The sequence below is a fragment of the Pristiophorus japonicus genome, chromosome 17 (genome assembly GCF_044704955.1).
Source record: "Pristiophorus japonicus isolate sPriJap1 chromosome 17, sPriJap1.hap1, whole genome shotgun sequence".
NCBI lineage: Eukaryota > Metazoa > Chordata > Chondrichthyes > Pristiophoridae > Pristiophorus > Pristiophorus japonicus.
The window spans coordinates 7,686,513-7,830,691 of NC_091993.1; the positions used below are offsets into that span (position 1 = coordinate 7,686,513).

General features: G+C 45.5%; 3 protein-coding genes and 1 pseudogene across 4 annotated transcripts in view; 1 reads left to right on the forward strand and 3 right to left on the reverse strand.

Moving 5' to 3' along the window:
- lrrc28 (leucine rich repeat containing 28) overlaps positions 1 to 2,422 on the reverse strand; it is a 129,578-nt gene extending 127,156 nt beyond the window's left edge. The window contains exon 1 of the mRNA XM_070858319.1: positions 2,357 to 2,422. The gene's annotated coding sequence lies outside the window, so the exon portion shown is untranslated. The remainder of the gene's footprint in view (positions 1 to 2,356) is intronic.
- A 2,713-nt stretch (positions 2,423 to 5,135) lies between these two features.
- LOC139228112 (cation channel sperm-associated protein 2-like) lies at positions 5,136 to 69,246 on the reverse strand. 2 transcript variants are annotated; one of them, XM_070859296.1, is made up of 15 exons: positions 69,165 to 69,246; positions 67,239 to 67,431; positions 66,844 to 66,990; positions 65,638 to 65,819; positions 52,127 to 52,300; positions 45,706 to 45,774; positions 44,576 to 44,748; positions 28,251 to 28,412; positions 24,786 to 24,910; positions 22,497 to 22,675; positions 18,344 to 18,443; positions 15,167 to 15,211; positions 12,524 to 12,633; positions 11,639 to 11,797; positions 5,136 to 5,363 (listed from the first exon to the last, which is right to left on the reverse strand). In XM_070859296.1, exons 4-15 carry the CDS (start codon positions 65,807 to 65,809, stop codon positions 5,332 to 5,334), a joined length of 1,500 nt encoding a protein of 499 aa, XP_070715397.1. In that variant the 5' UTR covers positions 65,810 to 65,819; positions 66,844 to 66,990; positions 67,239 to 67,431; positions 69,165 to 69,246; the 3' UTR covers positions 5,136 to 5,331. The 2 variants fall into 2 exon arrangements, with proteins under 2 accessions (XP_070715397.1, XP_070715396.1); XM_070859295.1 differs by lacking the exons at positions 28,251 to 28,412; positions 67,239 to 67,431.
- A 34,333-nt stretch (positions 69,247 to 103,579) lies between these two features.
- Positions 103,580 to 134,350, forward strand: LOC139227522 (protein disulfide-isomerase A3-like). The gene is made up of 13 exons (XM_070858321.1): positions 103,580 to 103,958; positions 117,880 to 117,958; positions 119,223 to 119,340; positions 121,197 to 121,304; positions 122,589 to 122,718; positions 124,575 to 124,691; positions 126,537 to 126,662; positions 129,055 to 129,237; positions 130,514 to 130,622; positions 131,912 to 132,040; positions 132,134 to 132,213; positions 132,311 to 132,368; positions 133,957 to 134,350. The coding sequence occupies exons 1-13, from the start codon at positions 103,825 to 103,827 to the stop codon at positions 134,074 to 134,076; spliced, it is 1,491 nt and encodes a 496-aa protein (XP_070714422.1). The 5' UTR covers positions 103,580 to 103,824; the 3' UTR covers positions 134,077 to 134,350.
- Positions 134,351 to 141,085: 6,735 nt separating this feature from the next.
- LOC139228417 (5S ribosomal RNA) lies at positions 141,086 to 141,204 on the reverse strand (annotated as a pseudogene).
- Positions 141,205 to 144,179: the final 2,975 nt, after the last annotated feature.

Below are 144,179 nucleotides of genomic sequence, written 5' to 3' on the forward strand. Positions count from 1 at the left end.
AAACAGGAGTGTAGCATTTGCTATTGTCTTCTCCTTCACTGCTACATTGGCAGCATCCTCTTCTCTCGTAAAGGTAGAGGCAAAGTGCTCGTTTAGTACCTCAGCCATGCCCACTGCCTCCACAAGATTTTCTTTTTAGTCCCTAATTGGCCCCAACCTTCCTTTGACTATGCTTTTACTATGTATGTGTTCATAAAAGACTTTTGAGTTTCATTTTATCTTAGTCACTAATCTATTCTCATACTCTCTATTTGACCCTCTTATTCCCTTTTTTAGATCTCCTCTGTACTTTCTATATTCCGCTTGTATTATGAACTCTACAATTGTCATAAGACTCCCTTTTCTACCTCATTTTAACCTCTATATCTCTAATCATTCAGGAAGCTCAAGCTTCGAATGCCCTTCCTTTTCCCCTCATTGGAATGTGTCTACTCCATCTTCTTTTGGAACCCCTCCCCCCACCGCCTCCCATTCCCCCCCCCTTGTTCAATTACTGTTTTGCCTACCAGTATTTGGTTCTAATCCACCTGAGCCAGATCCCTTTTCAACTCATTGAAGTTCGTCCTTCTCCAGTTAAGTATTTTTACGCTTGATTGTACCTTGTCTCTTTTCATAACTTTCGAAGCCTGATGATATTATGATCACTGTTCCCGAAATGCTCTCCCATTGAAACAAGCCACAGAACAAGATCCAACACTGCTTCCTTCCTCATTGGGCCAGATCACCATCACAGGCAGTCCCTCGGAATCGAGGAAGACTTGCTTCCACTCTTAAAATGAGTTCTTAGGTGGCTGAACAATCCAATACGAGAACCACAGTCTCTGTTACAGGTGTGACAGATAGTCGTTGAGGGAAGGGGTGGGTGGGACAGGTTTGCCGCACGCTCTTTCCGCTGCCTGCGCTTGGTTTCTGCATGCTCTCGGCGATGAGACTCGAGGTGCTCAGTGCCCTCCCGGATGCACTTCCTCCACTTAGGGCGGACTTTGGCCAGGGACTCCCAGGTGTCAGTGGGGATGCTGTACTTTATCAGGGAGGCTTTGAGGGTGTCCTTGTAACGCTTCCTCTGCCCACCTGTGGCTCATTTGCTGTGAAGGAGTTCCGAGTAGAGCACTTGCTTTGGGAGTCTCATGTCTGGCATGTGAACAACGTGGCCTGCCCAGGACAGACGCACCGACATTAGCGTCCTCAGCCAGGCCAACATCCCCAGCATTGGGCCAGAAACATGCTGATCAAAGACCTTCTCTTGCACACATTTCAGGATTTCCTCTCTTCTTTACCCTTTATGCTGTTAATATCCCAATCTATGTTAGGATAATTGAAGTTCCCCATATTCACTACTCTGTAGTTCTGGCATCTTTCTGTAATTTGCGTCCCAATTTGCTCCTCTATCTCCTTCTCACTATTTGGTGGCCTATAGTATACACCCAGTAGCGTAATAGCTCCTCTATTGTTCCTTAATTCTAACCAAATACTCTTTGACCCCCCCTCAATAACATCATCCCTCTCCAGTGCTACATGTAGCAAAATATATATTGCGGATTTGTCATTGGTTATTAATCCCCAATGTAGGAGCTACTAAGCTATGCATCAAAATCTGATTTATTTAGTGTAAAATAGTGCTAGCTTGGCATAATGTATTTCGATCTGATTCTTAATTTGTGATTAATTTGATGACTTTGTCATCTTATGTAAATCCATTACAACTGTTTAATTCTTTATGAAGAATGCAAACTTGCAGTACTTACACCAAAAGTAGGATTACTGCCAAAATAAGCAACAATCAAGTTTAAATGTTATATCAGACAAGATTCCAAAGAATTTTGTTACACATAATATTACACCACAATTACAACATTTTTAATTATTTATTTTAAGTGGTTAATCATGTTTTGTAATCCTGCCACACAGACCATTTGAATTCTTACATTTTCCATTTATATCATCAGTCTTTTTATAAAGTGTTGTTCTTATTTTTTGTGTTTTTTCAAAACATTGGGCTCAATTTTCCCCAGTGATTTGCGCCGTTTTTTTTGGAGCAGACTGCTTCTTTGTGGCCTCAGTTGAAAAACCACAGTTTCCCCAATCAATTTGTACCAGTGTAACTCAGTTCGTTACAATTTTTTTAGGTCAGTTTTTTTTTCTGCCAAAGGGGGCGTAACCAGCCACCTCTGCCAATTCTGGCCATTTCGGGAAGTTTGGCAAGCTGAGAGTTATTGCAGTTCTGATTAGGCCAGCGTATGTGGCCCCTGCAGAAAAACCTTCCGGAGAGTTAAGGAAATGGGCGCGGGTAAGGAAATGGGCGCAACAGATGCCCGGACACACTAAAAGAATTGAAAAATACATAGAAGCAACTTACCTCTAACCCTATCTGAAGGCTGTGCAGTCCCATATTCGGTCCCCGGTTCACTCTCTCTCTCACACACACACAGACACACAGAGAGAGAGAGAGAGAGCTATGTGTTTTTCAATTCTTTTAATGTGTTGGGAGCTGGCTGTATGCTTCACTTTGCAGCCTCAGCTTGCATTGGTTACCACGGCAGCCCGATCTTTTTGGCACAGATCAAGGCTCCACCCCCAAAACTAAAGGTCGGGTTACGCCATGCCAAAATGAAGAAATCCAATGGGGAAACTTAGAATATTTTTTTGGGCGTACTTAGGCCCCAAAAAATTGGGCGTAACTCTTCAAGTACGCCAAAAAAATGCTTTGAGGAAAATTGAGCCCATGGTCTTATCATTGTAATCTGTGTTCTTTTGCAAAATTTTTGGTATATTGGTGCTGATTGTAAAGAATTCAGAAGGATAATATAAGAACATAAAGAAGTCAAGGATTATAAAAGGCATTCTGACCTACTGAATCTCTTCCCTCTATGACTGTAACTCTCCCATTACAGCATCCAGTTATATCTGGAACAATTTTACTGTTATTGCCTCCACTACGCTACCTGGCAAACTATTTAAAAAAATGTTCTTCATCCTTTGAGTAAAGGGGTTCTCGCTAATATTTTAAATTTGCTTTTCACTAATATAAATTTATATTCCTATGCTTGGTGCAAAAATCAACCTGTTTCTATCCTCTAGCACCATCACAATTTCCTTCAAGACCACCATTATCTCTTCTTCCTCAGGAAACCCGCTCTGAACCACATCACTATGTCGAACTACCGTACTGCAGCTTTTCCTCTATCTGCACTGTCATCTTTGGTGTACCCAGGAATTCATCCTCGGTCCCCTCAACTTTACTATCTACATCCTACAGTCTTGGCGACATCAACCAGAAGCATGGGATCAGCTTCTACATGTGTTCTAATGACACCTAGCTCTACCTCATACATTGATCCAAAAGCTGTTGCTGCACTCTCCAACTCTGACACCAAGGTCCAGATGAGCCAAAAATTCCTCCAGATTAATATCAGCAAAACCATTGACATTGATCTTGGCTCCCACCGGCAGCTACGTACCTCTGGCCTCAAACTCCCATCAGCCTCCCCACCTGCTAACTCTGACAGTCAGGAGGCGTGGATCCTTTATGTGCTGCTCAACCCTGAGCTCAGGTTCCTTGCGGACCTCCAGTGCATTACCAGGACCGCCTTCTTCCACCTTTGCATCATTGTACATCTTTATCCCCATCTCTTCCCCTTCTGCTGCTAAAACCCTAATCCAGGCTTCATCATCTTGAGGCTCAACTTCTTCAGAGCCTTCCAGCGGGCTTGCTTGCCTCAACCCTCCACATCCTTATCTGCAGTAAATCCCACTTCCCATCACGCTTCTCCTCCATTGGCTCCCTGTGACCCAGCGGGTTGACTTCAACATTCTTATCCTCACTTTCAAATCCCTCCACGGCCTTGCTGGACTTTACCTTCTGTCACCACATGCAAACCGCGCCTCCACCCCATTCCTGTAACAGTGGGCTTTTCCGTGTTCCTTGCCCGCTCTACTCCACTCGTCGTTTGTTCAATCTCAAAGCTCGTCCCTCTAGCATGCCCTGCTTAATTCCCTTCACCTCACCTCTTTATTCTCTTCAGTACGCTTCCTTGCACCCTGTTTTCAAAAACCTCTCAAAATCTTTCTCGTCAACCATGCCTTACATTTCCACTTTCCACCTCCTGCTTGGTGCTCACTGTTATGCCCACAAGAAGGTGAAGTGCTTGAGGAACACCACAGAAAGCAAGATGTTGTCGTGCCCTTTGATATACTTTCCTGGCTTGCTTTAAAGTAATCTTCTATGCGGTTTAGTAATTTATATACCTCAATGAGGTCCACCCTTAACCTCCAACTTCTAGACTATAGAAGTTGAGTTTCTCCAAACTTTCTTCTCGGCTCGTCCTTTTTAACTGGAGGTCATTTTTGCAGCTTTACTCTGAATGGTATTGCAGCAGACCGGGGGAATTTCCACATTTACTGCTGGGCGGAAAATGGGCAGCAGCAGATCAGCTGCCCGCCTGGCAATGTTGCCGCTAAGTTGCGTGGCCATGCGAAGGTCTGGAGGTCTCGCACAGGCCGCTCACCGGCTTTTCGATGGAAGGAACCCCACTTGTGCAGCAATTTGAATGGGCTGCGCAGCTAGTTAAAGGGACCATGCATGAAAATAAAAATTAGAGGGGTCGTTACTGTCTGACCTTACCACACTCCCACCACATCCCCCCCGCCCCCACCCCCCGCCCCCACCCCCCGCCCCCGGCCCCCACCCCCACCCCCCGCCCCCACCCCCCGCCCCCCACCCCCCGCCCCCACCCCCCGCCCCCCGCCCCCGGCCCCCGCCCCCGGCCCCCACCCCCCACCCCCCGCCCCCACCCCCCGCCCCCCGCCCCCGGCCCCCGCCCCCGGCCCCCACCCCCCACCCCCCGCCCCTACCCCCCGCCCCCAGCCCCCGCCCCCGGCCCCCACCCCCCACCCCCCGCCCCCCGCCCCCGGCCCCCACCACCCAGTTACCGTTTTCACTGACTTTAATGGAAATGAAAACCAGCCAGCTGATCCAGTATTGCCTGCTTTCTGCCTAAAAATTCACCCGAGTTTGAGCCAGGGCCCATCGTGTCTGAGTTATAGCATGACAGGAAATGCCAAGTGGTGGCCTGGGCCTTCCAAAAACAGAGGGGAAACAGGCATGTTATCTCCAGAATGCTTTTCAGTGCACAATGGAGGGAACTAACTGAAAACTATAAACAAGAGTAAAAGTATAAATAAAATAAATGGCAGATTGAGTAGAAATGAAACGGTTGTGTTACAATATTGGTCATAACTTATTTAACAAACATTAGCACTACAGAGTTTACTAAGCAATATATTTTTACTTTCTTGAGTATTTATTTCGGCCGCCTGCATCTTGAAGCCGTTTTACACATCGTGCATATTCAGGAGGGCCTGAGCTGCAAGAAACAAAAATACAAGTATCAAATACATTCGGTAGACTGATGATTCAATTTGATTTACAGGATAAATTTTTATCCCTGCTCTTTCTTTTGGCTAATAGTTCACAGCACCGTGATCTGAACCTACTTTTGACCCTGGTAACTTTTTATTTAACTTGTACAACTAAAAATAATTCTACATGCATATTTGTGAACTATAATAGCATTGGGAACCTGCTATAAGCAATGTTACATGGCAGTATAGTGATTTACTGTGTTGGAGCTGCAAGGCACCATGCAACCGAAGGTGCTATGGGAGTTACTGCAGACGTTTCCCAACATGGGTTTTGTCTCAGTTGCGTAAAGTGGGGGAATGCTTAACAAAATTCAGCTGCGAGACTACAGGCAGAGGGGGACATAGAAAGGAAGAATCATCTTACATGGCACTGGTGAAACTTTGATATGGTGATTTAGAATAAGGTGACCTATCTTCTAAACCGAATCTGGGGACACACAGGATGAGAACAAAGTACAGCAAAGTATCCAGCACGGAATATGGAGGTTGCACAGCGCAGCGAGGCGAAAAACGTTGTTATTTTGCCAACTGAATCTGCAAAAAGCAACGCCAGGACTTCCCGCCTGAATTATGCGGCCGCTGTTCATAGTATCTGCCGGCTGCAATCACCAGCTTCTCCCCCTCCTCACAGCCCGAAACTCGCCCACACCATCCCAGGCTGCTGAACTTGCGCTGATCTTGATCCTGGGACATCTACACGGCCTGGCTCCCACCGCTCATTAGTCTGATGACCAGCGGCCCCCGTTACTCGGACATTTTAGCTCCGGGGCCGAATTTCTCATCAACCGAATTTCACAGGACTATCCGGGGATTCGGTGGGGGCGGGGGGGACAGGAAGGGGGATACGGAGCATGTGTACTGCGGCCACAGAGCTCGATGTCTGCATAAATTCAAGTCCCTCAGTGAATCCACTCCTGCTACTGGTCTGAACACAGGAGATTGATATCCCTCCCACCAATCGGAACCCGCCCCGCTGCACAGCCCCACCCATTTTATTGACCGACCGAAGGACAGCTCGAGGGTCACGTGGCTCCTGATTTGCATATTCGGGGACAAGTTTCCCGAAGCAGAGTCCACCATCAAGGGTGATGAATGCAAGGCCATTAACACCTTGTTGGCGCTGCGGGGGTGATCATCGTTTCCATTCATGCCGATTCAAAGAGTACATTTGCAAGGGCTGTGGAAAAATGGGACACCTCCAACAAGTGTGCAGGCGAGCAACAAAGCCTGTTAAACCTGAACCCACCATGTTGCAGAGGAGGACAGATTCACGGAGGATCACGACGAACCAGAGCCTCAGATTGAGGAGGCAAAGGTACATGGGATGCACACATTCATCACGAATTGTCCCCCGATAATGCTGAATGTTGAACTAAATGGATTCCCGGTGTCAATGGAGCTGGACATGGGCGCAAGCCAGTCCATCATGGGCAAAAAGACTTTCGAAAGGTTGTGGTGCAACAAGGCCTCAAGGCCAGACTTAACTTCAGTTCGCACGAAACTAAGAACTTACACGAAAGAACTGATTCCTGTAATCGGCAGAGCTACCGTAAAGGTCTCCTACGATGGAGCGGTGCACAAGCTACCACTCTGGGTGGTACCAGGCGATGGTCCCAAGCTGCTCGGCAGGAGCTGGCTGGAAAAGATACCCTGGAACTGGGATGACGTCCGAGCGCTATTGCCCACTGACGACACTTCGTGTGTCCAGGTCTTAAACAAATTTCCTTCGCTGTTCGAACCAGGCATCGGGAAATTCCAAGGAGCAAAAGTGCAGATCCACCTAATTCCGGGGGCGCGACCCATCCATCACAAGACGAGAGCAGTACCGTACATAATGAGAGAAAGGGTAGAGATTGAGCTAGATTGGCTGCAAAGAGAGGGCATCATTTCCCCGATCGAGTTCAGCGAATGGGCCAGTCCTATTGTCCCAGTCCTTAAGGGAGACGGCACCATCAGAATCTGTGGCGATTACAAAGTAACTATCAATCGTTTCTCCCTGCAGGACCAATACCCACTACCAAAGGCCGACAACCTCTTTGCAACGCTGGCGGAAGGAAAGACGTTCACGAAGCTTGATCTGACTTCAGCCTACATGACGCAGGAACTGGAGGAATCATCGAAGGCCCTCACCTGCATCAACACGCACAAAGGTCTTTTTGTTTATAACAGATGCTCGTTTGGAATCCGATCAGCAGCAGCGATATTCCAGAGAAACGTGGAAAGTTTACTGAAGTCGGTCCCGCACACCGTGGTCTTCCAGGACGACATCTTGGTCACAGGTCGGAACACAGTTGAACACCTGCAGAACCTGGAGGAGGTTCTTAGTCAACTCAACCGTGTGAGGCTCAGGTTAAAACACTCAAAGTGCATTTTCCTGGCGCCTGAAGTGGAGTTCCTGGGAAGGAGGATTGCGGCGGATGGCATCAGGCCCACCAATGCGAAGGTGGAGGCAATCGAGAAAGCACCGAGGTCACAGAACGTGACAGAGCTGCGGTCGTTTCTGGGACTCTTGAATTACTTTGGTAACTGCTTACCGGGTCTCAGCACACTGTTAGAACCACTGCATGTCTTACTACAAAAAGGGGCAAATGGGTTTGGGGCAAAAGCCAAGAAAATGCCTATGTAAAAGCGAGAAAATTGTTATGCTCAAACAAACTGCTTGTGTTGTATGATCCATCTAAGCGTTTGGTACTAGCATGTGACGTGTCGTCATATGGCGTCGGGTGTGTATTACAACAAGTTAATGATTTCGGGAACTGCAACCAGTTGCTTATGCATCCAGGAGTCTGTCTAAGGCTGAGAGAGCCGACAGCATGATTGAAAAAGAAGCGTTAGCGTGTGTCTATGGGGTAAAGAAAATGCATCAATACCTGTTTGGGCTAAAATTCGAATTGGAAACTGACCATAAGCCACTTATATCCCTGTTTTCCGAGATAAACGGATAAATACCAATGCATCGCCCCGCATCCAGAGATGGGCGCTCATGTTGTCCGAATACAACTACGCCATCCGCCACAGGCCAGGCACAGAAAACTGCGCCAATGCTCTCAGTCGGCTGCCATTGCCCACTACGGGGGTGGAAATGGCACAGCTCGCAGGTCTAGCCATGGTTATGGAAGCAGTTGAGAGTGAGCAATCACCCGTCACTGTCCGGCAGATCAAAACCTGGACAAGCCAGGACCCCTTATTGGGCCCAAGTTTCCACATGATTTGCGCCTGATTTTTAGGAGCAACTGGTGGAGAACGGACTATCTTAGAAATCGCAATTCTCCACATTTTGTTTTTCTGCAGTTCTAGTCAGGTAGAACAGTTCTACTTTGGAACAGAATTTTTTCTTCAAAAGGGGGCGTGTCCGGCCACTGACGCCTGATTTCAAAGTTTCCACAGTGAAAACGTACTCCAAACTAACCTAGAATGGAGCAAGTGAAGATTTTTGTAGAACTGAAAAAACCTGTTCTACACATTAAAAAATCAGACGCAGGTTACAAATTAGGCGTCCAGAACGAGGTGGGGGGGAGGGGGGGGAAGGGAAGTCATTAAATTCTACAATCAATCCTTATTTATACTTCTACAAATATTATACAAATAAATCCAACCTGAATAAAAATTTATAAGCAAAGAAAAGATTAAATAAACCATCTTCCTACCTGTGTGAAAGTGCTTCAGCTAGCCTCACAAGTTCGTTCGTTCGTTCCCGACGGCGGGCGGGAGGGAGGGAGTGCGGGACCGACCGACCGCCCGAACGCAGCGGGGGGGGGGGGGAGGAAGCTGTTCCAGACGGCGGGCGGGCAGGAGACAGTGAGAAGGGACGCCTCAGTGCTGATGTGCTGATGGCAATGTGCTTTTATTAAAAAATGTTCAAAAATTAAACAGCTACAAAGAACTACAAAAATGGCCGAGTGCCAATGTTTCCTTCACACTGCGCGTGCGCGAACGCTCCAACGCGCACGCGCAGGGTTGCCGGCAGGAAAAAAATGAATTTAAATAGTACCCGCCCCCTCCCACTTACAAAATCGGCGTGAGTGTAGGCTCCGCCCCCCTGGGCACCGCGCCAAACAGACAAGGAGCTGCAGGGCGCTCCAGAATCGCGAGTTTTTTTTCCGGCGCGTTTTTAGGCGTGAAAAACGGGCGCCCAGCTCGGAGGGGCGCCCGTTTTTTATCGTGTGGAAACTTGGGCCCATTATCTCTAGTCAAAAGCTGTGTGCTTCACGGGAGATGATCCAGTGTCCCAGTGGAAATGCAGAAAGAGATAAAGCCGTTCCAGCGGCGCAAAGATGAAATGTCTCTACAGGCAGACTGCCTTCTGTGGAGCAATCGAGTAGTGGTCCCCAAGAAGGGCAGAGACACCTTCATCAATGACCTCCACAGTATCCACCCAGGCATCTTAATGGTGAAAGCGATAGCCAGATCCCACGTGTGGTGGCCCGGCATCGATGTGGACTTAGAGTCTTTCATTCACAGATATAATACATGCTCGCAGTTAAGCAATGTACCCAGAGAGGCGCCGCTAAGTTATGGTCTTGGCCCTGCAAACCGTGGTCTAGGGTATATGTCGACTATGCAGGCCCGTTCTCGGGTAAAATGTTTCTTGTGGTTGTAGACGCGTACTCCAAGTGGATTGAATGTGAGATAATATCGGCTAACACATCCGCTGCCACTACTGAAAGCCTGCGGGCCATGTTTGCCACACACGGCTTACCCGATGTCCTGGTGAGCGACAACGGGCCATGTTTTACCAGTGCTGAGTTCAAAGAATTCATGACCCGTAACGGGCTCAAACATGTCACATCTGCCCCGTTTAAACCAGCATCCAATGGTCAGGCAGAGAGAGCAATGCAAACCATCAAGCAAGGCTTGAAGAGGGTAACTGAAGGCTCACTGCAGTCTCGCCTATCCCGAGTTCTGCTTAGCTACCGCACGAGACCCCACTCATTGCTGATCTTCTCATGAAAAGAGCACTTAAGACAAGGCTCTCGTTAGTTCACCCTGATCAACATGAACAGGTAGAGAGCAGTCGGCTTCAACAAAGTGCATACCATGATAGCGCAAATGTGTCATGCGAGATTGAAATCAATGATCCTGTATTTGTATTAAATTATGGACAAGGTCCCAAGTGGCTTCCCGGCACTGTCGCGGCCAAAGAGGGGAGCAGGGTGTTTCGGGTCAAACATTTCAAATGGACTCATTCACCGGAAACACTTGGACCAAATCAAACTCAGATTCATGGACTATCCTGAGCAACCCACCTTGGATTCTACCTTTTTTGATCCCCCAACACACACACCAGTGGCAACCGACACCATGGTTGACCGCGAAGCAGAACCTATCATCCACAGCAGCCCTGCAGGGCCCAACACACCAGGCAGCCCAGCAAGGCCAGCTGCACAGCAGCCCAGCGAGGGCCCAACAAATGATTCAACAACACCAGCTTTCACACCAAGATGATCAACCAGAGCAAGAAGGGCCCCAGATCGACTCACATTGTAAATAGTTACACTATTGACTTTGGCAGGGGGGAAGTGTTGTTATATATGTGGACTTGTATTTACTCTGTACAGCCACCAGAGGGCTCATCCCCTGGAGTCCCAAGGGATCCCATAATCCCTTGGGAGCATAGGTATTTAAGGAGGTTTCACAGGTTGGAGAGGCACTCTGGAGACCTGCAATAAAAGACTACGGTCACACTTTACTTTGAGCTCACAGTCTGACTCTTTCTCCATACACAACAACTAGGACACTTGCCTTTGAGTCAGAAGGCTCAAGTCCCACTCCAGGAACTAGAGCAAATAAATCTAGGCTGACAGTGCAGTGCTGGGGGAGTGCTGCACTGATGGAGGTGCCCTTTTTGGATGAGACATGTTACCTCCCTCTCAGGTGGACGTCAAAAATCCTACTATTTCAAAGAAGATCAGGGGAGTTATCTCTGGTGTCCTGGACAATATTTATCACTCAATCAACACAACAAAAACAGATTATCTGGTCATTATCACATTGCTGTTTGTGGGAGCTTGCTGTGCGCAAGTTGGCTGACATGTCTCCCACATTACAGCAGTGACTACACTCCAAAAGTACCTCATTGGCTGTAAAGCGCTTTGAGATATCCGGTGGTCGTGAAAGGTGCTAATTAAATGCAAGTCTTTCTTTCTTTCTTACATGACCTAATGAAGTTGTCAGCGTTTGACATATAGGTTCATTTCGCAGCAGTGGTTGCACCCACCTGCAAGAAGTTGGAGATTCTTTCGTTCCTCCAGATTGTGTTGGAGTTGTTCGAGCAGTTCATAGTACCGAAACAAGGAGTCCCTTGGCCAGATTACCTTCTCTCTTGCCGAGTTACTTTTCACCAGCTTTATATTTTTACGGACGTAGCTGCTCCAGTCTGTGGAGAAATAAAGCCAATATGGCTTTAATGTGCGCTTTCTTTCACATTTCATCACATGGCATTCTAACGGCTAAAAGCACATGAGGGCCAATTCTGTGATTCGACACGCCCAGCAGGGAGCAGTATTCAGAGGGAGCTCGTGGTGGGGAGGCTGCCCTTGCCCTGAAACAAAGCTACAATAGTCCCAGTTCTCTGACCTGCGGATCTCGTGGCCTTACTTGAACATCGTTTTTCAATGTTAGTTATTCAAGCACAAGATGATTATAATACTTAAAGCATTGTTCGCTTGGATGTACAGGATTTCTCTACGTGCAACAAATGAAAATGACTGTCAAAGAGGGATATGTCCCTCACAATTGCACAGATATTCATCATTTAAGGATACTCAAGTGGGAATGTATATCAAGACAGAGATTTAAATTTGAAATGCTTAGTTAAGCATCCAACAATCTAACCTTGAGTAAGTTCATATTTAACAACATAGACTAGCATTACTTGTTTTACAATTTGCAGATATGTATCCATTCAAAATCCTAGGCAAAATACTCTACAAAAGGAACTTAACAATCTATATTGTTAAAACAATTGTCTGTTTTGTACAATTGGGAAAAAAAGCTTAATACAGTACTTATGCAATTAATGATACGTTAGTGCATTTTGAAAGCTACACACAAAATTAATATTTCAAATTTGTTTTCATTAACCTGTCATTTTCTTTCTTACCTTTCGATCCACGTGCATCAATAGTTTCAGTTGTATGACTCCCGGTGCTGCCTGACCTAAAATCCAATTCACTCGGAGGAGCTAATTCAATTTCTGACTGTCCATCTCTGCTGCAGTCAGTGGTAGAAATTGAATGAAGCAAGTTAGTTCGTTCAGTTGTCTCCCTTTCTCACCTGAAGGCACTAGTTCATTTCCACAAGTACCCTCCAGTACTCCACCCTAGCGGCCTTTCTCTCTGCATAAATCTAAGTGATGAGTGTCGGTGGGCTATATAAAGGGCACCACACAACCCAGTCTGATCCTCTCCTCAACAAAAGGGTGAAATTCTTCCTGCTGAGAATGTTAATGAAAATGTTTGCACAAGAATAAAATGCGGGACTTTCTGCTTCCCACTCGTGGCAATTTTTTCACTCAAATTACCAGCAGAAGGTGTTTCATTTCCCAGGTGTCCGGCCATCTGGACTTTCCAGTGTCAGCTGTAGCTCAGTAGCACACTCGCCTCTGAGTCAGAAGGTTGTGGGTTCAAGTCCCACTCCAGGAACTTGAGCACATGAATCTAGGCTGACACTCCAGTGCAGTGCTAAGTGCCGAGGCCCCGACTGCCCTCTGAGGTGGACATAAAAGATCCCATGGCACTGTTTCGAAGAAGAGCAGGGGAGCTATCCCCGGGGTCCTGGACAATATTTATCCCTCAATCAACATAACAAAAGTGGGTTATCTGGTTATCATCACATTGCTGTTTGTGGGAGTTTGCTTGTGCGCAAGTTGGTTGCCGTGTTTCCAATATTACAACAGTGACTACACTCCAAAAGTACTTCATTGGCGTGACATAAATCCAGGTCTTTTGTTCTTTCTTTTTCCACCAGGAATCACTGGATGACAATCAAAAGCAAACAGGCTGGTTTTTCTCCTTCTTTGCTCAGGAGCACTACGATCAATCATTTCATCCCTACCAGCTACCCTGGCTGTGATCATTTAACTCAGGACAGATCAAGGACAGAGCCTAGGCCTCAGCTGGTCTGGTTCGCTCAATTCTGCACTGAGCGGTACCCACAGAGCCATCCGGGAAGCTGTTGTGTAACTCATCCTTTACAGCATAAATATCTGCTGCTTATTTTGTAATCTGCTGACATCTTTTCATCCAAAATCATTTAACAAAAGGAACTTAATCATCTGCCTTTTTTAAATAAAAAAAAATGAGGGCATCAAACTGAAGAATAAAAAAAAGGCAAAATACTGTGGACGTTGGAAATCGGAAATATAACCCGAAAATGCTGGCAATACCTAGCAGGCTAGATCCTGGCTTCCAGTGTTTCCAGCATTTTTGGTTTATAAACTGATTATGAAGTCTGGTGGAAATGTAAGGATGATGTTGTGATATTTGAACAATATTTCAATGTGCTGAGAAACATGACTGACGATGGTGATGAATTGTTTTTGCAACATCACCAAGTTAATTTATAGTTAATGTATAAAGAAAAAAGTTCATAAACATTTACTGAACGTAAAAATTACTTCAGGCATTCAACAAATAAAGAATAAAGGACAGGCAAAGCATACCTCACAGATAGAATGCTGCACTTCCGATCAGTACATTGCCATGTTACCCTCCCATTATCATAAATATTATAATATGGTACTCTATATATACTTAAGCCTCCTGTCATTAAGCTTTTGCAAATCCAAAAAATGGTGCTTTTCAGCAAGCAGTATGTAAAAGCATTTATCCCATGTTGGGTTTTGTTTGTCAGATGAAGTATTGTGGTTTGGTTGAGTATTATGAAACAGAATATCAACAGATAAGTAAATGTCTTATGTTGAATGCTATGAATTTTAAAAAATCACCCCTGAATCCCTATGAAAAACAAGAATCCACTTCAATGAGTGTTGCAACAAATTCATCTGAAAAAAGTGATAATCTCCATGCAGAACAAAATAATCACAAGACCCTATATTAAAAAAAAAGCAGCAATTCAAACTCCTGTGATGAGGTGGGAGTCGCATGGAGCTGTGTGAAGAATGGAAACATCTGTGAGAGCCTCGGAGATGACAGTATGAAGATTAATCTGTGGCCAGTGAGCCCAAGGTGGGACATTTATGTGACTAATGGTGTGTAGCACTAAATCACAATGAGGCGGTGAGAGTGAAATTAATTCCCAGCATTACTGTATTGTAATAAATCCTTCTAAGAAATAATATTATTTTAAAAGTTCACACTGCAAGAGCTCTGTGGAAAATAATTGCAAGGAGTGAGAATAGCAAAGAGCATCCCTGAGACAAGCAATGTGACGGCGGTGAAAATATGTCACAAATGTGAGCATCATGTGTATCACACTGATTAATAAATGTCATTTTAGTTGTGAGAACTTAGAGGGTTGTGACAAGTTGCAAGTACTCAAGAAAAAGTTTGCAGTCATGTTTATTTAAAAACAAATTCAGCCAGTGTTTGCCAAGCACAGCTATTTTATTTTCATTCTTTAATCTAATATCCCCCACCCTATTTATACAGTTCTCAGTTAGGACACTGTCTTTCTCATAACATGACCAGCTCTGCAAGCTCTATTTTTTTAATATGTAATACAAGGCATTCACTTTAATATATTAAATATTAAATATATCAAATAAGAATTGTAAAATGCTTACATTTTGCCTCCCACATCTTTTATGCTCAGTACCTGACTCATCCTCCTGAAAATGAGCAAAAGCTACAATAGGTAAGTTTCTTTTTCCTGCTCATCTGTTTCATAACATCTGCATCTAAAAGTGAGGATCAACAACCTCTTAGTTTCTGGCAAAGTCTCTACCAGAAGGCAGGATTCCACCCCTGTGTCCTGGCCAATATTTATCCCTTAACCAACATCACTAAATCAGATTATCTGGTCATTAGCGTATTGCTATTTGTCGGATCTTGCTGTGCAACATTCCAACATAAAAGGAGCGGTGAGCAGCGGCCTGGGAGCAGCGTGGAGGCACGCCATTTCAGGGAGCAGCGCGAGCTGCGACGGCAGCGAAGAGTGACGTCATCAAGATCCAGGTCGGTGATTGGAGCGTGGCCAGATACAGCAGGAGCGGCGAGATCGGGGTGAAGGAGCGGCGAGAGACGGTAGAGGGACGTGATCGGGGCCCAGGGGAGGCGTGAGTTCGGGGCCAGGGGCCCAGGGGGCAGCACGGGCCCAGCCCACACTGTGCGATATGTGCGCGCACTGGGTCCGTGCAGCAGAGCAGGTCTCCAGTCGTCTTGGGTAATCCTTGCCACTGGACCAAGACCCGGCTCTGTCAAGCCCGTGTGGTGGCTGGTGTGCAACGGTCACCCCACGTTAAAAAAATCCACGCACGGTCATCTTCCACCCTTGAGGATGTAGTTCAGGACCTGGAATATTAGGTCCTTCATTGGGACACCTGTGAATTTATCCTTTTTTTGGCGTGGAAGCAAGTCATCCTTGTTTCGAGGGACCACCTATGATGATGACATTACAACTGTACTTAATTGGCTGTAAAAGGCTTTGGGACGTCCAGAGGTCGTGTAAGGCGCTTTTGTGCTGGATTTTCCTTTTTCTTTTTCAGCCAGTGGTAATTCAGAATGACACTGAAACTGGTCACATCTGGCAATAGCCCATTATTCCGAGTGCTGAAAAGCAATGGGTTAGAAATTGGAACCTTTAGCGCCGGTCGGCATCGCCGGTTTTGAAGACAAAGCGCCTGCCGCGGCACTTCTGCCCACTTCCTGCACGGAACGCAGCCGCCACGTTGGGCAGGTTGCAGGCGCTCGCCTCAAATATTTTAATGATCAAGAGCGTGACGTCACATTGGCGTGCAACGCCGAATGGACGCACGCTGAGCAAATCTGGATGTTGCTGCTCCTTGTAACGCCCTCTCCAAAGCTCGCTGGTGCGTGCAGTCGTTGGACCCGAGAGAAAGCGGGGATCTATAGATCCCGCAGTCTTCAGTAACTGTGCAAAATATGTGCAGCCCCACCAAACCCAGGCTCTGTGACTGATCACTGCTTCAAATAACTTTGACATTGTTTGCACTAGATGGTGACACATGTAGCATGAGTTTTTATAACTTCAGGTATTCCGAGCATCATACTGCTAGAATGATTCCACCCAAATTGCAGTCATTTAATAGTTAATGATGACTTTTTTTGATTAATAATTGTACTTGGCCGATGAGCCGGCTAAATATCTGAGAGTGTCAACCTGATTTACAGGTTGAGCGGCTGAAATCGGGAGTTCCGAAATTCGGAATGTTCCGTAATCCGGACACCGGGCCGATTCGTGGCGGGGTCGTCCGGAAACCGGGAAATGTTCCGAAATCCAGACTCCCCCGCCTTGGCGACCTGACCTCGCCCAGGCCCTCGACAACCCGAGCTCTTCCCCCCCCACTTACCTCGGTGGCCCTACCTCACCCCGGCCCAACCTCGCCCCAGCTCTCGGCGGCCCGACCTCACCTCACCTCCTTACCTCGGCCCAGCTCTCGGCGGCCCGACCTCACCTCACCTCCTTACCTCGGCCGCCCGACCCTGCACGACACCCCCCCCCCCGACCCCACCTACCTCAGCCCAGGCAAAGACGTTCCGAGATCCGGAAATACCCGGAATGGCCTTGGTCCCGAGGTTTCCGGATTTCGGACGTCACACCTGTATACATAGATTTCAGCCAAACTGCAGATTGCATTCTTTAAAATCTAACAGTTTAGTGTGCTTAGGCTTTGCTTTACTTTGGATACCATCTCTGTCAACCTGCAGAACACTTTTTATGGGCTGGAATTAACCTTGGTCTGTGGTGGCACTGCCCGTTTTTGGGCTTTATTGAATTTTTAGGCCACTGTCTTTATCTCTGAACATCAATGATAGTGAACTAACACTCAGTCTTGGAGACGAGGAGAACAATAAGCCTGCCATATCATTATCTATCTTATTATCACTGGCAACAATGAAGTCAGACAGAAGGTAGCAATGTCTCCTGTGGTCCTGGATTCTGCAGCTATTTTCGGAGTAGGACGTTCTATTGCTGGTGAGCAATTTTTTTGGCAATGTTTTTCTTTCTCCAAGCAAAGTTTTAAATCCTGGATATTTATTGCATAGGTGATGTTATTATCTGCTACTCCCCAATATTCAAACAGCAGTGACATGGAATATCTATTTGGTAAACCACAATATTTCTTTAAAGTTCTTCAGCCAAGAGAAACATTTAGATTTGGGATGAATAATTATTTGTGTCTAGCAAAGCCAGATGCAAATTTAATACTATCCATATTGCATTATATTGGTATACACTTCCTGTCATATTACACCTGCAGATTTGTAATTATTCATTTAGGTCATACTCTAAAGCTAACTCATAGGAACAGGAGTAGGCCTCGAGGAGGGGCATTTCCTTAGATCGTTACTTTTAGTAATATTGCAAATGAGTTTGTTGCTCAGCATTTCCCATTTCCTAACAGCACTGTGGGAGTACCTTCACCACACGGACTGAAGTGGTTCAAGGCGGCGGCAATTAGGGATGGGCAATAAATGCCGGCCTTGCCAGCAACGCCCACATTCCGTGAATGAATAAAACAAAACCACAAATAGCAAATGGTAGGGATTGCTACACAGTAACCAAGAGTAGGAATCACGGCCCGATGCTGTGCCTGACCTGGAACATCCTCATTAACACTGGATGTCAAAGGTGGGAAAATGACCCATTTCAAAAAATGACATATGTTACTTTGGGTAAAAAGAAATCACTTAAGCAAATATAAAATGCAGTATATTATTATGTGATCGGTGTTTTATTTATTTCCAATATCAGACTATGACATGACGTTGCCTCGTACCTCTGCATCATCTGTAGTTTAAAGTGGTCTGCCTTTCGTTGGGCTTCAAGCTGCTGAACTTGTGTTGATAGATCTTTCCTTATGACCTGAAAATTGCTCACTGTGCGTAAAAAAATAAATATTTTGAAGCTACAAAGAACCTTTGCATATGAATTTTGAAATTATGGCTGAGAAATCAATTTTAGCAATAAGGCTAATGCTGGCAGGATTTCTGTATTATCGTCCAGTAAAGTGTGCTCATTTCCCACTTAATTTAAAATGACTGCTAATACATGGAGGATACCATGTACAAAATGCACTTTCCCTTTGCATTCTCCCAGTTGTGCTAGTTGTTGGTGTACCAAATTGGGCTCATCATATGTCAAGTGCTGCATCAAATCAACATGTTCCTGAAGTTGAGTATATAAAGAAAGAAAGACTTTATATAGCACTTTACATGACCACCAGACATCTCAAAGCACTTTACAGCCAATGAAGTACTTTTTGAAGTGCAGCCACTGTTGTTATGTAGGCAAAAGTAGGAGGCAAATTGCTCACGCAGCAATCTGATAACATGTTTTGGTGATGCTAATTAAGGGATAAATGTTGGCCAGAACTCTGGGAGAACTCCCTGCTCTTTTTCAAATAATGCTGTGGAGTTTGTTTTACATCCACCTAAGAAGCAGACCGAGTCTCTGGTTAACATCTCATCCAAAAGGCTCTGACAGTGCAGCACTCATTCAGTACTGCACTGAAGTGACAGCCGAGATTATTTGCTGAAGTCACTGGAGTGGGGCTTGAACCCTCACTTTTCTGACCAGAGGAAGTGTGCTACCCTGAACCAAGGCTGCTACATAGTCTCGGGCACAGCAATTGTGTGGACCACAGATAGAGGTATATAGCTCTCCCTCCTCAAGACCATCTGTCTGACACTAAATGAACATACATCGTGCAGCTCGGTTGGCTTACAATGATTTCTTGTGTGAAGCTCGTTTAGGATCTTTTAGTGTCCGTGCAGTTTGTTCATTCTATTTCTCCCATGTTTGGTATGGCCATGCATGGTAGTATTCACGGCCTCACTCAAGTGCCGGTGCTGCTTTCCTATGGCAGTACTGCACTGGTTAACCTTCTACCACTAGTTAGCATGATTCAGTACAAAATAACTTACACATTTTGTTGGTAAAGTTTGTGGTATTGCTACTTGCAGCATGTCCAAGTAAGTTGGGTTTCTTGTTACAGCCTTCACTCTAAATGCAACGTGGCCACATGTTTTCTCAAGTAGACAGTTCTGGGAATGGTGCCCACATGTACCATAGAGGACTTTGTTCCGCTATCTGACTTCTTGGATAAGTACCCTATCACCTGGTAATCAAATCAGTTCTTCTATGACCTGCGTCGTACAGAGTTAAACACCTGCCCTGGTCTATCCTATGTTACTGCAGGGGTTTGAAGTAACGAGTTGCTGGGTCACATTATTAGGCTGCCATTCCATTGGTCAATCTGCTCTGCAAGTATTATAGTGCATGATTTACGCCTGCTTCAAAACCTGGGAGTTTACAAGCAGGCTTTTATAGTCCCAAAAGCTTTCATTAACACTAAACACTCAATAGAACACCAACAGCAGTTTCTAGGCTTATATTTAGCACAGGTAGTTCCTTTACAGTTAGCATCTAATTATATCATTATGGATCTGTGCCAAAATGATTTAGTTATAAAATCTATATGTTTTTAAAGTTTTACATAAATTGAAGCAAGGAGGAAAGAAGCATCTTGACTGAGAGCAGTGGTTACTATCACTAGATGGTCCTTTCCTCCTGACATGAAAGTGTTGAGCTAGATTTATGTCCATTTCACACACATGCATATGTGGATTCTTCTAGCATTAAAATTCTTGTGCACGTGCTCAAAATGGAATTCTGGGCTGGCTGAAATCAGTAGGGGCTTCACATTCCACACCTGCTTTTCTGTCATCTCCTCCGCGACCCCCACCCTGCCCTCATATATATTTGGTCATGTTCACAGATAAGACCTGCTTCACATACAGTGTACTGTTGCACTCCAAGTCATAGTCAAGATCTTCACTGAGGAGTACAAACGCATGGGCCTTACACTAAGCATCCGTAAGACAAAGGTCCTCCACCAACCTGACCCCGCCACACAGCACTGCCCCCCAGTCATCAAGATCCATGGCGTGGCCCTGGACAATGTGAGACACTTTCCATACTCGGGAGCCTATTATCAGCAAGGGCAGACACCAACGACGATGTTCAACACCGCTTCCAGTGCGCCAGCGCAGCCTTCGGCCGCCTGAGGAAGAGAGTGTTCGAAGATCAGTCCCTCAAATCTGGCTCCAAGCTTACGGTCTACAGGGCTGTAGTGATACCCGCCCTCCTGTACGGCTCAGAGACATGGACCATATACAGTAGACACCTCAAATCGCTGGAGAAATACCACCAATGATGTCTCCGCAAGATCCTGCAAATCCCCTGGGAGGACAGACACACCAACATTAGTGTCCTCGATCAGGCCAACATCCCCAGCATCGAAGCACTGACCACACTCGATCAGCTCTGTTGGGCGGGCCACATTGTTTCGCATGCCTGACACAAGACTCCCAAAGCAAGCACTCTACTCTGCACTCCTACACGGCAAGCGAGCCCCAGGTGGGCAGAGGAAACATTTCAAGGACACCCTCAAAGCCTCCTTGATAAAAATGCAACATCCCCACTGACACCTGGGAGTCCCTGGCCAAAGACCACCCTAAGTGGAGGAAGAGCATCCGGGAGGGCGCTGAGCACCTCGAGTCTCGTCGCCGAGAGCACGCAGAAACCAAGCGCAGGCAGTGGAAGGAGCGTGTGGCAAAGCTGTCCCACCCACCCTTTCCTTCAACGACTGTCTGTCCCATCTGTGACAGAGACTGTAATTCCCGTATTGGACTGTTCAGTCACCTAAGAACTCACTTTTAGAGTGGAAGCAAGTCTTCCTCGATTTCGAGGGACTGCCTATGATGATGACTGTTGCACTGCTCTTTTGGAGCTGAATATTGAACAAAACAAAGTCAACTTTTAACCAGTTCAATCCCCCTTATTTCCCTCTTATTCCCTTCCTTTGCTTTCCCTCTCCTGAAGATGTTGAGCAATGGTCTGCTCCCATAGCCATCACAGTTCAACATTAAAGTGACCAATTTCCCTAATCGATACATCTTCATAGGGAGTGGCAGTAGGCCATAGAGACCATCACAGCCACCATACATCATGGCCTTGTCTGACATCCACATACAGAGGTTGCTGGATAGTGACTGGAACCTTGGCTGATTTCTGCTTGGGACATTGTAGCACTACCACTGCAGATGAGAATAGCTATCTGAGCCCTTTCTCGATCTATGCAGCTCAAAGACACACTATATAATGCAGTTACCCATCCGGAGGGCGGGGGTGTTGGAGGACGGGAAAGCAAAAAAAAAAAATCATAATTGTTTGAAAAGGACTCTATCCGTTCAGCTGTGGCTCAGTGGGGAGCACTCTTGCCTCTGAGTCAGAAGGTTGCCGGTTCAAGTCCCACTCCAGAGAGTTGAGCACAAAAATCTAGGCTGACACTCCAGTGCAATACTAAGGGAATACTGCACTGTTAGAGGTGCTGTCTTTCAGATGTACATTAAACTGAGACCCCATCTGCTCTCTTAGGTGGATGTAGTAAGATCCCATGGCACTGTTTTGAAGCAGAGCAGGGGAGTTATCCCCGGTGTCCTGGCCAATATTTATCCCTCAATCAACATCACTAAAAGAGATTATCTGGTCAAGATCACATTGCTGTTTGTGGGAGCTTGCTGTACACAAATTGACTTCCGTGTTTCCTACATTACAACAGTGACTACACTTCAAAAAGTACTTCATTGACTGTGAAGCGCTTTGAGACTCCCTGAGGTTGTGAAAGGTGCTATAGAAATGCAAATATTTCTTTTTTTCTCTTCGGCTACATATTTTGAGGTATGCTCCTCAATGTTAAATCAAGAGAATTAGTTGCTGAATGGGCGAAAGAATGTGCTTTCTAAAATGCTCTTAAAAACTGTTGCTCTTTGTGGCTATTTTAAACAAATAAGTAATGAGACTCTTACCAATTTGTCTATTCAACGTGGTAATGCTTAACTCAAAAAATACACAAGTGTTTTGCTTACCCATTATTCCAACAATTATATTTCTGAATATGAAGGAGCCAATCAGAATCCAGGACAATATATAAATCCCAGTTGCAACTTTGTCAACTTCCTCTACTTTCCATATATCTAAGAGCAGATCATTCCAATTGTCCAAGGTAAATAGCTGAAAAAGGGTCTGGAATGTGTGCAGCACATCACTGGTAAAAAATAATCAAAATAAAATAAAGCTACTTGTTTTCTACTACATAATATTAATGCAAACAAAAACATATATTTCTTGCCCCAATCTTTCTTCCCTTATGTATCATTGATCATCTTCCTGCTTGTCACTGTTTTTATCTACATCAGTGGTTGAACTAACCAGGAAAGTTAAAAGTCAGACAACAGTTAAATAGCATTGATAATTTATCCCCTTGTTCACTGACCCACCTATATCCCGAAGACCTGGTAGTAACCCCTCAACAACCAGAGAAATGAGAACTGCAGAACTGCCAGTAATCTATCTTTACTGCCACAGCGAAGGCCAAAATCAAGTAGCTTAAAGTAGCAGCATTTATCCCACCAGCTGGAAAGCTGTCTCTGGATTCACAGAAAGCCCTTGGACTTGCAATCTGCTCTTTGGCAATCTATTCAAACACTGTTTTCAGCGCAGGGACCTGGCTCCGCCCCCAACAGCTCGCGCTGCGCTGCGCCCAGCTGCAAACGACCTGCAGGGAGCCGGAGAATCTGGAGGGTTTTTTTTAGGCGCACTTTGTGGCGCGAAAAACAGGCGTCCAGGTCGGGACTGTGCCGTTCTAGGCGCGGCTCGAAACTTGGGCCCTTTAGGTGCATCTCAGAAAAGTGTATACTCTGATAACTGGGTGGTCCTACAACATTCATTGCCAGAGACCTATGAAAGATTATTTTTAATATCTAATCTATGGGCACCGTTGCTCAATAATCAAGCAAATCTCATTCTGGAACTGTCCTGTTGGTATAGTAGTTGAATTACAAGTTTCAGGATACATAAACACAAAAGTAAAATGCTGCAGATACAGGAAACTGAAATAAAAACAGAAAATGCTGGAAATCTCAGCGGGTCAGGCAGCGTCTGGACAGAGAGAGAAACAGAGTTAACGTTTCAGGTCGATGACCTTGCGTCAGAACTGGCAATAGTTCAAAATGTAACAGATTCTTAAGGAAGTCTTCTTTTTCTTGTTAAGCAGCCTCTTGGAGTCGAGGATGGCTTGCTTTCACACTAATGTGAATCCTCAGGTGACTGATGAAGTGCTGGGGCCCTGAAAGGGGGGTGGGGGAGCGGGGGGTGGGGGGGGTGGAAAGAACACCCCAAAATATTTTTATTTTGTTTCTCTCTGCTTCCCGTGGCAGCTAGTAATCATGCCGCCATTCACACCCTATCTAAACTCATCTTTTGTTTCCTAACTTGTGCTATTACCATCTCAATTCGGCCCATCATCCCCTTTGTCTCTCAAATCTCTTCTGCCTTCCACCCTATCACAGACCTTCCCTTGTGATTCTTTCCACAACCCCCTCGCCCCTCCTCCTTTCAGGCCCTCAGTACTTCCTTAAGAATCGGTTACATTTTAAACTATTGCCAATTCTGACGAAGGGTCATCGACCTGAAACGTTAACTCTGTTTCTCTCTCCTCAGATGCTGTCTGACCCACTGAGATTTCCAGCATTTTCTGTTTTTACTTCATGCTACATAATACTGGATTCAGGGAACTTGGGCTAACTGTAATATGATGCTTGGTTGTAAATGTACCATGTTGGTACCTTCACTTCCTTATCCTATATGAGAGAACGGTGTACGCCAATGATCCAAGGGAAACTGTTGGAATAGGGGCGGATTTGAGAACGTGTTTGCAGGAGTAGAGTTCTGTATGCATTGACAAACTCAGAAATCAGGTACAACATCACATTTTCACTCATTTTACTGTTCATTTCACTTTGCTCTCTGGAGAAAATGTGATTGATTTTTTATTAAAGTAGAGGGACTGTGTTGAGATTATGCCATCGTGTGAACAATGCAGAGAAAGCTATCACTCATGGCTAACTAGTGGTATAGCTGGCCCAGAGTATTGATGGTGAGATTGGGTTTATTGCCTTTTAAATGATTTAGGAGACTCACGTGAGGCAGGAAATTTTTGGTTAAGAAAGAAATTCCTCACAATTCTAGATAATCTCTAATTAGGTTGAATTAACTCCAAACAGTTGCCATACTAATCAAATGCGCAAAGGGTTACGTTTTTTTTTAACAAAAAGCAAAATCAATACAATTTTTCAGAGTTTTTGAAATGCAATTACCGAAAAGCTGAGTGGTAATCATGTCCCGTTCTATCAGATTCTGTGTAACTCCGAAAAAGTGACACTCCGACTATTGCAAAAAAGTAAGCAAATATCAACACCAACAGCAAGATGAAAGAAATTGCCTAGAATAGATAAAACATTGATTGTCAATTTGGAGCACACATAGGTAAGTACATCATAGCACCTGTCCTTAGTTTTATACATATTGTGGAAACTAACCAAAGTACACAGGGAGCAGATGGCAACATTATCACAGTGATGTCAAGATATGTTAAAATCACTACCTGTTCTGAATAGCTTGCAACTCCAGGAAGACATTAAAAGAAGTACAATGGCCCTGAGTTTCTTTGAGACCTGGGGCATGCTTCCAGGTTAAAGTGGCCAAGAGTGCAGCAGAAGAGATGGAAAATCAGGCAGCATCCAGAAATGCTGGATTTACATCCTAAAGAAGCGCATGGCAAAATCCCGCTGAGGTGTGGTATGGACGGAACTTACGTCTGCCCTCCAGAAGGTCCATGATGTTGGAAGAGGCATGGCCTCCATAGCAAGAATTCCTACAACTTCCAATTCCTGAGAGCTTATAAATCTGGAAGCTAGCAAGAAACCATTGTGGAGGGGTGCAAATGGAGCCCACTGAGGTTTCAGAACAATGTCATGCCCTGGACATGCCTGAACAAAAGCAGACCATTCAAGCCTGTTCCACAATTTAATTAGATCATGGCTGATCTGTACCTCAACTCCATTTACCTGCCTTTGACCCATGTTCCATTATCCCCTCATATAACAAAAATCTAGCAATCTTAGTATTGAAAATTTCAATTCACCCAGCATCCACAGCCTTTTAGGGAAGAGATGTTCCAGATTTCCATTGCCTTCTGTGTGAAAAGATGCTTCCTGATTTCACTCCTATATGGCCTTGTTCTAGTTTTAAGATTATGCCCTCTTGTTCTTGATTCGTCCCACCAATCATTTCGCTGGATCTCCCCCACCGCCACCCACCCCGCCCCTCCCCAACCCCCATAATTTCCCTTTATCATTATAAATACGTTGAATAGATCATCCTTCAACCTTCTAAATGCTAAAGGAAATACGCCAAGGTTATGCAAGCCGTCCTCGTAATTTAATTCTCAAGTCCTGGTACTATTCTGGTCATTGAATATATTTAAGGTGGAGATAGACAGATTTTTGAACGATAAGGGAGTGAAGGGTTATGGGGAGCGGGCAGGGAAGTGGAGCTGAGCCCAGGATCAGATCAGCCATGATCTTATTAAATGGCGGAGCAGGCTCGAGGGACCAAATGGCCTACTCCTGCTCCTTTTTCTTATGTTCTGCACTGTACTCCCTCCAAGGCCAAAATATATTTTCTGAGGTGTGGTGCCCAAAACTAAATATAGTACTCCAGATGGGGTCTGACCAATGCTCTACGCATGTGAGACATCACTTCCTCAATTTTGAATTCCACCCTTCTTGAGATAAATGGCAATGTTCCATTAGCTTTATTGATTACATTTTGTACCTGTGCGCTAGCTTTTAGCGATTTCTGTACAAGGACACCCAAATCCCTTTGCTTCTCCACAGCTCCTTCTCTCACCTTTAAGGAAATATTCTAATTTGTCTTTCTCGGATCCAAAAGTGGATGATCTCGCACTTCCCCACATTGAACTCCATTCCGCTGCATTTTTGCCCACTCACTTAGCCTGTCTATGTCACTTTGTAACTTCCTGCTTCCATCTACACAAGTTACTGAGCTTCCTAACTTAATGTCACCTGCAAACCAAGATAGATAACTCTATGTTCCTTCATCCAAGTCATTAATATATATATGATGTCTCCTACCTCCCGACCAATGTCCAACCCAAGTAATAAGGGTCTCATTTTTGCTAATAATCTCTTGTGTGGAACCATAGCATAAGAATTAGGAGCAGGTGTAGGCTGATGTTTTACCTAAACACTTTCCTGCACTATGCCCATCTCCCTTCATTCCCTTAATATCCAAAAATCTATCGATCTCTGCCTTGAATATACTCAAAGACTGAGCCTTCACAGCCCCCTGAGGTAGAGAATTCCAAAGATTCACCACCCTCTGAGTGAAGGAGTTTCTCCTCATCTCAGTTCTCATATCAAATGGCTTCTGGAAGTCCATTGAGATAACATCGATAAACATTTTGTTATCTACCTTATTGGTGACCTCCTCAAAAAAAGCAATTTAATGCAGGTCAGAATATGTGCAACAGAGTTTATGGATGTTGGAGGCTTGCAAGGAAAGCATTAGAGTATTTGAGTCTAGGGGTGCCAAATTCATGTATAAGTGCTTCAGTCACAGAAGAACTTCATTATAGGTGATGGCAGGTCATGTTGCAGAGGTGGCAGCAAGTGGTTTTGGTGATAGACAGGATGTGGAGTTTGCAGCTTATCCTTGAAGAGGAATCCAGGATCCTGACAAACACTGTAGGTGGAACTTTAAATAAATGATTATGTTTGTGTGAAATTGTAGATGTAAAGTACTTATGTATGTTAATTTCACCCACTGTTGTAGGCAATTAATATACCTGTACCTTTGCGCAAGCCTGGTGCAGCTGGAGGGAGTTTCAAAAAAAGCTGCTCCCGAGCAATGGAGGCAGCTCGAGTCTGGAGCAGCGGGAGGCAGCTCGAGTCTTGAGCAATGGAGGCAGCTCGAGCCTGCAGCAGCGGGGAGGGAGTTTCAAAAAAAGCTGCTCACTAGCAATGGAGGCAGCTCGAGTCTGGAGCAGCGGGAGGCAGCTCGAGTCTTGAGCAATGGAGGTAGCTCGAGCCTGCAGCAGCGGGGAGGGAGTTTCAAAAAAAGCTGCTCACTAGCAATGGAGGCAGCTCAAGTCTGGAGCAGCAGGAGGCAGCTCGAGTCTGGAGCTATGGGAGGCAGCTCGAATCTTAAGCAACGGAGGCAGCTCGAGTCTTGAGTCTCAACAGACCTGTCAAGGGGACAAAATGAGAAATTAAAAATAATGAAATTATGACATCACAAAGATGGAGGACAGTGATTTGGTTCTTCCAAATTAATTGAATCATTGGACAGGGAATGAATATTAAAGAAAGCTAAAAATTGACTTAATTTGCCGCAATTGCTGATTTTCTAATTTTAACTTAATTTATAATTATGGTATATATTATTTAATTTTGTTTAATTATAATTAATCTTTATTGTACTGGTTTTACTATTGTAAACTCCTTATTGTATTATTTACAATGTAATTTGAATTTCTTTATTTTAGTTTTATCGCCTGTGTCTATCTGTGTGGGCATTTTGGCTGCCGCTTCAGCCTCAAGCCTTTAACCTCTTTTTACACTTCCTTCTCACGCTTTTTCTCTCTTTCCCTCAAAGGTCATTATCTAACGTGTTGTAAAATTGTTGTGAAGCGCCTTGGAACGTTTTACTACGTTAAAGGTGCTATATAAATAAAAGTTATTTTTATTTATTATTATTACCTTAAATGCTTTCGTTATAGCCAATAAAATCAGCCGCACTTGATGAAATCTTCCCATACGTTTCAAAGAACGTAAAGCTCTGAAGATTCGGATAACTTTTAAAAAGTGGAGTTCAATACTGGTTTTGAGCTGAAATGAGTTGACGATCTCTGGAATTAAAGACTGGTTACAAAAGTGAATCAGAAAAATTATGAGTTTGAGACACATTGCGATTCTTTTCAACCCACCTTAGTTTTTGATAGAGCAGAATAATGTGAACATAATTGTTGCATATCTTACAAGAACTTCACAATTTTGCACAGATAAAAAGGTTCTACTTCCAATATTGGCCAATATTTATCACTCTATCAACATAACAAAATATAGATTATCTTGTCATTATCACATTGCTGTTTGTGGGAGCTTGCTGTTGCACAAGTTGGCTGCCGCGTTTCCGACATTACAACAGTGACTACTCTTCAAAAATACTTCATTGGCTGTAAAGCACTTTGAGATGCCCGGTGGTCATGAAAGGCGCTATATAAATGCAAGTCTTTATTTCTTTCTTTCCACAACCCAGTTCCAATTCTTTCTCAGCCCTTGCCTGCTCCCTCCAATAAACCAACTCCAGAACCTATCTTTCTGCCCTAAGTCTCCCAAGTCCTCTCAGCCCAAACCCCTGCCCCTTTCCAGCCCCAATTTCTCTCTTACTTGCACATGTTCCAGGAGATTCTTGATACCCTTTCCATGTTCAATCCCAGGAACAACCTTTGACTTGTTACATATTGGTTGCCATTAAAGAAAATACAGCAGTGAAATGAGAGAAACAGAAGACAAAATTCTTCAGGGCTGATTACCAAACCCGGTAATTTTTATAAAGCGATTAAACTAGAAAGGACGGCGGGGCAAGAGAAAACCGGATTCTAGAGGAGGAAAATTGTAGGGTAGAAGGTAGTCAACTGGGGAGTATGGATAATATTAACCAAAGTGAAATACATGATTGAGAGACCAGGAAATAAACAGACACCAAGCAACATGAAAAGGGGAACATCGATAAACTATATCTCTACGAATGCTGGAAGAAAAATGCTAGAATTGGACACTGTGAAGGCAATAGAGAACTATGATGTAGGAGGAATAACAAAAATGTAGTAGAGTATTTGAAATAAATACTCAACACCAGGTGTACATTCGAAGATTCAAGCAATTTTTTTATTTGCACCGGTGAGGAGGTGACCTGCTATGGGTCTAGCCAGGTCACTGACCAACGTTTCAAACAACCTTTTATATGCTTAATCATACATGTCCAGCCTCATGCATGATCCCTTGGCACAATTTGATTAGTCTAAAGCCTGCGTGCACACTGGCTGATTGGTTACTTCCCTTCCGCGTCATATAATCACCTGCCTATGTTTTATGCCTAGCTCGCATAACAGTAAAGTACCGCCTCCATTACCGAAGAAGCGTATGACTGATGTGACCACAATCTGTTGTTGCTACTAGGACCCTGTTAACGTTGCACCTCTGCCCCATTGTTCTGCTTTCCTGCCCTCCTAGGCTCCTGTGGTTCAATCTCCAAGTCACACAGCTTACATCCGATAGTCATTGCAAAGTCAACATGTTATTCCTAATGTTATCGCAACTGCCCATGAAGCAACCTGAAAAGCTGACCACTGCAAAAGCCTATTAGTTCATTTGAGTCCTGAGTCCCATTCTTGACCCTTTAATTATAGCAGAGCTCAAAAGCCCCATTTCAAAAAGCATGGCTAAATTGAGAGAATGGAAATGGATTTAACATTCCAAGGTGTTCAGAAAACATAGAAACATAGAAACATAGAAAATAGGTGCAGGAGTAGGCCATTCGGCCCTTCTAGCCTGCACCGCCATTCAATGAGTTCATGGCTGAACATGCAACTTCAGTACCCCATTCCTGCTTTCTCGCCATACCCCTTGATTCCCCTAGTAGTAAGGACTTCATCTAACTCCTTTTTGAATATATTTAGTGAATTGGCCTCAACAACTTTCTGTGGTAGAGAATTCCACAGGTTCACCACTCTCTGGGTGAAGAAATTCCTCCTCATCTCGGTCCTAAATGGCTTCCCCCTTATCCTTAGACTGTGTCCCCTGGTTCTGGACTTCCCCAACATTGGGAACATTCTTCCTGCATCTAACCTGTCTAACCCCGTCAGAATTTTAAACGTTTCTATGAGGTCCCCTCTCATTCTTCTGAACTCCAGTGAATACAAGCCCAGTTGATCCAGTCTTTCTTGATAGGTCAGTTCCGCCATCCCGGGAATCAGTCTGGTGAACCTTTGCTGCACTTCCTCAATAGCAAGAATGTCCTTCCTCAGGTTAGGAGACCAAAACTGTACACAATACTCCAGGTGTGGCCTCACCAAGGCCCTGTACAATTGTAGCAACACCTCCCTGCCCCTGTACTCAAATCCCCTCGCTATGAAGGCCAACATGCCATTTGCTTTCTTAACCGCCTGCTGTACCTGCATGCCAACCTTCAATGACTGATGTACCATGACACCCAGGTCTCTTTGCACCTGCCCTTTTCCTAATCTGTCACCATTCAGATAATAGTCTGTCTCTCTGTTTTTACCACCAAAGTGGATAACCTCACATTTATCCACATTATACTTCATCTGTCATGCATTTGCCCACTCACCTAACCTATCCAAGTCGCTCTGCAGATTGGGCAGATTGGGCAGAAAAGGAGGCGGTGTAGGTCATATGCATCAAGGACACTGGGACGTAAATGAAGTTGATCCTATGGGAGGTACCATGCTGCACAGTGAACGACTTTCGTTGGACAATTCAAAAATGAAAAGAATCCAAGCCTCGGGATATGTTGCAGACTTCCAGGTCAGCATAAGAAGGAGTGCAGTTTGCGCTACAAAGCGATAGGAAGGGTATGTGAGAAGAGACAAGTTATTTTACTGTTTTTTCAATCAACCCAAATATAAATTGGGAAAAACTCGAGTGGTTTAGAGTCAGAGTCGATAAATGTAACGTGTGTCAAGGCAGCCAGGAAAGGCAGTGCTCAATGTGACCTGGTATTCACTAATGCCCCTAGTAACAAATAGGAACACTCTGGAAGACAGCGACCACAGAATGATCAAGTTCAACATGATCCATTGGTCGGGTATACCCAAGACCAGAAGTCAGTCGATAAATTTAAAAGGGTTAAATTCAAAGAAATGATGGAACAACTATTTTAAAAAGGAGGCAGACAAAAAGCAGGAAACTGTAGACCAGTTAGCCTAACATCTGTGGTTGGGAAAATGTTGGAGTCCACTATTAAAGAAGCAGTAGCAGGACATTTGGAAAAGCATAATTCAGTCAGGCAGAGTCAGCATGGATTTATGAAGGGGAAGTCATGTTCGAGAAATTTGCTGGAATTCTTTGAGGATGTAACGAACAGGGTGGATAAAGGGGAACCAGTGGATGTGGTGTATTTGGATTTCCAGATGGCATTTGACAAGGTGCCACATAAAAGGTTACTGCACAAGATAAAAGTGCACGGGGTTGGGGGTAATATATGGATAAAGGATTGGCTAACTAACATAAAACAGAGAGTCGGGATAAATGGTTCATTCTCGGGTTGGCAATCAGTAACCAGTGGGGTGCCACAGGGATCAGTGCTGGGACCCCAACTATTTACAATCTATATTAACGACTTGGAAGAAGGGATTGCTGATGATACAAAGATGGGAGGAAAAGCAATGTGTGAGGAGGACACACAAAATCTGCAAAAGGACATAGACAGGCTAAGTGAGTGGGCAAAAATTTGGAAGATGGAGTATAATGTTGGAAAGTGTGAGGTCATGCACTTTAGCAGAAAAAAATCAAAGAGCAAGTTATTATTTAAATGGAGGAAGATTGCAAAGTGCTGCAGTACATTGGGAGTGACCTGGGGGTCCTTGTGCATGAAACACAAAAGGTTAGAATGCAGGTACAGCAAGTGATCAGGAAGGCCAATGGAATCTTGGCCTTTATTGCAAAGGGGATGGAGTATAAAAGCAGGGAAGTCTTGCTACAGTTAGACAGGGTATTGGTGAGGCCACACCTGGAATACTGCGTGCAGTTTTGGTTTCCATATTTATGAAAGCATATTCTTGCTTTGGAGGCAGTTCAGAAAAGGTTCACCAGGATGATTCCGGAGATGAGTGGGTTGATTTATGAGGAAAGGTTGAGTAGGTTGGGCCTCTACTCATTGGAATTCAGAAGAATGAGAGGTGATCTTATCAAAACGTATAAGATTATGAGGGGGCTTGACAAGGTGGATGCAGAGAGGATGTTTCCACTGGTGAGGGAGACTAGAACTAGAGGGCATAATCTTAGAATATGGGGCCGCCCATTTAAAACTGAGATAAGGAGAAATTTATTTTCTCAGAGGGTTGTAAATCTGTGGAATTCATTGCCTCAGAGAGCTGTGGAAGCTGGGACATTGAATACATTTAAGACAGAAATAGACATTTGTTAAACGATAAGATGTTATGGGGAGCGGGCAGGGAAGTGGACCTGAGTCCATAATCAGATCAGCCATGATCGTATTAAATGGTGGAGCAGGCTCAAGGGGCTGTATGGCCTACTCCTGCTCCTATTTCTAACGTTCTTATGTTCTTATGTAACTAAAGGAAATAAATTGGGATTAGTTGCTCAACAACTAGGGTAGAGACAAATGGAACTCCTTCAAAGATATAATCCTGAGCATAAAGGATAAATACATCCTTAAAACCAACAAGCTCAGACTAAACAAACATGACACTGAGTAGATAAACAAAACAAATTCAATTGAAACAAATAGCTGCTACTAATCCTGGAAGGAAAAGGGGAAAGGGGTTCACTAAGATGCATATAAGAAAATGAAGAAACATGTTAAAGAATGATCAGAAAGCAAAGAGAAAACTTAGGAAAAAAAAGCATTGCAGCAGAGACGAAACAACAGTAAACAATTCTGTCATGTATTTAACTATCATTGTAACCCATGTATAAAGCTGACCTAACTTATACACCTTGAGAACATTGATCACAGGGGGCGAACTTGTGGGAGACACTCCTAACCTGGACTTTCCGGTATAAAAGAGGAAGCTCCACCCACCTTCAGTCCCTTGTGGTCTTGGTAATAAAGGTAACTGGTCACAGAGTGACCTTCTCTCAAGTATGGGCGTCGTGTGCATTTATACTGTATAGTAAGGACATATTATTGGCGACGAGAAACTGGGATTTAAACCATGCGAGCATGGCCACTAACAGCACAGAAGAGAGGTACTGTGTTGGTAATGACTGGGACGACTTTATTGAGAGACTACAGCAAAGTTTTGTCACTAAGGAATGGTTGGGACAGGATCCGGCCGACAAACGCAGGGCTCATCTCCTGACGGTGTTTGGATCCAGGACATACTCCCTGATGAAGGACCTTCTAGCGCCAGAGAAGCCGGCGGACAAGACGTTCGAAGAGCTCAGTAAGTTGATCAGGGAACACCTTAAACCGGCGAGCAGCATGCACATGGCGAGACACCGGTTTTACACGCACTGGCGGCGAGAAGGGCAAAGCGTTCCAGACATCGTGGCAGATCTCCGGCAACTGGCGAGCCTATGTAAGTTCCCAGATGCATGCAGAGCGGAGATGCTGCGAGACTTTTTTATTGAGGACAACGGGCACGTTGGGGATTTCAGGAAACTTATTGAGACCAAAGACTTGACCTTGGAAGCGGCGGCTCTGATAGCCCAGATAATTATCTCAGGGGAGGAAGAGACCAGAATGATTTATGGCAAAAATCTTGGCTCAAATGTAGCAAACGACCAGGGAGCCAACATTGTTAACGTGGCATACAGTTCTCTAGGCAGACAAGGGCAATCGGACATGCACCAGCATGTAGTCGAACCCAAAGGGGGATTTCAACAGAGACAATGGCGAGCTGAACGACAATTCATGCCATCGCAATGGACAATGTGGCCAGTAATGGTGCCATCAACACCTGTTAATGGTGCGCTTAAGGACAGTTACAGAGATAGTCAGAGACGATCGACTAGTAATGGACCTTTAGTTTCCAACAATGGGGCCTCTAGCTCATGCTGGAGGTATGGAGGCAAACACCCAGCCAGAGCTTGCAGGTATCAGCAATATACCTGCAGAAACTGCAACGTCAGCAGTCACTTGGCGCGTATGTGCAGGAAGCCTGCAGCCAGGTTGATGTACGAGGAGGACGGGCCCGATGTAAGCCCTACAAGGCCAAATGAATACTGGGGGAAATCGCTGGAAGCTGAAGTTCAGCGAGTTCATGTGGAGCACATGTACAGTTCATATACCAGGACGCCACCGATAATGGTGAAAGTGCTCCTCAATGGCATCCCAGTATTAATGGAGCTAGACACGGGGGCCAGCCAGTCCCTGATGAGTATCAAACAGTTCGAAAGGTTGTGGGTGTCCAAGGCCAGGAGGCCAAAATTATTGCGATTGACGCATGCTACGGACATATACAAAGAAGATCATTCCGGTGCTAGGCAGCGCCATGGTAGTCGTGACCCACAAAGATTCGGAGAACATGTTGCCACTCTGGATTGTCCCAGGGGACAGTCCCACACTACTGGAGAGGAGTTGGCTTGCTGTCATGAACTGGAAATGGGACGATGTCAATGCAATTTCTTCTGTGGAGCGAGTATCATGCTCACAGGTCCTGGACAAATTTGACTCATATTTCAACCCGGCATTGGCACTTTCATGGGGACCAAGGTAGTGATTCACATAAACCTGGAAGCCAGGCCAGTACACCTCAAGGCCAGAGCGGTACTGAACGTGATGCGGGAAAAGGTAGAATGCGAATTGGACCGCCTGCTGAGGGAAGGCATCATCTCGCCAGTCGAATTCAGTGACTGGGCGAGCCCGATTGTGCTGGTGCTCAAGGTGGATGGGTCAGTCAGGATATGTGGCGATTACAAGGACACCATCAATCGGGTGTCACTCCAAGACCAGTACCCGCTACCGAGAGCGGAGGACCTCTTTGCGATGCTATCCGGTGGCAAACTTTTTTCAAAATAGGACCGGACCTCAGCTTACATGACCCAAGAGCTGGCGAGTGAATCGAAGAAGCTGACCACCATCACGACACACAAGGGGTTGTTTGAGTAAAACAGATGTTCGTTCGGGATTCGTTCGGCCGCCGCGATCTTTCAGCGAAATATGGAAAGCCTCCTCAAGTCGATTCCAAGGGCGGTGGTTTTTCAGGACGACATCCTCCTCATGGGTCGCGATACTGGAGAACACCTTCACAACCTGGAGGAGGTGCTACGCAGACTGGACCGGGTAGGGCTGCGACTGAAAAAGGCGAAGTGCGTCTTCTTAGCTCCAGAGGTAGAATTCCTGGAAGGAGCGTAGCAGCAGACGGGATCAAACCTGCTGCGTCCAAAACGGAAGCGATCCAGAGAGCACCCAGACACCGTAACACAACGGAGCTGCGTTCGTTCCTGGGGCTCCTGAACTATTTTGGCAACTTTCTTCCCAAATTGAGCACGCTGTTGGAGCTGTTACACGTGCTCCTACGCAAAGGTCGCGATTGGGTCTGGGAGGACAGCCAGGGAAGGACTTTTGATAGAGCACGCAATTTGTTATGCTCCAACAAACTGTTAACATTATATGACCTGTGTAAGAAACTAGTTTTAACGTGCGATGCGTCGTCCTATGGGGTCGGTTGTGTGTTGCAGCATGTGAATGCCAATGGTCAGTTACAGCCGGTAGCTTATGTCTCCAGAAGTCTGTCCTGGGCAGAAAGGGGCTACGGGATGGTAGAAAAGGAAGCGCTTGCATGTGTATATGCAGTAAAAAAAATGCACCAGTACCTGTTTGGCAGGAAGTTTGAGCTGGAGACAGATCACAAACCCCTAACGTCCCTTTTGGCCGACAACAAGGCCATAAATGCGAATGCATCGGCCCGCATACAGAGGTGGGCACTCACGTTAGCTGCCTATGACTACACAATTCAGCACAGACCGGGCACTGAGAACTGTGTCGATGCACTCAGCAGGCTCCCACTAGCCACCACTGAGGGGGCAACTGAGGATGATGCTGAGATGGTCATGGCCGTTGAAGCTTTCGAAAGCGAAGGCTCACCTGTGACAGCCGTCAGATTTAAAGTCTGGACAAATAAAGAGCCGCTACTGTCTTTAGTTAAGAAATGTGTTCTGAATGGGGACTGGGCAGTCACGTACGGGACATGCCCTGAGGAGTTTAAACCATTTCTTCGGCGCAAGGATGAACTCTCGATTCAGGCCGATTGCCTACTGTGGGGAAACCGAGTAGTCATGCCCCAGAAGGGCAGAGAGGTGTTTATCAGAGAACTTCACAATGAGCACCCGGGCATTGTCATGATGAAGGCAATTGCCAGGTCACACATTTGTCGGCCAGGGATAGATGCAGACCTGGAACTTTGTGTTCGCAGGTGCAACATGTGTGCTCAGCTGGGCAACGCACCCAGGGAAGCCCCCCTTTGCCCCTGGTCCTGGCCCGCCAAGCCATGGTCATGCATCCATGTGGACTACGCAGGTCCTTTCATGGGAAAAATGTTTTTGGTTGTAGTAGACGCCTACTCCAAATGGATTGAGTGTGACATTCTCAATTCAAGCACATCCTCTGCCACGGTAGAAAGTCTACGGGCAATGTTCACCGCCCATGGTCTACCAGACGCCTTGGTCAGCGACAATGGCCCGTGCTTCACAAGTACTGAATTCCAGGACATCATGGCAGGCAATGGAATCAACCATGTCAGAACAGCACCGTTCAAGCCAGCCTCAAATGGCCAGGTGGAACGAGCAGTGCAGATAATCAAACAGGGGATGCTCAGAATCCAAGGAAGTTCCCTACAAAGCCGCTTATCACACCTCCTGTTGGCCAATAGATCCCGACCACACTCACTCACAGGGACATGGATCCTCGACCATGGTCTGGAGGGCCAGGACCACAAACTTAGTGGTGCCTCTCTGGGCGCGTTGCTCAACTGAGCACACACGCTGCATTGCCGTACACAGGACTCGTAAGTCAGAGTCGATACCAGGCCACCACATGTGGGATCTGGCTATCGCTTTCATCATTACTATACCCGGGTGTGTGCTGTGGAAATCCGAGATGAACGTCTCCCTGCCCTTTTTGGGTAGCACTACGCGGTTACCCCACAACAGGCAGTCTGCCTGAATGAATAGCTCGTCCTTTCGCCGCTGGAACGGCTTGATTTGCTCTTGCATTTCAACGGGGATGCTGGCCCAGCTCCCATGCAGTACACAGCTTTTTTACGAGGGATAGTAGAGGATCTTGGCTGGTCCAAGTCCTAATCTGGCGGGCTATGATAGGTGACTTATTATTTTCAAATGCTTCCATGGCCATCAACAAGTCTGTGGGCTGCGCCACCATCAACAAGTTTGCAGGCTGCGCCATTTCCATCCCCGTGGCGGGCAATGGTAGCCGACTGAGAACATCCACACAGTTCTCGGTGCTTGGCCTGTGGCGGATGGTATAGTTATACGCTGATAGCGCGAGTGCCCACCTTTGTATGCGGGCTGAGGCATGAGTATTTATCCCCTTGTTTTCAGCGAACAGGAATATGAGGGGCTTGTGATCGGTTTCCAGCTCAAATTTGAGGCCAAACAGGTACTGATGCATTTTCTTTACCCCGAACGCACACGCTAATGCCTCTTTCTCAATCATGCTGTAGGCCCTCTTGGCCTTAGACAAGCTCGTGGAAGCATAGGCAACAGGTTGCAACTTCCCCGCAACGTTAGCTTGTTGTAAGACGCATCACATGCTAGCACAAGTCTTTTACACGGGTTATACAATACAAGCAGCTTGTTGGAGCATAAAATGTTTCTGGCTTTCACAAAAGCAATTACTTGTTTTTTTCCCCATACCCAGTTCTCACCTTTATGCAATAACACATGTAGGGGCTCTAAGAGGGTGCTTAACCCCTGTAGGAAGTTACCAAAATAGTTGAGGAGTCCCAAGAACGACCGCAGCTCCATGACGTTCTGTGGCCTGGGCGCGTTCCTGATAGCCTCTGTCTTGGCGTCTGTGGGCCGAATGACGTCCGCCGCGATTTTTCTCCCCAAAAGCTCCACTTCTGTTGCCATGAAGACGCATTTCGACCTCTTCAGCCGCAGCCCTATGTGATCCAGTCGCTGGAGGACCTCCTCCAGGTTTTGTAGGTGCTCGACGGTGTCCCGACCCGTGACCAATATGTCGTCCTGAAAAACCACCGTACGTGATACTGACTTGAGTATGCTCTCTGTGTTTCTCTGGAAGATCGCTGCGGCCGACCGAATTCCAAACGGTTGTAGATGAACAATCCCTTGTGTGTGTTGATGCAGGTGAGGCCCTTCGAAGACTCCTCCAGCTCCTGCGTCATGTAGGCTGAAGTCAGGTCGAACTTGGTGAACGTCTTGCTTCCTGCCAGCATCGCCAATAGGTCATCTGCCTTAGGTAGCGGGTATTGGTCCTGTAGCGAGAAATGATTAATAGTTACTTTATAATCGCCGCAAATCCTGACCGTGCCATCACTTTTGAATACTGGAACAATTGGGCTGGCCCACTTGCTGAATTCCACCAGGGAGATGATGCCCTCACGTTGCAGCCTGTCCAGCTCGATTTCCACTCTCTCCCTCATCACGTGAGGTATCGCTCGCGCCTTGTGGTGAATGGGTCGTGCCTCTGGGACCAAGTAGAGCCGCATCTTCACCCCGGAAAAGTTTCCAATGCCTGGCTCAAAAAGGGAAGAAAATTTGTTAAAAACCTGGGTACATGAGGCCTCATCGACATGTGATATCGATCGGATGTCATCCCAGTTCCAGCAGATTTTTCCCAGCCAGCTCCTTCCATCGCCCGAGACAATCCAGAGTGGCAGTTCATGCACCGTGCCCTCGTAGGTGACCTTGACCATGGCGCTGCCCTGGACAGTGATGAGCTCTTTGGTGTACGTTCTCAGTTTTGTGTGGATTGGGGTCAGGGCTGGTCTGAGAGTCTTGTTGCACCACAGTCTCTCAAACATCTTTTTACTCATGATGGATTGGCTAACGCCAGTGTCCAGTTCCATGGCTACGGGTAAGCCATTCAATTTTACGTTTAGCATCATAGGTGGACATTTCGCCGAAAATGTGTGCACCCCGAGTATTTCAGCATCTGCCTCCTCTCGCTGAGGCTCGAAATTGCTTTGAGTCACCATGGACCGATCTTCCTCTGCCACGTGGTGGTGAGCAGGTTTTACAGAGCTTGCAGCTCGTCTGCAAGCTCGTTGGAGGTGCCCCATTGTTCCACAGCTCTTGAAAACATACCCTTTGAAGCAGCATGAATATACTGAATGGAAGCCTCCACAACGCCAACACGGTGTGAATTGCCTTGCATTCATCCTTTGTTGCGGACTCTGAGTCACCTGAGGCCTGCTGGCAGTTGCAGACTCGTGGTTTCTGCCCTGTACCTTTCTGGTCGCAAACACAGTTCCTGTTAATTTTTGAACATTGCTAGCACTTGTGTGCTGAGAGATTTGTTTGGTGTTATCACTGGTGGACATAAACGTTTATACAATCGCAATGGCCTTGCTGAGGGTCGGTGTTTCTACAGTCAAAAGTTTTCGTAAGGTGGTCTCGTGGCCAATGCCCAGTACAAAAAAGTCTCTGAGCATTTGCTCCAGGTAGCCATCAAACTCACATTGTCCTGCAAGTCGCCTTAGCTCGGCGACGTAACTCGTCACTTCCTGACCTTCAGATCGCTGGTACATATAGAACCGATACCTCACCATCAGCACGCTCTCCCTTGGGTTAAGATGCTCCCGAACCAGTGTACACAGCAACTCATACGACTTATCTGTGGGTTTCACCGGAGCCAGAAGATTCTTCATGAGGCTGTAGGTCGGTGCCCCGCAGACCGTGAGGAGGACCGCTCTCCTTTTTGCAGCGCTTCCTTCTCCATCCAGCTCGTTGGCTACAAAGTACTGGTCTAGCCGTTCGACATAGGCTTCCCAGTCCTCACCCTCCGAGAACTTCTCCAGGATGCCCACAGTTTGCTAAATCTTTGCATTGGATTCGTGTACTCGTCGCCAGTTGTTGTGTTCCTAACACAGATGAGGCTGCACACAGGGAGGTTAAAGTAACAGTGACCTCAGTCTTTATTGAGACACTCCAGAGTGAGTAACGGGCCTTAGGGGCCGGCTTATATACAGTGCTCCCAAGGGATGCTGGGATCCCTTGGGATTTCAGGGGTGCGCTCCCTGGTGGCGGAACATGGGAGTGCATGCTTTACAGATACACAACACTAGCTTTCTGTGTTTTTTGCACAAGGACATGCAAATCTCTCTGAACACCAACATTTAAAAGTTTCTCACCATTTAAAAAATATTCTGTTTTCCTATTCTTCTTACCAAAGTGAATAACCTCACCTTTCCCCACATTATACTTCATCTGCCACCTTCCTGCACACTCACTTAGTCTATCTATATCCTTTTGCAGACACTTTTTATTCTCCTCACAGCTTACTGCCCATCTAGCTTTGTATCATCAGCAAACTTGGATACATTACACTCGGTCCCTACATCTAGGTCATTAATATAGATTGTAAATAGCTTTTAATCCCACAATATTGAGAGAGACTCGGGAGGAGATTTGTAAGAAACTGATAGTCATTATTGACTGACTAGACACGAGTGAGGTACCAGTAGATTGGAAACATTTTTAATTCAAGAAAGGGGACAAAACAGACACAGGCAACTGCAGACCCATTAGTCATTCTTTCATTCCATGTAGCATTGTCAGGAGTAAAGTTGAGGATTATCTGTAGAATAGTAACCCAGTGAACAGTAGATTCAGATAGGGAAGATTCTGCCTGACAAACCTCCTCGACTTCTTCAAGGAAGTGACAGCCAAAGTGGACTGTGGGAAGGAAGTCCAATGTTGTACCTTGAGTGCCAAAAGGCGGTTGATAAATTCCATCCAAAAGTTTAATTTCAAGCAGTGGAGATTCAGGGTGAACCCTGGGAATGAAGAAAAAAACGGCCAACGGGTAGAAAACATAAAGAACTCATCGGGATGGGAGTAATTATTAAGTAGGGTGACCATGGGAGCACTATTTTTTCTAAATTATAGAAATAACTTGGTTTTCAGAAATTCAATGCAAAGTGGTCAAAATAGGAGGAGCAGTAAACTTGGAAGAGGCAGTTTAGAAATTACAGAATGAGATGGATAATATATGGGCAGAAAAATTGAAATTTAATGTAGACATATGTAAAGTTCTGCACATAGATAGAAATAATGGGCCCAAGTTTCCACAGGATAAAAAACGGGCGCCCCTCCGAGCTAGGTGCCCGTTTTTCGCGCCTAAAATGACGCCAGAAAAAAAACGCGCTATTCTCGAGCGCTTTGCAGCTCCTTGTCTGTTTGGCGCGGCGCCCAGGGGGGGCGGAGCCTACACTCGCGCCGATTTTGTAAGTGGGAGGGGGCGGGTACTATTTAAATTAGTTTTTTTCCTGCCGGCAACACTGCGCGTGCGCGTTGGAGCGTTCACGCACGCGCAGTGTGAAGAAAACATTGGCACTCGGCCATTTTTGTAGTTCTTTGTAGCTGTTTAATTTTTGAACATTTTTTAATAAAAGCACATTGCCATCAGCACATCAGCACTGAGGCGTCCCTTCTCACTGTCTCCTTCCCCTCCCTCCCCTCCGCGGCAACAAGCCGCTGTCTCCTTCCCCTCCCTCCCCTCCGCGGCAACAAACGGCAGTTTCCTTCGAACGATGGCTGAAGCACTTTCACACAGGTAGGAAGATGATTTATTTAATCTTTTCTTTGCTTATAAATGTTTATTCAGGTTGGATTTATTTGTATAATATTTGTAGAAGTATAAATAAGGATTGATTGTAGAATTTAATGAGTTCCCTTCCCCCCCCCCCTCTCCCCCATCTCGTTCTGGACGCCTAATTTGTAACCTGCGCCTGATTTTTTAATGTATAGAACAGGTTTTTTCAGTTCTACAAAAATCTTCACTTGCTCCATTCTACTTTAGTTTGGAGTACATTTTCACTGTGGAAACTTTCAAATCAGGCGTCAGTGGCCGGACACGCCCCCTTTTGAAGAAAAAATTCTGTTCTAAAGTAGAACTGTTCTACCTGACTAGAACTGCAGAAAAAAAAATGTGGAGAATTGCGATTTCTAAGATAGTCCGTTCTCCACCAGTTGCTCCTAAAAATCAGGCGCAAATCATGTGGAAACTTGGGCCCAATAAGTGACACATACTCCACAAATGAGATAGCAAAGGGTCAAGCCAAAAGAGGCTTTTGAAGTCTTAGTAGATTCAACACTAAACATGTTCAACCAATGCAGAGCAGATATCAACAAAACCAGTAAGAACACACCTTGAACATTATGTTCTTTTCTGGTTACCGAGACACAAGGGAGACATTCACGTGCTGGAAGCTATGCAAAGAATAACCACAAGGCTGACCTCTATGTCAAAGGTCTGATGGGCTGAAATTGTCCCTTTTTATAGCCCCATTAGTGCCTCCGGGGGGTGCTGACAGGGTGCAATGGCGTTTTTGCCCGGGGCAGGGGATATTGCCCTGGAGGTTTGGGGGCGCTGTCCCGGCTGTCCTAGCATTCCGGGCTGCCACCCTGGGAGCACCCCTCCAAGCAGACAGCGCTCCGCTTCCTTTGAGGAGCGCACGGTCCAATTCCGCATCAGGGGTGGCCGATAAAAGTCCCAGCCCCAGAAGGTTACCATCCCCAATCGGGGAGAGGGGCAATTTTGCCCCGTGAGTTCTGAGGTAAGACTGAAGAAGCTTGGGCTTTTCAACCTGGAAAGAAGGTGTCTCTGAAAGATGACTTTATAGAGTTATATAAAAGAGCTAAGGGAATGGAAAAAGGTAAGTTGAGAATATTGCTTTGTTCAATAGTGAAAACGGGAAAAGGGGACATGGCACAAACTAATAAAAGGCAAATTTAGGTATACTATCAGAAAATTCTTGACACAAAAAATGGACAACATGTGCAATAAACTTTCAGGTCAAATAGGAGAGACAAAAAGCTGGAAGCTTTCAAGAATGTGAAATGGGAGGACTTAAGGATCCTTTGGGATGGATGAACGATTGTCCGTCCGTCTATATCTGTTGGTCTGTCTACCAACCTATCTATGTCTGTCTGTCTGTCTGTCTGTCTATCTATCTATCTATGTCCACCTACCTGTATCCATAGCACAGTCTATGGGCGTGAGATGTTAATGGTGCTTAAACTGTAACTGACACTGAAAGTAAGTGAGACACTGGCACTGTGTAAGAGATCTTGGCATGGAGATATTTTAGCACAGGCATTGAGTGAGAGAGGCCCCGGCAATGATCGAGAGGGCCATTGGCACTTTTATTTCCAAAGGCAACACTGCAGCGCATCAGAAGCAGGCTTAACAAAGCAAGCTGCTATTTAAATGGAAGAGGAAGGAGAGTTAAAGAATTTGATCTGGACTGCAGGGCCGAAATTGCCCCTTTCTTTAAGAGCCATGACCACCGGTCGGTAATGACTCTCCGCCTAGTCGGTGCGGCGTAAGGACCATTTCTGAATTGCCCTATCTGGGTTTTGCAGCGGTAATCGCTACCTCGCCGCCAATCTTCCCGCCCCTTCAGGCAGACACAGACCCCCTGTCCATCCTGTGCAAGAAAATGCCCCCACGGGAAATTGCCCCACGGGAAATTGCCCCACAGGAAATTGCCCCGTGGAAGTGGAGCGGCTGCCGGTCGTTGCCCCCGACAGCTTTTCCCGGCAGTGAGCTGTGTGTAGATGGGCAGCGCGTCCGCCCTTAAAGGGGAGGGCGCACTGCCGCGGAGGCCATTTTATTTTAGTTATCGGCCGACTGCCGGGTCAGCCCGATAACGGTTGTCCACGGGTTCGGCTGGGCCACCAACAGATAGCCTGGCACTCCTGCTTGGGTGCCAGGCCTGGCCAAAACCCAGCCCCTCCATCCCCCCTCCCCCACACCCTGGTGGCCCAGTGGACCTAACTGAACCCCATGCAGAGTTTGCAGTGGCCCTCCCCTCTAACCGAAGGGGAGGGATGTCGTGACGTGTCAGCGTGACGCAGCATGGCCCCGGTCGTGTTGTCATCTGTGCGACGCTGATGACTGGGATGGGCGGTCGACCCGACCGAAAGGCACTTGTGCCCCACCCACGCCTGGAACACTGCATCGCACCGCTGGGGAAACATTTTCTGAGATCAGAATTTCTGTCGTATCTCCGCCCCATGGATTAGGGGTGGAGAAAACCTTTAAAAAAAAAGGCCCGTGCTCCCCGTTTGGGGTGGGGCTCAATTTCAGCCCCTGCGTTTCTTACCGTGAGTAGTACAGTCAAGTCAAACACATTCCAGCCGCTGCTCCAAAATTTTATAAAACCGGTAAGCCACCTGAGTATGATTTCACTCATCAAGACTGAGAGGATGCACCAGTCAATTATCACTAACACTGTCGTTATGGCAGAAAACTTTGGTCCTGGTTTGACAGCGACATCTGAGGAAGTATCATATATCATAGCGTTATAACAGCAACTTATCAAAGCGAATAAAATGGCTACCTGTAGTTATACACTCTGCCCAAAATGCTGCAAGAATACAACTTTGCATTTATTTCACAGTACGTGCCCTAAGCCAGTTTTTAATAAGTTTTGAAATTTTCCATAAATGTGTCTCGTTGCATGCATGCCGTGGAACATGGTTTATCACAAAGCTGGTATTTTCAAAGCTTTATAAGTACCTCTGGAAGGTTGTGGACAGCTGATAAAATAAAACACTGAAATGCCACCATATTAGTAAGGTCTGAAATTAAACTGCATAAAACTGTCTGAGCAATCTTGCTCACAGCAGCGTGGAGAAGAGGATTTCTCCCGGTCACTTCACGGAAGACCGCGCATCACATTTTGACATCATGCTGTATCTGATTCTTGGTAGTCTATGACGAGGAGGGTGTTTCACAACAGTGATGACTCCTCTCCATTTATAGTACAGAACAAAAAATGGATGTAAGCAATTTAGAGCAATTTTACTTGTGCTCCAGGTCCTTAGTATGAATTTCTGTTTCCCGCCCTCCCACCCTGTCCCGCCCCGTATCACCTCCGTCAGAACCGGAAATGGGCGGGTTGGAGGCGGGATCAGGTTGGGAATCCCATTTTTAACAATTTAACGGTCCCCACCCTGCAACAATGTCAGTCTACTAACTTCAGCAGTGGCTTCTCCGTATCTGAAATGAATTCCAAATTCTTATTCCTGGCTCACAGATACGTATAAGGGTTTCTATGGAATTATAAAGATTAACATTATCGATGTGTATATTGCCAAGGCGGTCATAGTTAAAATTATCACGCCCTTTGGAAGGTGCAGTAATTCCAATTATAACCTAACTGGTTGTCAAACCATTTTATTATTTCTGTATTGCATATTTCTCGCATACAGTGAAGGAGTTTTGTCTTACCTGCTAATACACCAAATACAATAGTGTTGATGATAATGAGATACAGAATAAGGTTTCTGAAAAATGCACCTGGTTGCCTCTGATCAGGAAAATGTACAGGATATTTTTCCCAAACCCACTAATCAACTGAATTCCACTCAAAATATCGGTCATATTTAGGGAAATAGTATTAAGGAGACGTCTAAATAATGGGACAGAGAAAAAAGACTAATACACTCTATTCTTACGATTCAGTGGTATCATTATTATTAGCCAAGCATTTCACTAATGACTTCCTAAAGGGATTACATTTTTCTATGTTATCATAAGAACATAAGAACATAAGAAATAGGAGCAGGAGTAGGCCATCTGGCCCCTCGAACCTGCTCTGCCATTTATTATGATCGTGGCTGATCCGATTATGGACTCAGGTCCATTTCCCTGCCCGCTCCCCATAACCCCTTATTCCCTTATCGATTAAGAAACTGTCTATCTCTGTCTTAAATTTATTCGATGACCCAGCTTTCACAGCTCTCTGAGGTAGCAAATTCCACAGATTTACAACCCTCCGAGAAAAGAAATTCCTCCTCATCTCAGTTTTAAATGGGCGGCCCCTTATTCTAAGATCATGCCCTCTAGTTCTAGTCTCCCCCATCAGTGGAAACATCCTCTCTGCATCCACCTTGTCAAGCCCCCTCATAATCTTATACATTGCGATAAGATCACCTCTCATTCTTCTGAATTCAAATGAGTAGAGGCCCAACCTACTCAACCTTTCCTCATAAGTCAACCCCCTCATCTCCAGAATCAACCTAGTGAACCTTCTCTGAACTGCCTCCAAAGCAAGTATATCCTTTCTTAAATATGGAAACTAAAACTGTACGCAGTATTCTAGGTGTGGCCTCACCAATACCCTGTATAACTGCAGCAAGACTTCCCTGCTTTTATACTCCAGTCCCTTTGCCATAAAGGCCAAGATTCCACTGGCCTTCCTGATCACTTGCTATACCCGCATACTATCCTTTTGTGTTTCATGCACAAGTACCCCCAGGTCCTGCTGTACTGCAGCACTTTGCAATCTTTCTCCATTTAAATAATAACTTGCTCTTCAATTTTTTTCTGCCAAAGTGCATGACCTCACACTTTCCAACATTATACTCCATCTGCCAAATTTTTTCCCACTCACTTAGCCTGTCTATGTCCTTTTGCAGATTTTTTGTGTCCTCCTCACATATTGCTTTTCTTCCCATCTTTGTATCATCAGCAAACTTGGCTACATTACACTCAATCCCTTCTTCCAAGTCGTTAATACAGATTGTAAATAGTTGGGGTCCCAGCACTGATCCCTACGGCACCCCACTAGTTGCTGGTTGCCAACCCAATAATGAACCATTTATCCCGACTCTCTGTTCTCTGTTAGTTAGCCAATCCTCTATCCATGCTAATATATTACCCCCAACCCCGTGCACTTTTATCTTGTGCAGTAACCTTTTATGTGGCACCTTGTCAAATGCCTTCTGGAAATCCAAATACACCACATCCACTGGTTCCCCTTTATCCACCCTGTTCGTTACATCCTCAAAGAATTCCAGAAAATTTGTCGAACATGACTTCCCCTTCATAAATCCATGCTGGCTCTGCCCTGAATTTTGCTTTTCCAAATGTCCTGCTACTGCTTCTTTAATAATGGACTCCAACATTTTCCCAACCACAGATGTCAGGCTAACTGGGCTACAGTTTACTGCTTTTTGTCTGCCTCCTTTTTTAAATCATTCATTAAAACTTTATTCAAGCAACGTATTCAAAAGTACTGTACCTTTCTAAAAAGAAGTTCGACTTTAATACATTGGGAAAGGTAAAATAGATACTTATAGCATTAAAAAAGTTGCAAGCATCCCAGTGTGGGGGTGCTTTTGTAGTCCTGTTGCCATGCCGACAGGAATGTTTCTCTTTGACCTTCCATTATAGTGTGAGTTTAGCCAATGAGCATAATGTTGTGGTGCTCCTGGTTGGATGATGCATTTGGTGTACTGGGATCAATGGGTAGGCTAGCCAATCGCAACGGCTCTTAAAGGGCTGCTGGTCACCCGTAAAGCTATCCTAATATTGGGCCGGGAGAAATGGATCCACCAACTCAAAGAAGGTGATCTGCAGTTTTGGAGATGCAACTTTGAAGCTGTGGTGACAGAACGTCCTTCACAGAAGGGTGGTCATATTTGGCTGTGGCGGGGTGGGGGAGGGTCACCTTCCCATCAAGAGCAGCCTTGACAGAGGTTGCCGAAAAGGTAAATACACTGAACAGGTAAGAAAGCAATTTGCTGGTTTCCAAAAAGGAGAACAAGATGGGCTACGGGGAAAAGGTCGGGGGAGTGGGACTAGCCGAAGTGCTCTTGCAGAGAGCCGGCATGGGCTCGACGGGCCGAATGGCCTCCTTCTGTGATGTAACCGTTCTATGATTCTATGATAAGACTGCTCACCATTTAGCTATTTTAGCAATCTCACTTTACAATGTATGCCAATGGCACATCAAATATAAGCTTGGTGCAGCATCCCATAGGAAACAGCACTCTGGCATTCACTCGCACCAAAGCATACGTTGCAATACAATACCATGTGACTCATTTTGCTGTATGCTTTGGCCGGAATTTCCCCCCAAAAACAAGTGAGTTTGGAGCGTGGGGGCAGTTAAAATGTTAAAAATGGGATTCCTGACCTGATCCCTGGCCTCCAACCTATACATTTCCAGTCTTGAAGGAGGCGGGACGGGATGTGGGGGGGGGGGGGGGGGCGGGACAGGATGTCGGGGGGGGGGGGCGGGATGTGATGCGGGGGGTGCGGGCCGGGATGCGGGGGGGGGGGCAGGATGGGATGCGGGGGGGGCGGGGGGGATGCGGGGGGGGGGGGGTGGGACGGGATGCGGGGGGGGGGTTGGGACGGGATGTGGGGGGGGGCAGGATGGGATGCGGGGGGGGGGGTGGGACGGGATGCGGGGGGGGGTTGGGACGGGATGTGGGGGGGTGCGGGACAGGATGTGGGGGGGTGCGGGACAGGATGTGGGGGGTGCGGGGACAGGATGTGGGGGGGCAGGATGGGATGCGGGGGGGGGGGGTGGGACGGGATGCGGGGGGGGTGCGGGACAGGATGTGGGGGGGGGTGCGGACAGGATGTGGGGGGGGTGCGGGACAGGATGTGGGGGGGGGCAGGATGGGATGCGGGGGGGGGTGGGACGGAGGCGGGGGGGGTTGGGACGGGATGTGGGGGGTGCGGGACAGGATGTGGGGGGGGCAGGATGGGATGCGGGGGGGGGGTGGGACGGGATGCGGGGGGGGGTTGGGACGGGATGTGGGAGGGGGTGCGGGACAGGATGCTGGGGGGGGGGGGTGCGGGAGGCAGGGTGACCAACCCACTTCCATATTATAATATTATAATCAGGCCGGAAGCCTCTTTATCAAGCTCCGTTTAGAATTTAACTGCACGTAGACAAGTTTCACACAATTTATGAAAGCCTGCAGTTAAACCGAGGCAGGGACTGCAACACCCAGGAGGCAGGTGGCTTTATACCTTCCTCCTAAATCCACGGTCTCTATCTAACCGACCGCCATGATTGCAGACCCCCTCACGAGCCCTCCGATTGCCTTCTGATCCCCACAATGAGCCTCTCCACACCGTACCGATGATGCTGTGGGCAGCCACAATCCTCCAATGGCAGCTCTGATCCTCTTCACCCGACCCGCCCCCCCCCCCCCCATCAATCCACACCCCCCCCCTCCCCCCCGCTGACGCTCCGGTCAACCACCCCCCCCCCCCCCCCAACGTGCTAATGGTCAGCTTACCACCCCCCCCCCCCCTTTTGGGATACCCGACTGCCACCCCGCCCCATCCCACGAGCCTTGGCCATTGCGTTCCCCGACCCCCCCCCCGCAACAATCCCCGAATCCACCCCCCCACAACCCCGACCAATGTCCCTCCCTGATTACTACCCCTATGCATCCCCCCACCAATTCCAGGTTCCCCCCCCCCCACCAATCCCCAACCCCTCCCCACAATCCCCAATCTCCACCCCATCCACCACCAATCCCCGACTCCCCCTCCCACCAATCCCCGGACCCCCCCACCAATCCCCCACTCCCCTCCCCACCAATCCCCGATCCCCCCCACCAATCCCCGACCCCCCCACCAATCCCCGACCCCCCCACCAATCCCCGACCCCCCCCACCAATCCACGACCCCCCACCCAATCCCCGACCCCCCCACCAATCCCCGACCCCCCCCACCAATCCCCGATCCCCCGCCACCAATCCCCGACCCCCCCCACCAATCCCCGACCCCCCCCACCAATCCCCGACCCCCCCCACCAATCCCCCGACCCCCCCACCAATCCCCGACCCCCCCCACCAATCCCGATCCCCGCCACCAATCCCCGACCCCCCCCACCAATCCTCAAACCCCCCCCACCAATCCCCAATCCCCCCCCACCAATCCCCAATCCTCCCCCACCATCCCATCCCCCCCACCAATCCCCGACCCCCCCCCACCAATCCCCAATCCCCCACAATCCCTGACCCCCCCACCATCCCCAATCCCCCCCCACCAATCCCCAATCCCCCCCACCAATCCCCAATCCCCCCCAACAATCCCGACCCCCCCATCAATCCCCAATCCCCCCCCACATCCACCACCAATCCCCGATCACCCCCACCACCAATCCCCGATCACCCCCCACCATCAATCCCCGATCCCCCCCCCATCATCCCCGATCCCCCCCACCATCAATCCCCGATTCCCCCCACCATCAATCCCCGATCCCCCCCACCATCAATCCCCGATCCCCCCCACCATCAATCCCCGATTCCCCACCACCAATCCCCGATCACCCCCCACCACCAATCCCCGATTCCCCCACCACCAATCCCCGATCACCCCCCACCACCAATCCCCGATTCCCCCACCACCAATCCCCGATTCCCCCACCACCAATCCCCGATCACCCACCACCAATCCCCGATCCCCCCCACCACCAATCCCCGATCCCCCCACCACCAATCCCCGATCCCCCCCCCCACCAATCCCCCGATCCCCCCCCCCCACCAATCCCCGATCACCCCCCACCAATCCCCGATCACCCCCCACCAATCCCCGATCACCCCCACCACCAATCCCCGATCACCCCCCACCACCAATCCCCGATTCCCCCCACCACCAATCCCCGATCACCCCCCACCACCAATCCCCGATTCCCCCCACCACCAATCCCCGATCACCCACCACCAATCCCCGATTCCCCCCACCACCAATCCCCGATCACCCCCCACCAATCCCCGATCACCCCCCACCAATCCCCGATCACCCCCCACCAATCCCCGATCACCCCCCACCAATCCCCGATCACCCCCCACCAATCCCCGATCACCCCCCACCAATCCCCGATCACCCCCACCAATCCCCGATCACCCCCCACCAATCCCCGATCCCCCCACCACCAATCCCCGATTCCCTCCACCACCAATCCCCGATTCCCCCCACCACCAATCCCCGATCACCCCCCACCAATCCCCGATCACCCCCAACCAATCCCCGATTTCCCCCCACCACCAATCCCCGATTCCCCCCACCACCAATCCCCAATCACCCACCACCAATCCCCGATTCCCCCACCACCAATCCCCGATCACCCCCCACCAATCCCCGATCACCCCCCACCAATCCCCCGATCACACCCCACCAATCCCCGATCACCCCCCACCAATCCCCGATCACCCCCCACCAATCCCCGATCCCCCCCCCCCCTCGCTGCGATTCCTCCTCTGGACTGGCTGGGGTCTCTCAAGCTGGCTGGCTGTGGGTGGGAATCTGAGGCCTCACATGAAAATCAGGCCCTGTGATTAAAGGCGGCAGGGCCTGCAGGAAATCCGGCCTCCCTGGTCTCCCGCCCCAACGTGCCACCTGGAGAAATGTTCGGTCTTTGTTTCAGGATTTGTCAAGAAGGCAGCATTCTAACCTATGCTCCACTTCACACTCTCTCGGTATTCCCCAGGTAGTTGTCGCTGGGCTAAGTAGCCCCAACATGTCAAGTACCTCATAGCATCCAGCAATATCATCAGCCTTGGCTCAGTTCTGAGGCAGAAGGTTGTGGGCTCAGGTCCCACTCCAGAGACATGAACACATAATCTAGGCTGTCGCTTCAGTGCATCTTTTAGATGAAGCTTTAATCCAAGGCCTTGCCTTCCCTCTCAGCTGGACGTTTAATGATTATGTTAGATGGCGATGTGACAGTAGGCATACATGAGATTTCATATAGCCAGTCAATTTCCTGGACACAGATCATGTGAGACAGTATTACCATCCAAACTTTTCCTTTTGCAGAAACTAAAAAACACTGTTAATGAAATTAATTTTGCAAAAACTTTAATAACAAAGGTGACTGGAGATTTGTTAAGGATACTTTCTAGGATCCAATCTGCCCACATGCTGAGTGGTGGGTAATTGACATAGCGATTCTTAAGAGAGTTTCTTTCTCTGTGGTTTGTGGAGACACTTATTTTTCGAACTGGATTAAAATCAAAACGCACCAGCTGCAGAGGATCTTCAATCATCAACTTGTGCAACATCTTTGGATCTATGGAACAATGAGTAAGGATCATTATAAGCCTTTTTGCATTGACTGCATTATTACTTTTTTCGAGTTTTTATATATATTTTTGTCATGTATACATGCTGTTTGTAGCCACCAGATGGTGTCATTATTGGAGGCCACTGAGCAGCACGCACATAGAAACATAGAAACATAGAAACATAGAAAATAGGTGCAGGAGTAGGCCATTCGGCCCTTCTAGCCTGCACCGCCATTCAATGAGTTCATGGCTGAACATGCAACCTCAGTACCCCATTCCTGCTTTCTCACCATACCCCTTGATTCCCCTAGTAGTAAGGACTACATCTAACTCCTTTTTGAATATATTCAGTGAACTGGCCTCAACAACTTTCTGTGGTAGAGAATTCCACAGGCTCACCACTCTCTGGGTGAAGAAGTTTCTCCTCATCTCGGTCCTAAATGGCTTACCCCTTATCCTTAGACTGTGTCCCCTGGTTCTGGACTTCCCCAACATTGGGAACATTCTTCCTGCATCTAACCTGTCTAACCCCGTCAGAATTTTAAACGTTTCTATGAGGTCCCCTCTCATTCTTCTGAACTCCAGTGAATACAAGCCCAGTTGATCCAATCTTTCTTGATAGGTCAGTCCCGCCATCCCGGGAATCAGTCTGGTGAACCTTCGCTGCACTCCCTCAATAGCAAGAATGTCCTTCCTCAGGTTAGGAGACCAAAACTGTACACAATACTCCAGGTGTGGCCTCACCAAGGCCCTGTACAACTGTAGCAACACCTCCCTGCCCCTGTACTCAAATCCCCTCGCTATGAAGGCCAACATGCCATTTGCTTTCTTAACCGCCTGCTGTACCTGCATGCCAACCTTCAATGACTGATGTACCATGACACCCAGGTCTCTTTGCACCTCCCCTTTTCCTAATCTGTCACCATTCAGATAATAGTCTGTTTCTCTGTTTTTACCACCAAAGTGGATAACCTCACATTTATCCACATTATACTTCATCTGCCATGCATTTGCCCACTCACCTAACCTATCCAAGTCGCTCTGCAGCCTCATAGCATCCTCCTCGCAGCTCACACTGCCACCCAACTTAGTGTCATCCGCAAATTTGGAGATACTACATTTAATCCCCTCGTCTAAATCATTAATGTACAGTGTAAACAGCTGGGGCCCCAGCACAGAACCTTGCAGTACCCCACTAGTCACTGCCTGCCATTCTGAAAAGTCCCCATTTACTCCTACTCTTTGCTTCCTGTCTGACAACCAGTTCTCAATCCATGTCAGCACACTACCCTCAATCCCATGTGCTTTAACTTTGCACATTAATCTCTTGTGTGGGACCTTGTCTAAAGCCTTCTGAAAGTCCAAATATACCACATCAACTGGTTCTCCCTTGTCCACTCTGCTGGAAACATCCTCAAAAAATTCCAGAAGATTTGTCAAGCATGATTTCCCTTTCACAAATCCATGCTGACTTGGACCTATCATATTACCTCTTTCCAAATGCACTGCTATGACATCCTTAATAATTGATTCCATCATTTTACCCACTACCGATGTCAGGCTGACCGGTCTATAATTCCGTTTTCTCTCTCCCTCCTTTTTTAAAAAGTGGGGTTACATTGGCTACCCTCCACTCCATAGGAACTGATCCAGAGTCAATGGAATGTTGGAAAATGACTGTCAATGCATCCACTATTTCCAAGGCCACTTCCTTAAGTACTCTGGGATGCAGTCCATCAGGCCCTGGGGATTTATCGGCCTTCAATCCCATCAGTTTCCCCAACACAATTTCCCGACTAATAAGGATTTCCCTCAGTTCCTCCTCCTTACTAGACCCTCCGACCCCTTTTATATCCGGAAGGTTGTTTGTGTCCTCCTCAGTGAATACTGAACCAAAGTACTTGTTCAATTGGTCCGCCATTTCTTTGTTCCCCGTTATGACTTTCCCTGATTCTGACTGCAGGGGACCTACGTTTCTCTTTACTAACCTTTTTCTCTTTACATATCTATAGAAACTTTTGCAATCCGTCTTAATGTTCCCTGCAAGCTTCTTCTCGTACTCCATTTTCCCTGCCCTAATCAAACTCTTTGTCCTCCTCTGCTGAGTTCTAAATTTCTCCCAGTCCCCGGGTTCGCTGCTATTTCTGGCCAATTTGTATGCCACTTCCTTGGCTTTAATACTATCCCTGATTTTCCTTGATAGCCACGGTTGAGCCACCTTCCCTTTTTTATTTTTACGCCAGACAGGAATGTACAATTGTTGTACTTCATCCATGCGGTCTCTAAATGTCTGCCATTGCCCATCCACAGTCAATCCCTTCAGTATCATTCGCCAATCTATCCTAGCCAATTCATGCCTCATACCTTCAAAGTTACCCTTCTTTAAGTTCTGGACCATGGTCTCTGAATTAACTGTTTCATTCTCCATCCTAATGCAGAATTCCACCATATTATGGTCACTCTTCCCCAAGGGGCCTCGCACAACGAGATTGCTAATTAATCCTCTCTCATTACACAACACCCAGTCTAAGATGGCCTCCCCCCTAGTTGGTTCCTCGACATATTGGTCTAAAAAACCATCCCTTATGCACTCCAGGAAATCCTCCTCCACCGTATTGCTTCCAGTTTGGTTAACCCAATCTATGTGCATATTAAAGTCACCCATTATAACTGCTGCACCTTTATTGCACGCACCCCTAATTTCATGTTTGATGCCCTCCCCAACATCACTACTACTGTTTGGAGGTCTGTACACAACTCCCACGAACGTTTTTTGCCCTTTGGTATTCTGCAGCTCTTCCCATATAGATTCCACATCGTCCAAGCTAATGTCCTTCCGAACTATTGCCTTAATTTCCTCCTTAACCAGCAATGCTACCCCACCTCCTTTTCCTTTTATTCTATCTTTCCTGAATGTTGAATACCCCTGGATGTTGAGTTCCCAGACCTGATCATCCTGGAGCCACGTCTCCGTAATCCCATCCCTTATGCACTGGTGCTGCTCAGGTATAAAAGGCCAGACATTTGGTGAGTCAGGCACTTTTGGGGCAAAATAAAGCAGAAGCAAGGTTGTACCTTGTTTAGTTAAACAGTACTCAGTTTGAACTTTATTGCATACATAACATTTGGCGACGAGAATACAAGAACCTTTGTTTGCAAAATGAGCACGATTGGATTTTTAGAGCGATTCGTGGAGGGAGAAGATTGTGCAGACTTTGTGAGCTGTTTGAACCAGTACTTCGTGGCCAACAAAATGAAGGGGGTCGATGATGCAGATCGGTGACGGGGCATATTCCTCACTGTGTGCGGTTCGAAGATCTATGGTCTGATAAAGACTCTACTCATGCCGAGTGATCCAACAGAGAAAATGTATGAGGAGTTGTGTACATTGGTACGGGAGCACCTCAAGCCAGACGACGGCATCATCATCTCAAGATACAGGTTTTATACACACTTTCGATCGGAGGGCCAGAGTGTGGCGGAATTCATTGCCGACCTGAGACGTCTAGCGGGATCGTGCAAGGTGTTGGCAGACATGCTGCAGGACTTCTTTGTCATTGGTATCAACCACGAGGTGATCCTGTGCAAACTTCTGGCGGTGGAGGAGTTGGATTTAAAAAGGGCCATTCAGATCACTCAATCATGTGTGACGACGGACAGGAGTCTAAAGCAAATAGCGGTGAAGAACCGAACCTTGGCAAGTACTGTAAATGTGATTGATTCGCCGATCGGTAGAGCGGCACACGGCAGGGCCTATCCGGCTGTGTTCGCGAATGATTCGGCGTTCGGCAGAGCGGCACATGGCAGGGCCTATCCGGCTGTGTTCGCAAAACCTGTGGCTGCCCAAAGTCCGCCAGCGGGAATGTATCCGACTTTTCCGTGTTGGTGTTGTGGGGGAAATCATCGGCACCAGCAGTGCCGATTTAAGCAATATAGTTGCAAAGGCTGTCTGAGAGTGGGGCATCTACAGCGCAAGTGTCCACAGATGAGCAAGCGAGCTGCGACACACCACGTGAAGGATGAGAGTCAGAGTAGCGCGGACCCGGATACGCAATCCGAGATGCCAGAGGAGGAAGTGTATGGACTGTACTCTTTCATAAGCAAGGGTAAACCAATTTGGATTAATGTGAAGTTTAACAGGATACCGGTATCGAAGAAACTAGACACAGGGGCGAGTCAATCTAACATGAATGAGAGGGCATTTAATAAGCAGTGGGATACTAAGACTGTGAGGCACAGGCTGAGCCCTGTTAACGCCAAGCTGCGCACGTACACCAAAGAACTGATAAAGGTGATTGGCAGTGCACAAATTAACGTGTCATATAACGGTGCTGTGCATTGTTCCAGGCAATGGCCCAACGCTGCTCGGCAGGAGCTGGTTGGAGAAAATCAGATGCGACTGGAATGACATAAAGGCGTTGTCGTCGGAGGAAGTATTGAGCAAGTTCCCCTCGCTGTTCGAACCGGGTATCGGCAACTTCACGGGAGCTAAGGTGCAGATCCACGTGGACTCAGATGCAAGACCTGTCCATCATAAAGCTCGGGCAGTGCCGTAAATGATGAGGGGGAAGGTCGAAATTGAACTGGACAGACTCCAGCGTGAAGGGATCAAATCACTGGTCAAATTTAATGAATGGGCCAGCCTCATTGTTCCTGTGCTAAAAAGTGATGGCACAGTCAGAATCTGTGGCGACTACAAGGCTACGATCAACAGGGTTTCGAAATAGGATCAGTACCCGTTACCGAAGGCTGATGACTTGCTAGCCGGAGGGAAGTCGTCACAAAACTGAACTTGACGTTGGCCTATACGACGCAGGAGTTGGTCGAGACGTCGAAGAGACTTGCGTGCATTAACACGCACAAAGGACTGTTTATTTACCACAGTTGCCCATTTGGAATTTGCTCAGCAGCAGCAATATTCCAGAGGAATATGGAAAGTCTACTGAAGTCCGTTCCCAGAACCGTCATGTTCCAAGGTGACATCCTGATCACCGATCGTGGCTCCAAGGAACATCTGAACACCCTGGAAGAGGTTCTACTGCGTTTGGACAGAGTGGGACTCAGACTTAAACGCTCGAAGTGCGTCTTCATGGCACCGGAGGTCGAATTCCTCGGGAAGAAAATTGCCGCTGATGGCATCAGACCTACTGACGTGAAACCCAAAGCCATCAAGAATGCACCCAAGCCACAGAACGTGACAGAGCTGTGTTTGTTCCTCGGTCTACTCAACTACTTTGGTAACTTCCTACCTAAATTGAGCACCTTACTTGAACCACTGCACATGCTATTGAGAAAAGGCAACAACTGGGTGTGGGGCGCATCGCAAGACAGAGCTTTCGAGAAAGCCACCAATCTACTTTGCTCGAACAAGCTGCTGGTACATTATGACCCATGTAAACATTTAGTTTTGGCCTGTGACGCATCGTCATATGGAATTGGTTGCGTGTTACAACAAGCCAATGAGTCGGGGAAACTTCAACCTGTCGCGTATGCATCCAAAAGTTTGTCTAAAGCAGAAAGAGCCTACAGTATGGTAGAAAAAGAAGCTTTAGTGTGTGTGTTCGGTCTGAGGTTCGAATTAGAGACCGATCACAAGCCGCTCATTTAGTTGTTTTCCGAGAGCAAAGTATCAATACCAACGCTTCATCCCGCATCCAAAGTTGGCCGCTGACATTATCTGCCTATGATTATGTCATTCACCACAGACATGGCACAGAGAATTGTGCCAATGCCTTGAGCCGGTTGTCGTTGTCCACACCGGAGGTGGAAGTGCCACAATCGACAGATTTAATGTTAATCATGGATGCTTTTGTGAGTGACGTCAAGGCTCAACAAGTTAATACCTGGACCAGCCAGGACCCGATATTACTGGTGGTAAAGGGTTGCATCCTCAAAGGGGATGGGTCTGCCATACCTAAGCAGATGTGCGAGGAGGCCAAACCGTACATTCGTCGCAAGGACGATCTATCTATTCAAGCAGATTGCATATTGTGGGGTAATCGAGTTGTAATGCCTAAGAAAGGGAGAGAGAAGTTTGTGCGTGAGTTACACAGCACACATCCTGGCATAGTGATGATGAAAGTCATTGCCAGGTCTCACGGATGGCGGCCAGGAATTGATTCTGAGCTGGAAGCATGCATGCATCAGTGCAACACCTGCATGCAGCTCAGCAAAGCACCAGCGGAATCGCCGCTGACTCTGTGGTCATGGCCATCCAAACCATGGTCCAGAGTCCATGTAGATTTTGCAGGTCCCTTCCTGGGCAAGATGTTTTTAGTGGTGGTGGATGCTTATTCGAAGTGGATAGAATCCATAATCATGTTATCCAGTACGTCCACGACAACCATAGAGAATCTCAATATCATGTTCGCGACACATGGTCTGCCTGACATAGTGGTGAGCGACAATGGGTCGCGCTTCACCAGTCAGGAGTTTCAGGAGTTTGTAAAACTTAATGTCATAAAACATGTAAGGTCAGCACCGTTCAAGCCTGCATCCAACGGGCAAGCAGAACGTGCAGTACAAATTATCAAGCAAAGCATGAGGAGAGTCACCCAAGGGTCACTGCAGACCCGCTTGTCTTGCATACTGCTGAGTTACAGGACAAGACCCCACACACTCACAGGGGTCTTGCCTGATGAACTCATGATGAAAATAGGTCTTAAGACCAAGTTATCTCTTGTCCACCTGGATTTAAGTAATCATGTTGAATACAGAAGACAGAGTCAACAAGGGTACCACGATCGCGCAACTGTGTCACGCGAGATTTCTGTTAATGATCCTGTATATGTGTTGAATTATGATCAGGGTCCCAAATGGATTGCTGGTATGGTCATGGCCAAGGAGGGCAACAGAGTATTTTTATTAAGCTCAAGAATGGGCAAACTTGCAGGAAACACATGGATCAAACAAAGCTGAGGCACACAGGCGAGCCAGAGCAGTCGGACGAAGAAAGCGTTGACAACCAAACCAACCTCCCAGCAGCCTTCAGTGGACTCAAGGGTCATCAGTGAACCCGGAATTTCCATCACGGACTTGGTCAATAAAAATGGACTTGCAATTCCTGACATGGCCACTGCCACCCCCAACAAGTCAGCCATCCAGCCACCAGCCACAACAGACCCCGCACATTCACCCAAGGCCGGAATCGAACTGAGACGGTCAACCTGGGAGCGTAAAGCACCGGACCGTCTCAACCTGTGAAAGACTGCGATAAGATCTCAGAGGAGGGTATTGTCATGCATGTACATGCTGTTTGTAGCTACCAGGTGGTATCATTGTTGGAGGCCACTGAGCAGCACGCACATGGTGCTGCTCTGGTATAAAAGGCCAGCCATTTGGTGAGTCAGGCACTCTGGGCCAAAATAAAGCAGAAGCAAGGTTGCACTTTGCTTAGTTAAACAGTACTCAGTTTGAACCTTTATTGCATACATAACAATTTTCAATACATTTCTTTCCATTACTTTAATCTCTCTAATTGCTAATTCTAAAGTCATATCTGAAGTAGTAAGTTTATCCTGCAAGATATTTATATAACGTGTTGATGGTGACAGTCTACAAGGGCATTCCCCATCCCTGTGGAATACAGGCTTCTCAGGTTTCTAAGACCTGACAATGCTCCCATTTACTTGAGGTTGCTGGGACTGTCAATATGGAGATACAAAGTTCCTCTCTCATTTGATAAAAATTGATTTTGTTTAAAACGTCCAGCATAACAACAGTGACTACATTCCAAAAGAGCTTCAATGACTGTAAAGTGCGGTGGTCGTGAAAGCCACTATACAAATGCAAGTCTTTCTTTCTTTATAAGTGTGTAGAACATGCTACAAATTGGGGATATCTCCTCAACTAGGTAAAAAAATATGATCAGCTTCAGGTTCGGTACACCTCAGTGTTGGCCCCGAAACCTGGAGTGATGTAAAAGAAACTGAGAGGGTGATTGTGCAGCTCCTGCCGTACAATAGCGCGCTTGTTTACAGCTACCTCCCAGGTATTGGTGCCCGGAAAAGTTAAATTGTTGTTTTTTTTTGCCATTGGAGGATTGTATTCCAATGCTATGTCAGTAGATCAGCTGTATGTCTGTATATAATGACAGCAAAAGGCAGAAAAGCCCTGGAGCTGGGTGCAAATTGTGCAATTTAACTGAGAAGCAAGCCAGTCACGAGCTAACTCTCTCTACACAAGCAGTACAAATTTTCTCCACAAGCAAGTCTGGACATTAGAGCATTTTACCAAGCAGTTGGTCAAATAATAAAGTAACATATATGTTTCTATATAAGGCAGCTCCAATATATGCGTTTCTATCTTACTGTGGTAGCATCAGCATGTGATGAATGACAACATAGCCAAGAAAAAGGAAGGAAAGACAAAGGATAAGTCAATTTGGTGTACAATATAAGACATAATGTATAGCATAGTGTCTGACATGGAAACTTGACTGCCAGGTGTCTGGTATGTGACTCAGTAGGAACTAAATAGGGAGAGTAAATAATGAAGATAAACTTTAATCTCTAAGGCATCACCATTAAGATTTTTCTTTGGGGCCATTGATGAGTTGTCGTGTTAAGCAGTTTGGCGTCACTCCAAAAAAGCATCATCTGATTGACTTGGTTACTTCGATAATGCACCAGGTCACCTTTCAAGGAATATTTACTTTGAACAGGTTAATGCCTTCCCTGGACTCACAGCAATGTGGTTGACTCTCTGCAATGGCCTAGAACTCAGTTGTAATAAACCGCGACAAGAAAAAATAAGAAGAATAAAATCGGACGGATCACCCAGCATTGACCTTGGCACCGGCTTCGGACATGCAACGGTACACTCAGCCCAGTCAACTGGGCAAAGTCCTCCTCACTAACATCTGGGGATGTGTGCCAAAATTTGAGAGAGTTGTCCCACAGACTAGTCAAGCAACAGCCTGACATAATCATACTCACAGAAGCGTACCTTTCAGCCAATGTCCCAGACTCCTCCATCACCATCCCTGGGTATGTCTTGTCCCACCGGCAGGATGGACCCACCAGTGCTGGTGGCACAGTGGTATACAGTCGGGAGGGAGTGGCCCTGGGAGTCCTCAACATTGACTCCGGGCCCCATGAAGTCTCATGGCTTCAGGTCAAGCATGGGCAAGGAAACCTCCATCTGATTACCACCTACTGCCCTCCCTCAGCTGATGAATCAGTACTCCTCCATGTTGAACGAGACTTGGAAGGGCACGGAATGTACTCTGGGTGGAATACTTCAATGTCCATCACCAAGAGTGGCTTGGTAGCAATACTACTGACCGAGCTGGCCGAGTCCTGAAGGACATAGCTGCCAGACTGGGCCTGCAGCAGGTGGTGAGAGAATCAACATGAGGGAAAAACCTACTTGATCTCATCCTCTACCTGTCGCAGATGCATCTGTCCATGACAGCATTGGTAGCAGTGATCACCGCACAGTCATTGTGGAGACAAAGTCCCGTCTTCACACTGAGAACACCATCCATCGTGTTGTGTGGCACTACTATCAAGCTAAATGGGATAGATTTAGAACAGATCTAGCAGCTCAAAACTGGGCATCCATGAGGCACTGTGGGCCATCAGCAGCAGCAGAACTGTATTCCACCACAATCTGTAACCTCATGGCCCGGCATATCCCTCACTCTACCATTACCATCAAGCCAGGGGAACAACCCTGGTTCAATGAGGAGTACAGAAGAGCATGCCAGGAACAGCACCAGGTGTACCTAAAAATGAGGTACCTACCTGGGGAAGCTGCAACACAGGACTACATGCATGCTAATCAGCAGAAGCAGCATGCTATAAACAAAGCTAGGCAATCCCACAACCAACGGACCAGATCAAAACACTGAAGTCCTGCCACATCCAGTTGTGAATGGTGGTGGACAATTAAACAAGAGCCCAGCACACAAGTGCAAAAGACAAGGCTGAAGCATTTGCAACCATCTTCAACCAGAAATGCCAAGTGATTGATCCATATCGGCCTCCTCCTGAGGTCCCCACCATCACAGAAGCCAGTCTTCAGCCAATTCTATTCACTCCATGTGATAGAAAGGAGCAGCTGAGCGCACTAGATACAGCAAAGTCTATGGTCCCCAACAACATCCCGACTATCGTGCTGAAGGCTTGTGCTGCAGAACTAGCCGTGCCTCTAGCCAAGCTGTTCCAGTACAGCTACAACACTGGCATCTACCTGACAAAGTGGAAAATTGCCCAGGTATGTCCACAAATAACAGGACAAATCCAACCCGGCCAATTACTGCCCCATCAGTCTACTCTCAATCATCAGCAAAGTGATGGAAGGTGTCATCGACAGTGCTATCAAGCGGCACTTACTCACCAATAACCTGCTCACCGAACCTCAGTTTGGGTTCTGCCAGGACTAGTTGGATCCAAACCTCATTACAGTCTTGGTCCAAACATGGACAATAGAGCTGAATTCCAGAGACGAGGTGAGAGTGACTGTCCTTGACATCAAGACAGCATTTGACCAAGTGTGGCATCAAGAAGCCCTAGTAAAATTGATGTCAGTGGGAATCAGGGGGAACACTCTCCACTGGCTGGAGTCATACCTAGCACAAAGGAAGATGGTTGTGGTAGTTGGAGGTCAATCATCCCAGCCCCAGGACATCACTGCGAGAGTTCCTCGGGAAAGTGTCCGAGGCCTAACCATCTTCAGCTGCTTCATCAATGACCTTCCCTCCATCATAAGGTCAGAAGTGGGGATGTTCGCTGATGATTGCAGAGCGTTCAGTTCCATTTGCAACTCCTCAGAAAATGAAGCAGTCCATGCCTGCATGAAGCAAGACCTGGACAACATTCAGGCTTGGGCTGATAAGTAGCAAGTAACTTTTGCACAACGCAAGTGCCAGGCAATGACTATCTCCAACAAGCGAGAGTCTAACCACCGCCCCTTGATATTCAATGGCATTGCTATCGCCAAATTCCCCACCATCAACATCCTGGGGGGTCACCATTGACCAGAAACTTAACTGGACCAGCCACATAAACGCTGTGGCAACAAGAGCAGGTCAGAGGCTGGGTATTCTGTGGCAAGTGTCTCACCTCCCGACTCCCTATCGTCTTGCCATCATCTACAAGGCCCAAGTCAGGGGTGTGATGGAATACTCTCCACTTGCCTGGATGAGTGCAGCTCCAACAACACTTAAGAAGCTCTACACCATCTGGGACAAAGCAGCCCGTTTGATTGGCACCCCATTCACCACCATCAACATTCACTCCCTCCACCACCGGTGCACCGTGGCTGCAGTGTGTATCATCTACAAGATGCACTGCAGCAACTCGCCAAGGCTTCTTCGGTAGCACCTCACAAACCCACGACCTCTACCACCTAGAAGGACAAGGGCAGAAGGTGCATGGGAGCACCATCACCTGCAAGTTCCCCTCCAAGTCACACACCACCCTGACTTGGAACTATAACACCGTTCCTTCATCGTCGCTAGGTCAAAATCCTGGAACTCCCTCCCTCACAGCACTATGAGAGGACCTTCACCACAAGGCACACCACCATGTTCTCAAGGGCAATTAGAGATGGACAATAAATGCTGGCCTTGCCAGCGACGGCCACATCCCGGAATGAATTAAAAAATATATAATATAATGGGCAGAGGATTTATCAAATAAATACATTAAGCGTTTAGCTGCTAACATTGCTAACATAGCTCCTGGTATTTTCTTGTCTATGGTTATTGCAGCTGCAGATTAACACTCATTCAGCAATTATCGCAATTACTCGAGTTACCAACTTTGGAACTCCAATGAGAGCAGGATAGAGGTAGGATTGTGGCTCACACTTTCATATTCTGCTAATGAAAATTTATTCATCCCAAATATTAATCTTGATATCTAATCCCTCCAAATTGTAAGACACAGATTGGAGAAAATTAACTTACTGGACATCTTACCTACCTCACATTTTACAAATTTTTGGACAATCAGATATGGTTACCGTTCACCTGTTTTTTGGATCAAACTACCAATTGCATGAAGTATCCTGCAGTTGTTGTCTCGTGATACAAGCCCCTGATTTAAAAATAAAGTGAACACAAAATAAACTGTCCTACCAACTCCACAAGTATCTTTATTAGTAAAAGTCTTGGGATAGGATTTCCACTGGCTGCTATGTCTTAGCAATATAAACAAGGCTAAAGATTGCTTCGAAAAGAACATATTTACTATTGTGCTGATTAGACGAAATCTTCCAGTTTCATGTGCATTTTCATAACACATTGTCCCCTCCCCCGACCTTGTATCGATATGAACATATCTTCATGGTGCTGTAGTGCGGTAGGACTCCTTCAGTCAGTCAGTTGACACCAATCATATCTGTTTGCACTAACCTCAGCTCCTCCAGCTCTGCTTCCACTCCCAGATCGCCCCATTCATGAAGCAGCAAGATGATTGGGAGATGACACAGCGCAGTCTTCAGGTTTGAGCCTGCTTCCGACTCGAGCAGAGTGGAGTGGGCCTAAGTCGGAGTTGAGTCGGCCTGAGACGGCAGTGGAGGCCAACAGAAATACACATAACACACCGCGAGAACAATCAGTATATCATAAAATAATATCAATAATTGTTAGGCAGTAATCTATTCCTGGAGATCAGATGGTGGTCATCAACTATTCAAGCTTTGCCCTCTTGTCATCTGAATATCTCGAGGAAACTACTTCCTGATAATCTGGATAGCCTTTATGTATCCCATTCATTTTTTCTTCATGAAGATTTCTGACAATTTTGTCACTTCTGCTGCCTATTCAGATCTACTATTTTGCCTTTGGACAGGCTGAATAGACTGTAGCTGCACAGTTGCACTAACCAGCAAACTGGCCCCCATTTCCAAGTCAGTATGTTGCAACGGCAAATGAGTTAACTCATTGGACACAAATCATGGTACAGGTATAATCATTACTGGCGTCTACGACTCCAACTGGCCCAAAGACATAGTGGAGGGAGATTTGACTAACCAGATTTAGGTGTCAACTTTCCATTTAAGTATTATATATATTTTTATTTATACGGTTGCAAAAAATGAAGGTGCATTCAACGCACAATCTAAAAATAATAAAAATCGAAAGAGAACTGCTTTAAAAGGTGGTGTCTATCTTTACAATGTTTACCGATGTTGTGTAATATGCTTGCCTTGCATGGGTAAACATGTGTATCTTGCACTTTGTACATAGACTCTGGTCTTGCTGAATAGACAATGCCCCTTAAATTCATTTTCTCATTTAACTGCGTGTTTTATCCACACGTCATACATTTGTGCATTTTTCTCTTTCAGTGTGTTTTAAATAACTAAAGTCAATGATGTCAGTCTACAATACCTTTAATGTCATTCATGTTATATTTGGGATCATTGATGACCAATCCTTGCAAATGATCCAACAGATTAAAGTCCTGAATGAGTTTTGATCGGATAATTTCAGCCCGAGGGTTGTCCTTTGAATGTATCGGGGAAACTCCTTTCTCTTCTTTTATGAAACTCACTGATTCCATTTGTCAGAAGCTATTCAATAGAAAAGAAATGTGTGCGATTCATTTATACTGCAAGTTTTCAATCTGTAACCTCCTCCAGCCCTATCACCCTCCGAGATTTCTGCATTCCTCCAATTCTAGCCCCTTGCACATCCCTGATTTTAATCACTCCACCATTGGTAGCCGTGCCTTCAATGACCTAGGCCCTAAGCTCTGCAATTCCCTTCCTAAACCTCTCCACCTCTCTAGCTCTCTTTCCTCCTTTAAGTCGCTCCTTAAAACCTACCTCCACCTGTATTAATTTTTCCTTATGTGACTTGGTGGCAAATTCTGTTTGATAACGCTGTGAAGCATCTTGGGACATTTCACTATGTTAAAGGTGCTACATAAATGCAAGTTGTTGTTCTTGTTGTTGTAAGAACATGACAACAACAACAACTTGTATTTATATAGCGCCTTTAATGTCGTAAAACGTTCCAAGGTGCTTCACAGGAGTGTTATAAAAAACAAATTTTGACACCGAGCCAGATAAGAAGAAATTACGGCAGGGGTTGGTCAAAGAGGTAGGTTTTATGCAGCGTCTTGAAGGAAGAAAGAGATGTAGGGAGGGAGTTCCAGAGCTTAGGGCCAAGGCAGCTGAAGACATGGCCACCGATGGTTGAGCAATTATAATCAAGGATGCTCAAGAGGTCAGAATGACAATCATTGCGTTCTCAAATAAACATCGGTAACTAATATAATAAAGCAAAGCAGACGATAAAGACTCTGAAAATCATTCTGTTCATTCACCTTACAGTGGCAGACCAATAATATCTTTTCAATTGTAAATCTTACAGTGTACTTGAAACAGGGTATTATTTTTCAGATTTGAAGAAGTACTATTAAAGCATGGCAATGTAATATTATCAATGGACACCAAACTATTCAGAAGATGCATCATAGCTAGAGTTTACCGAGTTGTCCCTCTGTTTAAAAATTAACTATTGTTTTTAGTTCAGCGATGTAAAATATTTCCTATCCTGTTAAAGCTACATCAGACAAGTGTCAATACTAACCAAATGACAGCAATATCCTGCTTGCAATAAGTAAATATAAAATGACCACTAGACGGTGAATGACCCAGTATAGGAGGACAACATCACACGTGGCTTTCTTCTGTTCGTTCAATCAGAAAGCCTCAGTATTTCTGTGTACCTTGCATGCTGAAAAGAAACATAAAGACGAAAAGAAATTAGTTCAAAGAAAGAACTTACATGTATGTTATGCCTGATCATTATTGAAGTACTTCACCTCCAATGAATTACGTTTCGAAGTGCATTGACTGCAGGCAACAGCATATTTCTGCAGATCAAAGTCCCACAAGCAGCAAGCAAGATGAATGAGCAGTTAATCTGTTTTTGGTGCTGTTGTTTAAGAAAGGACTGTTCACCAGATCACTAACAGAACTCACTGCTCTTCTTCAAACGGTGTGGAAATGGCCTGAAAATTGTATAAGGAATCTGGGCTTTTCAAATGACCTTCAGGCAAGAGCTTGCTGTGCCCATCAACTTCAGCATTAGAAATGTGCATGATGGAAAAAATGGGTGGCAATCTGCTCGGACAGATCTCTGGCCTATTTTCAATCTCCAATACACACTTTGCACCTGAAAATTGAATATTAACAATCAGAAAATCCATTTCAATGAAAAAAACCTCCTTTTTTCAGTTTTGCAGTCATAAATGTTTACCTATACAATTCTTGAGCCCACATGAAGGATTTCTCACAGAAATATACAAAGTTGCAGGGTAATCATATTATTTATAGAATAGTGAGCCTACTCCTATTCATCCCATTAGCTGAATCTACAATTTCCACTCTGCGTAGTCAATGCTCTGTATAACAAAGAAACAAATGCACGGAAAGTGATTTCTGTCATTTCAATGTGACCGTGTAATGCATTTAGTACTTGCTGATAATGTGTACTTAATGATTTCCCCTCATGAGACAAATCTATTTCTTCTCACCCTTTGGTGCATACCTCAGACACCAGGAGGACGATTTTCACCCAACTCACTCAGCAGAAACCTGGTGGGTGGGCAGTTAATATCATCCCGGCTCTTACCCTGTCTGAAATCCGCCATGATCGCAACGTCTGCAATTTTAACATGCTCCCCTGAGCAGGCAGCAAGGACACGTACCCGGAGCCAACGGAGTCCTTCTTTACATGTGCATATTGCAGTCTGGTTACATCATTGTGACCCGCATGTAATTTTAACTCAGGCCTGAGTGGGGAATCCACAGCCAGTGGGCAAAGGTCCAATTTCTTCATTCTGATTTTCTGCATTCGTGGAGGTTAGAGACATTCAATTCAGACATAGAGGCATTTGATTTTGAAATCAAGCCTTTCATCTCTCCAGCCTCTGACTCACATTATGGGATAATATTGCTCTCCCTACAAGCTAATTTTGATGGGTACTGACCTCAATATCCACCTCTCTCTCTCTCTGGTAGCGCCTTGGGTCAGGGACAAGTCACCGGCCTTTCTGATTCATCCTCAAGCAATGGAAATGCTACATAACTCCCCTGCTTATAGAATATCATGTGCCGATGATTCAGTGGAGCCGAAATTCAGCCTTCCGAAAATGCCTCTTACCGTCGGAAAGCGACGGCCAGGCGGCCGAGTCGAATGGCGGCTGAATTGGGGTTGAATGGCCGCCGCCAGCGAAATTCACCTCGGGGGGGGGGGGGGGGGGGGTGTTTCCCAGCGGTCCCCACTTCCACCCCGCTGGTGCCGACCCGTCATAAGTGCGTAATCAAAGCGCGCACCGTCGATCTCCCGCATCTCCAGCCAAATTCACCGTGGAAAATCTTTGATCCGGCGTGCGGTGCCGCCGACAGCTTTTTCTGTCGGTGCAGCTTGTTGGGAGTGTGTGCGACATGGCAGTGCGGCGGCCATTAAAGGGGAGGACGCACTGCCGTGGCTGCCATGTTTTCTTTTTGTCGGCCGACTGCCAGATCGGGCCGACAACTATGCCCCCAGGTTCGGTCGTGCCGCCAACAAGCAGCCTGCCGCCCCCTCATGGGTGCCAGGCCCGCTGGCCTGACCGGAGTTTTAAAATGGCAAAGGCTCTTCCCTTTAAGCGAGGGGAAGAGCCATGGTGACGCACACGTGCCAAGATGTCATCACTGCTCCGCGGATGAATGACAGCGGCAGTGACTCCGTCCTATCTCCACTAGCGCCCCTCTCGTTGTCCATCTTCTGCTTACCGCCCCACTTTGGCCCCCATTATGACCGACTTCCGGTCCGCCTGGGAAAAAATGACAAAGAGCTAATTTCGCGAAAGAGGGCACCTCATCCAGCGCAGCAGAAAAAACGCTTTAAAATGTTTGGTGTACCATGTTTCCAGCGGGTCTGAATTTCTACCCCAGTAACTCTTAAACTTCTGGTGCCTGGGATAATTTGCTGTAGTCCCATGTTGCTCTGTGGACAGAAAATAGGTGCGTATAACTGGCATATCACAAGATATTATTTCAACATTGGCAGTGTTGCTTTTGACTGGGTTTTCATAGACAGGTCGTTCTGATCATAATGCACACCTAGGCCACTGATTAGACCAAATTTCAGTTTTATCAGATGGGAATGTATAATTGTTACTGGTGGTTTGAGGATCACATTCTGTCATTCCATCTTTATAATTAGGACTATTGCTAATAATAATTCAATAAATAAAATTCTATTTTTATTGCATGTAGTTCCAGGATTTTTGCTGGTGTTTTGGGGATGAAATTCCATGATTTCATCCATTTTTCTGTGAAAACCCTAAATCAGTAGCCTTGGCAATAGCATTTTGCTCCTCCATCATTGTAAGAAACATAGAAACATAGAAACATAGAACATAGGTGCAGGAGTAGGCCATTCGGCCCTTTGAGCCTGCACCGCCATTCAATAAGATCATGGCTGATCATTCACCTCAGTGCCCCTTTCCTGCTTTCTCTCCATACCCCTTGATCCCTTTAGCAGTAAGGGCCATATCTAACTCCCTCTTGAATATATCCAATGAACTGGCATCAACAACTCTCTGCGGCAGGGAATTCCACAGGTTAACAACTCTCTGAGTGAAGAAGTTTCTCCTCATCTCAGTCCTAAATGGCCTACCCCTTATCCTAAGACTGTGTCCCCTGGTTCTGGACTTCCCCAACATCGGGAACATTCTTCCCGCATCTAACCTGTTCAGTCCCATCGGTATCTTATACGTTTCTATGAGATCCCCTCTCATCCTTCTAAACTCCAGTGTATAAAGGCCCAGTTGATCCAGTCTCTCCTCATATGTCAGTCCAGTCATCCCTGGAATCAGTCTGGTGAACCTTCGCTGCGCTCCCTCAATAGCAAGAACGTACTTCCTCAGACTAGGAGACCAAAACTGAACACAATATTCCAGGTGAGGCCTCACCAAGGCCCTGTACAATTTCAGTAAGACCTCCCTGCTCCTATACTCAAATTTATGCGAAGTGTGGTAGAAGAAAAACAGGGAAGGATACGTACCAGAGTCACCAAATCCACCCCTCCACATTTCCCTGCCTACATAACTTGGACACAACTTTTTCATCGTCAGGCACTTCTTCCAGTTGCTGTACCTTGCTGTGGTCACTTTCCTGGTTTGGCTAGCAAGCTTTTCTTTGGTTGACTTTTTTTTATATCATTGAAATACTTGCACACCTCTTGTCAGAGCATTTTCGAGTTTTTTCAATTTTTATTATTCATTCCTGGGATGTGAGTGTCGCTGGCAAGGCCTGCATTTATTGCCCATCCCTAATTGGTCTTGAGAAGATGGCGAGCCACCTACTTGAACCGCTGCAGTCCGCGTGGTGAAGGTTCTCCCACAGTGCTGTTAGGGCAGGAGTGCCAGGATTTTGACCCAGCGACGATGAAGGAATGCGATACACTTCCAAGTCAGGATGGTGTGTGACTTGGAGGGGAACGTGGAGATGGTGGTGTTCCCTTGTGCCTACTGCCCTTGTCCTTCTAGGTGGTAGAGGTCAAGGGTTTGTGAAGTTCTGCCAAAGAAGCCTTGGTGAATTGCTGCAGTGCATCTTGTAGATGGTACACACTGCAGCCACTGTATGTCAGCGATGGAGCGAGTGAATGTTTAAGGTGGTGGATGGGGTGCCAATCAAGCGGGCTGCTTTGTCCTGGATGGTGTCGAGCTTCTCGATTGTTGTTGGAGCTGCAGTCATCCAGGCAAGTGGAGAGTATTCCATCACACTCCTGACTTGTGCCTCATAGATGGTGGAAAGACTTTGGGGAGTCAGGAGGTGAGATAATCGCCGCAGAATACCCAGCCTCTGACCTGCTCTTGTAGCCACAGTATTTGTGGCTGGTCCAGTTAAGTTTCTGGTCAATGGTGACCCCCAGGATGTTGATGGTGGGGGATTCGGCGATGGTAATGCCGTTGAATGTCAAGGGGCAAGTTAGACTCTCGCTTGTTGGAGATAGTCATTGCCTGACACTTGTGTGGCACAAATGTTACTTGCCACTTATCAGCCCAAACCTGAATGTCGACCAGGTCTTGCTGCATGCGGGCCTGGACTGTTCCATTATCTGAGTGTGCAGATAGCATTCATCCATATTGTGACCTTCTCCCAGGCCTTCCTCCTGGGCCAAATATGATCACCCTCTTCACTGTGCCTTCCTTCATTATTAGGGTCAGCTTATGGTTTATATGTTATTGCTGCAGATTTACAGAGAATAATATGTCACTGACTGCTGCAACATTTTAATGCATTTAAAGTTAGTCAATTCTGAGGCACTACATCACTACCTCATAAATATTCACGGCTATGTATCCCAGAGTTATTTGCTTTTCCTTGATGAACCACTAACTTAGATGGGAAGGGTATTGGGATATCCAATTGGCCTGAAAGAGTGGGTTAAAGAGAAATAAAATTGGACAGGGTTCCTGCCGCTGATTGTTATCCAGCAACCCCCTCGTGGAAATCCGCACGTCTGGACTATTACAAATTGTGAGTGTTCGAATTAGAGATTTGCACAGGTTTAGCACCACTGGCCATTCCCATAAATGGATCTCGTGTCCCTTACACAATCCAGAATGTACTTTTGCTGCCCATTATCTAGTTAAACACGACCCGAGCATGGCTCTTGGATTGTAACATGGGACCATTGCTGCATATACCAGCAACTGTAATCTCGCATGTGTCATCATGTGCGTTCTCCTGTTTTTACAAAGGAAAACTGAAAAGCACTCAATTGAGAGGAGGCTTGATTACAAACCAACAAACTGGTTTATTTTACACAAAATACTGAAATGAACAGACTACAGTTTCCATGATAAATTTCATTAACCTACACTTCTTGTTTCATGAAAAAATTAGACACACTTTAGGCGAAAGCCCACTTTCAAGCTAACTCTATCCAAACTTTCAGACTGTTTATATTCACATGCTTATCACATAGAATTTACAGCACAGAGACAGGCTATTCGGCCCAACTGGTTTATGCTCCTTCCAGCCTACTTGATCTCATCCTATCCGCATATCCTTCTATTCCTTTCCCCCTCGTGTGCTTTTCTAGCTTCCCCTTAAATGCATCAAAGCTATTCACTTCAATTACTCCCTGTTCCACAGTCTAACCACTCTCTGGGTAAAAAATGTTTCTCCTGAATTTCTTTTTGGATTTATTAGTGATTAACTTATATTTATGGCTCCTAGTTTTGGACGCCACCACAAGTGGAACCATTTCTACGTCGACCCTATCAAACCCCTTCAAAATTTTACATATCTCCATTAGGTCACCCCTCAGCCTTCTCTTTACTAAAAAAAAAAGCCCCGGTCTGTTCAGTGCTTCCTGATAGTTATAACCTCTCAGTTCTAGCATCATACTTGCAAATATTTTTTGCACCTTCACCAGTGTCTCGATATCCTTTTGTAATACGGAGACCAGAACTGTGCCCAGTACTTTAAGTGTCATCTAACAAAGGTTATATACAAGTTTAACATAACCTCTCTTCTTTTCAATTCTAGTCTTCCAGAAATGAACCCCAGTGCTTTGTTTGCATTTTTATGGCCTTGTTAACCTGTGTTGCTACCTTTAATGATTTGTGAATCTTTATCCCTAGATCCATTTGCTCCTCTACCTCCTCTGTGTTGTAATTTTTCTATAATTCTATGATTTAAACATTTATTTTCCAAGGAGTACGTGGCCTCCTTATTCCTCCTTCCAAAATGCACCATTTCATACTTACCTATATTAAAATTAATTTGCCATTTTCACAGCTTGGCGTCAGAAGAAGAGTGAAAGAGAAAAAGCTTTGAGGCTGGGTTGACTCACTTAACCACTAATAAAGTTATCAGTTATCACTTTGATTGAAATTGATGCTCTTTGATGTGGGAGCCTGGAGCACCCAAATGTTCATCTTAGCCAAGTACCTTGCTGAGTTCATGGAATGAGCCAAAATCTGGCCATTAAGGTGTCATAAAGAAACAATTGTATCATAATGGTGTGAAATGCTTGAAAATGTATGCAACAATCCCCTTTGTTTATTAATTAACATTCTAAATGACAATGACAAACAGTCTGGATATCATGTCTGCTGGTTAATATTGAGAAATACACATTATATTCATTATTATAAACGTAAAAAACTATTGTTTGGGCAATACAGCAAAAACCCCAAAACACTACATGGGCGAGAGGAGAATCAGACTTGGGTGTAATAGCCCCTGTAATCCAATACCTTGTTAGCACTCACTGTCAAGACTCACAACGTGAAAGAGGAAAAGCTATCTCTTTGAGGCTGGGTTGACTCACTTAACCACTAATAAAGTTATCAGTTACCACTTTGATTGAAATTGACTCTCTTTGACGTGGGAGCCTGGAGCACCCAAATGTCCATCTTAATAGCCATTTGGGTTGGGTACCAGAAAGAATCACTGCTCATGAAACGTTAATCTAACAAATTATCAACATATTTTGGGGATGAGGGGAGAAAAATAAGTGAGAAAAAATAATGAATGTACAAACTACATCATATTATAATCCCTTCAGAAAGTATTTTATTTATTTATTTATTAACACTATTTCGAAGAAGAGCAGGGGAGCTATCCCTGGTGCCCTGGCCAATATTTATCCTTCAATCAACATAACAAAAAACAGATTATCTGGTCATTATCACTTTGCTGTTTGTGGGAGCTTGCTGTGCGCAAATTGGCTGTTGCGTTTCCTACATTACAACAGTGACTACACTCCAAAATTACTCCGCTGGTCGTGAAAGGTGCTCTATAAATCCAAGTCTTTCTTTCTTAATATTGCTCAATATTTATAATATTTCTTTATTTACCATATATCTTTCCTGACACTGGATTCTTCTGAGCTTTAGGTAATAGTCCAAGTCCTTTTTGGTCTTCTCTGCTTACCAATTTCCTGACAATAATCTTCAAATAGACGTAGAATTTTGATTGGTGTCTCTGAATTGCAACACTGTCCTTTTCACATGTAAGGTGCGGTTGTTTCTGAGTGAAGTGTGAAAAGGATACATTTCCACGCTGTCTTCACGATTACTTTTCTGATGTCATAGTAGCTTGTCCATGACATCATAAAGCAACGTAAATGTAACTAGCATTTAGAATTCCAAAACAATAAATAAGAACATAAGACTTTTCAGAAACAAGTTCATATGGCCAAGAGGTCTTATATCTTGAGAGAGCAAGAAACCCTACCTACCCATCTTCTCACTACATCCCTCAATCTCTTATCTCTGCTCAAGCATACATATTTATCTTTGGACTATGTTTATACATTGCTCATCAATTGTCTTTCCTCGTAACTTATTGCATAAGTCCATCACCATTCTACATGACTTCCCTTCTTACTTCTAAGAGCCATAGATTTGCCCTTGGTACCAGACCTGTTGTTGAGCAGGTTATGGCTATGCTTGTGTGATAAAAAGATGACTTCTTGATATAATGCAAGGGCAACTAATTGAAGCATTTTAACGGTGCTCCCAGAGAATGTCATGCACTCAGCCAACTGTTCGTCTTACGAAATGCCCAGGCAGTTCTTGTTCTTTGATGGCACGATGTAATGTTGCCACATCAGCTGCTCACCACGTCATCCATTATATTTGACAAGTAACAAGCACCAAGTGCAATGTCCGTACAAGATTCTTTAAGACTGCATGTCTGTATACTCACATAGGGTGGATAGACTCCTGTACACTTGGGTGGCACACCTATCCTCTCACCATTCTCTTTCCAACACAAAACCCTTCTTTAACAGTTTGCAGGAAAAAGCTGCACATAACAGGAAGATAAGAGTGAGGAGAAGGTGTGGTCAGCAATGCGACGATCTTCAACTCATGACAAGAGATTATTAGATTTTCCGGAGGCAATGGAGGGAGTGGAGAATGTTGAAGCCAGAGCCCCCCCCACCCCCCACTGCCCCCCCCCGTCCCCCAAAATTTCATGGCTAGTTTACTTTGATTTCTTTCTGATTTTCCTTATCTATGCACTTCCTCACACAGGCAGATGTTGCAGCAGAGATGCACAATACAAAGCAAAGTCTTGCCATACAAAGCTGTTTCAAGGTGTGTATTACTGCAAGCACACATATAATCCACTGCAGTGAGATGGAGGTGAAGCACTTACTGAAGCACTGACCGTGAGTGAGGAGGAGCAACTGCATTTAGAAGGCTACGTCGAGGAGGCAGTCGGGGCACAGCGTTGGAGAGGCCTATTGTTAGCGTTAGTGTTTTCTTAGAAGAATCACTCAACACTCAGAGTCGGTTCCAATGCTGATGCAGCTTTTATTACGCTCAGCGGGGAGGAAAAACTCAGGACCGTATCCAGGTTTCTCTCCACAGAACAAAGGGTTACATGCACCTTTATATGTTTCACAACAGTTACAAAACAGTTTACTACAACTACACAGCCCATCACGGCTGGACACAAGCCAATCACAACGATTATAGATTACATATAGGTTCTTTTAACCCAATAGAATTCCCCTATTATCCCGGGAACCATATGTTCGGTTATTGTCAGCTTGGGCTGATCGATGATTTTATAGGTTCTCTCCCTAGTTCTTTCATCTGGGAGAAATAATTGGTTTATAACCTTGTTTACAGGAGATGGTTTCCCTCTTATCTTTCTTCCTGGGGAATTAATTGGTTTATGACCTTGTTCACAGGAGATGGTTTCCTTCTTATCTCTGTCTTCCCGCATCCCAGGCATTCCTACAGTGGGCCTCACAGGGTTATTGCTTGGTCATTGAACGTTCAACAGTTCACAGCTTGACTACCTGATTTCCCATCATGCCTGGGCAGCCATTTTATGTGTGTGTCCACTTTAAACTTATATGCGTTTAGATATATCTAGCAGGTGCCTAATGCCTAGTATTCTGGTATGTTCTAAAGGTGCCTACCTCCTACAACACCTATAAAAGACCAGCTGGTGCAGCTGCATCAGGGAGGCAAAAAAGTAGAAAGAAATCGAAAGGTGACATCACAGCCAAGGGAATAAGTGATTGGCTGGTGAAAGGTGAGTAGTTTTTCTATTCTTTTTCATTATCAGTTAGTAACCTTTTAGCATTGTTGCCAAATTAAGTTAATCTAGGGGTTAAGTCATGGCAGGAGAGCTCGGACATCTGTTATCCTCCTCCTGTACTATGTGGGAAGTCAGGGAGGCTTCCAGTGTCCCTGACGACTACGTGTGCGGGAAGTGTATCCGCCTGCAGCTCCTGGCGGACCGCATTGTGGCACTGGAGCTGCGGGTGGATTCACTCTGGAGCATCCACGATGCTGAGAATGATGTGAATAGCACGTTTAGTGAGTTGGTCTTACCGCAGGTAAAGGGTACACAGCCAGATAGGGAATGGGTGACCAACAAGAAGAGCAGTGCAAGGAAGGTAGTGCAGGGGTCCTCTATGGTCATCCCCCTCCAAAACAGATACACTGCTTTGGGTACTGTTGAGGGGGATGACTCATCAGGGGAGAGCAGCAGCAGCCAAGTTCATGGCACCGTGGGTGTCTCTGCTGCAGAGGAGAGCAGAAGAAAGAGTGGGAGAGCTATAGTGATAGGGGAGTCGATTGTAAGGGGAATAGATAGGCGTTTCTGAGGCTGCAACCGAGACTCCAGGATGGTATGTTGCCTCCCTGGTGCAAGGGTCAAGGATGTCTCGGAGCAGGTGCAGGACATTCTGAAAAGGAAGGGTGAACAGCCAGTTGTCGTGGTGCATATAGGTACCAACGATATAGGTAAAAAATGGGATGAGGTCCTACGAGACGAATTGAAGGAGCTAGGAGCTAAATTAAAAAGTAGGATCTCAAAAGTAGTAATCTCAGGATTGCTACCAGTGCCACGTACTAGTCAGAGTAGGAATCGCAGGATAGCTCAGATGAATATGTGGCTTGAGGAGTGGTGCAGAAGGGAGGGATTCAAATTCCTGGGACATTGGAACCGGTTCTGGGGGAGGTGGGACCAGTACAAACCAGACGGTCTGCACCTGGGCAGGACCGGAACAAATGTCCTCGGGGCAGTGTTTGCTAGTGCTGTTGGGGAGGAGTTAAATTAATATGGCAGGGTGATGGGAACCTATGCAGGGAGACAGAGGGAAATAAAATGGAGTCAGAAGCAAAAGATAGAAAGGAGAATAGTAAAAGTGGAGGGCAGAGAAACCCAAGGCAAAAAACAAAAAGAGCCACATTACAGCAAAATTCTAAAGGGGCAAAGTGTGTTAAGACAAGCCTGAAGGCTCTGTGCCTCAATGTGAGGAGTATTCGGAACAAGGTGGACAAATTATCTGCACAGATAGCAGTTAACGGATACGATGTGATTGGCATCACGGAGACATGGCTCCAGGGTGACCAAGGCTGGGAACTCAACATCCAAGGGTATTCAGCATTTAGGAAGGATAGACAGAAAGGAAAAGGAGGTGGGATGGCGTTGCTGGTTAAAGAGGAAATTAATGCAATTGTAAGGAAGGACATTAGCCTGGATGATGTGGAATCGGTATGGGTGGAGCTACGGAATACCAAAGGGCAGAAAACGCTAGTGGGAGTTGTGTACAGACCACCAAATAGTAGTAGTGAGGTTGGGGACAACATCAAACAAGAAATAAGGGATGTGTGCAATAAAGGTACAGCAGTAATCATGGGCGACTTTAATCTACATATTGATTGGGCTAACCTAACTGGTAGCAATGCGGTGGACGAGGATTTCTTGGAGTGTATTAGGGATGGTTTTCTAGACCAATATGTCGAGGAACCAACGAGAGAGCTGGCCATCCGAGACTGGGTGGTGTGTAATGAGAAGGGATTAATTGGCAATCTTGTTGTGCAAGGCCCCTTGGGGAAGAGTGACCATAATATGGTAGAATTCTTTATTAAGATGGATAGTGACACAGTTAATTCAGAAACTAGGGTCCTGAACTTAAAGAAAGGTAACTACGACGGTATGAGGCGTGAATTGGCTGGAATAGACTGACAAATGATACTTAAAGGGTTGACGGTGGATAGGCAATGGCAAACCTTTAAAGATTACATGGATGAACTTCAGCAATTGTACACCCCTGTCTGGAGTAAAAATAAAACGGGGAAGGTGGCTCAACCCTGGCTAACAAGGGAAATTAAGGATAGTGTTAAATCCAAGGAAGAAGCATATAAATTGGCCAGAAAAAGAGGCAAACCTGAGGACTGGGAGAAATTTAGAATTCAGCAGAGGAGGACTGAGGGTTTAATTAAGAGGGGGAAAATAGAGTACGAGTGGAAGCTTGCCGGGAACATAAAAACTGACTGCAAAAGCTTCTCTTCATATGTGAAGAGAAAAAGATTAGTGAAGACAAACATAGGTTCCTTGCAGTCGGATTCAGGTGAATTTATAATGGGGAACAAAGAAATGGCAGATCAATTGAACAAATACTTTGGTTCTATCTTCACGAAGGAAGACACAAATAACCTTTCGGAAGTACTAGGGAACTGAGGGACTGAAGAAGGAGGAACTGAAGGATATCCTTATTAGACGGGAAATTGTATTCGGGAAAATGATGGGATTGAAGGCCGATAAATCCCTGGGGCCTGATAGTCTGCATCCAGAGTACTTAAGGAAGTGGCCCTAGAAATTGTGAATGCATTGGTGATCATTTTCCAACAGTCTATCGACTCTGGATCAGTTCCCATGGACTGGAGGGTGGCTAATGTAACACCACTTTTTAAAAAAGGAGGGAGAGAGAAAACGGGTAATTATAGACCAGTTAGCCTGACATCAGTAGTGGGGAAAATGTTGGAATCAATTATTAAAGATGAAATAGCAGCGCATTTGGAAAGCAGTGACAGGATCGATCCAAGTCAGCATGGATTTATGAAAGGGAAATCATGCTTGACGAATCTTCTGGAATTTTTTGAGGATGTAACTAGTAGAGTGGACAAGGGAGAACCAGTGGATGTGGTGTATTTGGGCCTTTAAAAGGCTTTTGACAAGGTCCCACACAAGAGATTAGTGTGCAAAATCAAAGCACATGGAATTGGGGGTAATGTACTGACGTGGATAGAGAACTGGTTGGCAGACAGGAAGCAGAGAATCAGGATAAACAGGTCCTTTTCAGAATGGTAGGCAGTGACTAGTGGAGTGCTGCAGGGCTCAGTGCTGGGACCCCAACTCTTCACAATATACATTAATGATTTAGATGAAGGAATTGAGTGTAATATCTCCAAGTTTGCAGATGACACTAAGCTGGGTGGTGGTGTGAGCTGTGAGGAGGACGCCAAGAGGCTGCAGGGTGACTTGGACAGGTTAGGTGAGTGGGCAAATGCATGGCAGATGCAGTATAATGTGGATAAATGTGAGGTTATCCACTTTGGGGGCAAAAACACGAAGGCAGAATATTATGTGAATGACGGCAGATTAGGAAAAGGGGAGGTGCAACGAGACCTGGGTGTCATGGTTCATCAGTCATTGAAAGTTGGCACGCAGGTACAGCAGGCGGTGAAGAAGGCAAATGGTATGTTGGCCTTCATAGCTAGGGGATTTGAGTATAGGAGCAGGGAGGTCTTACTGCAGTTCTACAGGGCCTTGGTGAGACCTCACCTGGAATATTGTGTTCAGTTTTGGTCTCCCAATCTGAGGAAGGACGTTCTTGCTATTGAGGGAGTGCAGTGAAGGTTCACCAGACTGATTCTAGGGATGGCTGGACTGACATATGAGGAGAGACTGGATCAACTGGGCCTTTCTTTATACACTGGAGTTTAGAAGGATGAGAGGGGATCTCATAGAAACATATAAGATTCTGACGGGTCTGGACAGGTTAGATGCAGGAAGAATGCTCCTGATGTTGGGAAAGTCCAGAACCAGGGGACACAGTCTTAGGATAAGGGGTAGGCCATTTAGGACTGAGATGAGGTGAAACTTCTTCACTCAGAGAGTTGTTAACCCGTGGAATTCCCTGCCGCAGAGAGTTGTTGATGCCCGTTCATTGGATATACTCAGAGGGAGTTATATATGGCCCTTACGGCTGAAGAGATCAAGGTGTATGGAGAGAAAGCAGGAAAGAGGTACTGAGGAAATGATCAGACATGATCTTATTGAATGGTGGTGCAGGCTCGAAGGGGCGAATGGCTTACTCCTGCACCTATTTTCTATGATTCTATCTCCAGGGTTTTTTCAGTTGTTTAGTTCAGGGATTGGAAATTCACAGGACCTACTTACAAATTTACTTTAATAGCCCGGCTTCAACACACCATGGAGGCATTTGAGAATGTGCCAAGCAGGCTGTACAGTTTGGAGACATCAATGGTTTAGTGCTCAAGACACCTGATTGAGTTGCAGACCACATGGAGTACATGCCCATTGCAGGAGATGTTACCGCAGAATCCCCATTAACTGAGGTTACAAACACAAGCATAGTTACCATCAAGAATGCTGTGACTGGGCTCTACAGACCTTCAACTCCAATTTACAGCAGTCTGTGTTGACTATCTTGGGGAATCAACTTGTGACAACCATCACACAGGGATTCAACAATCGCATTACAGTGCTGCCGTCTGTTCTTACACAGATCTGTAACCATGCTGAGGGATTATCCAGTAGCAGGGGAATGTCAAAAACGGGGTCAGATATTGATGCCCCACGGGGTGACGTTACATCAGTACATGAATGCCACCTCAAATTATTACATATGTGACCTCAAGTAAACAAGCCTAGGCAGTCAATGCCCAAGGTGCCCACAGTTGCATGCTCATTGTGGCAAAACTGAACCACCTACATTCCATCAAGGCACAGTCTGACACCCACAGTTATCCTCCTCCCACTGAGGGAATATTTATGAGCACGTGGTCAATAATTAAAATGCAGACAATCTACACTGTCGCAGAGTGGGTGTACCAGGGTGATAGATACTGAACGTACCTATACAATCCATTGTAAGTTTGCCCTTTTTGTTTTTTGCCTTGGGTTTCTCTGCCCTCCACTTTTACTATTCTTTTTTCTATCTTTTGCTTCTGATTCCATTTTATTTCCCTCTGTCTCCCTGCATAGGTTCCCATCCCCCTGCCATATTAGTTTAACACCTCCCCCACAGCAGTAGCAAACACTCCTTTGGGGAGAAATCATGTAGCAATCCTGGGTGTGGGCCCAATGGAATCAAGGTTTAATATGGCAAGGGTTTTGGGCACATAGTGACGACCATTTTGTTTTGGAAATATAAGACATTTAAGTAATGGTTTGGCCTATGAGACTCTGCCTGATGACTCATACTGACTGAGCTAATTATTGCACAAACAATTTCTCAATCTTGCTTTCTTCCTCAGCTTGTTGCTGGCTTTCTCTTTTTGCCTGCTTTACGGTTAAGACCCCGTGAAGGGGAAACATTGCGTAGGACACAAATAAGCTGCAATAATCTTGGTGACCTTGGCTGGATAATGCAGTAGCACTCCCTCCAACATATTCAATATCAGAGGATGTAGATGGTCATCTCCAGTAAGAAGCATGGGCCATATTATAGCATTTGCAGTGTAATATTCTTGTTTCCCCAGCAGCTGAATCCGTATCCTTTTTGACCTTTCAAATAATACTGGTACAATTTACTGGTTTATAAATTAAGAAATCATTGGAGAAAGCAGGATATCAGACTCAACGTACATAATTTGCAGATCAGCTGCACATTGATGAAATGGGCACCCTGATATATTCATAAATGGAGTTGCATTGGGAGTAGGGGCACATATGTAATCAGTTATGCCCTGCAATCTGGAGCAGCCCTCATTATGGTAGAAGCGAAAAGCTCTTCCTGCTGCTGTAAAATAATCGTGATTAAGAGATGTAGTCAGGAAGGGTGCAAGAAACTTACCTTACTTAATTCGTCCAATAATATCAATATAGCAACAACAAAACTTGCATTTATATAGCACCTTTTATCAACAACTTTTATTTATATAGCGCTTTTAACATAGTAAAATGTCCCAAGACGCTTCACAGGAACATTATCAAACACAATTTGACACTGAGTCACATAAGGAGATATTAGAACAGATCAAAGAGATAGGTTTTCAGGAGCATATTAAAGGAGGAAAGAAAGGTAGAGAGGCGGAGAGGTTTATGGAGGGAATGCCAGAGTTATATCGAAGAGGGCTGGAGGAGGTAACAGAGATAGAGGGGGGCGAGACCACTGAGAGATTTGAAAACACGGATGAGAATTTTAAATCGAGATGCTCCCAAACTGGGAGCCAATGTAGGTTAGTGAGCATAGTGGTGATGGGACTTGGTGTGAGTTAGGATACGGGCTGCAGAATTTTGGAGCAGCACAAATATATGTAGGGTGGAAGATGGGGGGCAACCCAGGAGAGCATTAGAATAGTCAAATCTAGAGGTAACAAAGGCATGGACAAGGGTTTCAGGAGCACATGAGCTGAGGCTGGAACAGAGTCGGGCAATGTTACGGAGGTGGAAGTAGGCAGTGTCATGTATTCAACCAGCATTGTAATCCATGTATAAACTGACCTCAGTTGTACACCGTGAGAACACTGACCACTAGGTGGGAGACACTCCTAACCTGGACCTTCAGGTATAAAAGGGGAAGCTCCACCCACCTTCATCACTTGAGTGCTAAGGAATAAAGGACAGGTCACAGACTGACCTTCTCTCAAGCATGGGCCTCGTGTGCATTTATACTGTGTAGTAAGGACGTATCAGGCAGTCCTGGCAATGGAACGGATATGTGGTCGGAAACTCCTCTTGAGGTTTAATGCAACACCATGGTTCAGCCTCAGACAGATGCCAGGGAGAGGGATGCAGTTGGTGGCTAAGAAACTGAGCTTGTGGTAGGGACTGAAGCCAATGGCTTTGGTCTTACCCAATATTTAGTTGGAGGAAATTTCTGCTCGCCGAGTATTGGATGTCGGACAAGCAGTGTGACAAATCAGACAGTGCGGAGGCCGAGAGAGGTGGTGGTGTGGTAGAGGTGGTGGGTGTCGGCAGTGCACAGGTGGAACCTGAGCATTCAGGTTGGCTGGATGCCGGCCAATGGGATTTATTCGCTCCAGCTGCCTTCCTCTCGTTCATGGCTATGTCCAAGCCCGGGTAGTCCTGGAGAGGAAGCACATGGTGTCGCGGGTACGCTTCGGGCCTTCTGTGATTGGTGGGCACTGGAGGGACTGGGGTACGTTATAGACACAGGGCATGTTATAATTTGATACGGTTTCTTTGTTTTTATTTATAATTTGGAATGTTTAAAGGGGACACTCCTGTTAATTTGTATTTGATCCATTACACCTAGGTCATCCTAATTGGCAGTTAAAAGAGTCAAAGAGTAAGTTGCGAAGAGATACCATTAATGAGTACACTATTTATACAACAGGCCTCCCTTGCGGTGCCTTTTTATAGAGGTGCTTAGTCTATCAGGGTTATCAGGTGCAGGAATTACATTATAAGGTCATTTTCTCATTCATGTTGTAACTGGGTCTTTAATGACGCTTGTGCAGTGTGTTCAGGCTTCAAACACTTTTGGGTTACACTTGCATGCAGTTGCCGTAGAATAACACTCAGCCTTCGATATCTGCTAATAACCGGCTCCAAGATCTGAACTGCCAAAGGTGCCGCCCATGATATTACTGGCCCCATAATTTTTATCTTTTATTCACCATGTATATGTAAGCTTCACCATATTGAGAATAACTAAAAAAAATAGGAGCAGGGGTAGGCCATTTGGCCCCTCGAGCCTGCTCCACCATTCAATAAGCTCATGGCTGATCTGATCATGGACTCAGCTCCACTTCCCTGCCCGCTCCCCATAACCCTTTACTTCCTTGTCGCTCAAAAATCTGCATATCTCTGCCTTAAATATATTCAATGACCCAGCCTCCATAGCTCCCTGAGGCAGAGAAATTTCTCCTCATCTCAGTTTTAAATGGGTGGCCCCTTATTCTGAGACTATGGGCTAGAACCTCCACTTTTTTTGCATGCTTAACGCCCAGTTTACCACTGAAATGACATATAACGCCCATATATTGCCCATTTTGGCACAAAATGGAAACTGGCGGGCATTTTTTGGAAACTTATCGGCAAGCGTTACTTTCCCCATGTGCTTAACGCCGGGAAAAAATATTACTGCCCGTCCACTTTTTTTGGGCGGAATCAGCAGAATGGGCGAATTTAACACCCATATCGCCCAGCGTTACTTTCCAGACGGAATTAATGCCGAGATTCAATATTAACGCCCGCCCACTGTTTTTTGTCATTAAGAGCATATTTACCCGAACTAGCGGCCATGGAGATCGCCCGTCGTCAATTTCACCGCCTCGCACACATATCGCCCCAGTATCGCTCGCCCAAAAAACCACCAACAAAAAGTGGAACTAACCGGAACGATATGGACGCCATGTTGTAGATCACATGTCGTGTCCTTTAAAAGGCTGCTGTGCTTCAACCTTGGCGGAGTTCGGATGTACTCTGCAGGTCGTTGGAGTTGATGTGAACATCGGTAAAAACATCTTGACCACACTGTGACCGATTGGAATTGAAGAGGTGTCTTCATCGGGACATTCCTTGTTTGTGAGCAATCGGTGGAAAACAGAGAGCTACTGCAATGGGGCCTGTCCTTTCTCACCCTCTCTTGGTGACCAATTACATGCAGCAGACTCAACATCGCCGAAGGAACACTCCACTGCATTATGTGCCCAATGTAAGAAGTGACAGACAGATGAGGAGGACCAGATGTTACCGCAAGTACAAGGAGAAGCATTCTTACCTCGACTTGCCTGACACCACCTGCCTTCGGAGACTGCGCTTCCACAAAGAGGTTATCACTGAGATTTGCCAGCTGATAAGGGTAGATCTGCAGCCTGCCAGCACCATCAGTACTACACTGTCCGTTGAGGTCAAAGTCACCGTGGCACTGTCGTTCTACGCCTCGGGTAGTTTTCAGGCCGCAGCTGCCGATATTTGCGGACTTTCTCAGCATGCCACACATCGCTGCATTAGACAGGTCACTGAAGCCCTGTACGCACACAGGAGGGACTTGATCTGCTTCCCTATGACCAGGGAGGCACAGAGTGAGAGGGCTCTAGGATTCTCCAGAATTGCAAACTTTCCCAAGGTGCAGGGAGCAATAGACTGTACGCACATCGCAATGCGGGCATCTTTTCAGGATGCTGAGGTTTTCAGGAACCGCAAGGGATTCCACTCTCTGAATGTACAGCTGGTTGTCGACCACCAGCAAATTATACTGGCAGCGAATGCTCAATTTCCGGACAGCATCCATGATGCTCACATCCTGTGTGAGAGCACTGTATCTGACTTGTTTAACAATGAGCCACAAGGTCAATGCTGGATGCTTGGTGACAAAGGAAATGGCCTCACCATCTGGCTGATGACCCACCTGCGTGACACCCACACCGAGGCCGAGAGGCAATACAACGAGAGCCACAGAGCAACTCGCAATATCGTGGAGAAAACCATTGGAGTGCTGAAGCAGCGCTTTAGATGCCTGGACCACTCAGGAGGCGAGCTCCAATACCACCCTGAGCAGGTAGCTCAATTCGTGGTAGTGTACTCCATACTACACAACTTGGCTATCAGGAGGGGACAAGAATTGCCTGATGAGTCTGACAGTCCACCTCACCAGAGAGAGGAAGAGGAGGACGAGGAGGCGGACGCTGACATCGGCCCAGACAATCAGGCTGATGCTGAAGCCATGCCCCCATCCCCCTGTAGACCGCATGAAAGTGCCCATGGTGGTATGATAGCTGCAAGAGCCTTACGTCAGGAGCTCATCAATAATCACTTTGCCTGAAAGAACGTTATTTACAAGGCTGACACACTGCTGGGTGTGCAGGTCATACATCAATGGTGGGCATCACCTTGGTGACAGTTAAAGTTTAAGTTGATTGAAGTTAAGTGTGATTATTCCCTTTGATGTTAAGGAATCACCTGCTTGTAATGATCAGACAATTGAGCCAATGTGCTACAAGGTTTTTTTTAATAAAAAACATTTAAATTGAACATTAGTCTGAAATCATCAGTATTTCTGTACAACCCTTTCCAACTGGCCCCACCCCTGCCCCCCCGGCTTTTCCTCCCCACCTCTAGCCCTTCCCCTTCCCCTCCTGACTCCAAGCTGCCTGGCCGAGGAGGTCCTCAGGCGATGCTTCATAGAAACAGAAAATAGTTGCAGGAGTAGGCCATTCGGCCCTTCGAGCCTGCACCGCTATTCAATAAGATCACGGCTGATCATTCCCTCAGTATCCCTTTCCTGTTTTCTCTCCATATCCCTTGATCCCCTTAGCCATAAGGGCCATATCTAACTCCCTCTTGAATATAACCAATGCACTGGCATCAACAACTCTCTCCGGTAGGGAATTCCACAGGTTAACAACTCTCTGAGTGAAGAAGTTTCTCCTCATCTCAATCCTAAAGGGCCTGCCCCTTATCCTAAGACTGTGTCCCCTGGTTCTGGACTTCCCCAACATCGGGAACGTTCTTCCTGCATCGAACCAGTACAGTCCCGTCAGAATCTTATATGTTTCTATGAGATCCCCTCTCATCCTTCTAAACTCCAGTGTATAAAGGCCCAGTTGATCCAGTCTCTCCTCATATGTCAGTCCAGCCATCCCTGGAATCAGTCTGGTGAACCATCACTGCACTCCCTCACTAGCAAGAACATCCTTCCTCAGATTAGGAAACTAAAACTGAAAACAATATTCCAGGTGAGGCCTCACCAAGGCCCTGTACAACTGCAGTAAGACTTCCCTGCTCCAATACTCAAATCTCCTTGCTTTGAAGGCCAACATACCATTTGCCTTCTTCACCGCCTGCTGTACCTGCATGCCAACTTTCAATGACTGATGAACCATGGCACCCTGGTCTCGCTGTACCTCCCATTTTCCTAATCTGCCGCCATTCAGATAATATTCTACCTTCGTATTTTTGCCCCCAAAGTGGATAACCTACATTTATCCACACTATACTGCTTTTGCCCACTCACCTAACCTGTCCAAGTCACCCTGCAGTCTCTTAGCATCCTCCCCACAGCTCACACCGCCACCCAGTTTCGTGCCACCTGCAAACTTGGAGATATTACACGCAATTCCATCATTTAAATCATTAATATATATTGTAAAGAGCTGGGGTCCCAGCACTGAGCCCTGCGGCACTCCATTAGTCACTGCCTGCCATTCTGAAAAGGACCCATTTATCCCGACTCTCTGCTTCCTGTCTGCCAACCAGTTCTCTATCCACGTCAGTACATTACCCCCAATACCATGTGCTTTGATTTTGCACACCAATCTCTTATGTGGGACCTTGTCAAAAGCCTTTTGAAAGTCCAAATACACCACATCCACTGGTTCTCCCTTGTCCACTCTACAAGTTACATCCTCAAAAAATTCCAGAAGATTTGTCAAGCATGATTTCCCTTTCATAAATCCATGCTGACTTGGACCGATCCTATCACTGCTTTCCAAATGCGCTGCTATTTCATCCTTAATAATTGATTCCAGCATTTTCCCCAATACTGATGTCAGGCTAACCGGTCTATAATTACCCGTTTTCTCTCTCAATCCTTTTTTAAAAAAGTGGTGTTACATCAGCAACCCTCCAGTCCATAGGAACTGATCCAGAGTCGATAGACTGTTGGAAAATGATCACCAATGCATCCACTATTTCTAGGGCCACTTCCTTAAGTACTCTGGGATACAGACTATCAGGCCCCGGGGATTTATCGGCCTTCAATCCCATCAATTTCGCTAACACAATTTTCAGCCTAATAAGGATATCCTTCAGTTCCTGCTTCTCACTAGACCCTCGGTCCCCTAGTACATCCGGAAGGTTACTTGTGTCTTCCTTCTTGAAGACAGAACCAAAGTATTTGTTCAATTGGTCTGCCATTTCTTTGTTCCCCATTATAAATTCACCCGAATCCGACGGCAAGGGACCTACGTTTGTCTTCACCAATCTTTTTCTCTTCACATATCTATAGAAGCTTTTGCAGTCAATTTTTATGTTCCCAGCAAGCTTCCTCTCTTACTCTATTTCCCCCCTCTTAATTAAACTCTTCGTCCTTCTTTGCTGAATTCTAAATTTCTCCCAGTCCTCAGGTTTGCTGCTTTTTCTGGCTAATTTATATGCCTCTTCCTTGGATTTAACACTATCCTTAATTTCCCTTGTTAGCCACGGTTGAGCCACCTTCCCCGTTTTATTTTTACTCCAGACAGGGATGTACTATTGTTGAAGTTCATCCATATGATCTTTAAAGGTTTGCCATTGCCTATCCACCGTAAACCCTTTAAGTATCATTTGCCAGTCTAATCTAGCCAATTCGCGCCTCATACCTTCAAAGTTACCTTTCCTTAAGTTCAGGACCCGAGTTTCTGAATTAACTTTGTCACGCTCCATCTTAATAAAGAATTCTACCATGTTGTGGTCACTCTTCCCCAAGGGGTCTCGCACAACAAGATTGCTAATTAGTCCCTTCTCATTACACATCACCCAGTCTAGGATGGCCAGCTCTCTGGTTGGTTCCTCGACATATCGGTCTAGAAAAACATCCCAAATACACTCCAAGAAATCCTCCTCCACCGCATTGCTACCAGTTAGGTTAGCCCAATCAATATGTAGATTAAAGTCGCCCATGATTACTGCTGTACCTTTATTGCACACATCCCTTATTTCTTGTTTGATGTTGTCCCCAACCTCACTACTACTATTTGGTGGTCTGTACACAACTCCCACTAGCGTTTTCTGCCCTTTGGTATTCCATAGCTCCACCCATACCGATTCCACATCATCCAAGCTAATGTCCTTCCTTACTATCCCATTAATTTCCTCTTTAACCAGCAGCGCCATCCCGCCTCCTTTTCCTTTCTGTCTATCCTTCCTAAATGCTGAATACCCTTGGATGTTGAGTTCCCAGCCTTGGTCACCCTGGAGCCATGTCTCCGTGATGCCAATCACATCGTCTCCGTTAACTGCTATGTGTGCAGATAATTTGTCCATCTTGTTACGAATACTCCTCACATTGAGGCACAGAGCCTTCAGGCTTGTCTTAACACACTTTGCCCCTTTAGAATTTTGCTGTAATGTGGCTCTTTTTGTTTTTTGCCTTGGGTTTCTCTGCCCTCCACTTTTACTATTCTCCTTTCTATCTTTTGCTTCTGACTCCATTTTATTTCCCTCTGTCTCCCTGCATAGGTTCCCATCCCCCTGCCATATTAATTTAACTCCTCCCCAACAGCACTAGCAAACACTGCCCCGAGGACATTGGTTCCGGTCCTGCCCAGGTGCAGACTGTCCGGTTTGTATTGGTCCCACCTCCCACAGAACCGGTTCCAATGTCCCAGGAATTTGAATCCCTCCCTGCTGCACCACTCCTCAAGCCACGTATTCATCTGAGTTATCCTGCAATTCCTACTCTGACTAGCACGTGGCACTGGTAGCAATCCCGAGATTACTACTTTTGAGGTCCTACTTTTTAATTTAACTCCTAGCTCCCTAAATTCGTTTCGTAGGACCTCATCCCGTTTTTTACCTATGTCGTTGGTACCTATATGCACCACGACAACTGGCTATTCAGGGACCCTTGCACCAGGGAGGCAACATACCATCCTGGAGTCTTGGTTGCGGCAGCAGAAACGTCTATCGATTCCCCTTACAATCGAATCCCCTATCATTATAGCTCTTCCACTCTTTTTCCTGCCCTCCTGTGCAGCAGAGCCAGCCACGGTGCCATGAACTTGGCTGCTGCTGCCCTCCCCTGATGAGTCATCCCCCTCAACAGTACCCAAAGCGGTGTATCTGTTTTGCAGGGGGCTGACCGCAGGGGACCCTTGCACTACCTTCCTTGCACTGCTCTTCCTGTTGGTCTTCCATTCCCTATCTGGCTGTGTAACCTTTACTTGCGGTAAGACCAACTCACTAAACGTGCTACTCACGTCATTCTCAGCATCGTGGATGCTCCAGAGTGAATCCACCCGCAGCTCCAGTTCCGCAACGCGGTCCGTCAGGAGCTGGAGGCGGATACACTTCCCGCAAATGTAGTTGTCAGGTACACTGGAAGCTTCGCTGACTTCCCACATAGTACAGGAGGAGCATAACACGTGTCCGAGCTCTCCTGCCATGACTTAACCCTTAGACACACTTAATTTTGCCACGACAATGCTAAAGGTTACTTACTGATATCGAAAAGAAAAATGAAAAAAGAAAAACTACTCACCAATCACTTACCCCCTTGGCTGTGACGTCACCTTTCGATTTCTTTCTACTTCGTTTTTGCCTTCTCTCTCAGCTGCAGCGGTTGGCCTCTCCGACGACCCCAGACTCGTGCTGCTCCGAGCTCCCGCCTCCTCGACTGACTGCTCAAACTGCTCGACTTGCGCTGGCCTTTATAGGCCTCTCCGGCGACCCCGGACTCGCGCTGCTCCGAGCTCCTGCCTCCTCGACTGACTGCGGGGGGGGGGGGGTGGAGGGGGGATGGGGGGGGGGTGTTAATGGCCGAAGCGCTGCTTGGATGGATACGGGAGAGGACGGTCCCGAGGTGGGAACGTGCTCCGAGCCAGAAGCAAGATGTTGCTGCTCTCATGTGTGGTTGGCAATGGGGGTGCGGCACCTTGGGATGCAGTGCCGCGCTCCGGGACCACTGGGAGCCCTCTGCCTCCAGTGTTCCTGGCTACCAGCTCCAGGGCCTCCTCCATCCCTTCCTTGTATATCTTATTTGTTGGACAAAAACTCGGTGCCAACTATGTTCTTGGTGCTTAGTTGGCTGTTTGCTACTGGTGAATCTCCCTCGTGTCTCCCACAACAGCCAGACAAGCACACACCACAGCCACACACGCTTTCAGTGCCTCTGTGCTCCCTTTCGTTCTGCCTCCTCTTCTGCGCAGGTCACGATGATCCTTGACCTCCTGAATCGTGGGAATCGAGTATTGCCCTGCTAAGGATGGCCACACCTTACGGCAGAAGGTCAAAAAAATTTAACGCTACCGCCCGTTTGATATCGCTCGCGGTAACGCCCATTTAAAAAAATGTGAGTGTTTTGAGAATGGGCGAGAAGCCGCCGATTAGAAAACCATTTTTTAACACCCATGCCGGAAATAACACCCATTTTTGGGTGATAAGCACAAAATTGGAGGTTCTAGCCCTATGTCTCCTATTTTTATTTTCCCTAATGAGTGGAAATATCCTCTCTGCATCCACCTTGTCGAGCCCCCTCATTATCTTATGTATTTCAATAAGATCACCCATCATTCTTTTGAACTCCAATGTGTATAGGCCCAACCTACTCAACCCATCTTCATAAGTCAACCCCCTCATCTCCGGAATCAACCAAGTGAACCTTCTCCGAACAGCCTCCAAAGCAAGTATATCCTTCCTTAAATAGGACCAAAACTGTATGCAGTACTCCAGGTGTGGCCTTACTTGTACAGTTGTCGCAGGACTTCTCTGCTTTTATACTCTATCCCCCTAGCAATAAAGGCCAACATTCCATTTGGCTTCCTGGTTACTTGCTCTACCTGCATACTAACTTATGGGATTAAAACCTCATGCTTGCATGCTTAACGCCCACTTAACGCCCATTTTACCGCTGAAATTATGTATAACGCCCATATATCGCCCATTTTGGCACAAAATGGAAATTGACGGGCATTTTAGGAAACTTATCGCCGAGCATTACTTTCCCCAAGTGCTTAACGCTGGGAAAAAATATTACAGCCCACCCACTTTTCTTGGGTGGAATCATTAGAATGGGCCAAATCAACGCCCATAATATCACCCAGCATTACTTTCCGCACGAAATTAACGCTGAGATTCAATAATACCGCCCGCCCATTTTTTTTGTCGTAAAGAGCACATTTGGCAAAACTAACGCCCAGGAGATCAGCCACCATCACTTTCACAACCTCGCACACATATCGCCCACAATATCGCTCGCCCAAAAAACCGTCCAGAAAACGAACACCAGCAGTGTGGCTGGCATTTTTTAAATCGCGGGTCGCTTCATTCAAAAGGCTGCCTCAACTTTGGGGGAGTTTGCATTGACTCTGGCGTTCTTCTCAGGTGAAGTGAACACCTCAACAGACATATTTTCAGAATCTGGACTATTGGGACTTTACTCCATGTGTATTTTAGTGAGGAAATAATTGCTTCTGATCAATCGCTATTATACTTTCAATGCAATGGGGCCACCAAACAATAACTGTGCTTCAGATGCCTTGACCACTCAGGAGGGGAGCTAGTAGGTAAATTTGTGGTCACGTGCTCGATGCTGCACAACCTGGCTATCAGGAGGGGCCAAGAATTGCCAGAAGGCACTGTTGCTCCACCTCAGGAGAGAGAGGAAGAGGACGATGAGGGGATGGATGCTGACCTAGGGCCAGACAATCAGGCTGGCTATGCAACCATGCCCATGACCCCCTCCAGACCGCAGGAAAGGGCCCATGGTGGCTACATAGCTGCAAAACTCTTACGTGAGGAACTGAGATCTGACCGACTTGCCTGAAAGAGCGTTGATGTGAGTGACAACGCTGACACAATGCTGTGTGTGTGCAGCTCAGACATCAATGGTGCCCATCATCTTGGTGCCAGTTAAAGTTTACGTTGATTGATGTTAAGTTATATTTAACCCTTTCATGTTAAGGAATCACCAGTGTGTAACTGTCCAGATATCTGGGGCAATGCGCAACAAAGTTATGTTCAATAAAAAAAATGTTATACCAACATTAGTCTGAAATCATAAGTATCACAGGCAATAACATCAAACCCCTGCTACACCCCACTTTTTCCACACTGACATCGATTTAATGTTCAACATGTCCAGCAACACAGAATACAAAGGCAAAGCAGGAGCGTGGTCCCCAGCCCCCATACATTACAACAAATTGTATGCACCCAGATGGAGATATAACACAGCCATCACCTGCGGACATGCACCTCAATTTCCTTCCCCCCTCCCCTTCTTCTCCCCTCCTCTACCCCTAACCCTCCTCGCTTCACAGCAACTGGCCGAGGAGCTCCCCAGGCAGTGCCTCATTGGGGGGGATGAAGGCAGATGTGCTCGTTGCACAGGTGCGGGAGCGGGGGGGTGCCGATGGGGCAACATTCTCTGATGTAGAAACAGGATCTTGGTCCTTCCTCTCATCTGTCGTTTGCAGTGGTGGTGTGGAACCTAGGGATGGAGTGCCGCACTCGGGGACCACTGGGAGGCCTGAGCCAGCAGTGGTCCTGGCTATCGCATCCAGGGCTTTCGCCATCCGTGGAATGTACTCGGTCATGGTGGCCAGCTGTCGGGATATGCCCCCCAATGCTTCGATGAGCTGGTCACCAATGTCTACAGTCCTCCTGGACAACTGTACCATCTCTCCGCTGTCATGTGGCACTCGTGGAACAGACATGCCGCGTCCACGAGACTTCCGCGGGGTCGGCGCCGTCCTGGGAACAAATGGGGTGCCCTGTGGCGAGATGCTTGGGGCTGGTACCTCCAAAGTGGAGGCAGGAATGACTGGAGGACCATGGGGTGGAATGGCTTCTGGAGCGTGGCGATGCAGGTTCCTTGAAGTCCGCGCTCTCATCTATGGAGAACAGACCCAGCGGTTTGCCGGACGAGAATCGGAGCCCCTCAGCACCAGATGGTGGATCGGCCGGAGAGTCGGGCCCCGCGCCCCCACCTTCTGGCCTCTGTGGTCTTGCCTTGGGACGCGCTGCTGGCTGAGCGGCAAAACACAAATGAGGTTATTAGAGGAGAAGGGAGTGCTAGGATGACAAGGTGAGTCCAGCGCTACACACAGCATATGCACGACAAAAGCACCACTGCTCTCAAAATCATCGCAGACATCACATTTCATGACCATCAACACATTGTGGATTGCAATGATTTTCATTAGGCCAGCATTATTTCTATGACACTTGTAGAAATCATCAATCATATATGATTGTTCGGATATGAGTGGGTGTGGCATCAATTGATTTTACATCACGCAATGGTGTAAGTTTTACTCTTGTGGCATCACTTCAGGGTCTGCAGATGCGCCCGTGGCTGTCCGGGGGTGCTTCCACACGAGTGCTAGCACTCGCTTCTCCAGGTCAGTGATGTCGCTGGGGACTGGTGGCCCCCGACCCGTTCGCGTCTGCACGGACCTCATCGTCGATAGCTTCTTCTGTAAAAGGTGACAGGACGACATGGTATGAGATCATTGCGTTATATCATTGATAGGTACTGTCACAGAGACTGATACAACACATAACCGACAGATGTAATCATGATAATTGTGAAAACTATCATTCTTTACCTAAAGACATACACCGTGGCCGCAGACTTTGAGTAAAACATTCCCGGTAAAAATGAAAGACCTCACATCTGATGATAGTCACTCATGACTGTTACAAATCAAATTATATGAATACATAAGTACATGTAAATCAATGTAATACTTACTCTAGCGGATCCCACAAGGTCGTTCCATCGTTTGCGGCATTGGTTGCCCTCACGAACCTCGTTGGCCGCCGATGAGACCACCTCTGCTATCTCGGTCCATATCCTCTGGTAGGTCTTTGGGGTGGGTGTCCCACACCCTCCCTGTGTCAAATCATCCCAGTGTAACTCGACCTCCTGCAGGAGGAAACATTTGCCTCATCCGAGAACCTCCTGGCTCTTTTGCGCCCTCCGATATGCTCCTCTCCCACCTCACTGCTCTCTCCAGCGTCAGTCTCCACAGTGTGCTGTGATGCCTCCTCCTCCCTCTCCATTATAGGCCAAATTCGGGCAAATATGTGGCTGGTAACAGCTACTTTTTGTTTGCCTACTTGCTGTGAAGCTCTAAAGTCTCCCTCCTTCCCAAAGGAATCCCAAAGCAGCCACACCACACCCAGACACGCCTTCAGTCCCCTTTGAGCTCCCTCTCTCTCTGTCTCCTCTTCTGCGCATGTCATGATGACCCCTTGACCTCCTGAATCGCGGGAATCGAGCGTTGCCATGCCGTTGCTAAGGACGGCCACATTTTACGGCAAAAGGTCAGCGAGATTTAACGCTACAGCCGATTTCATATCGCTCACAGTGATGCCCATTTTCAAAAATGGAGACTAGGTGCTTTGAGAATGGGCGAGAAGCTGGCGATTTGAAAACCCATTTTACCACCCACGCCGGAAATAACACCCATTTTTGGGCGATAAGGACAAAAGTGGAGGTTCATGCACAAGGACCCCCCAGGTCCCTCTGTACTGCAGCACTTTGCAATTTTTCTCCATTTAAATTATAATTTGCTTTTCTATTATTTCTGCCAAAGTGGATCACCTCACATTTTCCAACATTATACTCCATCTTCCAAATTTTTGCCCACTCACTTAGCCTGTCTATATCCCTTTGCAGATTATTTGTATCCTCCTCACAATTTGCTTTCCCACCTATCTTTGTATCTTTGGCTACGTTACACTCGGAACCTTCATCCAAGTCATGAATACAGATTGTAAATAGCTGAGGCCCCAGCACCGATCCCTGTGGCAACCCACTAGTCAGTTTGCCAACCGGAAAATGACCCATTTATCCCGACTCTGTTTTCTGTTAGCCAATCCTCTATTTATGCTAGTATGTTACGCCCAACCCCATGAGCTTTTATCTTGTGCAGTAACCTTTTATGTGGCACCTTGTCTTCTGGAAGCTCAAATACACCACATCCACTGGTTCCCCCTTATCCACCCTGCTTGTTACATCCTCAAAGAACTACAGCAAATTTGTCAAACATGATTTCACTTTCATAAAACCATGCTGACTCTGCTTGATTGAATCATGTTTTTCCAAATGTCCCGCTATTGCTTCCTTAATAATGGACTCCAGCATTTCCCCAACGACAGATTTTAAGCTAACTGGTCTATAGTTTCCTGCTTTTTGTCTGCCTCCTTTTTTAACTAGGGGCGTTACATTTGCAGTTTTCCAATCTGCTGGGACCGCCCCAGAATCCAGGGAATTTTGGTAGATTACAACCAATGCATCCACTATCTCTGCAGCTACTTCTTTTAAGACCCTAGGGTATAAGCCATCAGGTCCAGGGGACTTGTCCGTCTTTAGTCCCATTATTTTACCAAGTACTACTTCATTCGTGATAGCGATTGTATTAAGTTCCTCCCTCCCTACAGCCCCTTGATTATTGGGATGTTTTTAGTGTCTTCTACCGTGAAGACCGATACAAAATATTTGTTCAACGTCTCTGCCATTTCCCTGTTCCCCATTATTAATTTCCCAATTTCATCCTCCAGGAGACCAACAGTTACTTTAGCGACTCTTTTCCTTTTTATGTACCTGTAGAAACTCTTATAATCTATTTTTATATTTCTTGCTCATTTACTGTCATAATCTATCATTCTTCTCTTTATCTTTTTTTTAGTCATTCTTTACTGGCGTTTAAAAATTTCCCAATCCTCTGGCCTCCCACTAGCCTTGGCCATATTGTATACATTTGTTTTCAATTTGATACCATCTCTTATTTCCTTAGTTAGCCACAGATGGTTATCCCTGCTCTTACAGTCATTCCTTCTCATGGGGATATATTTTTGTAGCGAGTTATTAAATATCTCCTTAAATGTCTGCCACTGCTCAGCAACCGTCCCATACTTTAATCTATTTTCCCAGTTCACTTTGCCCTCATATCTTTGTAGTCTCCTTTATTTAAACTTGGGATTCTGGTTTGAGAACCAACTTTTTCACCCTCCAACTGAATTTGAAATTCAACCATGTTATGGTCACTCATTCCTAGAGGATCCTTTAGTATGAAATTATTTATTAATCCTGCCTCATTACACAGTACTAGATCTAAGATAGCCTGCTCCCTGGTTGGTTCCGCAACGTACTGTTCAAGGAAACTATCCTGGACACTCTATGAACTCTTCCTCAAGGCTACCCTGGCCAATTTGCTTTATCCAATCAATATGAAGGTTAAAATCGCCCTTGATTAATGCTGTTCCTTTATTACAAGCCTTCATTATTTCTTGATTTATACTCCGTCCTACAGTGTAGCTACTGTTAGGAGGCCTATAGACTATGCCCACCAGCGACTTTTCCCTTTATTATTCCTTATCTCCACCCAAACTGGTTCAACTGATTCGGAGTGCAGCAGGAGCTCAGAGTGCAAAGATAAAAGTTTGGTAAGTGGGAGAGTTCGGGCAAGTGGGAGCGGGAGATGTTGCTTTGTCTTGATTTCCCCACCATTGCTGACTCCCCGACCTGGGAGGAAAAGAAAACGAAGTGTGACGTCACAGCCAAGAGGGTAAGTGATCGGCTGGTTGATTGGGGAGTAGTTTTTCTTTTTTCCTTGTCTTGTCAGTAAGAACCCTTTGGCATTGTTGCCAAATTAGGTTATTTTAAGGGTTAAGTCATGGCTGGAGAGCCCAGACCCATGTCATGCTCCTCCTGTGCCATGTGAGAAATCAGGGACGCTTCCAGTGTTCCTGACGACTATGTGTGCAGGAAGTGTATCCAGCTGCAGCTCCTGTTAGACCGCATGACGGCACTGGAGCTGCGGATGGATTCACTCTGGAGCATGCGCGATGCTGAGGATGTCGTGGATAGCACATTCAGTGAGTTGGTCACACCGCAGGTAAAGGTTACAAAGGCAGATAGGGAAAGGTTGACCATCAGGCAGAGCAGGAGTAGGAAGGCAGTCAAGGACTCCCCTGCGGTCATCTCCCTCCAAAACAGATATACCACTTTGGATATTGTTGGGGGAGATGGCTCACCAGGGGAAGGCAGCAGCAGCCAAGTTCATGGCACCGTGGGTGGCTCTGCTGCACAGGAGGGCAGGAAAAAGAGTGGGAGAGCTATAGTGGTAGGGGATTCTATTGCAAGGGGGATAGATAGGTATTTCTGCGGTTGCAACCGAGACTCCAGGATGGTATGTTGCCTCCCTGGTGGAAGGGTCAAGGATGTCTTGGAGCGGCATTCTGGAGGGGGAGAGTGAGCAGCCAGTTATTGTGGTGCATATAGGTACCAACAATATAGGTAAAAAGCGGGATGAGGTCCGACAAGCTGAATTTAGGGAGCTAGGAGTTAAATTAAAAGGTAGGACCTCAAAGGTAGTAATCTCAAGATTGCTACCAGTGCCACGTGCTGGTCAGAGTAGAAATAGCAGGATAGCTAAGATGAATACGTGGCTTGAGAAATGGTGCAAGAGGGAGGGATTCAAATTCCTGGGACATTGGAACCGGTTCTGGGGGAGATGGGACCAGTACAAACTGGACGGTCTGTACCTGGGCAGCACCGGAACCAATGTCCTAGGGGGAGTGTTTGCTTGTGCTGTTGGGGAGGGTTCAAACTAATATGGCAGGGGGATGGGAACCTAGGCAGGGAGACAGAGGGAAATAAAATGCGGGCAGAAGCAAAAGATAGAAAGGAGAACAGAGAAACCCAAGACAAAAATCAAAAAGGGCCACATTACAGCAAAATTCTAGAGGGACAAAGAGTGTTAAAAAGACAAGCCAGAAGGCTCTATGCCTCAATACGAAGAATATTCATAATAAGGCAGATGAATTAACTGTGCAGGCAGCTATTAACGATTATGATATAATTGGGATTACGGAGACATGGCTCCAGGGTGACCAAGGCTGGGAACTCAACATCCAGGGTTATTCAACATTCAGGAAGGATACACAGAAAGGAAAAGGAGGTGGGGTAGTGTTGCTGGTTAAAGAGGAAATTAACGCAATAGTAAGAAAGGACATTAGCTTGGATGATGTGGAATCTGTATGGGTGGAGCTGCGGAATACCAAAGTGCAGAAAATGCTAGTGGGAGTTGTGTACAGACCAACAAACAGTACTTGTGAGGTTGGAGATGGCATCAAACAAGAAATTAGGGATGCGTGCAATAAAGGTACAGCAGTTATCATGGGCGACTTTAATCTACATATAGATTGGGCTAACCAAGCTGGTAGCAATGCGTTGGAGGAGGATTTCCTGGAGTGTATTAGGGATGGTTTTCTCAAACAGTATGTCGAGGAACCAACTAGAGAGCTGGCCATCCGAGACTGGGTGTTGTGTAATGAGAAAGGGCTAATTAACAATCTTGTTGTGCAAGGCCCCTTGGGGAAGAGTGACCATAATATGGTAGAATTGTTTATTAAGATGGAGAGTGACACAGTTAATTCAGAAACTAGGGTCCTCAACTTAAGGAACGGTAACTTCGATGGTATGAGATGTGAATTGGCTAGGATAGACTGGCAAATGATACTTAAAGGGTTGACAGTGGATAGGCAATGGCAGACATTTATAGATCACATGGATGAACTTGAACAATTGTACATCCCTGTCTGGAGTAAAAATAAAACGGGGAAGATAGCTCAACCGTGGCTAACAAGGGAAATTAGGGATATGTTAAATCCAAGGAAGAGGCATATAAATTAGCCAGAAAAAGCAGCAAACCTGAGGACTGGGAGAAATTTAAAATTCAGCAGAGGAGGACAAAGGGTCTAATTAGGAAGGGGAAAATAGAGTATACGAGGAAGCTTGCAGGGAACATAAAAACTGACTGCAAAAGCTTCTATAGATATGTGAAGAGAAAAAGATTAGTGAAGACCAACATAGGTCCTTTGCAATCAGAATCAGGTGAATTTATAATGGGGAACAAAGAAATGGCAGACCAATTGAACAAATACTTTGGATCTGTCTTCACTACGGAAGACATAAATAACCTTCTGAAATACTAGGGGTTCGTGGGTCTAGCAAAAATGAGGAACTGAAGGAAATCCTTATTAGTCAGGAGATTGTGTTATGAAAATTGATGGGATTGAAGGCCGATAAATCCCCAGGTCCTGATAGGCTGCATCCCAGAGTACTTAAGGAAGTAGCCCGAGAAATAGTGGATGCATTGGTGATCATTTTCCAACATTCTATTGACTCTGGATCAGTTCCTATGGACTGGAGGGTAGCTAATGTAACACCACTTTTTAAAAAAGGAGAGAAAACAGGGAATTATAGACTGGTTAGCCTGACATCAGTGGTGGGGAAAATGTTGGAATCAATTATTAAAGACGAAAGAGCAGCGCATTTGGAAAGCAGTGACAGGTTCAGTCCAAGTCAGCATGGATTTATGAAAGGGAAATCATGCCTGACATATCTTCTAGAATTTTTTGAGGATGTAACTAGTAGAGTGGACAAAGGCGAACAATTTGGATTAAGGAATTGATTGTAATATCTCCAAGTTTGCGGATGACACTAAACTGGGTGGCGGTGTGAGCTGTGAGGAGGAAGTTAAGAGGCTGCAGGGTGACTTCGACAGGTTAGGTGAGTGGGCAAATGCATGGCAGATGCAGTATAATGTGGATAAATGTGAGGTTATCCATTTTGGGGCAAAAACACAAAGGCAGAATATTATCTGAATGGCGGCAGATTAGGAAAAGGGGAGGGTCAACGAGACCTGGGTGTCATGGTTCATCAGTCACTGAAAGTGGGCACGCAGGTACAGCAGGCGGTAAAGAAGGCAAATAGTATGTTGGCCTTCATAGCTAGGGGATTTGAGTATAGGAGCAGGGAGGTCTTAATGCAGTTGTGCAGGGCCTTGGTGAGGCCTCACCTGGAATATTGTGTTCAGTTTTGGTTTCCTAGTCTGAGGAAGGACGTTCTTGCTGTTGAGGGAGTGCAGCGAAGGTTCACCAGACTGATTCCTGGGATGGTTGGCCTGTCACATGAGGAGAGACTGGATCAACTGGGCCTTTATACACTGGAGTTTGGAAGGATGAGAGGGGATCTCATAGAAACATATAAGATTCTGACAGGACTGGACAGGTTAGATGAGGGAAGAATGTTCCAAATGTTGGGGAACCAGGGGACAAAGTCTTAGGATAAGGGGTAGGCCATTTAGGACTGAGATGAGGAGAAACTTCTTCACTCAGAGAGTTGTTAACCTGTGGAATTCCCTGCCGCAGAGAGTTGTTGATGCCAGTTCATTGGATATATTCAAGAGGTAGTTGGATATGGCCTTAACAGTTGGTGGGATCAAGGGGTATGGAGAGAAAGCGGGAGGGGGGTGCTGAGAGAGTGATCAGCCATGATCTTGTCGAATGGCGGTGCAGGTTCGAAGGGCCGAATGGCCTACTCCTGCACCTATTTTCTATGTTTCCTTGGATTTAACACTATCCTTAATTTCCCTTGTTAGTCACGGTTGAGCCACCTTCCCCGTTTTATTTTCACTCCAGACAGGGATGTACAATTGCTGGAGTTCATCCATGTGATCTTTAAATGTTTGCCATTGCCTATCCACTGTCAACCCTTTAAGTATCATTTGCGAGTCTATTCTAGCCAATTCATGCCTCAAACCATTGAAGTTACCTTTCCTTAAGTTCAGGACCCTAGTTTCTGAATTAACTGTGTCACTCGCCATCCTAATGAAGAATTCTACCATATTATGGTCACTCTTCCCCAAGGGGTCTCGCACAACAAGATTGCTAATTAGTCCTTTCTCATTACACATCACCCAGTCTTGGATGGCCAGCTCCCTGGTTGGTTCCTCGACATATCAGTCGAGAAAATCATCCCTAATACACTCCAGGAAATCCTCCTCCACCACATTGCTACCAGTTTGGTTAGCCCAATCAATATGTAGATTAAAGTCACCCATGATAACTGTTGTACCTTTATTGTATGCATCCCTAATTTCTTGTTATTCTGTCCCCAACCTTACTACTACTGTTTGGTGGTCTGTGCACAACTCCCACTTGCATTTTCTGCCCCTTGGTATTCCGCAGCTCCACCGATACTGATTCCACATCATCCAAGCTAATATCCTTTCGTACTATTGCATTAATTTTCTCCTTAACCAGCAATGCCACCCCGCCTCCTTTTCCTTTCTGTTTATCCTTCCTAAATGTTGAATACCCCTGGATGTTGAGTTCCCAGCCTTGGTCACCCTGGAGTAGTCTAAGAATAAGGGGTAAGCCATTTCGGACCGAGATGAGGAGAAACGTCTTCAGAGAGCAGTTAACTTATGGAATTCTCTTCCGCAGAAAGTTGTTGAGGCCAGTTCGTTAGATATATTCAAAAGGGAGTTAGATATGGCCCTTACGGCCAAAGGGATCAAGGGGTATGGAGAGAAAGTAGGAAAGGGGTACTGAAGTTGACTGATTAGCCATGATCTTAATGAATGGCGGTGCAGGCTTGAAGGGCCGAACGGCCTGCTCCTGCTCCTGCACCTCATTTTTATGTTTCTATGTTTCTAACATCCCGATCCTCTGAGCCAGTATCGTTTCTCACTGATGCACTGATCTCATCCTTTATTAACAGTGCTACCCCAGTTATACAGGTTATGCATTTTTTTTTCTTTTTAAAACGAGCTCACCTTTAATCTTTCCTATGATTCAAATATTTGCATCTTTGAGCTTGATGACTCAACATAACGACAAGGAAATACAATCAATTCTGATTCTTAACTCTTGTTTTTCTCTCCACAGATTCTGCCTGAACTGCTGAGTGCTTTCCCGTATTTTCTCCATGGTATTTTGCTTTTACAATAAAGAAAATGTTTATTTTCTTAGATTTCGTTAATTTTGTGTTAATTAAAAAGACCATGGTTGAGGAATGGAACTTCAGTTTTGTGTTTACTTCTCCATTTTTGAATATGCCATCCATTTTAAAATCTCCAATTTTTTGAGTGTCATTTGCAAGAAATAATGAGAGTATTAACATAATAATCCAGACTTGTAACACAGCAGGATTCAACATATAATTTTTTTTATTAGTTCCTGGGTTGTGGGCGTCGCTGACACGGCCAGCATTTATTGCCCATCCCTAATTGCCCTCGACAAGGTGGCGGTGAGCTGCCTTCTTGAACCGCTGCAGTCCTGTGGTGAAGGTGCTCTCACAGTGCTGTTCGGGAGAGAGTTCCAGGATTTTGACCCGGCGGCAATGAAGGAACGGCGATATATTTCCAAGTCAGAATGCTGCGCAACTTGGAAGGGAGATATGTGTAAATAAAATCAGTTTTGATCAGATCAATTTCAAAGGAATTATATCAAACTGAAGAGCTCCCAACGCGTACATTCTTTTTCGAAACCAAATGGCTGCATAAAACTCGATTTTTTTTGTGTTGTTGCTGCTGCTGCTGCTACTCTATTCCTGAAAACTGTTTCTGTGAGCACTTTTACTTCAGTTTCACTGATGCAGTGTGAGTCTTGGGGTCAGTTTGCAGCATTGCCTGAGCTGGCATGACAGAGCAGCTTCCTTCCTCCCTCCCTCCGGCCGCCAGTGCGCAGAATCCTGGCCTGCGCCCCGATTGGCGCAGGCAAGCCACTGCGTGGCCGCGATGGTTGGCGGCCTGTGATTGGTGCGCTGCCAGCCATCTGATCGGGGCTGCGGCCAATGGCGGGGCGCCACACTCTGGCTCGTCGGGTCGCTGGCTCGGGGCTGGCTCTTTCACTTTGCCATCGCGCAAGCGACACAGACAGACAGAGAGAGTGAGAGTGACAGAGACAGAGACAGAGAGAGAGAGAGAGAGAGAGAGAGAGACGGAGTGTGAGGGGGGCAGAACTGTGAGAGAGAGAGAGAGAGAGACACAGAGAGACAGAGAGAACACACCGAACACAGGCCGCAGCCGCCATGATCCGCCTCCTGCTACTTGCCTGCACCGCCGGCGCGGCCATGGCCAGCGACGTCCTGGATCTGACGGACGATGACTTCGAGGACCAGGTCGGGGAGCACGGGCTGATGCTGGTGGAGTTCTTCGCCCCCTGGTGAGTTCCCTCCGCCGCGCCGCGACACCAGAGGTGGCGGGGCCGCGAGAGCCGGTTACTTCTCCCCTGTTTCCCGCCCGCCAGCCAACCGTGCTTTCCGTCCGCCGCGTCCGTCACCGAACGGTTTCCGACCCCCCCCCCCCCCCCCCCCGGGGGGGTCATTGACCGGCCCGAGAGAGAGAGAGTGTGTGCTGGGTAGGGGGAATAAATGTTGTTATTTAACCCCCCGAACGGGCCTTGGCTTCTGTGGGGAGTTGGGTGTATTCGGCCCCCATCGCGCTTGTGGTGGGTGGGGGCTGGGGTGGCGGAACGGGTGTTAATTATTCGCCGCCATTCAATCGGCCCACAGCGCTCGGCGGGCGCTGCATTCTGGGACTTGTAGTTTCTGCTCCCTCCCCCCCACTCACTCCCCCTTGGCCGCGCGGGCTGCGCGTTGACTACATTCCCCATGGTGCTTGGCGGCGGCGGACGGCTCCGGCCCGCTACTGCTGCTGCTGCTGCTGCCGCTGCAGTCGACAGCGGAAATCGGGCGCGCGCGCGCCCCGTGGCTCGCGCTGATTGGCTTCAGCCGGCGTGGCTGGCCCACGTTCATTGGCTTGTTGTTGCTCCTCCCTCCTCCCCCCCCCCCCCCTTAGTAACGATGACGACGCCCGCTGTCCTTGCCAGTGGTGGTGGGAGGAGTCAGCGGCCCCCAGCAACTGCTGGAACCTGACCTGGGGAAACATTAACTCTGCTTCCTCGCCACAGGTGCTGCCTGACCAGCTGAGATTATCAGCATTTCCTCTCTTTTTTTATTATTATTCCTGGCTATGCATTTCTGGCAAGATGTAAAAGGGACACCAACAATAAACACCCAGATCACAAACAAAGGGAACTTATCAAATTAAGTAAGATTCATATCATCTGTAGCAACTGGACACTCCAGTCACAGTGAACTGCAGTAATTCTAGAATGCGTTACTAACGGGTAACCAGGACAAATGCTGTAACTCCAGTTGGGTTGCTGATGGGTAACCAGGACATCTACTTGGTTGCGAGCAACAGAAAGCAGATTTTTCATTTGTGCAGCACTTATCGTAGAATGGTTACAGTAACGGAAGAAGGCCATATCGCCCGTTGAGCCTGCACCAACTCTCAGCTGGTCCCACTCCCCTGCCCTTTTCCCGTAGCCATGCAATTTTTTTTCCTTTCAGAGACTTAACCAATTCCCTTCTGAAAGTAGAAATTGAGTCTGCCTCCACCGCCCTTTCAGGCAGTGCATTCCAGATCTTAACCACTTTCTGCATAAAGTTTTTTTTTCTTGCGTCACCTTTTGGTTCTTTTCCCAATCAACTGTGTTCTCTGGTTCTTGACTCTTCTGCCAATGGGAACAGCTTCTCTATTCTGTCCAGATCCCTCATGATTTTGACCCCCTGTCAAATCTTCTTTGCTCCGAGGAGAACAACCCCAGCTTCTCCAGTCTTTCAACGTTTTCCTGAAATCATTCTCGTAAATCTTTTCGAGGCCTTCACATTCTCCTGAAAGTGTTGGCCCAGACTTGGGCACAACTGGACACTTCCTACATCCCAAAGAGTTTCACATCTGCTGAATCTCATTTTCAATCTTTCCGATGATGTTGGCACATGTGACGTGTTGGTGGCTGAGGGAGGCATGTTGACCAGGCGAACTCTGTCCTGTTCAAATAGTGTTACGAAATCTCTTGAAACAGGCAGATGTAACTTTGGGTTATCATCTCTAAAGCAGCCACTGCAAATGCATTACTTTTCCCTGGCTTACTAGCAATGATGCTATTGTGCTATCTGTTTGTAGGTTGTGTGTGGGAGGACTGTGAGTCCAACTTCCACTGATGCATCATTTTAACTTCTTCCCCAAACACTCTTTCTTTTCAATTATCCTAGAAATGTACTTAATTTCCCATGTAGGACACACCAAGAAATTTTACAGACCTTTTCAGGTAACCAAAGTGGGATGAAGGCCATCATGATGCAAGTTGTGTAGGAATAGCTAGACAAGAAATACTACGGTCCATTTAGCTCACTTTCTACCATCTTGGTAGTTGTACGATAAGTGATAATGGAGTTATCATGGCAATCTCTATTAATTAGTCAACAATGGACTTGGATATGAGGTGAAGAAACCCTCAATGGCGGGAAGCTTTGGGAATCATAGGTCCAAAGTAGCCTGTTCCTTTTAAACGAGGAACAATTACCATAATGTCACGTTTCAAATTACTCGTACAATATATAAAATATTTTCTGATTATTTGCATTTGAATGAATCAGTACGATCTGCTTCCACCGTCTCGCTTGGAAGCCTCTTCCATTACCACTCACTGAAATTGTTTCTGCAGATTTGTTTCGAATTTCTCTTCATCCCCACACTTGCCTTCCAATTGCAGGCTGTATTCTGTAGTTTGACTATTATGGACAAGGTGACATAGCTTGTCATGGTCTACATTATCTAATCCCTTTACAATCCTAAAAACAGCAATCGTGTTGCCTCTCAACTATCTGTTTTTCCAATGTGAACATGCCCAATGTACATGATTGCTGCTTTTGATCCAATCCTTCCATCCCTAAGGTGGTGATTGTTACTACAGTTTTTCTCTGGCTGTCCTTTAAGGAAAAGAATCATCTGAAATATGGCAGTCTGACAATACTGAAGTGCAAGTCTAATTATGTGCTAAAGTCCTGGAGTGGGGTTTAAACACACAACCTTCTGACTTGGGCGAGAGTCGGGCTAAGCTAATGCTGTCCAAATAGAATCTTAACAGTCAATCTGCTGAATACTAATTTGTGAAAGTGCAGTCCCTTTCTTGCATATTCAGAGTCTTGAAGTGAAGCTGCTACATATAACTAAAATACATTTGATTATTGGATTGTACTTATTTTTACAATGTAGAGATGGCAAAGTGATGCATATGGTGATGATGTGCAATAGACTTTTAAATTGATTTAAAGTCTTGCGTCAGGAGTAGATGTTTTTTTAATTCATTTCAGGATGTGGGCGTTGCTGGCAAAGCGAGCATTTATTGCCCATCCCTAATTGCCCTTGAGAAACTGGTGGTGAGCTGCCTTCTTGAACTGCTGCAGTTCTTGCGGTGAAGGTACTCCCACAGTGCTGTTGGGGAGGGATTTCCAGGGATTTTGACCCAGTGATGATGAAGGAACGGATATATTTCTAAGTTAGGATGGTGTGACTTGGAGGGGAACTTGCAGGTGATGGTGCTCCCATGTACCTGCTGCCCTTGTCCTTCTAGGTGGTAGAGATCGCGTGTTTGGGAGTTGCTGCCAAAGAAGCTTTGGTGCGTTGCTGCAGTACACTATATAGATGATACACACTGCAGCCATGGTGTGCCGGTGGTGGAGGGAGTGAATGTTTAAGGTGGTGGATGGGGTGCCAATCAAACGGGCTGATTTGTCCTGGATGGTGTTGAGCTGCTTGTGTTGTTGGAGCTGCTTGTGTTGTTGGAGCTGCACTAATTCAGGCAAGTGGAGAGTATTTCATTAAGCTCCTGACTTGTACCTTTTGTAGGTGGTGGAAAGACTTTGGGGAGTCAGGAGGTGAGACACACTCCGCAGAATTCCGAGCCTCTGACCTGCTCTTGTTGCCACAGTATTTATGTGGCTGGTCCAGTTAAGTTTCTGGTCAATGGTGATCCCCAGGATGTTGATGGTGGGGTAATGCCATTGAATATCAAGGGAAGGTGGTTAGAGACTTGCTTGTTGGAGATGGTCATTGCCTGGCACGTGTGTGACGCAAATGTTACTTGCCACTTAGCCCCAGCCTGAATGTCGCCAGGTTCTGCTGCATGCGGGCATGGACTGCTTCATTTTCTGATTAGTTGTAGTGCTCAGTTCCATTCACAATCATCAGCGAACATCCCCATTTCTGACCTTTATTATGGCGAGAAGGTCATTGATGAAGTAGCTGAAGATGGTTGGCCCTAGGACACTGCCTTGAGGAACTCTCGCAGTGATGTCCTGGGGCTGGGATGATTGACCTCCAACAACCACGACCATCTTCCTTTGTGTTAGGTATGACTCCAGCCAATGGAGAGTTTTCCCTCTGATTCCCGTCGACTTCAATTTTACTAGGGCTCCTTGATGCCGCACTCGGTCAAATGCTGCCTTGATGTCAAGGACCGTCATTCTCACCTCACTTCTGGAATTCAACTCTTTTGGCCATGTTGGACCAAAGCTGTAATAAGGTGTGGAGCCGCGTGGCCCTGGCAGAACCCAAACTGAGCATCGGTAAGCAGGTTATTGGTGAGTCAGTGTCACTTGATAGCACTGTCGACAAGCCTTTCCATCAGTTTGCTGATTTTTCAGAGTAGACAGGTGGGGTTGTAATTGGCTGGATTGGATTTGTCCTGCTTTTTGTGGACAGGACATACCTGGGCAATTTTCCACATTGTCGAGTAGATGCCAGTGTTGTAGCTATACTGGAACCGCTTGGCTAGTTCTGGAGCATGTCTTCAGCACGACAGCTGGGATGTTGTCCAGTGTGCTCAGCTGTTTCTTGATATCACGTGGAGTGAATTGAATTGGCTGAAGACTGGCTTCTGTGATGGTGGGGACCTCGGGAGGAGGCCGATATGGATCATCCACTCGGCACTTCTGGCTGAAGATGATTGCAAATACTTGTCCTTTGCAGTTGCGTGCTGGCCTTCGCCATCATTAAGGATGGGGATATTCATGGAGCCTCCTCCCATTAGTTGTTTAATTGTCCACGACCATTCCGGGCTGAATGTGACAGGACTGCAGAGCTTTGATCTGATCTGTTGATTGTGGGATCGCTTAGCTCTGTTTATAGCATGTTGCTTAGCATGCAGTCTTGTGTAGCACCTTCCCCAGATTGGTACCTCATTTTTAGATACTTGGTGCTGCTCCTGGCATGCTCTTCTGCACTCCTCATTGAACCAGGGTTAGTCTCCTGGCTTAATGGTAAAGGTAGAGTGAGGAATATGATGGGCCATGAGGTTACAGATTGTTGGTGAATACAATTCTGGTGCTGCTGATGGCCCACAGCGCCTCGTGGATGCCTGGTTTTGAGTTGCTATATCAATCTGAATCTATTCCATTTAGCATGGTGGTAGTGGCATGATGGAGGGTGTCTTCAGTGTGAAGACAGGACTTCATCTCCACAATGACTGGTGATCTCTGCTACCAATGCTGTCATGGACAGATGCATCTGGGACAGGTAGATTGGTGAGGATGCAATCAGGTAGGCTTTCCCTTCGTGTTGACTCTCGCCACCTGCTGCAGGTCCAGTCTATTAGCTATGTCCTTCAGGGCTCGGTCAGTAGTGGTGCTACCGAGCCACTCTTGGTGACGGACATTGACGTCCTCCACCCAGAGTAAATTCTGTGCCCTTGCTATCCTTGGGGCTTCTTCCAAGTGGTGTTCAACATGGAGGAGTACTGATTCATCAGCTGAGGGAGGGCAGTAGGTAGTAATCAGATGGAGGTTTCCTTACCCATGCTTCACCTGAAGACATTAGACTTCATGGGGCCCGGAGTCAATGTTGAGGACTCCCAGGAGCACTCCCGCCCGACTGTATACCACTGCCGCCACCTCAGGTGGGTCTGTTCTGCCGGTGGGACAGGACATTCCCAAGGATGGTGTTGGGGGAGTCTGGGATATTGGTGGAAAGGTATGATTCTGTGAGTATGACTGCCAGGTTGTTGCTTGACTAGTCTGAGGGACAACTCTCCAAATTTTAGCACACGTCCCCAGATGTTAGTGAGGAGGACTTTGACGGGCCGACTGGGCTGGGTGTGCCGTTGCGTGTCCGAAGCCAAGGTCGATGGCGGGTGGTCCGTCTGCTTTTATTCTTGTTACAACTGCGAGGCTGGTTAGGTCATTTCAGAGAGCAGTTGAGTCAACCACATTGCTGTGGGTCAGATATCTTTAATCTGAAATTAAATGTAAATGAAGAGCAAACATTAAGATGCCCTATAACTGGTTAATTTAGCTTGCTTTGGCATATTTTACATTTGCAAACTTTTAACAGGCAGTTGTATTCGTATATCACTACTAAAATTCAAAATATATAAAGATTAAATTAATATACTAAAGTTTTCTTGTCAATATCTTGTTTATTGGTTTCCAGCCGTTAAGTGTAATAAGTTTAGATGTTTGAAATAAATGAAGTGCATTAAGGAGGTGCTTCTTTTCCCTGAACTTTTAAATGTGGATTTTATACAACGGTAAATGCTGACTCTTGTGAAATTTGCAGTAATGTAAAAATGTTGCACATTATCAGCCTATCTATTTCAAGAGCTTGTGCTACTATCTTGTATTCTCCGGTTGTGCATTCGGTTCAATTCCTTTCCGTCGGTATAAAATGAAACTAGGCGAGTCAGTGGGTTTAAGAACACGTAGGATATAGTAGTGTTGTGGTTATGGCACTGCAGTAGCAATCCAGAGGTAATGAATTCAAATCCTACCATGAAAATGAATTCAATAATCTGGGAATTTGTGGGCAGATAAAATGACCAAGAAAACCGAATTGTCTTAAAAACCCTTCTAGATTACTAACATTCTGCAGAGAATCCCCTACCTGTCTGGCGTACACATGGTTGATATCTTCTGACGCTTAAATTGTAGAAAAAAGCTCTTTGTCAAATTATTTAAGAATTCTAGTTCCTCAGGGTGTTAACAGGAAGCAGAACAGATTAAGATTAGTGGCAACTCGCTTCCCCCTCCTTCTGGTGAAACCATCCTGATGATTGATTAATCAGACCTGAATTGTGCTTCAGATTGTGACCATATAAGGAAAGCATAATTTCTTTAATTTTCTGAGTGCATCATGGGAGTTTTAGTTTTTGCCCTGCTCCTACACAACTGTAATAATTGGGTAGAAAACTTATAAACAAGTGTGAGGCACAGTTGCACTCCAAACAATTTACAGCGCAGAAGCTGGTCATTCGCCCAAACAAATTTTTTTTTAAAAACACACAATACTAAAAAGATCTCTGGACCATCTTACACCAAGAGCTACAAATCCAGTGTGAAGGGTAGGCAAACAATGTAGAATCAATGGGCCCAAGTTTCCACAAGAAAAAAAACGGGTGCCCCTCCGAGCTGGGCGCCCGTTTTTCGCGCCTAAAACGGCGCCTAAAAAAATACTCGGTATTCTCCACCGACTTACAGGTCCTGTGGCACTCGACGCAGCCAGCACGAGCTGTGGGGGGGGTGCGGAGCCAGGTCCCGGCGCTGAAAACAGTGCCGGGACCTCTGCACATGCGCACTACAGTCGGCACGCAAGTGCAGTAGCTCCAGGTGCCGAACTGTGTGGGAGGGGCCCGAAGCACGCAACCCCTAGCCCTGGCCCAATGGCCTCACTGGGGCTGCGTGAATGAGGCTCCTCCCACGGCCAGCTCCTGCTCCCCCCCCGACCAGACCCGACACTCGCTGCTCCCCCCCCGCCGACCAGACCCGACACTCGCTGCTCCCCCCCCCCGCCGACCAGACCCGACACTCGCTGCTCCCCCCCCGCCGACCAGACCCGACCTGACACCCACCCCCCCCCCGCCGACCAGACCCGACACTCGCTGCTCTCCCCCCACCGACCAGACCCGACCTGACACCCGCCCCCCCCCCCGCCGACCAGACCCGACCCGACCCCCGCTCCTGTTCCCCGACCCCCCCCTGTTCCCCGACCCCCCCCCTCCTCTCTTCCCCCCCCCCTCCTCTCTTCCCCCCCCCTCCTCTCTTTCCTTCCCCCCCCCTCCCTTCCCCCCCCCCTCCCTTCCCCCCCCCCCCTCTTTCCCCCACCCTCTCTTTCCCCCACCCCTCTCTCCCCTCTTCCCTCCCCTCTCTCCTCTCCCTCCCTCTCTCGCTCAGCGGCACAAACAGCTGCAGAATTCTCCCTGGCTGAAGCACTTTCACACAGGTAGGAAGATGGTTTATTTAATCTTTTCTTGGCTTATAAATGTTTATTCAGGTTGGATTTATTTGTATAATATTTGTAGAAGTATAAATAAGGATTTATTGTCGAATTTAATGAGTTCCCTCCCCCCCACCTCGTTCTGGACGCCTAATTTGTAACCTGCGCCTGATTTTTTAATGTGTAGAACAGGTTTTTTCAGTTCTACAAAAATCTTCACTGGCGCCATTCTACTTTAGTTTGGAGTACATTTTCACTGTGGAAACTTTCAAATCGGGCGTCAGTGGCCGGACACGCCCCCTTTTGAAGAAAAAATTCTGTTCTAAACTAGAACTGTTCTACCTAACTAGAACTGTTCTACCTGACCTAGAACTGCAGAAAAAAAAATGTGGAGAATTGCGATTTCTAAAATAGTCCGTTCTCCACCAGTTGCTCCTAAAAAATCAGGCGCGAATCATGTGGAAACTTGGGCCCATAGAATGGTTGCAGCATCGAAGGAGGCCATTTGACCTGGCGAGCCTGTGCCGGCTCTGAGCAAGAGCGCTTCAACTAGTCTCAACCCCTGCCCTTTCCCTATAGCCCTGCAATTTTTTTTCCTTCAGGCACTTGTCCAATTCCCTTTTTTTTGAAAGCCACATTTTAATCCACCACCCTTTCAGGCAGTGCTTTCCAGATCCTAACCACTCGCTGCGTTAATATATATATTTTAAGTTCCTCATGTCGCCTTTGGTTCTTCTACCAATCACCTTAAATCTATGTCCTCTGGTTCTTGACCCTTCTGCCAATGGGAACAGTTTACCTACTCTCTCTAGAACCTTCATAATTTTGAACACCTCTATTAAATCTCCTCTTGACCGTAATACAAAAGTAAAATACTGCAGATGCTGGAACCTGAAATAAAAACACAAAATACTGGAAATCTCAGTGGGTCAGGCAGCATCTGTGGAGAGAAACAGAGTTAATGTTTCAGATCAATGACCCTTCGTCAGAACTGGCGAATGTTCGAAAAAGCACTGAAAGGAGGACCTTCTGTGCTCCCAAGGGAAACAACTCTAGCTTCTCCAGTCTATCCACATAACTGAAATCCTTCATCCCTGGAACCATTCTTGTAAATCTTTTCTGCACCCACTTTTAAGACTTTCATATCCTCCCTAAAGTGTGGTGCCCAGAATTGGACACAGTATTCCAGTTGAGGCCGAACCAGTGTTTTATTAAGGTTCATCATAACTTCCTTGCTTTTGTAGGGGAACATCTTGGCAATAGTGACCACAATACAATATGCTTTAAAATGATAGCTGAGAAGGACATAAGTATGATGAAAACCAGGGTAATAGATTGGAGAAATGCTGATTTTGAGGGGCTGAGACTAGAACTTGGGAAAATGAAATGGACAATAATGGGAAAAACTGAGCTAGAACAGCAGTGGGAAATATTTAAAATGGTGTTCAACAGAGTGCAGGAACAATATATTCCACTAAAAGGAAAGAACAAACTAAACACGAATGAGACTTCATGGATGAATAAAGCCATAAGGGAACAAGTGAGGGTAAGGCAAGAGGCATACATTAAGTACATAGACAGCAGGGAGTGCATGATCAGGGAGGAGAGAAATCAAATAAAAATAATTAGGACGGCAAAAAGGAACCATGGAATTAAATTATCAAGCAACATAAATCAAAATAATATATTTTACAAACACATCAATAAAAAAGAAAGATTGGGATGGGAATAGAGCCATTAAGGAATAGACCGGATAATACCACAGGTAACGATAGAGAGAAGGCAGAAATATTAAAATAATTTTGCTTCAGTATTTGCCAGGGAGATAGAACAGGTGGACATGACATTGGATGATATGAGTAATGAGATAAGTACCTTTAAAATAAAAAAGGATATAATTAAATAAACTCGGGAGGATAAAACACCTGGTCTGGATGGATTGCATCCAAGCATTTTAAAGAATCTAGAGAAGAGATAGCAGAGGCATTACTACACATATTTAATAATTCATTAGAAAAAGATGTTGTGCCAGAGGACTGGTGGATAGCTAACTTAATGCCCATATTCAAGGGAGTTAGACCATGTCCAGAGAATTATAGACCAGTCAGCTTAACATCAGAGGTAGGAAACATAATGGCATCCCCACTGAAGGAAAAAATAGAACAGCTAGAAACCAAAAGTAGTATCATGAATAGACAGCATGGATTTCAAAATGAAGTCTTGTTTGACTAACCTCAGAATTTTTTGAAGAGGTAACAGAAAGTAGACAATGGTAATGCAGTAGATGTAATTTATCTAAATTTTCTAAAAGCCTTTGATGTGGTACCCCATAATATTCTGATGAACAAGGTCAGATAATGCAGAGTCAGAGGACAAGTAGCAGAATGGAAAGCTAGCTGGATTCAAGACAGAAAGCAGACAGAAGGTAGCTATTCACACTGGCAGAAGGCGGGTAGTGGTGTTCCAGAAGGATCAGTGCTGGGACCACTGTTGTTCAATTTATGTTAACGATTTAGACTTTGAAATCAAAAACACAATTTCTAAATTTGCAGATGACATCAAATTGGGGAAGGGGATGGCGGGGTAGTCAATATGAGGCAACCGGGGGTGGTGGTGGGGGGGGGTTGCGGATTTGCAGTCGGAGACTTCCTTCGTACGAACAACACGAAAAAAATCTACTGAAGAACTTGGTGGTCCCGAAGGAACGTGTAATTCCGGTCGGAGGCCTAGATTTGCTGCGCTGTGCATGGGAAGATGTCTTCCCCGTACGTACGTTCATGCTGGAGTCATCTGGACCTGGACCACCAGTCATTATTGATAAAAATGGGAGCTCCAAGTTCCCATTACTATCAATGAGAAAAACACACAAACACAACATCATAAATAAATCAAACACCTCACAGATTTAAAATTAAATGTTTTAGAAAAAATATATATTTTATGGAATTTTTTTGTATTTTAATAGGGTTAAAATAAAATTTCCTTAATGGATAGGGCTTTTAATATAAAAATTAGGATTTACATTTAATTTTTGTTTTAAAAGTGTTACGCTGGTAAAAGTAGGTTATGCACCTGCTTTTATCGGGTGTAAAAGTTTGAAGGACATTTGCTGGGCGTGAGTTGGACAAATAGCCCAATCTCTCCCGTGCAGATGTCCTTCTCCCGTGGATGCGGAGGATCTGTCTGCAGAAATCTTGACAGATCGGAAAAGCTCTTTTTTTTGGTGCATGCGTTTTACGCCCTGAAAACGGACTTTTGCGAGGCCTCGCTGGGTCTGTGCACACTTCATATGGACCCAGTGAGGCTAAAATTTTCGACCCATTGGTAGGAAGAATATAGAGGTCACTTCAGTCTCGATGGGGTAAAGGAACAAAGGGATCTCGGAGTACAAACACACGAATCACTAAAAGTTGTGACACAGGTTAGCAAGGCCATTTAAAACAAAAAGCAAACCAATCATTAGGGTTTATTTCTAGAGCTGTAGAATTGAAAAATATGGAAGCTATGCTTAACCTGTATGTAACCTTGATTAGCCCACATTTCGAGTACTTCGTACAATTCTGGCCATATTATAAAAAGGATATAGAGGCACTGGAGGGTGCAGAGATTTACAAGGATTATACCAGAAATGCGAGGGTGTACATATATCGGGAATGGATGAACAGGCTTGGGTCTCTTTTCTCTTGGGGGAAGAGGGGGGGGGTGGAGGGGAGGGGAGGGGAGGGGGGGAAGGAAGGAAGGAAGGAAGGAAGGAAGGAAGGAAGGAAGGAAGAAAGGAAGAGAGGGGGGGGGGAAGAGAGGAGAGGGACTTGAGTGGTGACCCAATAGAGGTCTTTTAAAATTATGAAGGATTTTGATAGTGCATATAGAGAATGTTTCCATTTCTCTCTATTACCTCATCAGAAAACTCAATTAAGTTAGTTAAACACAATTTGTCGACAACAAATCTGTGCTGGCTTTCCTTAATTAATCCACACTTGTCCAAGTGACTTAATTTTGTTCCGGATTATCATTTTTAAGAGCTTCCTCATTACTGAGGTTAAACTAACTGGTCTCTAGTTGCTAGATTTATCCTTGTACTCTTTTTTTTTTGAACAAGGGTGTAACATTTGCTATTCTCCAGTCCTCTGGCACCACCCCTATATCTTAAGAGGATTGGAAGCATATGGCCAGTACCTCTGCAATTTCTACCCTTGCCTCCCTCAGCATCCTGGTTACTTAATCTGCTTAAAGTACAGCCGGCCTGTCTAGTACCTCTTTTTATCCATTTTAATCCCATCCAGTATCTCAACTATCTGTTCTTTCACAGTGACTTTGGCAGCATCTTCCTTGGTAAAGACAGGTGCAAAGTACTCATTTAGTACCTCGACTATGCCCTCTGCTTCCATGTGTAGATCTTTTTGGTCCCTAATAGGCCCTACCCTTCATTACTAGCCGTTTATTATTTATATGCCTATAGCAGACTTTTGGATTCCCTTTCATGTTACCTGCCAGTCTCTCCTACTCTCTCTTTGTCCCTCTTATTTCCTTTTTCACTTCCCCTCTGAACTTTCTATATTCAGCCTGTTTTTTTTTTACTTGTATTCTCAACCTGACATCTGCTTCATCTTGCCTGAACTGTCTCCTCTTTAAAGTCAGCTCATTGTTAGAGTACTGTTTTGCCTGCCAATCTTTGATTCAATTTTACCTGGGCCAGATCTGTTCTCAACCACTGAAATTGCTTTTCTCCAATTAAGTATTTTTACTCTGGATTGCTCCTTGTCCTTTTCTTTAGCTAATCTAAACCTTATGATACTATGATCACTATTCCCCTACTTGCTCCATTTGACCCATCTCATTCCCCAGAACCAGATCCAGGAATGCCTCCTTCCTCGTTGGGCTGGACATGTATTGATCATGGTGGCCTATAGAATACACCTAGGAGTGTATGGCATCTCTATTGCTTCTTAACTCTATAACCAAATAGATTTTGTCCTTGACCCCTCCAGGGCATCCTCTCTCCAGCACTAATATTCTCAATCAATACTGCTGCCCTACCTCCTTTCTTTCCCTATCTTTCCTGAACACCTTGTATCCCGGAATATTTATTACCCAACCATTATTGCCACAACATCATATTCCCATGTGGCTATTTGTGCCTGCAGCTCATCAACCTTATTTACCACATACACATGCACTGTAAACTTTTCTTTGACCTTGTATTCTCTCAGTCTTACCCCACCTAATACCATACTATTTCTTACTCTACTGTTGTCTCTCCCAATCCTTTGTGCACCTTGTTTCTCCTTTCTAAAGCTACATCCTGGTAGCCATCCCCCTGCCAAATTAGTTGTAATTTTTTTTAAAGATTGAAATAAGAGTTGTGTATCTTGAGCAAGTTTTGTGAAGTGATATGTATAGCATCACTGGTTTGTATATTTCTATATCAGCAAGGTTAGTACTATTCTTTGTTATGTTGCATATTGCAATTCGGTTGCTATAATATTGTGGTGGCAAAATGCTGAAAATGTTATGGTGTAGGAAGACGGCAGTAAATGTCAGAAACTGCATTCTATAAGAATCACAGACTGTTAATGCACAGAAATGGGGTGGTCAGTCTATCAAGCCTAGGCTGGTGTACTCTTTAATATTGCTCTTCAGGCAGCTGCCTAATTTCCTTTTTTTTTTAATCGTGGCTGTTTGTGGTATTGAATTTCACATTCTAACCATCCCCTGTGTAAAGGATGTTTTTTTTTCTTCTAACGCCCCTTTTAATTCGCTTTGTGGTCTCGTTACTGTTTTACTGACCCGTGGAAACGATCCATCACTGTATACTTTTATCATAACTCTTCATAATTGAGAAGACCTGTATCAGATTACTCCTTAGCCTCTTCAGTTTTGATGAAAAAAGCTCCAACTTCTCAACTTTCTTCATCACTCATCCCTTGTCCCTGATAACCATCCGGATCCTAGCCTAGCTGGGAGCAATGGCTGCGAAATCAGATAGTTATATTGTGTGTTATAATCATTGTTATCTTCACTTTCTGCAGGTGTGGCCACTGCAAACGGTTGGCCCCAGAGTATGAAATTGCTGCCACTAAGTTGAAAGGAAAAGTTCCTCTAGCTAAGGTGAGTTAGTGTAAGGATATCTGCACAAGCTATCTGATGCCAGCTGTGTGAAGCTTTGTGTGTTGTTAGTTCTAAATCAATATATAACACAACTTTGCTCCTTTCCAAAAATGTAAATGTAATTTGTGGTAAAGTGGTAGTGATACATCAAAAGTCATAACACACACACTATTAACACAGCAAATGTTGACAACTATTTCCCTTAAATAGATTTTTCTGGTTTTGTAACCAGAAAGATGCATGTCAACTTTTTTTTAAAAAACCGCATTGCATGGCATTTTGGCTGAATTCGGCCATGCATTTTTGAAACGAGTTAAATTGTTAGGGGTTGGTTGTGCAATGTTAATATGGTGAGATTTCAAAGGGTGGAATTATCTAGTATTGGGATACAACTATAGTTGAAAATAATGAATGAAGATGCAGGTTGGGTGTACTATCTGGCATAGCCAACAAAAAAACTCATTTCAAGCCACAAAATGGCAACTCACAACTGTGAATCTGCGAGAGGGCCAAAATGGTTTGGCAAGGAAATTATTTGGCAAAGACACAGACTGCATTTTTGGCACCAGGTTGGGGAAGCATAAGGATCTCAAGATCTGGAAGAGATGGGGAAGTGCCTTTGTGAACTGGATTACTTTAGGGATTGGTCTGGCATGATGTTGATGACTTTAGAAACTTTTAAGCCTGGGACTGTATAGAAGAACATTTTGAATGCCAATCTCTTAATTTGTTTCTCTGTTGTGTGCACTCTGAAGGGCTTCTGTCCTGCAGCCTCATTCATGCAATGGCTTATGTGGTTGGGTTGAGTTTTGTGGGATAATACTTGGATCTTCAATTAATCTTAGGTTATTAAAGCTGTGGAAGTGCAGTATATGTAACATCTTTTCGGCTACTTGTTCGGTTTTGAGAAGTGCCAACACAGGAGAAAAACACAAGTTGGCAGTCGTATAATTAAGAGAACTTGAACAAATCACTAGCAGTTCTTTTCCTGGATGATTAAATTGGATTATTTCTCCTACCTTTGTGCCTACTTGTGTGTATGTTTAGACTCTGAATGCTGATTGTAATCTGAAAACAGCAGTGCCAGGGTATTAAACCTGATGCAGGCACGAAAAACAACTAAAATGGCAGTCTTTAAAGTAGGAAAATATTAATTGAAATTTATTTTCTTGTAACAGTTGAGACCACACTTAAGCCCAGTAGAATTTGTATTTTCCAAGTAGTTCAAATAGCTCATTTTGGTCTGGTGTTCTGTGTTGACCAGGTTGACTGCACTGTGAATACAAACACATGCACCAAGTATGGAGTCAGTGGTTACCCAACTTTGAAGCTATTCCGTGATGGTGAAGAGTCTGGTTCTTATGATGGTCCTAGAACAGCGGGTAAGAACTAGCACGATGAGAATTTCTCATTTAATAGTTATTTTACAATGCTTGTGGACAATTAATGCCGCCACTTAAGGGGTGGTTTGGGGTCACCATCCAAATCCCGATTAGTTTAAATTGTCGGTACGTGTGAGTTTTTGATTATAACTCACATTTGCTTATCAAGTTGCTATTTAGTTGCAGTTAATCTTATTATTTGTAAGCACGAGCCCTGATCCCACATCGTTATTCTCATCTCGTGCCCCTTCCGAGCTCCTTATGTCCATAAGATCCACCTCCTGCTCTCTGGACCCCATTCCCACAGAAAACTGTTGCATGTTCCTCAACATCACTGCAGTCTTTGATGTGGTCGACAGTACTATTCTCCTCCAATGTCTCCCTTCTTGTCCAGCTCAGTGGAACTACCCTTGCTTGGTTCCACTTTGTCCATCAAATCGTAGCCCAAGCGTATCCCATATGGCTTTTCTTTCCACCCCAACATCATTGCCTCTGGTGTCCCCTAAGAATCAATCTATCCTTGGCCCCTTCTGCTTCATCACCTACACGCTGCTCCTTGGCGGCAGCATCTGAAAATTTGGGATCAGTTTCCACATGGACTTTGATAACACCTGTGTTTACACCACCTGTCTCAACTCCTCCACTGCCTCTGTTACACCACTGCTGTCCGACTTCCAATCTTGGATGAGCTGTAATTTCCTCCGGTCAAACATCCGGACGACCGAAGCCATTGTCCTCGGCCCTACCACAAAATCCATATCCTTGCCACTGATTCCATTCCCTAGCCCAGCCACTGTCTCCAGTGTAGCCAAACTGTTTTCAGCCCTGGGGGGAGAAATTGGGGTTGTTTACGCCTCAAACGACCTTTCGTCTGGGCGTGGCACTGCGAACCACTCCCGCTAAACATGGTGGCCGGCCGCTCACAGCACTAATTAAAGGGACGGTGGCTTGTGCACGAATAAAAACAAATTGGCCAACTTGTCGTGGCCAATTTGCGATCTGGCAGCCCGGCACTCTGCTTGAGTGCTAGGCTGATCGTGCTGTGCCCTGCTCCCTTTGCTTCTATCTCTTTAGTGCCCCAGAGAGGAAATGGAGTGCGTTTTTTTGCACTCCACTTCCTTCCTGGGCCGGTAACCCCAATTTTGCGAGCAGGGCAGGATTTCCTCGCCTGGCGCAGGAACTCCCACCTTGCGGATGTTACCGCTCCCAAACGGAGGGCTGTGCAACTTCCTGGCCCTGATTTCTTCTTCGACACCAAACTGAGCAGCTGCCCGCATATCATCTCCATCAAAAGTCCACATGCTTCCGCCTCCGTACTGTTGCCCGTCACATCCCCCTCCCCTCCCTCTGCCTATCTGCTGTGGATGCCTCCATGCCTTTGTCACCTCCAGTCGACTATTCAAATGCTCCGGTGGCTGGTCTCCTAGTCATGCTCTGTAATCCTCAGCTCATTCAAAGCTCTGTTGCGGGTTTCCTGTCTTGCACTCATCATTCCTGACCTTGCTGACCGACATTGGCTCTCGATCTCCCAATTAAAACATCTTAGCCTTGTATTTAAATACCTTCTTATGGCCTTGCCTCTCCCTATCTGTGTACCTCTTCCGCCACGTCTGTTTCTTCCCCATCCCGGCCCAAGAACTCTGCGTTCCTGACTCTGGCCTCTTGTGATGCTTCAGCAAATCTTGCCAATTATGTGAATGATGAATAGTTTTGGGTTTGTGACTTGCCCAGATGCTGCAACATAATTGTTGTATAGTTTTCTCTAGGCACCACTCGAGACTAATCATGACCAGTAACTTGGTTATAAAGATGTCTTTAGCTGTGCAGTAACTCCTCCATCTGTTACTTCTGCACAGATGGAATTGTCAGCCAATTGAAGAAACAGGCAGGACCCAGCTCTGTGGAAATTACAACTGCCGAAGTGTTGGAGACCTACATTAATGATGCTGATGCTTCAGTTGTTGGTGAGTAAATGCCAGTAAAATTCTAATGGGACACAAGTGACTTTTTTTATGGGCTATGTTTGTGAAAAATGTTGGATGCATTACTGCAGCAGCTCTTCACTGAGAGGGTTTAATAGCATCTATGGGGTTACATTTTTTAACCTGTTAACTAAATTGTCTGAAGTTTAAGGCATTTTGAGTAAACTGGGCATGTCTATATGGATTTGATATTTACATAACTTTAGATGCGAAGGGGGGAAAAAATGGGAGTGTTGAAACCTCCACATCGTGTTCCTGCCAGATGTTCTAAAACATCTGCAGCTGTTCAGAGCCATTAAGTTTGAAACATTACCAAGTCGTCATTTATGCAGTGCATTCTATGTCGGAATAGCTAGGCAACAGTAAAGTATTGTTTGTGGGGAATTTTCTCCATTTAAGCTAATATACAATGAACTGAAATTGGCCATATGTAACCTCTATCCCATTGGAAGAAATAATTGACTTTTCCAACTGGAATATCAGGTAGATTTCTATTATGGAAGATACATTTGCATAAAGAATTGTTTCCTTGTTTTAATTAGAGCTGGAAAAATTTGGTGATCCTGTTTGTTATCTTTGGGTTGTGCATGTGTTTTGAGCTACAACGGAGGTACAGAAAAGCCTATTTGTAACCCTATCCGAGCTGAATTATATAATTATACGTACAGTCCAAACATGCCTTTCTGTACTTGCTGCAAGAGTATGTGATCAATTCATCATTTTATTTAATTAATCGCTGGGGTATGGTTAATTCTTAAAATTTTACTGCAAATACAAAGTTTTCTCCACTCGTTACTCAATACTAAAGGCATACAATTAAAAAATAATAAAGGCCCAATAATGTTGTAAAATATTACAATGTACTTCATTAACTTTCTTTTAAGCAGCTTTGCCATCATTCTTTATCATTCAACAAAGTTCATGTTTCACATATAATGATCTAACGTACAAGGACAGAAGGCGCTAGTAGATTTTGTTTTACAAACTATTTACCTATGCTTGCTATAAAGTCTCTCTCAAATATTGCTGACCAAGTCTACTGGGTGTTCATGCACGGTTTATTGAAAATGTCTGTTACAACCGTAACCAAGAATGTTTTTTTCTAACTGATTAGACTATGAACCAAGTTAGAAGGATTTTTGGGGGACGGATGGAGGGAATGAAGTGGAAAAGAATGGCTCTGAAATGTGCATTATGTGTAAATCTGCTTCTGATTTGCCAAAATGGTTCATGACTACAACTTGTATTGATGTGTCTGTTGTGCAGGTTTCTTCGAGGACCCTGCTAGCCCATCCCAGGCAGATTTCCTAAAAGCAGCAAGTGGAATGAGGGAGAACTACCGTTTTGCACACACCAATCGAGAAGAGCTCCTTGAGAAATATGAAATTAAGGACGAGTATGTACTGATGTGTATTTTTGGAACCATCCTATCTTAACCATATCTTCTGACTACAACGCAGTCATGCACGGAGATGTTTGTCTCCTGCCTTAGTGGACTTCAAACTCATTTCCATTTTTCTATAAAAATGTGGCTTCAGTGATGATCCCCCTTTGCGTTGGGTTTCAGGGTCTTCCAAAATGTTGGTGCATTACCCTAAAGATCTGGCAACTCATTAAATGGATTTTTTTCTCGATGGATTTGAGGCCTTGCAATTATGCTGCACTGTATTGGCATACAAACACCATTGCTGTTTTAATAGATGCATTAATCCACTTAAATGGGTTCCTCTCTTTGAAAGAGCAGACAAGGGAATTTCATACCAATACATTTAGCTTTCGAACACTTAATATTGCACTGCTTAATTTCAAGGCTTTTTTTTAAGTTCAGGGATCATTTTTACATTACTATTTGTGCCACACTTATTTTTTCACTTTGACCTTTTATCCTTTTTATATTTTGATTCTTTCCTGCTCCATATTTAAACGTGAGTTTTTTTTCTCCTTTCTACAAACCACACCCAGAATTAATTATTTTTCTTAATGTATGTAACTCTGACCCAAGTCAGCATTCATTCAGTTTGTCCTTTTCCTGGATATCTTGTGGGATCATTCTGTGCCAGAGTTTGGTCAGTTTCAGAAATAATAATGTTTTGTTTCATGTTCAATAAAAGCTGCTCTTGTTTAATACATGGGTTATGAGGGCTTGACAGGGTAGATGCTGAGATTGTTTCCCCTGGCTGGAGAGTCTAGAACTAGGGGGCATAGTCTCGGGATAAGCAGTCAGACTTTTAGGACTGAGTTGAGAAATTTCTCAACAGGGAGGGTTGTGAATCTTTGGAGTTCTCCCAGAGGTCTGTGGTGGTTCCGTCATTTAGTATATTCAAGACTGAGAGTGCTAGATTTTTGGACACCGAGGATACGGTGGGAAAGCAGAATTGATTTTAAAGTTCAGCCATGATCCTACTGAATGGCAGAGCAGGCTCGAGGGGCTGTATGGCCTACTGCTCCTATTTATGTTCTTGTGTTGCAGTACTAAATGACTGTGTATTTGGAATTTTGTCCTATTGCTGACCAAAACCACTTTGTTTGTAATGCTGGGCAACTACCCCACCGGGAAGGTGCAATTCACATTGAAAAGCATGCTGCGAGTCCTCCTGGATATATAGGCTTTACTGCAGCGCTTCACTGTATATGTGCACAGATCTCTTTCTTTGTAAAGTAATGCGATGAGAGAAGTAGGTGGAAGCAATGTTTGGGAAAACCAAGTTAATGTCATATCTGGGGTTCCTGACTAGACGTTTCTGTGTTAAAATTGTGTTTAGTCATAAGCTCGTTCATTTTAACTAGAATAGTGACTGGTATTTAAAACTCACATCCTTTCGCTGTTTGACAGCACAAACTTATTGGCTACATAATTCTTTTTTAAAACATGGAATGTTTTAAAATGGAAATGACAGGTTCAGAATTGGCCTGAACATTTCCTTCTCTAGTAACTGCTGAGAGAAACTCCAACACGCACGTGCAAACTCCAGTCAGTGATGTGCACTCTGCGTTGTAATGACGTCCCAGCAACTAGCATTCACGATAAATGCGGATATACATCAGTGCAGTCAATGCCGATTCTGAAGCATCTCAAATAGCTTTGTATTAATTCCCGATGAAGAAAAATAAAAGGATTTGGATTTTTGGAAAAAAACATCCACTTTTTTTTTAAAAGCAATTTGTATTATTAAATTTCTCTCTGCTGAAGTCTTGATCCTTTTTATATGATTTGCTAACCATGTACCAAATATCTGCTTTTATTTTTAATAGGGGCATTATCTTGTTCCGGCCTCCAAAACTGGCAAACAAGTTTGAGAGCAGCAGTGTACCATACACAGAAGAGAAGTTCACAAGTGCAAAAATAAAAAAATTTGTTCTAGACAACATGTAAGTCCAGATTCTATTATGAATTTTATAACTGGCATGACTTTTCATTATTTGTTCCTGTACTGAATATTGATTCCTTGCCATGCTTATTATAGTTGATTCCTGTTCTGTGAAGAGGGTAAATGTGTTACAAGGCAGCTGAATGATAAAATCGCACATGTTTATGATCATAATGGGGAACATCGAGTAAATGGCATTATTCATGGCTTGTAAAGGTTCCAAACTGTTTCTTTACCTTTTGTTCATTGTAAAATGAAATCGAATTGCATAGAAATCACCACTAACTGCAGCCTAACTAATGCCTTTGTAGATTTATCACCCTGCTTTTATATTCAATGCTCTTCTACATAAAACCAAAAGAATCTAATTTCCCCATAATGACTTTTTCCATTTACAATTCTGTACAGCAATCCCTTCCTTGTCTACATTTATTTACATGAAACTGTATTGTTGTATATCTGCACATGTCCCTCACCTGTCGTATGTTCTGAAGTATCACATTATACCTCTTTGCCAGGTTCCCAATTTGGTGCCATCAGCAAATTGATGGGCCCTTCTCCTAAATATTTATGTATGTGGCATCCGAGAGGTCCCAATAGTGAAATCTATGGCATTCCACGAACGGCACTTTACCAATCTGAGAAATGTCCATAATACACCTCATCTCTGCCTTATGTCCTTAAAAGTACAGGTTCAACATCCCGAATCCGGTACTCCAAAAAATGGAACTGTCCGAAAGTCTGGGCATTTTGCGCATAGCTGATAGTCATCCGGAATTATTGTCCAAAACCTGGACATTTTTAAGGCAAAATCCAGCACGGATTCAGTCAAGGATTCCAGATTTCAGACAAGAAAATCAAGTCTGAATTCCGGAATCCGCAACTGAATCCGTGCCAGATTTTGGACCTCACCGTTCAAAACCCGGCATGGATTTAGTCGCGGATTCTGGATTTCAGACTCTTGATTTTCTTGTCTGAAATCCTGAACAACCCAAAATCCGGCACGGATTCAGTCCAGAGGATTCCGGATTTCGGACATTGTACCTGTATCTCTCTCTCCATATTACCACTTTACATTTACTACTATGGGCCTTAATTTCTGAAATGAGTCTCTGGCATTTTATCAAATGCTATTTGAAAGTTAAAATATACTCGACCCCATCACATTCCCGTTGAGTTCTGTAATTTCCTCGAAGAATTGTATTTGCCACCTCTGCCCTGCTCTTTATAAATCCACACTGACTGTCTGCATTTAGTCCATACTTTCCAAATGTTCACTAATGTTATTCGTTGCTGCAGTCTGTAGCAATCTTCGCATTACTGGGATATGGCCAACTGGTCCGTAGTTACTTGACATTTGTGTCAGATTCACCACCTGCCAATCCTTGGGTACAATTTCTGTTTCCCTTTGAATGTTTTTTTTAAAACTTAACAAACCAGTAATGAATCTGATATTCCGACCTGGCATTGGTGACCATTAGCGCTGGTAATGTGAGTAGGCGTGAATCTTGTTCACCAGTTTCCTGGTGTGATTGCGCAGGTGGGCATCCTTTTCTGTTTGTGCTATAAAGCAGCCTGAAGGACTTCTGGAGTGGTTCCGCACCACTTTTAAATGTGGAATTGTTGGGGTTGTTACTGGGCAATAAACACCAATTGGGAAGGGTGATTTTCAATTTAGGGCGATTTTGATAAGGAGGTTGATCAGTATTTGATGACATGTACCTGACTTTAACCAAAGGAAATTCAAAAGGTCTGTTCTGTTTTCTGCTCAACATTGTCTGTATAATAATGTTTTGGTATATATTGCAGTCAGTTCTTGTAACTTGATGTTTCTTTTTAATGGCAGCTATGGTATCTGCCCCCATATGACTGAAGATAATAAAGACCAGATAAGAGGGAAGGACCTACTGGTAGCTTACTACGATGTGGATTATGAGAAGAATCCAAAAGGTTCCAATTACTGGAGAAACAGGTATTGGCTGCATGGTTGTTTTAAATGTTAAGTACCTTCTGTTTTTGCTCCATGTTTGGAGTGTAGACCCGTTTACTCTTTAGAATAGCTAATGCTCTATCATTTTATTGTGCTGCTCAATCACAGCAAGTTTCAGTATTAAACAACCATCATCTTCAAAATTGCAATATTTTAACTTGGTTATGTCGCAGATTTCAGCTAAGCAATTTGAACAGTCCTGTCCACAACATGGTAGTACAATAAATACAGTGGCTATTGAAGATCATAACGCTGTGCTTTTTCCTTAGTGCCTTCTGAGGCATATATATAAATATTAGTCTGCATTTAGTGTGAAACGGGTATTCTAGCTATTTAAAGAGTAGCTGTCTTCTCCACTCCGGAGCTTGGGGTCTAAATCGGAGTAGTGAGTGGATATCCTTGTACCATCAACACCAATACTGTACATTTATATAATGCTTTTAATGTAGAAATTGTCCCAGAAAGCTTTGCAGAGCTCCTGAAACCCCCAAGTAAATTAAATTAGCACCATCTGAATTTGATTCCTACTGAAGATGCATGCTCAGTGCAAAGGTAACCATAATTCAGCATCAAACTGGCAACATTATGTAAAGGACACAGGGTGGCTGTGTGAAATGTCACAACTGCAATAGTTGATGTTTTTTGTAATCATGGGATAAGGATGTGTTCTTTGGGCAATATTGAGATGGCCTGATACTATAAAGTGTATAATCCAAGTCACAGTCCTCAAACATGACCAGACATTTTGGCTGTGTTACCTGTGCTGTTCTGATACGCACTAGTGCAGACAAGGTACCTGGCTGCACGTGACGACTCTGGAAAAAGTACCGTTTAAATGCACAAATTGGAATGTTAAATTGAACCAGGACTGCATCTTTCATAATTTGCAGTTGTCTGCAGGAGCAGTTCTACAATCCAAGAAGGACAATGTAAATATTAATTTAAATGCACCACATACTTTAGGTGGTGCGACAGAGACTGATCATTGTTCTAAGTTAAATGCTGTGATGGCAGTCCCATTGGTTTCTATGGACAGTGAGCTAGATGGACCAAATGGTCTCCTCCATCTGCAGTTACTTGGAAACCTAAGTTTAATCTGTCTCATTAACCAGTTGTACTTACTCTTGCACTGGATGGGGGAAGGATAATGGGTTTTATAAATTGAAGCTGGTTCTGATGTGGTTCTGGTTATGGATTGCTTCCCAAAATAATTAATTTCCCATCCCAGCTGGGGACACTATTTAATAAATCTTATGTCGGAATAAATGGACATTCTTCAATTTTATTGTGCAATAGAAGTGAATACCTAACTGCAGCAGTGGCCAAGTTACAGTGCTTTTAACAATTTGTTCCAGGATGTGGGCATCGCTAACAAGGCCAGCATTTATTGCCCATCCCTAATTGCCCTTGAGAAGGTGGTGGTGAGCCGCTGCCTTGAACCGCTGCAGTCCGTGTGGTGCTGTTAGGGAGGGAGTTCCAGGATTTTGACCCAGCAACAATGAGGGAACGGCGATATCTTTCCAAGTCAGGATGGTGTGTAATTTGATGGGGAACTTGCAGCTGATGGTGTTCCCATGCGCCTGCTGCCCTTGTCTTTCTAGGTGATAGAGGTCGCGGGTTTGGGAGATGCTGCCGAAGAAGCCTTGGCGAGTTGCTGCACTACATCTTGTAGATGGTGCACACTGCAGCCACGGTGCACTGGTAGTGGAGGGAGTGAATGTTTAAGGTGGCGGATGGGATGCCAATCAAGCGGGCTGCTTTGTCCTGGATGGTGTTCAGCTTCTTGAATGTTGTTGGAGCTGCACTCATCCAGACAAGTGGAGAGTATTCCATCACACTCCTGACTTGTGCCTTGTAGGTGGTGGAAAGACTTTGGGGAGTCAGGAGGTGAGACACTCGCCGCAGAATACCCAGCCTCTGACCCGCTCTTGTTGCCGTGGTATTTGTGGCTGATCCAGTTAGGTTTCTGGTCAATGGTGACCCCTAGGATGTTGATGGTGAGGGATTTGGCGATGGTGATGCCGTTGAATATCATGGGGAGGTGGTTAGACTCTGGCTTGTTGGAGATGGTCATTGCCTGGCACTTGTGGCATGAATGTTAATTGCCACAAAGTGCTGCAAAAAGTATTGCAGCATCTGTACCACTGTTCTCAGCCGAACTCGAGCATTATTTAGACCAAGTATGATGAGAGTAGCCAACTCAGGAGATTGAATTAAAAACAAATAATTAACCTGGTCTTTGGAAATTGTTTTACTTCACTCTTGTTATCTTAGTCACTTCTAAAATCTGTTCATTTTAGCCCATTTGTTTAGTGACTTCTGTCTGGTTTACAATATTTGATTTTTGGTTCTGTCCACTCTTCTAATTGTACAGAGTGATGAAGGTCGCTCAGAAATTCCTGAATGCCGGCGAGAAACTGAATTTTGCTGTTGCCAGCCATAAAATCTTCAGCCATGAGCTCTCTGAATTTGGCTTGGACACTGTCCCTGGTGACATTCCTGTGGTTGCTATCAAGACTAAAAAAGATGAAAAATACGTGATGCAGGAGGAGTTCTCGTAAGTATTGTGAATCGGTGGTGGAAATCAGAGGCCCTTTCTGGCACGTTCAAGCGTCTTCAAAAGTGTCACTGCTGCTTTGGGACTAATGTGATTAGAAAAAATCCACCTTCATAGAAGAGGTTGTTACACTATCTGTTTCATGATACCAGAGGATTGTACAAAGTTAGTTTTTGAAAAGCTTGCCTTCGGATTGTTTTAGCGATGCATACCTCAAATTAAGTAACTGAGGCTCTGCACGCAAACATGCAGAGCGTAGGTACAAAACCGACAGCTTGGTTTCATTGTTTATTGCTAACTTCTAGTGAGGAATAATTGTAGGTGTATAGTTATTTTTTTTTCCAGCTTTTTAAACATCCGTCCTTTGGAAATATGGGGCGAAATTTCCTTTATACAGCCTCATTCGTGCCTCCGGGGAGGCGCATTGGTGTTTTTGCCCGGGGGAAGGGGCGTTGCCACCTTGTGGGAAATTGCCCCGGAGGTTTGGGGAGCGCTGTCCTGGTAGCGCTGCACCCCGGGCCGGCGTGCAACCGGCAATGACATCGTCGCCGATCCCTTTGCGCCCTGCGAGCCGTGAGGCTGGTGCAGGCGGATGTCATGCCAGCATCGCAGGTCGCGAAGCTGGTGGACATCTGCTTCTGGGGCGCCCCAGGCCGCCATCTTTATTTGTCGGCCAACTCTTGTGTTGGTGCGGCAATGCCGGCTCTCGCATAGACCACCATCATGCAGTCCGGCATTCTATTTTGGGTGCCGGGCTGCTGGCCCGGTTGATCACGTCCCTGATGGCCCAGTGGCAGCCACCAAAGGGCCTGCAGAGTGTGCAACGGCCCTCCCCTTTAATGGAAGGGGAGGGGTGTTGTAGCGCGTCAGTGATCCATGGAGCATCTGCATCACGTTGAACTCTGGGTCATGCTAGCGCCCTGGGAGCACCCTCAATTGAAGCGGTGTGCCGGAGACACCACTCCACTTCCTTTTGAGGGGTGTGTGGCCCAATTCCGGAAGTCCTGGCCCCAGAAGGTTACCGCCCCCCAATCGGGTATACCGTTTAAAGTTTCTGTAGAATTGCCCTTGGATTTGTGATTGCTGTGCTGCCTCGACACTGTACTAACTGCATAGATCCGAACTAAATCTTGTCAGAAATAGTGTTGTCGGTGCTTTAACTATCAACTTTCTTGCTGCCCTAAAAACCCTTCATTGGTACCAAGTAACTAAAGATTCATACTTTGTAAGCAAGACAATTTTTTTGAGGAGCTGATTTTATTTTTTAATTTTCCAGGCGTGATGGCAAAGCACTGGAGCGTTTTCTAGAGAACTACTTCTCTGGCACGCTGAAACGTTACCTGAAGTCTGAGCCAATTCCAGAGAGCAATGATGGTCCTGTGAAGGTTGGACTCTTGCATATTTCTTTTTCTTCCCCATAAAATTGTTTTCCATTATAGACTGAAGTGACTTCTTATTCTCTCGTTGCGCACTCTGCTGCAACTGCACTACCTGCAAAGCACTTCCTTCATTTGACTATTATGTTGCTTTATAGTGCAGTACAGTGACTTAATGTTAATGTTGGGGTCTAAAAATTTGTCAGTAGTGATACAACACAAGAACATGGAACAGGAGAAGGCCATACAGCCCCTCGAGCCTGCTCCGCCATTCAATAAGATCATGGCTGATCTGATCATGGACTCAGCCCCACTTCCCTGCCTGCTCCCCATAACCCCTTATCGTTTAAGAAACTCTCTTTCTGTCTTAAATTTATTCGATGTCCCAGCTTCCACAGCTGTCTGAGGCAGAGGATTCCACAGATTTACAACCCTCAGAAGAAATTTCTCATCTGTTTTAAATGGCGGCCCCTTATTCTAAGATCATGCCCTCTAGTATGTAGATTTATTGTATGTGGAGATATCTAATGATGTAAGTTATACTAATTTTATCGCGTGCTGTTTTCAGATAGTTTGATTTTTGGGGGCGGGGGGCGTTAACTGCTATAAGATTTTATTTTGGTACCTTCTGCCGGCTTTCTTGAGAGCGAACATTAGAATTATTGGATTAGAATTATCAGATTAGAAAAAGGCCACGGTGTCTACCATCCTGGGAAGTGTACGATACAATGATAAGGGAGTTATTGACCAACATGGCAATTGGTCTCGATCAGCTCGTCTACAACAGACCCAGACATGAGGCAAGGAAACTTGCAATAGTGGAGAGCTCTGGGAACAATAGGTCATGCTGACCGAGGGCCATGTGGCTCTTTGTCAGCCGGCGCAAACACGATGGGCCGAAATGGACTTCTGCGCTGTAAATTTCTATGTTTCTAAAGTCACCTGTTCTTCCAAGCACTTACCACATGTCAATTCAAATTATTCGCGGTGAAAAAAATAATTGTATCCTTGGCAGTTTCTGTTAAATCGTTTAACGTTAGCATCAGATGCTTGGATTTGTTTTTTTGAAAATGGCCATATGTTGTGTGGAAAGCAGTCCAAATTTCTACATTTGAGAAGGAAAGATGCAGAAATGAAATGGGGCAATGTTTTTCATATTTTGTTATGGCTGAAGAATGCATTAAAAATTTTCAAAAAATGTTCACGCTGGCTTGCTGTTATAAATGTTACATAGTCAGAATTTAGTGTTCATGGCTGCAGCTGCTCATTTGCTATTACAATACTTTATTTTTTAACAGGTTGTAGTAGCTGAGAACTTTGATGACATTGTAAATGATGAAACAAAGGATGTCTTGATTGAATTTTATGCTCCATGGTGCGGCCACTGCAAGAGTTTGGAACCAAAGTTTAAGGAGCTTGGCGATAAGGTTAGATTGTATTCTGTTGTCCAATCTGATATGTGAAAATGCACCTTGGTTTAAAAATTGCTCCATTAAATCCTGAATTTTTTTTCATGCTAGGTAAGCAGTGATTCGAATATTGTCATTGCTAAGATGGATGCTACAGCCAATGATGTGCCTTCACCTTATGAAGTTCAAGGGTAAGAGCAGCAAAATCATCCATTTTATTGTTTCAAATTAAGTCCCTGATTTGGAGCTCTTTCTGGAAATGTTAATGTTTTTTTTTCAAATATTTAGGTTCCCCACACTTTATTTTGCCCCGATGGGTAAAAAGCAGAGTCCAAAGAGATATGAGGTATGTTTTGTAACTTCTTCATTTGTAACAATGTGGTGGTCTGATCATCTGCTTCTGTACCAAAAATATGTAAAGTCAAAGGAATGAGGATTTAACTCTACATTATTGGTACTTTTAAATGTAATTTAGAAGAAAGAAAGACTTCATTGATATAGCACCTTTCATGACCACTGGACGTCTCAAAGTGCTTTGCAGCCAATGAAGTACTTTTGGAGTGTAGTCACTGTTGTAATGTGGGAATTTAGTTATATTCTATTGTAAGACAGGTAGACCATCCAACCAAGGAACTTCATTGGTACTGTGTTCCTCCAGATATTCTCAAGGCAAAGATAGTTTTAGTAATTGGGTACTGAATGAAACTAGAATTCTACCGAGCGGTTCCACATCAGCCGCAATATCGTGACATTGCTCACAGTAGCAAAAGTCTCATTAGCTTTAGAATCCGTTTATTTCAAAATCAGTCTTGGCTTTTTTTGTCTGACCTGGAGTCAAAATCTGTGTTGAGAAGGCAAGAAAGTAAGTGCCGAGGTACAAGCTTGCATCCAAAACATCCTTGCATCAAAGAATATAAAACCTGTATCCCGTCGCTAAGGGATCAGAAATTCCCTGGGATAAACCTTGCCTCGACGGGGCACTTAGATCTCGGTGGCCGAGTTTTTCTGCTCAGACCTTTGATAGTGGTGCAGCACAAGGTCACAATAGTAGCACAGTGCAGCTCAAATTATGTAGGTGACTGGACTTTACAGCTCTTGCTTTACATGGTTTACTCCATTGAAGAAATCTCATCGCTCTTGGCAAATTATCTTACAAGTGTGGCGACTTATTTTGGGAGTGACAGACTTTAATTGTGTGTTTTGGAGGGGCTGCATTTCTCCTCCTCCCACTGCCATTAGTATTGGCAGAAGCTGTCAAACATTTAAAATGCATTTTGAAACCGTTTAAAATCTGAAAACATTGTTTTCCCAGTGTGCAACCATTTTCTTTAAGCAAGCACATGCTTTTAAATAGGAGCTGCTGGCCAAATTTTGTGGATGCCTCATTTAAGCTATGCACAATCCTGTGGATCTGCATATGGCCATGGATGTGCAAGCAGCTATAAATCATTATTGAAAGACTAATACTGTAAAATTACAGACAGTTGGATAACATTGCAATGCAGCAACAGCTGGGCAAAAAAGCTTCAACCTCACCCGAACTGCTAGTTTGACCAAATTTTCCCCCTTTTTCATGTTTCATTTATTTTCTTGAATAGATTTACTATCATCCAGGAGTGCCTAAAATATTATCGAGAGTCTTACTTATTTCCGAGTGCATGCAATCCGGATTAGTCCTTCGACCTCCCAAGTCCAGCTGAAATGTTTGTCTTTACTGATTTTTACATCTTGGTTCCTCGACTGATTATGTGCAGACTATCCTCTGTTTCTTCTATCTGAGAAAGATCTTCAGATATCAACAACGTCAGTTTCCCCCCGCATGTACTATTTTTAGTAGCCACTTGAAGTCACAAACTATTTTCGTCACTATTTATCTCCTGGTTTGTCATGCGTCGATGTCTGGCATTATTCTGACAATTGTGTTCTTAATTCAGGGAGGCCGTGAAGTTAGTGACTTCATGAACTACTTGAAGAAAGAATCTACACATCCTCTGTCTGTAGCGGCAGAAGAAAAGAAATCAAAGAAGATGAAGAAAGACAAGGAAGACCTGTAAATTACTGGAAGCACCTCAAATGCTAAAATATTGATATGAAAGAAGTAATTGGAGCCACGGTTGGGTTAGAGATTTGGTGGTGGTATAGTCACTTTCTAAGAGGATTCACAGTCTGCCATACCCAGTCCCATTTCTGTATCAATTTTAAGATGCACTATCGATGAGTTACTGAATCAAAAGGGGCAGAAATTCAGGTTTTGTTTTGGTCTTATTTTGTACTGGTGAATGTTTTTGTACATTTTGAACAATAAACCCCTTTAAACCAAACTGAAAACACGGCACTATTTGCACACGGAATTTGTAGCGCTTTATCTAGTACTTTCAGTTTGCTCTCATTATCTGGCATTGTAATTTGATTAAACACATTGTGCAGTATTTAACTGCTCACTTTAAGAATCTTTTGAACCAGTACAGATACAACTCTGCAACTTAACATCTGTAAATTGCAAATGTAAGGAAATAATCTACAATATTAGAAACAAAACTTAAACTACCTTGGGATGAAACATTCAAGTAATGGCTCTTGTGATAAAACCACATCCTATTTTCTAATGAGTACCCAGATTTACTGACAACCCCAGGAAACGATACACCTCCCTAATCCTACCTAATCACCCCACTTTTTTCTCCCCTGAGTCCACAGTCTGGATGATCCAGTAGAATAAAGATGTCCTGGACCAGATTACTGCCACTGCTACTCTTGGCTATCTACCAGGAGGTGTGCAAAAGCAGATTTGGGTAATGTGCTTTAGCAATTGCTTGGATGTCACTTCCCTATTGTCCTATATTTAGCATTTAACATCTCCCTTTTACTGCGAGTATTGTTCATGCTTTTGTGCACCTTCAGATTTAAGGTAGTCTATATTGCCTTCAATGGGACTGGCTGAAGTCCTTGTACATCCATTCTGTTCTGTTACCACTCCCATTAGTGTTGTGAATATATGGTAATGAATAATTTGCCTTTTCTACTAAAGGTGATACTTAAAACTTGTTTTTAAGTCAACATTCATAAACCCTGAGAATGAATGGGCTTTGTTTGTAAAACCTAGTTAGGGTGATGCTTGTTTCCTCACCAAGGCCCCAGAACATGTTGCCTCTCAGCTAAGTGCTTACAGCTCCCTATTTGAATTACTCCAGTCCAGCTGCTACCCCCTCCTGCCACCGCTGAAGTGTCCCTAGACAAAGTCATGAATGATATCGTGACATCGCCCTCCTCGACCTCTCTCTAACTGTTGGCGCATTTGACCGCACCCCTGTTATCCTTGCTTGGTTTCACTTTCAAATATTTGATCATGGCAAGAAAACTCTGGAAATAGCTTCTCTGCATACTCTTGCACTGTCTGCTCCAGAATCTCCCAAGGATCCATCCTTGACCCCCTCCATCGCTTTATCTGAATGCTGCCAATTGGCAATATCATCTGCAGACTGATCAGACCTCAGTTAATTCTGAACATCACACTTTAGAAAGAATATAAAGGCTTTGGAGAGAATGCAGAGGAGATTTAGCAAAATGGTACCAGGGAGGGGGGGAATTCAGTTACGTGTAATAAGTAGAGAAGCTGGGATTGTTCTTGGAGCAGAGAAGTTGGAGGAGATTTAATAGAAGTGCTCAAAGTTATGCAGGGTTTTGGTCGAGTAAATAAGGATAAACAGTCCATTGGCAGGAAGGTCAGTAATCAGATGAGAATTGTTTTTTGAGTTATTATCTGGACTGCAAAGCAGATTCAATCATAACTTTCAAAAAGGAATTGGATATATACTTGTAAAGGAAGAATTTGCAGGGCTATAGGGAAAGGGCAGGTGAGTGGGACCAATAGCTAGCTTTTTCAGAGTCGGTACAGGCACAATGGACCACATGGCTTCCTGTATGATTCTGTGCAACCAGCCTTGTATTCCTTTGAGATGAGGCTGTTATTGGACAATCTAATAGAGGTGTTTAAATGGATAAAGTGCTTCGATAGATACAGCAAAATTATTACTTCTGGTGAGGGACTACAGAACAAGGAGGCATAACCTTAAAACTAGAGCTAGGCCATTCAAGAGTCAAAGCAGGAAGCACAAAGGGTAGTGAAAACCTGGAACTCTCCCAAAATGCTGGGTTAATTGCAATTTTACAGGTGTGAGATTGTTGGAAGTTAGTTGTGGGGGGGGGGGGGGGGTGGAAGAGGAGAGAGGGAATCACGAGTGATGATCAGACTGGTAAATTGAGGTATAGATCAGCCATACTCTGGCTTCCTGTTTCTCTGCCGCTGACACCCAGCTGTGCCACCCATTTCGAACCCTTATTGCCTTTGTGTTGTCTGCCTGCTTGTCCGATATATGGTCTTGTGTGAGCTTTCATTTCAGCTAGCTGAGCATTGGGAAGATTGAAGCCATCAATTTAAAACCCCTGCCCTCGTCAATGGTTCTCCACCTTCCCGTCTACTTTCTCAACCTTGGCTTCCTTTAAGAAAGTATGAAAACTCACTGAATAACTATCCAGTGGGTATAGTCCACTTGATTCTTTCAGAAGACACTGCACAAGGTTACTTGAAAATAAATATTTAACTTGGCAAATTAGTAACTCTTCATACTGCTTAGCAATAGAAAAAAGATAATAAATGGAAGAACTGTTTGGCTGGGAGGTATCAATGTAGTTGTACAGGATGCACTCTTATGTTGACCGTTCTAAATGACATAGAAGAGGATACTTGTAACATATATTTGCTTAAAACCCCAGGCATTGTGGCCAAATGATAAGCCTGAGAGATTGATATCAAAAGGTATTTGCAGCAATTAAGTAAACAGACCAAGGACTGGCCTGGATTTTAATTTAGGTAAACATAAAATTAAGCATTTTGGAATAAGAAATGTGTGCATAATGAAGGATGTCCATTTTAAAAAAAAACTTTTTACTAATCGTACGCGATGAGAAGCCTACTAATGAGGTTAACCTCTGTTCTGGATGCTCCCTGACAGCATTTTGCAATTCATTATTAGTTATTCTAATAATGTAAGACCCCAATTGGAATATTGCAATTTTGGCACAGCATTTCCAAAACTTATTAACACATTGGAGACTGCTCGGAGAAGCGGGGTAATGTAATGACAGTTGTGGGGGTTGGAAATTACTAGTTATGATGAAAAAAAACAATTCATTTGCAAAAAAAAAATGGAGATTAGAAATATATTTTTAAAATGTTGGGAGGGATGAATAAATGCAAACTTGGGACTGGATACAGAAGCAGAGGTTGTGATTATCAAATCACCAAACTTCAAGCAAGACTCGGAATTAGAAGGATTTTTATCCAAACACTTAATGTGGCATAGTCTCATAGAAAAACACTCTTTGGGGGGGGGGGGGGGGGAATGGCCTGGATGAATATCTGTTTAACTATGATATATGTACAAATATTAAATGCTGTCTTGCCAAAGAACATGGTTTGCCCACAATTTATAATACAGTATTCTGGAAGTTTGCTTGAGGCAGTGGGGCCGAAATTCACCCCTGCCCGAAACAGGTTGCACCATCTGCTCCTGAAGTGTTTTTTTCCGCCGCGTCGGATAAGGTCATCTCTTTTGGTAAATGCAGCTCTTTGTTTAAGTGGACTGGAAGTCGGTCATAATGGGGGCGGGGCGGAGTCTCCGCCACTGTTAGTCAGCAGCGGGGGGGGGGTGATGATGTCATTACGCGTGTGCGTCACCACATCTCTCCCTTTCACTTAAAGGTGAGAGAAGCAGCGATTCTTTAGGTTCGGTCCACTGGGCCACCGGGGAGGGTTTCGGGCGGGCCAGCGGTCTGGCGCTCAAGTGGGTGTGCCAGGCTGCCTGTTGTCCAGTCGGCTGGCAAAAAAAATAAAATGGTGGCAGTGGGCCCTTGCCTTTAATGGCCGCCATGCAGCCAAGTCCCACAATTGTAAGGGGAATAGATGGGCATTTCTGCGGCCGCAACCGAGACTTCAGAATGGTATGTTGCATCCCTGGTGCAAGGGTCAAGAATGTCTCTGGAGCGGGTGCAGGACATTCTGAAAAGGGAGGTATGTACCAGTTGTGGTGCACATTGGTACCAACAATAGAGGTTTAAAAAAAAAGGGATGAGGTCCTACGAGATGAATTTAAGGAGCTAGGAGCTAAATTAAAACGTAGGACCTCAAAAGTAGTAATCTCAGGATTGCTACCAGTGCCACGTGCTAGTCAGAGTCGGAATCGCAGGATAGCTCCGATGAATACGTGGCTTGAGCAGTAGTGCAGCAGGGAGGGATTCAAATTCCGGGGCATTGGAACCGGTTCTGGGGGAGGTGGGAACAGTACAAACCGGACGGTCTGCACCTGGGCAGGACCAGAACCAATGTCCTCGGGGGAGTGTTTGCTAATGCTGTTGGGGAGGAGTTAAACTAATATGGCAGGGGGATGGGAACCAATGCAGGGAGACAGAGGGAAACAAAATGGAGACAGAAGCAAAAGACAGAAAGGAGATGAGTAAAAGTGGAGGGCAGAGAAACCCAAGGCAAAAAACAAAAAGGGCCAATGTACAGCAAAATTCTAAAGGGTCAAAGTGTAATAAAAAAAACAAGCATGAAAGCTTGGTGCCTCAATGCGAGGAGTATTCAGAACCCAGGAGAGGGCTCTGAGTTAGTTAGAGTGGGTGAGAGCTCAGATGAACAGGACCCCAAGAAAGAATGCAAAAGGCAGGAGGCAACAGAGCAGAGTAGCACTGGGGTAAGTGTAAACCACAAGGTGATAGAAAGGGACAATATGTATGAATATAAAGGGGCTGCAGGAGGGGTCAAAACTAAAAATCATGGTTTAAAAACTAGTATTAAAACACTACGTAAACGCATGCAGCATTCGAAATAAAGTAAATGAGTTGACAGCACAAATCATTACAAATGGGTATGATTTGGTGGCCATTACTGAAACGTGGTTGCAGGCTGGCCAAGACTGGGAATTAAACATACAGGGGTATCTGACAATTTGGAAAGATAGACAAGAAGGGAAAGGAGGTGGGGTAGCTCTGTTAATAAAGGATGATATCAGGACAGTTGTGAGAGACGATATTGGCTCTAATGAACAAAATGTTGAATCATTGTGGGTGGAGATTAGAGATAGTAAGGGGAAAAAGTCACTGGTGGGCGTAGTTGAGAGGCCCCCAAATAATAACTTCACGGTGGGGCGGACAATAATCAAGGGAATAATGGAGGCATGTAAAAAAGGAACAGCAGTAATCATGGGGGATTTTAACCTACATATTGATTGGTTAAATCAAATCGCACGGGGTAGCCTGGAGGAGGAATTCATAGAATGCATACGGGATTGTTTCTTAGAACAGTATGTTACAGAACCTACAACGGAGCAAGCTAGCTTAGATCTGGTCCTGTGTAATGAGAGAGGAATAATAAACGATCTAGTAAAAGATCCTCTCGGAATGAGTGATCACAGTATGGTTGAATTTGTAATACAGATTGAGGGTGAGGAAGTAGTGTCTCAAACGAGCATACTATGCTTAAACAAAGGGGACTACAGTGGGATGAGGGCAGAGTTGGCTAAAGTAGACTGGAAACACAGACTAAACGGTGGCACAATTGAGCAACAGTGGAGGACTTTTAAGGAGCTCTTTCATAGTGCTCAACAAAAATATATTCGTGAAAAAGAAGGGCGGTAAGAGAAGGGATAACCAGCCATGGATAAACAAGGAAATAAAGGAGAGTATCAAATTAAAAACCAATGTGTATAAGGAGGCCAAGGTTAGTGGGAAACTAGAAGATTGGGAAAATTTTAAACAACAGCAAAGAATGACTAAGAAAGCAATAAAGAAAGGAAAGATAGATTACGAAAGTAAACTTGCGCAAAACATAAAAACAGATAGTAAAAGCTTTTACCGATATATAAAACGGAAAAGAGTGATTAAAATAAATGTTGGTCCCTTAAAAGATGAGAAGGGGGATTTAATAATGGGAAATGTGGAAATGGCTGAGACCTTAAATAATTATTTTGCTTCGGTCTTCACAGTGGAAGACACAAAAACCATGCCAAAAATTGCTGGTCACAGGAATGTGAGAAGGGAGGACCTTGAGACAATCACTATCACTAGGGGGGCAGTGCTGGACAGGCTAATGGGACTCAAGGTAGACAAGTCCCCTGGTCCTGATGAAATGCATCCCAGGGTATTAAAAGAGATGGCGGAAATTATAGCAGATGCATTCATTATAATCTACCAAAATTCTCTGGACTCTGGGGAGGTACCAGCGGATTGGAAAGCAGCTAATGTAACGCCTCTGTTTAAAAAAGGGGGCAGACAAAAGGCAGGTAAAACTGTAGGCCGGTTAGTTTAACATCTGTAGTGGGAAAATGCTTGAAGCTATCATTAAGGAAGAAATAGCGGGACATCCAGATAGGACTAGTACAATCAAGCAGACGCAGCATGGATTCATGAAGGGGAAATTATGTTTAACTAATTTACTGGAATTCTTTGCGGATATAACGAGCATGGTGGATCGAGGTGTATTGATGGATGTGGTGTATTTAGATTTCCAAAAGGCATTCGATAAGGTGCCACGCAAAAGGTTACTGCAGAAGATAAAGGTACGCGGAGTTAGAGGAAATGTATTAGCATAGATCGGGAATTGGCTGGCTAACAGAAAGCAGAGAGTCGGGATAAATGGGTTCTTTTTGGGTTGGAAATCGGTGGTTAGTGGTGTGCCACAGGGATCGGTGCTGGGACCACAACTGTTTACAATATACATAGATGACCTGGAAGAGGGAACAGAGTGTAGTGTAACAAAATTTGCAGATGACACAAAGATTAGTGGGAAAGCGGGTTGTGTAGAGGACACAGAGAGGCTGCAAAGAGATTTAGATAGGTTAAGCGAATGGGCTAAGGTTTGGCAGATGGAATACAATGTCGGAAAATGTGAGGTCATCCACCTTGTGAAAAAAAACAGTAAAAGGGAATATTATTTGAATGGGGAGAAATTACAACATGATGCGGTGCAGAGGGACCTGGGGGTCCTTGTGCATGAAACTCTTTTGAGTTCTACTGCACCTGGTATTCCCAGGCAGTCTCCCATCCAAGTACTAACCAGGCCTGACTCTGCTTAGCTTCCGAGATCAGACGAGATCGGGCATTTTCAGACTAGTGTGGCCGTAGGCTCCTTGTGCATGAATCCCAAGAAGTTAGTTTGCAGGTGCAGCAGGTAATCAGGAAGGCAAATGGAATGTTGGCCTTCATTGCGAGAGGGATGGAGTACAAAAGCAGGGAGGTCCTGCTGCAACTGTATAGGGTATTGGTGAGGCCGCACCTGGAGTACTGCGTGCAGTTTTGGTCACCTTACTTAAGGAAGGATATACTAGCTTTGGAGGGGGTACAGAGACGATTCACGAGGCTGATTTTGGAGATGAGGGGGTTACCTTATGATGATAGATTGAGTAGATTGGGTCCTTACTCGTTGGAGTTCAGAAGGATGAGGGGTGATCTTATAGAAACATTTAAAATAATGAAAGGGATAGACAAGATAGAGGCGGAGAGGTTGTTTCCATTGGTCGAGGAGACTAGAACTAGGGGGCACAGCCTCAAAATACGGGGGAGCCAATTTAAAACCGAGTTGAGAAGGAATTTCTTCTCCCAGAGGGTTGTGAATCTGTTGAATTCTCTGCCCAAGGAAGCAGTTGAGGCTAGCTCATTGAATGTATTCAAGTCACAGATAGATAGATTTTTAGCCAATAAGGGAATTAAGGGTTACGGGGAGCGGGCAGGTAAGTGGAGCTGAGTCTACGGCCAGCTCAGCCATGATCTTATTGAATGGCGGAGCAGGCTCGAGGGGATAGATGGCCTACTCCTGTTCCTAATTCTTATGTTCACACACACAAAGCAAGGTGCGCCGACAGAAAAAGCTGTCGGGGGCACTGTTTGGCGGATCGTGGATTTGTACAGGTGAATTTGGCGGGAGGTCGGCGGTGCACGCTTTGATGACGTACTTAGGACCAGTCGGCAGCAACGGGGCGCAAGTGGGGACCGCCAGAAAAATCCCCGAGCTGAATTTCGCCGACGGTGGACATTGGACTGAAAGTCAGCGGCCGCTCGACTCTGTCGCCTGGCCGTTGCTTTCTGGGAGTAAGGCCTTTTTGGGGAGCTGGATTTCAGCCCCAGTGGCTCCTGCCGCTGTTGCACAAGACTGGTGTCTTCCCCCTACCTCGAGATCAAATGCTTAGTGTCATTACTTGGTTGTAAATTTTACATCTCCCCAGTAATATTAGATCATTCTCTGCTGCATCTGTCTCCATGATACATTTTACATCACTTACCCTCCAGCACAATTTATATGATCATTCTGTGCAATATATCTTTCCTGAAGGTTAAAAGTATTATAGCATCGTTACATAACGAACTAGTGCACAAGTCCCCTGGTCACAAAGCTGCATATGCACGGATGAAATTTATGCAGCACTCTGGGCTGACATCAGGGCATTGATGACACAGAGCCGGGAGTTTAAATCCCACACATCTTTGGTAACAAGCACTGATCATACATAACCCTGGACCACATTGTGAAACTGCTGACCGAACATTTCTCGGTAATCTTAGCTGGCAATCATTAACTTGCATAATATTTCAGGCCTTAAAGTGAGTTACAATTTGCAGAGCATTCTTAAACCACAGATACTGTGACCAGAAATCCGCTGTAAATTGGGTGGAAAGGTCAGCTTGCCCAATTTCCTGATCTCACTCCACCTACCCGGGCAACCACTGAAAAGGATTGGAAAATTTACCCCGTGGCTATTATTTCTTGGGAACATAACATAAGAATTAGGAGCAAGAGTAGGCCATTCGGCCCCTCGAACCTGCTCCACCATTCAATAAGATCATGGTTGATCGTTGACCACAGTGCCATTTTCCTGCCCGATCCCCATAATCCTTTGATTCCCTTAATATTCAAATATTGATCTCCGTCTTGAATAGACTCAATGACTGAGCATCCACAGCCCCTCTGGGGTAGAGAATTCCAAAGATTCACCATCCTCTGAGGGAAGAAATTTCTCCTCATCTCAGTCCTAATTGGCCAACCCCTTATTCTGAGACTTTGCCCCCAAGTTGTAGACTCTCCAGCCAGGGGAAACATCCTCTCAATATCTACCCTGTCAAGCCCTCTCAGAATCGTATCTGCTTCAATAAGATCAGCTCTCATTCTTCTAAACTCCAGAGAGTATAGGCCGATGCTACTCCATCTCTCATCGGACAATTCTCTCATCCCAGGAATCAATCTTCATTGCACCTTCTCTGAGGCAGATATATCCTTCCTTAGGTACGGAGACCAAGGGGGAGAAATTGGCTGAATTTGTGTGGGGCACAAATGCCTTTGCAACCGGACACGGCGCTAACATTGACTCCCGCCATATTGGGCGGGTGTTTAGCGGCGGCACTATGGCGTTGCACCCCAATCTCCTGCACCCGGAGATAGTGATGTCACCGCTGTACGCATCGCCCCGTTAGTGCCCTGGACCTGAAATTCACTTTCGCCTCCTGCAGTAGCGCCGGGCAAAAACATTGGCAACTGCAGGAGGCGTGGACTAGGCGGCCGGCTGCTACCGGGGCAATGATTAAAGGCGAGGTGGCCAAGATAAGTAAAAGAAAAACCTTTGTTGTTGCCGTTTTCTTCGCAGGTTCCAACCTGCGATCGTTCAGCCCGGCTCTCTGCTTGAGTGCCGGCTGATCGCGTAGGTCTGCCTCTCCTTTGGTGGTCCAGGTCGGTGATTTTTCAATTGCCGATCCTGCAGCGATGGCCCTTGATGGGAGCGAAAGGCCCTGTGAACGCAGCGGTGTTGCACGGCCCTTTATGCAGTGTTGCTGAAGTTTCTACATGCTTTAGCGCTCCACATCCTTCCTGGAGCGTTAAAGCCAATTTTTTTTAAAGCTGGGAAGCAGCAGCATCTGGCCAGCACGTTTCCCAGCTTTCAAAAGTTACTGCCCAGAAATGGGACGATAATGAAATTCGCCCCCAACAAAATTGTGCACAGTACTCCAGGTCTGGTCTCACCAAAGCCCTGTACAATTGCCACAAGAGTTTCTTACTCTAGAACGCCAATCCCCTACCATTTACGTTCCTAATTGCTTGCTGTACCTGCATGTT

What these genes read in the sequence shown, in the direction of transcription:
- LOC139228112 (XM_070859296.1), bottom strand. Translation starts at nt 65,809, where the DNA reads ATGGAATCAGTGAGTTTCATAAAAGAAGAGAAAGGAGTTTCCCCGATA. An exon ending in CTATAACGAAAGCATTTAAG is followed by an intron (nt 24,911 to 28,250) that starts GTAATAATAATA and finishes TATCTATTCTAG; the next exon opens with GCAATTTCTTTCATCTTGCT. An exon ending in AAAGATGTGGGAGGCAAAAT is followed by an intron (nt 12,634 to 15,166) that starts GTAAGCATTTTA and finishes CACTGACTGCAG; the next exon opens with CAGAGATGGACAGTCAGAAA.
- LOC139227522 (XM_070858321.1), top strand. Translation starts at nt 103,825, where the DNA reads ATGATCCGCCTCCTGCTACTTGCCTGCACCGCCGGCGCGGCCATGGCC. An exon ending in GTGGAGTTCTTCGCCCCCTG is followed by an intron (nt 103,959 to 117,879) that starts GTGAGTTCCCTC and finishes CACTTTCTGCAG; the next exon opens with GTGTGGCCACTGCAAACGGT. An exon ending in AGAGTCCAAAGAGATATGAG is followed by an intron (nt 132,369 to 133,956) that starts GTATGTTTTGTA and finishes TTCTTAATTCAG; the next exon opens with GGAGGCCGTGAAGTTAGTGA.